The 108,411-nt window shown below is 46.9% G+C and overlaps 4 protein-coding genes across 10 annotated transcripts in view; 2 read left to right on the forward strand and 2 right to left on the reverse strand.

Moving 5' to 3' along the window:
- Positions 1-10,822, reverse strand: part of ACACA (acetyl-CoA carboxylase alpha) — a 117,781-nt gene extending 106,959 nt beyond the window's left edge. Inside the window, 3 exon segments of the mRNA XM_084299665.1 lie at positions 5,827-6,079; positions 7,017-7,063; positions 10,739-10,822. Coding sequence (XP_084155791.1) covers positions 5,827-6,053 — 227 coding nt within the window. The 5' untranslated portion in view covers positions 6,054-6,079; positions 7,017-7,063; positions 10,739-10,822.
- A 9,306-nt stretch (positions 10,823-20,128) lies between these two features.
- TADA2A (transcriptional adaptor 2A) lies at positions 20,129-43,577 on the forward strand. Of its 3 annotated transcripts, none has more exons than XM_084299666.1 (16): positions 20,129-20,228; positions 20,947-21,143; positions 21,819-21,925; positions 22,843-22,902; positions 23,543-23,634; positions 25,089-25,246; positions 26,489-26,577; positions 27,331-27,403; positions 31,919-31,982; positions 33,975-34,018; positions 34,977-35,087; positions 36,487-36,558; positions 37,147-37,279; positions 37,969-38,012; positions 40,081-40,154; positions 42,060-43,577. In XM_084299666.1, the coding sequence occupies exons 2-16, from the start codon at positions 21,119-21,121 to the stop codon at positions 42,243-42,245; spliced, it is 1,332 nt and encodes a 443-aa protein (XP_084155792.1). In that variant the 5' UTR covers positions 20,129-20,228; positions 20,947-21,118; the 3' UTR covers positions 42,246-43,577. The 3 variants fall into 3 exon arrangements, with proteins under 3 accessions (XP_084155792.1, XP_084155793.1, XP_084155794.1); XM_084299667.1 differs by having other exon boundaries at positions 20,161-20,228; positions 21,007-21,143; XM_084299668.1 differs by lacking the exons at positions 20,129-20,228; positions 20,947-21,143 and adding an exon at positions 21,144-21,272.
- Positions 43,578-51,173: 7,596 nt separating this feature from the next.
- On the forward strand, positions 51,174-64,064 carry DUSP14 (dual specificity phosphatase 14). Of its 2 annotated transcripts, XM_084299822.1 has the most exons (3): positions 51,174-51,303; positions 60,270-60,363; positions 61,982-64,064. In XM_084299822.1, exon 3 carries the CDS (start codon positions 62,100-62,102, stop codon positions 62,694-62,696), a length of 597 nt encoding a protein of 198 aa, XP_084155948.1. In that variant the 5' UTR covers positions 51,174-51,303; positions 60,270-60,363; positions 61,982-62,099; the 3' UTR covers positions 62,697-64,064. The 2 variants fall into 2 exon arrangements, with proteins under 2 accessions (XP_084155948.1, XP_084155949.1); XM_084299823.1 differs by lacking the exons at positions 51,174-51,303; positions 60,270-60,363 and adding an exon at positions 61,678-61,738.
- A 1,701-nt stretch (positions 64,065-65,765) lies between these two features.
- On the reverse strand, positions 65,766-103,802 carry SYNRG (synergin gamma). Of its 4 annotated transcripts, none has more exons than XM_084299685.1 (23): positions 103,764-103,802; positions 102,558-102,676; positions 100,474-100,604; positions 100,082-100,187; positions 99,349-99,460; positions 97,948-98,247; positions 96,984-97,205; positions 94,644-94,721; positions 93,727-93,923; positions 92,768-93,019; positions 91,799-91,935; positions 89,258-89,373; positions 89,028-89,090; positions 86,133-87,086; positions 77,069-77,665; positions 76,559-76,722; positions 75,782-75,835; positions 75,098-75,194; positions 74,665-74,813; positions 71,766-71,876; positions 71,279-71,314; positions 69,978-70,126; positions 65,766-65,941 (listed from the first exon to the last, which is right to left on the reverse strand). In XM_084299685.1, exons 1-22 carry the CDS (start codon positions 103,798-103,800, stop codon positions 69,995-69,997), a joined length of 4,164 nt encoding a protein of 1,387 aa, XP_084155811.1. In that variant the 5' UTR covers positions 103,801-103,802; the 3' UTR covers positions 65,766-65,941; positions 69,978-69,994. The 4 variants fall into 4 exon arrangements, with proteins under 4 accessions (XP_084155811.1, XP_084155810.1, XP_084155809.1 ...); XM_084299684.1 differs by having other exon boundaries at positions 65,766-69,855; XM_084299683.1 differs by having other exon boundaries at positions 65,766-70,126.
- Between the last annotated feature and the right edge of the window lie 4,609 nt (positions 103,803-108,411).

The following is a 108,411-nucleotide window of genomic DNA, read 5'->3' on the forward strand; positions in this document are numbered from 1 at the left end:
ACGGCTGGCTACGTCTTGGGCAACAGACACTGGGAGGCAGCAATCTGCACTGATTCAAAGACATTTTATTTTTTCCTGCAGCCTTAAAGAGACAGAACTCGAATACAGATGGTGCCAGAAATCAGTGCTTCGACCTAAAAATCTGAACACGAGACTCACCGCAGCTCTGACACAAGGTTGAGCCTAATGATTTCAGGAATTTCAATAAAGGATACAGCCCGAAACACGACAGCCCTCTCCCTGCCTCTTGGCTAATAACCCCACATTCACACCAACGCAGGTTCTGACCAGCAGTCAGGGCAGGTGAGAAGCCTAAAGCAGTAACTGGTGCCAGCACTGGAGCCCAGACCAGCAGGAGCTGCTGGGGCTCCCCTCCAACAGCCCCACACCACAGCTGCAGCAGATGCAGGCATTAAATGCCGACACTTCTCAGCTGTTTGCTTTCCCTGAATCCCCTGCCTGGCGTTTATCCCTCGTGCTGTATGGGTTTTAAACGGAACCGTACCCACAGGGCACACGCCACAGCGCTGGGGTTCTCGGCCGGTTCCAAAGCAGCACCTCGCCCGCTGTTATGGGGGAACCCGACAGCCTAAAGCTTCCCGAGCCCCTTTGGGTCACACGTACTGCCATCCAAACCTCGCCGCTCCTGAGGCCCTCCTACATCTGTGCCCCACTCCCTCCCACTGTTCCCATTCCTTCACCACGTCCTTCCTGCTCAGACCCTCGTGCCACATTCCCAGACCTCAAAAATAGCCAGTAAATCCAGGTGTCAGTCCAAATAAACAGCCAAGCTTAAATCAAATCAAATCCAGACGCCAGCCCCTAATCCCCTAAAACACATTTGCCTTTATGTCCTCACTCTGTCAAAGTTCAAGCTCTGACCAGATCTGCTCTGCATGAAAGAGAGAGGAAAAGAGGAATGAAAGGGTTGGGGGGTTGCATCTCAGCGTGTTGGGAGAGCATCCTGCAGAGAGCACGGTGCTGCCCACGTCCCCATACAGACCACGTGCCAGACCGTTCGCCTGGTCTCATGGAAGGGGTTTTGGGGTGGAGCTCAGAGGTGCCGGTTATCTCCTAGCCCGGAGATGCTCTGCATCCTTGCCACTTCTGATAGCTATGCACACAAAGAGGCCTCCACAGTGTAGCTGTCGATAAGAAGGGCAGCTTTTAGAGGAGAAAAAATAACTCACAAGTTACCAGTGACCAAAATGCATCCCAAGCATCCTCTTTCACAGCAGATACAGAAGGAAATTCAGATTTTCCCTCCAGGTGGATAAAGTTCAAAATCCCAACACAGCTCAACGACATTTGGGGTAACAAAACCTAAATCCTGGGTTTTGCCAGGGCTCCTTGAAGATGCACGGCCTTAATTTAACAACCTGCAAACAGCATCGCCCTGCCCTGCCTGCTGAGCCTACAGCGACCGATCCCCAGCAAAGGGGAGGGCTGGGCGAGCAGCGAGCCAGGCCAGGAATCTGCAGAAAACCTGGCACCAAAGGTCCCCGTTCAGCACAGGAGAAGTCCTTCTCCACGCAGCCAGGCCAGTCTTGGAAGCAGCAGTGAAAGCAGCAGCCTCGCAGACCCCACAGCACACGGGCACTTACGCACATCTGGACATACAGACACAGCCACTCCAAGGGCCCTACAAGATCAGTGCTCTGTGAAGTCCTAACCACAAACCTTTGGACTGGAAAGGCATTTTTTTAATTCAAAACAAGTTCAAAAGGCTCCTTTATTTCCCTCGGTACTCTGCAATTATTCTAAGCCTGGTCTCGAAGCTGGCACCCTCTCCCTGTGCCAGGCTGGGTGCACTCAATGTGCTCCTCTCCAGCCCTAAATCGAGGCCTTCTTTCCAGATGACTTTCACAGCCGATTAGCTCTTCTTACACATCTCAGTAACTTACTGAGACTATTTACTGAGAAGTCCAAATAACGTAAGGCATTAAGTCTCTGTGGGCGTGGTGTTAGCTGCGCTACTTCCAAAAATTTGGCTTTCAGTTGCTGCAAGGGGATTGCCAGGTGACTTTGTACACCCAGGTTTGGTTATGAAACGAGAGCCCTGCAGTACAAGTACCAGGAGACATGCAGGATTTGTTCTATTCTTAAAAAGAATTCGATAGGGGATGCTCTCTTTAAAAACAGGAATTAAATATAGCAATAGGCGAGAACGATTTACAAAACAAAATAAACAGACCCAAAGTATCTTCCCAGTGGCATTTACGGAGAAGTTACTTAATCCCCCACTGAAAGCTTCAGAAGGAACCTAACGACTGCCCAGTGGCTCTCTGCACGGCACCGTGCCCTGTCCCAACAGGACTGCTGCCTCCAGCCGAGGGGTATTTCTGAGCTCAAACACAACACAGTTATGCCTGGAATCCAAAAGACAAAAATAAAAAGTGTGTTTAGTGTAATTAGCTACAGGTGCAAAATGCAACAGAGTAAATGTTGTTAATGTAAACCATCTACAAGTACTTTCTTTCAGGAATCTTTTCCATGTTCAATGCCATAACCCAGCCAGGAAGGAATTTACACAGTTTCTATCACTGATACTCTTCAAATACAGCACAGCTGCAAGAAAGACTCAGGACATTTCAATCTGCAGTTACTCTCCCAACCCACAATTCTCCTAACTCTGCTGCAACACACGCACTGATTTGGAGTTCATCATCAGACCACGGCTTTCCCAATCCCCTAACACAGCCGTCAAGCAGCACAACCAAAGGTCTTACAGCTACGCAGTGCCACGGAAGCCGGTGTTGTACAGCCTGTCCCGGCAAGAGTGGCTTTAGCAACAGCACAAACACTTGGCCAGATCAATGAGGGGCTAGATGGATCAGCACGCACGCTCTGCATGCCCAAGTGAAGAAACACGGGCTGGCACAGGCTGCCCAGAGCTGGGCCAGGAGCTATTGATTAGCACCACAGCCCCGGCAGCTGATAAGGCTCTTGGCCATGTTTTCCAGCTCAGACAGGAGCCCTGCAAAGTCTCAGGTGCTGAGCAGACGCCAAGCAGCCTGGTGAGCCACGTATGCTTCACGAGGAGTCGCTGTGATGTTGTTTTTTCTGGGGGTCTAAGGGCAGGAGGAGGAGGAGCAGCGCCTGGTGCTCCAGCACGGGAGGCTCCCAGCTCACCAGATCTGACGGGAGGCACCATCACCCCGAGCCTCCATCCCGGCACCAAGCATCGTCCACAAAGATCGTTCACTTGACCTGTATTGGAATGAGTTTTTTTGCTGTAAAATGACAGATCGTGAGAGCTGATGAGGGAGGAAGAGCATTTCTCATCAGCAAAGTCATTCTGGGACTGACGGGGTATGAGAGGGGAAATCCAACGCAATCAGACGGCTGATGGGCCTGCTTTCCAGCTCTCCTGTGCTGTAAGAAGAAATCTCTTCTCTTCAGCCATCAGAGCAACAGGTTTAGTGCCTGACATGCTTTATGAAGAGGCAGGACTGCGTGGGTACGCTCATGCAACCCTTCTTCAGCTATCTCAATCCTGTATTTTAAAGATAATGTTCCCTGAGAACGCCTCTGCAGCAGTCACTCACCTCGAATACACGCTCTGTCCGTGGTTAGCTAACCAACGTGTCCTGTGGGGAGCCGGGAGACAAACCAGCAAAGATTTTTTTGGCAATCTCTTCAAAAAGACACGCTCCCTTGGACCTGCACCTTGTTTCACCAACACTGCACTCAACTCCCCATGAATTTGCCTTTACCAGTCCAGAAGCAGTCTCACTTTCATGGTGTCCAACAGGAAGCTGTAGGAATTGCCACGTCCCATTAATTCACCGTCACAGGGCGAATTCTGTTTAACTTGTCTTTGTCTCCGTTTGCCCATGTGTAAACATTATTTGGAAATCGTTTGGTGAAAGGGCCTAGGTGCCATCCTGGAAAACTCTTTCAATTCACCTAACTTTATCTTAGAAAAACAGCCCGGTGCTGTAACTTGGTTATTTGCCTTGGCTTTTCTCTCCAAGTTAACTAAAAGTCAAGTACCCTTCAAAGAGGGTGCCAAAGTAAGCAGGTTACAACAGAGGCGCTCAAGGTTGCGCACCTATTGCATTAGAGCCCTCTGAGGCCAGGCAGTGTCCTCGAAGTTACACAGACACTGCTTGATTTTCTTGCTCTCCCATTGTCTGTTTCCACACCAGTGGTTGTCTTCATCCCGCTCCTGTTCCTAAAACGTATATAGTTACAGGAGCAGAGCTCCTCCTGCCTCAAAATTACCTTCTGTGCTGCCAACAAGTGACAGGCACTGGAAGAGTAATCCCCTTTAAATTTGCTTCAAGGTTTTGTATCTGTTATATTGCTGCCAGCTGGTGAAACCCATCCATCAGCTTGACCATAACAGCTCTGCAGACTCTGGGCTGCTGTCCTTTAGTTACAGGCTCTGCGCTGGGGCCATCTGGTTTCAGTCTGTCTCCACAGAGTGGCAAGGATGCCACCAACAAAAGGACAGATTGAAACTCCTGAATCTGCAATAGTAAACCAGCAAAACAGGAGAACAAGCTGAAAGGCAGCAGAAAGAGCAGGTCAAGAGCAGGGATGCTTTTCTAGGTTTGGTTCTGACCACCAGGAGGAATTGTTGGGAGAACCTGAGGCTGAAAAGCACCAAAACAACCATCCACAGCTCTATTTGTAAGCAACTGGCAGACAAAAAGGTAAGTTACATCCAACTGCGAGATGTTGTGGATAAATCTTCCCAAAGCAAAACCACATTTCCTTCCCTTACGTGCTGAAAAGACTTGCAAACAGGGGACTATCAATTGCTGCAGTAAATTTGGATGTTAAGACTGCTTTTGACGCTGTCCAGGATTGTATTTTCATAGCAACACGTGCAGAACATCACACCCAGTGCACCTCAACCTCACAGCCAGTGCGGTGAGCGCAGCTCCCCATGCCCCTGCTGGAATATAGGAAAGGGATAAAGGGGACCTGGTATCTGGTGACTCTTGCTTCGTTCTGCCAAGAATCTGAGCTGTAGCACACTGAGAAGGCCAAGATACCGTGCCTGTAACAGAATGGTGGGTGCCTCCCACTAATAGTATGCAAATCAGCACCACAGTGAAACAAAGGAGCCTCTTAACGAGGCCATATTAACACCATGACCTCAGAAGACCAACTTCATAGATTATCAGAGCCACAAGGAATTAGGAGCAGGAGTGGAAGAGCCCTTCTCCCATGTGAGGCCAACACCTCCGCGAGCTGCAGGCGGCACCTACCACGTTACCACCTCTTCACACACTGACAATCTTTTCTTTAAGCAGAAACAATTTCCTCTGTCCAAACCAAAAGGCATTCATTCCAATCAACGTGGCATCACTGACATTACTCAGAGGTACTGTCAATGCTTTGGCTACACAGAAAGCATCAAATTCCACGCAAAGACAAAATACACAAATACTGTCTTTGCTCTCGACAAAGGTGGCCCGTCCAGAAGACATCCACACATGAGAACCTCAAAGATCTCAGTCAACACATTTCAGTTTTCTGAAAGCTGGGGTGACAGGCAGGCAGTATAAGGGAAGCCCTCCCTAACACTCAACAGCTGAGATTTCCGAAAGGTGCTTACAGAATTCAGGCACAGATGTTTCATTAAAAGCAACGGAAAACTGAAGTTATTCTTACAGATAAACACAGAAGGCATTTTGAAACAGTGCCAGAAGATCTCTTGGCACAGCAAAAACATTTGAAGCCAAAACCAGAACCTGGATATAAAGGTGAGAGTAATTAGTACTCAGTTTGCAGGGAGTAGCTTTGGATTATCTTTGGAATGAATGGGATCAAAGGACTGAGAGCTGAAACCAATTATTATTTTATCCATACCTCATATGGCTTGCCAGGCCATCCTGAGCACTAGAGAGTCCCAGGTCTGAAAGGGAATCCGAGCAGACAGACACAGGCGACAAAGACCTCTCCTTCTCCTCTAGCAGGTCAAGTTTCACCAAGGAGCTTGTCTCATCCTCTGAGTTATCCTCTGACACAGAACCAATAATAAAGCGCGAGTGAGGGTTGATCTCCAGGGGTTTAGCAGGTTGGGAAGACTCTTCCATGGCTGCTCCAAATTGTGCTCTCAGCACTTTACGTGGCAGAAGAAAGAACAAAAACAAAACCTGAGGTTAATGTCTGCTCTTGCAGAACAAAGACAACGACAAAGCAAAGCTCGCTTCCAGCTGGAAGTGCAACGTTCAAACACCAAGGCTGAACCTGGACGGGCAGCCAGGACCAAGGAGAGTCACCTCTGCTCCACTCACTGGCTTCTCTGCTTCTACAAGGATGAGGAGATGCAAGCAGCTGGGTGTCTGATCTGCTGCAAAACCTGCTAGCTCAAAACCTGCTGGCTCACACCGCCTGCTAGCAGCAGCTCAGGTGCTTTCCAGCCCACCTTCTGCCCCGATTCTATAAAAGCACCATAACGAACCAGTAAAATAGGATCCTTCCCTGCAAGGTTAGCAAGCGGGGTCAGAGCAGCAATGGGTCTGACAAGCCGGAGGGAGGGGACAGGAGGATCCAGGTAAGGAACGATGGAGAAGGCAAACCTCCCCTTCCTGGCAGCAGCAAGCTGTCAGACTGGCTCAGCCATCTCCTGCAACATCACACGGACTTTAACCCAGTCTCCGATCATCCACGCCAGGTAGGGGATAGCTCCTACTTCATGGTAATACACCGAAACTTAGCGGCACGTTTTACACTTGTCAATAGGAAAATATGAAAGTTCAGGTCTCCATTTACCATTAAAAACCATTACATAGTAAAAAGACTCTCTTAACATGGAGAAGTGTGAGTATCACAAAATCAGCGTTGTTTCCACAAAGAATGAATGTATTTTATTCAAATAAAATAAAAAGTATAACTGCAAATAAAGGAACGTGAGAGACAGAGAACAAAGGAATACTCTGGAACACAAAGACAGGTGGGATGGTGAATTATTGTTTGATGTGCTCTGCCCAATTTTGGTACACTTATCTACACACAGCTGGAAATCAAACAAAAATTAGAAATGCTTGTGCACTAACCTCTTGTTATTCTTGCAATCTGGGCAGTTATCCACTTCCAAAATGAACTGGAAAACAAAAGAATTAACAAGTAAATATCACTGTTATGAAGAATACTCCGCATGTTTTTACTCGGCTATATGAGCCAGTGAATACAGAACTGTTACGGGGTGGAAGAGGCCCACGCAGGTCAGATAGATCACCCATTAGACCAGGAGCCAGACCCACGATGCCCAAGTCAAGCCATGGCACCTCCTGCTAGCCCATCGCTCCGGCAACTTCTGAGCTCTGTGCTGGTGCACACAAGATACAGACCCCTGATCTTGTGGTTTAGCACTGTTTTTAAAAGAAATGCTGTTTTGTGCCAGTGCTGCCTGCTTGATTCAAATTTCTTCCCCTGTCATCTCTGAGCTTCTGAATCTGGCGTCCGATTTCGGCTGAATTTGATGGTCAAGAGCAAAACCCAATGATAATCAGAGACCTCATGAGAAATCAGGGGCTAGAAAACGCAGCTGACACACTGTATTTTACATGCGAAAACCCAATATTTACCTGTGAAATAAACTCTAGCAGCTGTGACACAGCAATATGGACCAGACAGATGAGGAACCATGGCCTCAGGGCCCCAGTCTCTCAACAGGCACTCCACTGCTGCCGTTCACTGTCCCGCAGAAGGGGTGGTTTGGGACCTTTAACACCACCCCAAACGCAGGAGAAAAAGCCTCGCCAGCCCCACTAGCTCCAGCAGCGTGATAGGCTCGGTACGTACAGGACAGCCTTCATCCGGTACACAAGCAAAACTAGCCCACGTTATAACACAAACAGGACGTGATCATAGCTTTAATTAGAGCACAGACGAGGAATTTATAGGCACTGCAATCCTTAAACACCGTGCTCTTTCTTTTCATCAGTAACTGAGAATTAAAAACAGATCCAACTGGCTCCTGCGCTTTTACCGCGACCGTACTTGACTGAATTATTTAGATCAAACCCGGTGTTGACATCACTACTCCCACAACCTCCAGTTTCACTGGGGCCACAGGCAGTTCATTTTACAGGGAGATGCACTTAACCACTTCGTGGCTGGAAAGCCACAAACACCCGTCCAGGGAAGGCATTCAGATGGTGGATCTGGCTGCCCCTTTTCGAGGGCAGATGAGGAAAAGACCGGGCAGCAGGACTGTAAAGCCTGCCCCCCTACCCATGAAGTGCAGGAATGAATCCCTGCAAGAGGTTTTTTTTATGCATTTTTTCCCATTGCTCAGAGTTTAATCAAGTTCTCTTTGTGCGTATAAGCACGAAGACAATGTTTGTGTGTCTATTTATTCTGGCATCAGATCACTCCTGGAGAATTTCATCCAGACGGATTTACCGGTGGCAAAACCATCAGCACTGAGGAACACGGGATACAGCCACAGGGACCCCGACCCTTTCTTAATTGGAATACTTTTCTTATTTGAAACACTTATGTTTTAGTAACTAAGTATCGAGGCTTTTCTTTTAACCCCTCTAGGTAAAGGAAAAAGAGCAGCGGAGGCGCAGCATTTCACACAAACGCTCCCTGAGAAAGCACCGAAGCAGCGCCAGGGCCCCGATCCCAGTGCCAGGCTCAGACGACTTGACTGAACGGCGTGTTTGTACAACTCCTTCCAAAAGCAGGCAGCTATCCACCAAGCCCCATTCAAGTGCATTCACCAGTGCACTGCTGACCCAGCGCAGCCCAGGCCCGAAGTCAGGAGCTCTGCTGAAGCTCCACGACCAGCTGCTAACGAACTGGCGCCGAATCAGACATGAGCTCGGCTTATCCTCGGTGTGCTGAAATCCATTATTCACATTTAATTTAATTTCAGCGTTCTCTGGGGCCAAACACAAGGTATAATTTCTCAGAGACCTCCTCACGGAAGCCTTTTGCCCCCCCGTGCTGCGAACAGAGGGCCGAAGCTGCAGCAAACAACGGCCACAGGTCGGGAAGGCGGCACCTGGAAGTCAGCTACCCACCACCAGCACACGTACCGTTGCTTTAATAGCGTTGAACGAGGCCCCAAAACCAAAATTGCCTGGCTCCTCCACTACACACACACCCCAGGCTGCGGAGCTGCTGAAGAAGCCCCATGAATTACGGAGGGACACGTCCCGAGAGCTGCACCTCGCAGGGAGGGAAGGACATGTAACATCACGCAGCCGGAGCTTGCTCAGTTCCACAAACACATGTTAAATCAGGGTTTTATCTTTATGGAATCACAGCCACGCTCCTCCCTCCCGAAGAAGGCAGCTCACATTGGAAGTCAGAAGACACGCAGCATTTCCATACCTTAACGTCTGCGGAGCTGGGGGGTTATTTAAAACCCAAATCACAGCCTTTGTACGCCTTGTGCTACAAGCAATGAAAACTCTGCAATCCAAATTTAAGAAGTAACACGTCTGTTTTTGCCTGAGGTAGAACAAATCTCAGTTCACTTCTCCACCACTCCACTGGCACACGAAACGTTTTCGGCTCACCGATGAAACGCACGTGTGAAAACACCAGGCCTTAGGAGTTCTTACTGCAATTTCACTTCAAGATCATTCTTATTACTGTAAACCATACCTGGACACAAAACATACTTAACGTAGGAGAGAAATTAAGTTTTAATTAAAATTATGTGTGATTTTAAGTTTAATTTTAATTTTGAGTTTATTTTTCTTTTCCAAACGACCCTGTTTTAAAGGGGACTACACTACTGAAAAGAACAGCATCACTCCCATGAAAATTAGTTGTGGGTTCCTTCAAAGACACACAATAGTACCTCTATGATAGTCATAAGCCATAGAAAAAGGAATTCAAACAGAACTGGGTTTGTTTAAAGGCCCGCTATGCAAAACCCAGGGGTCTGCATAGTTAACCAAGCAAACGACAGCCAGGTGCACTTCCACCACCCTAACTGAAGGAACACAGGTAGCACCAAACAACAAAACCTTTTATTTTAACTTTGTTTTCACCGCGTATCTACCAGCCCGACCACTCAGTTGCCTCCAGGAACACACACATCACCTCAGCTGGAAGTCTCTGAATGCACAGGACAAGGAGGGCTCCTGGCAACGGGACGGGCAGCGAGCACCCAACTCACTGCAGAGCCCATGTGTCCTCCTGCCACGCTGCCAGCCCTGCGGACAGCCCCGAGCCCCAGCAGCCCGTACCTGCGGGCAGCACGGCCGCTGCTCCACCTGAAGCTGCCGCCTGGCTCCGAACCCAGCGCTGCTCCGCTCACTGGCCTAAATCTTCTCTCTGCAGCAGCAGCCACAGCACCCGGCTCAACTTCTCTCACTGCTCCTTCACCCAGGGGCGCTCCACCAGGCTCTGCACGCATCCACCCCTGGGCTGGGACCTCCTCGCCTGCTTTTAAATCACCGCACGCCCCCCAACGCGGGCAGAGCCGCTCAGCCCAGGGGCACACACGCTGCCCAGGCGTGCTGAGGCCACAGCCCTCACCTGCCCTGCCCCGGAGGCACAGCGCAGGGCCCCTGCTTCCAGCAGCCCCGAGCCCGGCTGACCCTCAGGGGGAGCCTGGGCCGCTCCGGATCCGCTCCGGATCCACTCCGGATCCGCTCCGAGCCCGGTGCAGCCCCAGCAGAGGGGCTCCGTGCCGGGCCCTGGGGCGGCGCCCAGCGAGCCCCGGCCCTGCCGCGGCCCCCGGCGCCGTTCAGCGGTTCTGGTCCCGGTGCTGGGTCCCGGAGGGGGTCCCGGTGCCCCCCTCCCCGCTCACCTCAGGGTGCCGACCCCCGCGGAGGCTCCGCGGCCCCCCCCGGCCTGGCGCTGGGCAGCGGCGCTGCTGGGGGCGCGGCGCGGAGCCCCCTCCCGCCACCTCCGGCCAGGCCACGCCCCCGGACACGCCCCCTCCTAGCGAGGCCACGCCCACCGGCCCCGCCCCGCCCGCGCGGTGGTGTGATGCGCCGGGGGTTACCTGGGGTCAAGCGCCTCGAAGCCCCCCTCCCCTCCCGCGCCGCTCTCATTGGTTGGCCGCGGGCGCGCAGCGGGGGGGCGTGACCAATGAGAGGGGCGCGGGGCGCCGAAGGGCGGGGCTAACGAGGAGACGCCCATGGCCTGAGCGGCCGGCTGGGCGCGCCCACTGTTTGGGGAGGGGGGGGGGGGGAGAGATGGGGGGAGCCGCGGGCGGCCCGGAGCCAACCACTGCCGGCCGCGGGGGGCGCCGGGAGCGGGCCTGAGGCCGGGGGGGGGGCTGTGAGGCGGCGGGGTCAGCGCCCTCAGCGCCGCGGCCGCCCAGGGCATAAACGCCTTGATTTGTGCCCCTGGAAGGCTGCTCGGGGCATAAACGCCTTTATTTGTGCCTCAGGACCCCCCATTTTACACAAGGGGCTGTAAAAGGTGCATGTGAAGGCGGCAGAGGGCTGTAAAAGGTGGCTGTGAAGGGCAGCTCGCCACACGCAGCGCCAACCCCGCTGAGGCGCCGTGCCCCAAACCCCACACACAGCTTAGCAAAGCGGGGATTGCGACAGGTTCTTGGTGCCCAGGGCTCTCGGCACCCCAAATCATGCCCAAACCTGCCCGCCGCGGCCATCCCGTCAGCCAGGGCTGCGGGAGGGATTGCCACACGGCGCGGGGTGTAGCAACGCGGCCAGGAGACGGCAAACAAAATCCATCAACGTTACGGGCGGATTGGGAAGGTGCTTTTGAAATGGAACACTAACAGCAGCTCGGAGGGCCGTAAAGCAGCACCTCGGTTATCCCCGTAACACTAACGCTGCGGCCTTTGCACAGAGTCCCAGCGCACAGCACACAGGAGGGCAGTTTATGCACAGACACGCAGCACAGAGCCCTTCCCAAAGCATTATCTGAGTTTGACACAAGCAAATAAAAGCTTTGGATTTGGTGCGTTTCGCAGCTGCGCTTCCCTACTGAAGCAGCAACAAGATCCCTTCATTGTGAATGGACATCGTTGGGAGATGTTTTACAAGGAAGTGCAGTTTGGGAGGAATTACAGGAAGGGATTTAGACGTGGTATACTGCAGGGTAAGGTGCCCCCAACAACAATTATTAGCCATGCTTACTCAAATCCTGCACCTGGGACAGCTGCTGAATGTTGCTGTGACTTACATGGGAACAGAAACGGGTTCTCATTTCTTTCAGTTCCAGACCATAGTTAAAAAGGACAGTGCTCGAACTTCAAATTGTGGACAGCAGGAATGTGTGCTTCAATCTGAGCATCCTGCTTCACAAAGCTCAGACTACTTTGCAATGGCAGGGGATTTACAACTGTAACCACGATTCTGCTTCTTGAGGGGCAGGGGATGTTGCTTAAATCCATGTCCCCTTCCCAACTGCATTTGGGAACCGGACACAATACGTTACTTACTGTCACGCGGCTTACAGCACACACGCTGTTTACATGTGGAACCCCTCCCCACACACACGGTTTCTCAAAAAAGCAAGCACAGCCTCAATAACGCAAACCAGTCATATCAGAAAAAAGCAGGGGAAATGTTATTACCTTTTATGACGCCAAGTCTGGGCTCCATGTCTCTTCCCCAGGCTCTGATAACGTCACTAGTGCAAACACGGGACAGATCATCCTAGGTTAGGGGGGTTAGTGACACCATGCGTCCTGGCACGACTCCTGTCCTGGCAGGCAAGAAAAAGAGAGAAGGGTCAGATGGCTTTTAAACCCAAAATCATCTTTCATTTAGGAAACATCACGGAAGATTTGAAACATCAGAAAAGAAATGGTAACGTTCGCAACGCTGACAACAGCTGCCTGTTTACCAGGATAATCACAAAATAAATCTCCTTCTCTCCAGTCAGCAGGTGAACAGCCACTGCTAACTCCGTCCGCAAGATGTGCTGCTGTTAGTCCTAAGCTTTCTTACAGCTTCAGGCAGTGCCCTAAATCATCTCGTCAGACTGCAAAGTTCGGCTTCTCTTGGCATTCCCAGCCCAGAAGAGAAGCAGCAGACCGGGTCACACAGCGAAAGCGAGTGATCAGGGGGTGATCAGGGAATAATGGTGCTGGTCAAACACATTCAAAATGAACATTTAGTTGTTTGAAATTGCTTAAAATCTAGTTCTCTTTTTAATGTTTTTGAGTTTGTATTTACCAGGCTGACAAATTTGGGATTCCTGATGGTTTCTATCTCAAGAATAATAACAGATTCGTTCAACTGTGAAATCATTTCTAATAACAGATTCGTTCAACTGGGAAATCATTTCAATCCTGATTTGCAGCTACGTGGTTATTCTTCACACTGCACTTGGAGGGGAGGGAGCGGGTTTATACTTCTCAGGAAGATTCAAAGTGTTACTTTTACACTGGAAAATGGTGAATGGCATCTTTCTATATTGATTCTTTATGATTGGTCTTCTCCAACCTTACTGATTCTGTGACTCTGTAGCGCTTAGAGGCAGGTTGTGTTGAACCTCTGGACTATGAGCCGTTTGAAAACTCAGGGGGTTGTTTTAGATTCCACAAAAATATTCTATCCTTCCTTCTGTGAGCGGGACGTTAACCTGTGGCTACTCAGCATTTCAAAGTCAGAGGCTCTGGAGGAAAAAATGATTCCCATCGCCACCTTGCGTCTAACTCAGAAAACGCCAGCTCCCCAAACCAACCCACACACCGGACCGTGTCACCCAGCAGCACCCCTAGCTCCGGGGGCAGCCCTCCTCCTGCCATCCTTGCCCTGTCCTTGGCACTTTGGGGCTTCAGCATTGACCTGAAGAGCCCCGGGGGGCTCCGGTTGCCCCGGGCAGGGCGCGCCCGGTTCTAGAAGCAGCCGAGCCCCCGGTGCCCAGTAGCCCCCAGCACCCCGAGCCCTCTCGGCTCTGGGACTCACCGCTGGGACCAGGCTTTGTTTGGGACGCGCCTATCGGAAGGACATCGGGCTGACAGATAAGGCTTTCTCCAGGCCCGTTTCTTACCAAACTGCACACCTCTGCTGCTTGGAGCAGAGCTGGGAAGTAGCACGGCCTGCAGTGAGTTGACACTGACTTTAACCTCTCCATACACTGACCATCGTGCAGGTGCAGGAGCTTTCAGCAGGAGCCTACGATCCCAGAGCTGTTCCGGGAGCTCTTCTAATCAGCACGGTATCTGCCTGAACACCTCTGCGGCGACACTCGGAGGAAGCAGTAAAGATAAAAAAGGGCTTCGAGACTGTGAGGAGCAGATGCAATCATGGTCACGATATTAATATTTAGCTTAGTGTTTGCACACACCAGGCTCATCAGAAGAGGTGAGTTGCTCACATAGCTGCAAGCTCTAACTGAATGAAGATTTTGTAGGAGACTAACTTAAAAAATGTTAGTAATAAATCCGTTTATGTGTTAACTGTCTCTTTCCCATACACTGACGTCTCTAATCCATACGACCTCACCCCAAATCGTCACACCTTTGCTGTCAGCAAAACACTGGCATTTAAAATTAGTTACCAAAAAGTAGGTAGTGCTGACTTAACTGCACATTGCAATTAAAAGTTGCTCAGCCTTCACTCTGTTCCCCTCAGACTTTGGAGACTACAAATGCCACGTGGAAAATGCCTCAGAAACAGCTGGCCACATAAGAAGCCTGGACGTCTTTCTGCAAGGTAAGGAGCTGCTGGAAGAGGGAAGCTGCCAGGGCTGCTCACGGCATGCCCGGCGTTTTCAGTGGTCTCAGCTATGCCTCGGCCAAAAAGGACACAAAAGGTCACACAGAGTTTTTTTCCATTTTGCTGGAAACCCAAAAGACCGTTCCTGTAACCCCTGATGGCTGCTGTCATTTGCCATCGATTACACACAAAATCTGAAACTTTCAGCCAACTGCTGTGGCAAAGGAAGCAGACTTCCCCCAGGACTAACAGCAGAGTTGCACTTGGTAGAACTGCCCCTTCCTCGTCCCCCTGGGATCTGCACCCGCCAGCTTTTGGCATCCAAGTGCCTCGGTTAAGGGCCTCGGGTCCCACATGGCTTTCAGGGTCCCCGAGGGCAACAGGGACCCCAAAGAGAGGCTCCTGGGCAGTGCCTCCAGCGTGGTTAGGTGGCTATGAACCGAGGTGGTGTGACTGCTGCCCTGGAGAGGGCAACAGCTTGCGGTGCTCGAGCATTGAGTAAAGCTAGTTTGACAAAAAGGGACAACAAAGGGATGATGCACAGAGAACCTGCTTGAGTTTTCCTCATTGTAACATTAACCCCAAGCTGCCCCTGAAGTTTCCTTGCAGCAGTACATCCCTCACAGCTAACTGCTGGCTCGAACCTCCCACAGGAATAATTTAAGAGAAGCCATTCCTAGCATGAGGTCCTTATCCTTTTCCAGCCCCTGGGATAGCAGCCACCGAAGGGAAGTTAAGCAGACGCCAAAAAGTCAGCACGCTGGAATGCTTTAGTCATCGAAGCTCCGTGCAAGTCAATCTGCTGCACTTGGAGAAGCTGCACGGAGATTTGGCAGAGCGGGCTGTAGAGAAGTGCACCCTGCAGAGCATCGAAGTCATCACCACTGCGGTCCGAGCACCCGCTCGCAACCACAGCTGTGTTCTACTGACACCCAAGAGAAGGAAGTTTCATAGAAAATTAGTTCTGAGAGGAAAAGGTAAGGAGTTCAATGGAGCAAATAGCTCTTTAAGTATACGAAAGCACAGCGGCCTTGTGCCTTTCTGTAAGAAAAAAAAAAAAAAAAGAAAACAAAACAAAATTAGGAGGGAGTAACAGAGTTGAAGCTATGGAAATGTTCAAGTTTTGGAACAATTCCATGCTGTTGCTTTCCCTTCTTTTGGGAGGATCATGAGGTTTTGGCAGTTTCCAGTATTAATACTGACGGATAATTCTGTACGTTGGAAAATTGCACACAAGCAGAAACAACTACCTGTCCTGGAACTGTGCTGCAAACTGCCAGTACTCTACCATTTCTGGTCAACTGTTTCAGCGTGCAAGTTATTCTAGAAAATGCTTCTGGCTCTTCAATCCAAACAGAAACAAATAACCAGATTTAAAACCTGTCCCTTCCAGTGTTTCTGCCAGGGGTATCCAGCCGTGCTGTAAAAGCAATGCTGCTCAAGCGGAAAGTTTTTTCTGAGGCTCCGACTATGCCACCTGTGTACCAAAGAAACCAGACGTCGCAGGGTAGGTTCCAGCTCTCCCTGCTGAGCCACAGGGTAGCAGAGCAGTAGATGTAGGGATGGGAAGGATACCGGCTTTCACACACCTCTTGGCCCAAGTTCTCCCAGCCAGTAATTTCTCTGAACAATGGTGTTGGATTTACCAATAAATACATTGGCCCAGGTAGTTTGTGAACCCACGGCCGTAAGGAGAAAGCAGCATTTAAGTGCTGTCTTTCAAAGGAAGTTACCAGTGCTCATGCATGTCCTCAGCTCCCCTAACAGCTCCCAGTTTCCTTTAAAAACCTCACAGGACTTCACTGGGAAGTTCCAAGCCTTACTACACTGCTGTGCTGGGGCTTACCCACCTGTTTCTTCTTGGGAGCAGGCAGGAACTGTAAGATATCTGAAGTATTTTAACATAAAAATATCCTGAGAGATTTACAGCTTCCAGTGAAAGCCTTCAGGAGCCTCCAAATTGTTCCTCTGCCCGCCTCACTTAGCCCAACTTAACAAAAATGAAGCAAATCTTGAACTGTCAAAGACTTGTAAAGACATCTGAAATATTCTTACGTATCTCATTTCAGAGGGAATTACGCCCAGAAATGATAGAGGTTTTATGATCAGAAAAAAAATAAGCATCGTCATTAAACTGCTCATCGTTTGCGTCCTGTTAGCCTCTGCCATATGCTGCATCGTGACCGTCATATGCGAATTTCCCTGCTCGGTAAGTCCCAGACCAGGACAGCTTCCCACCTCCTTCCCCACCCTCAGCCAGGCCAGCCCTGTGAGCACGACTGGCGAGTTAAAGCACACTCACGGAGTTCTCGGGAAGGGAGAATTGTCTTCCCAGGCATGGGCAGAGCCTGGGTGCTCAGTCTGGAGGGCCCAAGGAAGGGCACGTGCTGAGCTCCGCAGGCATTGCCCTGTGCTGACCCGTCACAAACCTCCCGCTGTGCTGGGACGCTGCTCCTCCTAGCAGAGATGGCATTCTCCTGATGCCAGAGGAAGAATGGTTTAGGGGTGGAAAAGAAAAGGCCCTGACTCAGGAGAAGTGCCCCTCTCTCGCCTTGCAGGCTGCAGGATGCAGCATTTTAGCAGGCGGGTGAGAACACACCAATGCAAGGGGCCGGTGCTGGGAACCAAACACCCCAGGGGCTGCGATACACCAAGTTACCTCTGTGAAATCACATTGCTTTGATGCCCAGATGCCCACCACAGTCCCTCCAGAAACAAACAGCCTTTGGACAGCTGGTATTCCCCACCCTGACTGCTTCTGCTTCTTTCCCAAGTGCTTGTGCTTGGACTGGATGGCCGGCAGGCAGAGCAGCAGCAGAAGCGTGTACACAGCCTCCGAGCCCGTGGGTCACCAAACGGGCACGCTTCTAACCCAGCTACTTACGGACACGAAGGAGAAATCGCTGCAATCTTTTGCCTGACTCTCAGGCTCCCTTCCCCAGGTACGACCAGGCAGCGACAGCCGAATGTTGAGCGAGGGATAGCGGGCCCCACTGTGAGCAAGCCTCCAAGGGAAATAGATAGACCTATCCCTTCCACTTCAAAAGATTAAATATCCCCGTGGCCCTGAAGATGAATGGCTAAGGTGCCCTTTCATGAAGAAATGATTTAATCTTGTGCTTCCTACCCCATTCAGTGAGCTGCTGAGGTAGAGCAGTTATGCTCTACTCCCGCCTCGCACCGTGACGGGGGGTCAAGTCACTTCAGTTTGGTTTGTCCAGCTGCTCGTCTGTCACCGGGCTCTAACTGCCCCGCGGTGAGACTGGGGAACACACCAGAAACCCTCCGGATATTGCACATGCAGAACAAACCGCCTGAGGGCATTTAACTTGCAGAAACGATCAGTAAACAATTTCAAATAGAAATGAAAATTACCCCATTTGTTAAAACTTCTGAGTAGAAAAAGGCAGAAGGTGAGCACGTTGCTCATTGCAAATTATCCACTTTGACCCTCCTGGAGTGAAACTGTGCTGTGAGAAACGGGCTACAGCGAGAGGTGAGGAAATTAAACTGAGACCTGTAAGAGCCATTTCACGCAAGCCATTGACCAGCCCTCAGGTGGTAACACCTTTGGGCCTCTCCATTTGAACAGAGTTAAGGCAAAAGGCTCTTCATGTCACTGCTAGCTCCAGGAGATATCAGGCTTGCCATAACTTCTTGAGCTCAGTTCAGCCAGGAGATGTCGCACTGGTAATTACTGGTTTGAAAACCAACAGAGCGGAGCACTGGGGTAACATTCCAGCAATACGGTTCTTTACTATTCCTCATGGTATTTTTTTTTCTTCCCTTGCCAGCCAGAAGCATAATAGCAAGACCCTTAAATGAAGAGATCCCAAATCCCTGTTGTCCATGAAACCCACCCGAGAAATGCCGCAGGCTTTACTGGAACACCCTTTTCCCTCAGCCACCTCACCTTTCTCCTCACCACCTCCTGGAAGCAGCAGATTGAACACCAGCAGCTTAAACAACCACAACCCAACCACCGCAGACTGAAACCAGACTTAACATCAGAGGAAACACTTACCTGGTTAGGGGCAGTCACACCAATTCACTGGGAAAAGAGCTGCTGCGAAGACACCCATATGCTGATCCCTTCCATTAAGTGCCCGGATTCCTATTTTAATTCCCAGATACTGGAAAAACCTGTCGGCATAAGCAATAAAAATTTCACTGACGTTCCAAACTCTGCCTCCCTCAACTACTTTATTTTTCCCATAATTTAGGGAAGGCATTTAGGGCCTAGACAAAGGGAAAAAATAATTTCCAGTGCTTCCAGTTGTGCCATTACACAGCTCCGACACGGAGCACACACGTGGCAGACTCCTGGGGAGCACCCGGCCTCCTCCTGCAGCCTCGGGGGAGCGGTGCCCACATCGACTGCCGGGCTCTAGCCCGAGCTGTTGGCATTTTGACACGAAACGGCCCCCTGAGCAACACGAAATGACTGGAAAAAAAACAAACGGCCCTCTGAGCAACACGAAACGAGGCTCTGACCCTCAGGTATGAGCTGCCAAGGGCTGCCCTGTAGGTCTGTGAGAGCAGCTCCTGAGCTCCCCGCGAGGCGCTGAACGCTGCAAACCCTGCAGCAACAGGCGGGGACAGCCCCTGACACACACCTTGATGTGTCTGTAGCATTTACATATATATAACTTCTACGTATACATATAAATACAGGGCGATATACATATATATATATTTAAATACAGGGCAATATGCACATATATCTCTCATATATAAATAAATACAGGACGATATATAGATTAGATATATCAAAATACAGGGCAAAATACATATAGATATCATATATGTATAAATACGGGGCAATATATACATGTAAGTACTTACATGTATATGTATATATACATATAACAGAAATGTACATAAATACAGGGCGATATACGCGCATATAACAGAAATGTATATAAATATGGGGTGATATATGTACATATAACAAGGAATGTATATAAATATGGGGCAATATATGTACGTATAACAGAAATGTATATAAATACGAGGCGATACGTGCACATATAAGAGAAGTGTATATAAATATAGGGCGATATATGTGCATATAACAGAAATATACATAAATACGGGGCAATATGCGCACTTATAACAGGAATGTATATAAATATGAGGCAATATACGCACGTATTACAGAAATATATATAAATATGAGGCAATATACGCACATATTACAGAAATATATATAAATATGAGGCAATATATGTACATATAACAGAAATATATATAAATATGAGGCAATATATGTACATATAACGGAAATATATAAAAATATGAGGCAATATATGTACATATAACAGAAATGTATATAAATACAGAGCAATATGCGCACATATAACAGAAATAAATGTAAATACGGGGTGATATGCGCACACATGACAGGACTGCACATCCCTACGGGGCGCTCTGTACATCTATCTCCTGTACAGACACCGGCCCCCAGCAGCAGGCGCCCCCTCAGCCCCAATCTCCCCTCACGGCCGTGCCCGCGCCCCGCTCCCTCAGCCCGAGGGGGGCGGGGGCGGGGCGGGGCGGGGGCGCGCACGCACGGCCGCCCGCCCGCCCCGCGCACGCGCACGGGCGTGGCGGGGCCGCGGGAGGCCGCGGCGCGCGGGGCCCGGCGGGCGCAAGGTGAGGGGGGGGGGGGGGAGAGGGGGCGGCGGGGCCCGGAGCGGGAGGGGGCGGGAGCGGGGAGGGGGGAGCGGGAACGGGCGGGGAGGGGGGGGGGAACGCGGGGCGCGCGGCGGCACCGCCGCAACGTGACGTACCTCGTGGGCCTGGGGGCGGGGCGGGGCCTGAGGAGGGGGCGTGGTCTGATGGCGAGGGGGAGGGGCCTCAGGGAGGGGGAGGGGCCTCGGAGGGTGTGGCCGCGCTGTGGGTCCCCGCGCCCATCCCGCTCCCCTCAGCGGGGCCGAGCGCCCGGGGGGGGCCGCTAATTGTGCAAAGCATTTAATGAGTTACTCCTGTCATTAACACCAAGGGGAGGGGGCACGCACACAGCTCGGGCAGGACGCCTCAGCCCCTCACGGCCCCTGCGTGGGGCTGGCCGGGTGCTTGGGAAGCCCTCACACACGGCTCAGCCACCGCCGCCCTGCTCCTAGGGAACGCTCAGAGCTTCTGCGGTCCCGAAATTGGGCTCCACAGACCCCCACGTCGGTCCCTGTCACACATGGTCCCTGTCACACACACAGCAGGGAAGCTCCAAACCTGGCTATAAACCCACACCATCCCTGGTGGTGTGGTGCAGGCCAGAGCCGTGGCACTGCCGTCACTTCTGTCACCAGCCCCGGCGCCCCGCGTCCCTTCTCCCCACACATCCCGTCCCTCTGCCTCTGGTTTCTCCTCACAGGCAGAAAACACAACAGCTGTGCCCAGCAGGCTGCTGACAGCCCCCTGCTTTTCTCTTCAGGACTTCCCCCAAGACTCCTGCAGGCAGGGGACACCCCTGTGGGACGTACGCTGCGGGTTTTGGGGTGAAACAGCTGGGCTCGGAGGAGCAAGGATAGCAGCCGGGGAGAGGGATGGAGCGCCTGGCCTCCTTCAGCAGTAAGTGCCCCGAGGTGGCGTCCAGAAAGCGTCTGGAGCGGTTTGAAGCTGTTGGCAGCAAAGGAGCAATGTGTGATCCACGGGGTCACTGCTTTGATCACATCCCCGGCAGCGTGACTACATGAATGAGTCGGGTCTTTGTTTCTCTCTACTTTTCGTAGTTGGGCTAGTTGAAATCCATTTTCTTTGAGGGAAAAATATTGCTCATGACGGTGTTTTGACTGCTTTGCAACGAGCAGAATAAGAACTGGCAGGGCAGCATTTCCCTCCTTGCTCAGCAATCTGAGCAGAGTCTGAGGCTTGGACGGGTGACAGGACCGTCGAGGCGATGCCCTCCCAACCACAGCACTGTGCTTTGTGAGGCAGACGGACGGCAGCTCTCTGTGCACTGTGCTCCATGCACAGGGCCGTGGGTCTGCTCAGCAGCTGCTGGCTTGTACCAGGAGGCTGCTGTGGAAAAATTCTTTGATTCCAACTCAATTGCACAAGTTTGGGTTTGGCCCTCAGTGCACCGGGTCTATAGCAGAGGTGAAAGTGCCAAAATCTGTCTTACAGATCTTTGGAGAAGCTGCAGGGGGAAAAAGATTCATTTTAAATTGCTGGACACGAGTGAGTGTGTGCGATTGCAAAACCAGTGCCATGTTTGTCCCATGAGATTTACTTTTGGCTTCGCAGATGACCCCTTTGATAAGCCTCCGTGCCGAGGCTGCTCTTCGTACCTCACAGAGCCCTACGTGAAGTGTGCGGAGTGCGGGCCTCCTCCCTTCCTCCTCTGCTTGCAGGTGAGCGCAAGGATAAAAGCAAAGACCTTCATTTCTTTGAGAAAGTCATCAAAGGCCTGCCCGGTGCCAGGCTGTTCCATAAGCACATTAATAACTGGGCTCTGTAAACTTGTATCAACACACTTATTTGCTCAGGGACAGGGAAATGACAAAGAAAATATGGGAGGCTGAAGAACTGAGGCATGAGCAGCCAGAGGAGATGTTTGTGGAGGCAGCCAAAGCTACCTAAATACACGCAGTCAGCCTGACTGTAACAGAGCATGCTGCTGCATGTCTAGAGAGGTATTGTTGCTGACATTTTTTATGGCATAGAAAAGAAAACCCATCAACACCCTTTCCCTGTCCTCACAACTTTTTTTTTCCTTTCAAATGGAAAAGGAAATTAGGGGGAAACTCGCAATATTTACAATAACTGTGGCCAGATATTGTTATTTAAAAATTTTGTGTGTGATCAGATAACCACAGAAGGTACTACTGGTTTTATTTATTAAATAAGTTTGCATTATTTATGATTAAAAAATGGAAATAACCTCTAATACTGAAAAAGGAGCTTAGCCTTATGCTCAAGTATGTACAACAAAACCATATTTTGTACACTGGATGTATTTTTTTCTTTTACCTGTCCTTAAAAAAAAACAGAAATGTAAGTGGTGAAAATACCTGCAAACTGTGCTGGTGCAGGAGACAGGAACACTACAAAGCTTCAAAATTATTTTAACACAGATTGTTCTACCATTATAAATTTTTTGTAAAGTGAAATCAGAAAAATTAAATATCATTTTTAGCATATCGGGTTGGATATGTTGGATATTTTGTATGCACAGTGGTCAGAGAATAAAAGGAAAAAAGAAGCTGGTTAAAATGTTTTCAGGACAGAAATGAGAGAGTAACAATAATGCTAATCTTTTGTTCCACAGTGTTTCACGCGAGGATTTGAATACAAGAAACATCAAAGTGATCATACTTACGAGATAATGGTAAATACTCCCTTTAGGTTATACCTACTCAATCTTGAACTCTCCTAACTTCCCAGGAGTTAGAATCTTGCTTACTAATATTATGTGAAAATGTTAACTAATACAGTTATTCGATTCAGAGGTTTAGAACTATTTAAAAACGAAAGTCTTCCTTGAGAGTAAAGAAAAACGTCCCCCCGGAACGTAATGGAATAGTGGAGACATTTAAAGGTGCATTTTTTATTCTGCCTAGATAGCACAATGCATCTCACTAGACTTTCCAGTTCTTTAACCGTGATGAATCAACTTCTGTTTCTTTATTCTTGTTTGTTGTTTTTTTTTCTCCCCCAAAAATGAATCGCTTTAAAAGTCTTTGGTAATTTTTACTGTGTTTCATCACATAACTGTCAAATTACAGCTGGTAGGTAGAACATGTAACAGTGTATTCAGGAGAATAAACTAGTAAGAACAAACAAATTCTTACCGTAGGTGATGACTCAATAGCCTAAATAATTCAACAGTTATCAAGATTCATGAGATGGTAAAAAACTGCCAGTACTATACACTGTGTTGCCCTGTAGTCTAGAGCTTTTTTGCTTTTCATCTGATGGATTGTAGCAGAGAATCACAGCAGTTTGATTTGTCTTCTTTTTTCCTCCAGACTTCAGATTTCCCTGTCTTGGATCCTAACTGGACAGCTCAAGAGGAAATGGCACTGCTAGAAGCTGTGATGGACTGTGGATTTGGAAACTGGTGAGAATTTCGTGGCTCAGCCAATTTCAGCGAATGATGGGTAGAGTTTCATTTCACTGGATTGTACTGTTGAATGCATCAGTGCACGATGAATGTTCAGTGACTCATCATGGGTGAGACACTAATTTAGCAGCTAGAGCAGAAGACTGGGGTAGCAGATTCAGTTTTCATCTATTAGATACACAAAGAAATTCCTAAAGGCCTCTTGTGTGACGCAGGGCACCTCCAGCAAAGTACAAAGCTCCCTCCATTCACAGTAAAGTAACCTGTTTTTGAAGAAACTCAACTATTGCATAAGATTTTCTGTGCTTCATTTTACACCTGTGTAAAAAGCAACTGCAAAGTTTCTTATCCCGTGTGATTTCAGTTTGCTTACAGTTGGCTAGCCAGGTATTGTTTGTTTGTTTGTTTGTATCCTGCTTTTCTGTCACATTTAGAACAGACCATTGGAAATATTTAATATTTTTAGATTATGTTCTGTTAATTTCTGTAGTTGCTACAGGATTTTTATGCATCTATAAGGAAAGGAGATCTGTAGTCATGGGTTATCCCTCTTCTCCTTCATGGAAAGATTGCTATATTAAAAGTACAGAACTCCAAAATATATAGAAAGAGAACTGTGTGTTCTTATGTGTACAGTGCTAATTATGTGTACGGTCATAATTAAGGCTGAAAACTGTTTGTGGTTATGTTCGGCAAGTTTGCCGTCCAGTATATTTTGCCATACTTGGCAATACAAGTAATCTTTTCCTTAAACACTTGGCTTTTTTCAGCCTTTTCCAAATAAAGGAGAAAACTGACATTTCTTCCTGAAATCCCTCGCATGCAGTGTAGTTTAACAAATTAAAACAATTGCTGCTGGTGTTCTGATATTTTAAGTCCTCAACTCACACATCCGTACAGCCATTCTGTTAAGATAAAATACGTCATATTTCTACTCAACCACTTTTCCAAGAAAGTTCAGCAAGGTTTTCTAGAATGTCTTTTGTACAACCACGTCAGTGTTTGAAAAAACTTGAACATCCCTATGCAAAAAGGAAAACCACTGTCCAGTTAAAATCACAAGAGCAATTTGAGAAGCAGAATACAATTGCTGACTTAGGATTTACCATTAGTTAGTAAAATGTATAAAAAGCCCTCAAGTAACAATACTAAATTTTCAAACCTGTAAAAGATTTGATGTTCTGCCTGCCAGGGAGTTTCTCATATGGAAACAGTCAGCTGCATTGCCCATGACATCACCAAAGAAGTGCTCCCAAGCCCAGTAACTTCAATCAAACATCTAAGTATTGGCTTGGTGTTAGTATGATGGAAAGAGGGAATCTCCTGGAAGTATCTAGACCCTTTTGACTAGATCGCACAGCACATTCAATACAGATCTGAGACCAATATTTTGAAAAGAGCTCAATATTTCTGTGTAATTCATGTTAAGCCTCCCCCTCTTCCTACTTCAGGCAGGACGTAGCCAACCAGATGTGTACAAAATCCAAGGAGGAGTGTGAGAAACATTATATGAAACACTTTATCAACAACCCCTTGTTTGCATCTACATTACTGAACCTGAAGCAGGTGGAAGAGGCACAGCACAGCGAAACGGCCATCCCATTCCACCGTGAGTACCACCTGCCTGCTGACAGGGAGCTTCCTTGCAAGGTCTCCACTCCTCAGAATTGGAGTGAACAACCTTTGGAGAAAGACTGGTTTCTACTGGTTTCTGCCAAACCGGTAGAAATGGTCATTTGCAGAAATCACCATAGCAAAAGTCTGGATATACACATTAATTCAAAAGACAAGCTACCTCAAAGCTACCTCACATTTGGCTCAAAATAACAGCATGTGCTTCTTGTAATTACCAGTGTGAGTTCTCACCCCAATGTTGAGGTGATTGCTTATCTTTTCCAGACCCTGTGTAGCAATTTTAACTGAAAAGGTGTTTCTACCTCTAAAATATTTCATCTGATTATCTATTTTCTACAGGCCTAGCTGGTGAAATTTGTCATAAAGTCACTCCCTTTAAGCAATGCTGATTTTATACCTCTCTCTTCAGAACTGCCTTTAAAAAGTATGTGTTGAATTTCAGCAATTTAACAAATGATCAGGTTTGTTTAAATTGAACATCTTTACAATTCCCCCAGTCTGTCAGCTGTTCCAGTGTAAGGCTCCCCAAAATAGCTGGGTGAAAAGATTGCCTGATATCTGGAGGTTTAAATTTCATTATAAAGTGTTTAGAGCTAAAGCAGTAGGAACTGGACAATTTTGGTTCTATTCCTGGCTGTCATTGATTTTTTTATGTGACATGGGCCAAGAGAAATTCTCTGTGCCTCAGTTTTCTTTATCTGTAGCATGGGACTTATAACGCTCAGCTCCTTCACAAGTGTGTTGTGAGCCTTGGTCCATTATTGTCTGTAAAACACTGAGATCCTCAGCTGGGAAGCGCTGTAAAACTTCAGAGCTGTAGAGCTTTAATTGCAGCTCTCTGTAAATGGCACCCAGAAGGTGGCAGATTTAACACCCCTGCTGCTATTAACTAAAAGAACCTGCACGCTGAGAGCAAGTCTCGGCAGAGGTTTACCAGGGGGATGCTGAGTTCTGAAATGCAGAGTTTATGTTTTATAGCCTGTTTATTACCTTGAATTTCTGTGTTTGACTTTCAAGAATACTGCAAAGATCTGAGATTACAGTATTTTTCTCCCAATAGATTTCTGAACATAACCCTGCATAAAACCCCAATCAGGGTGTTTTTCTTCAACTAATTATCCCCACTTTTGTTCAAAAGAAACACTTATTTACAATCTTTTTGCGTTAGAAAAGACCCCAAGCCCTACACAACAACTGAAAACCTTTATTTTTTCAGCTGCTGATGACCCCCCACGGCCTACTTTCGATTCCTTGCTCTCCAGAGACATGGCTGGGTATATGCCAGCAAGAGCTGACTTTGTTGAGGTAAGACTCTTCCTTCTCTCGTAATTTTATATTTGCTACTGAATGTGAGATCAGCAAACACGTGCTTGCATGCCTCTGCCCATAGGTCTTTATTCTTCATTAAGAAGTCTTTGGCAGAATGACAGGGCAGACTGATTAAACCAGGGATTTAATTGCAGAGGTGGCGCTGCAGGCCTGCAAAGCAGCGAGCAGGCAACCCGAGTGTCCCCGGGCTGTAAGGCTGCTGCTGCCACCAGATGTCCACTGTGAACGGCTCTTACTCAAACAGACTCGATGTCATGAATCGGATGCTTGGCAGAAGGGGTCAGATTCAGTATGCTTCTATTTCATTTGCCTTGGAGAAGCAGACAGGAGCCTGATCCAAAGGTCTCTTGAAAGGCTGCGTTGTTTTCAGTGTTTTTAGCTGTGGGCCCAGGGCCCCGATTCCTGTTGCAAAACAAGCTCCTATACATAGAGGGATGAATTCCACCATAGAGGGGTGTGTTGTTTTTATATGTTTGAGCAGAATTTTTACCACAGTGTGGGAGCTATGTGGAGAACCTGATTAATTCTCATTATCCTATCACCATATCCTGTTCTGGTTACAGCCGGAAATCATTTAAGTTCCCCTGTGATGTACATTGCTCAAGGATGGAGCCTTGTACAGCCATGCACGTGTACATATCTGTGTTTTCAGTACTTATATGTGTACTGAAACTTGATACCAGTTTTTTAGTGCTAGCTAGTGACAGTTTATTAATCACTTCTGAACAGGAGTTTGACAACTATGCTGAGTGGGATTTAAGAGATATTGATTTTGTAGAAGATGATTCAGACATTCTGCACGGTAAGTCCCCTGTTTTCATACATTGTTTGAAAGCAATGTTTCACGGTGCATACACAGTGTTTCATTGGGTCTTTTTTCCTCTACATTAGAGCAGCATTTTCCTCTACAGTTAGAGCAGCATTAGTTGTACCTGACGAGGGTTGTTGTGTGAGTTCGCTTACTTCTACTGAGTTTCTGTGGTACCAAATAACGGAAAGTATTAAAATTAGGTTTTAATCCATAGAGAAGTAAAGATCGTACTTTTTTTCCCACGTTTATAAGTACACATAATGTTTAAAAGTACCGTGCTTATGCTTCAGAATTCTTCCATCTATGTCAGGCTGTTCTCAGCTAAAGTCTTACCACCCTTTGGAGACAGACAAATCCTGTTATGTACAGACAGTCCTTCCAAACTTACAAAATCAGTTTGAAATTTAGCAGCGTACACATAGTTTTAAGGAATGCAAACTCCCTTGGCACAAAAAAGGTTATGAGAATCATACATCAGCCTCTCTTCCCTTTTAACTTTTATTGAAAGGGGAGCTGGCTTTTGGACTTGTCACAGATGCATCGTGCCATCTCTCCACTGTTTTATTATTATTAAAACATATTTTATTGCTTCCATGTCCTATAGGGAGCCCTAGTAAACTGGAAAAGCAAAATACTTTCCTAGGTCTATTCACTAATTGTTAGTTTAATGTTCATTCAAGCTGGTTTATCAGCACCTTCTTCCATACCCCTCACACATTTCTTCCTCCCCCTGCACAATTCAGCCAATTAATATATCTCCTACCAGCCTCCTGGTTTAAGTTGTAAATCTGACTGCAAAAATCAGCTTTCCTTTTCTGTTCAGAATACCATAAAGCTATGCAGGGCCAGACCAAAGGTCTCTCTAGGTCAGTAACCTGCTAGTATCTCATAGCAGACACACAGAAGAATGTAAGAAAAGACAAGTACAAGCTGATACTTTTCCTGGTGTATCTTCCAAGTTTCCTGCAGTCATAAATTTAGCAAATTCTTGAGCCACAGGTTGTGTTCAGACCATTTTGGCCAAAGAATCTGTCCTGCATGAACTTAGCTAACTACTGTTGGAACTATATCTATATTTGTATTTTTGCCCCCATAACATCCTGTAGCCCTGAGTTGCACAATTGAGTTAGGAGTTCGGTAATTTAATTACATAGTGTGTGAAAAAATACTTCCTTCTGTCTGTCAAATATTTTGCCTGATAATTACATTGGGTGTTCTTTAGTCCATTCTTTAGTTGTCTTGCATATTTAGTACAGAACATCAGGCTTTTGCCTTGTGAAAACTCCATTTGGCAGAGGTTAGGCAGCGTGACCAACTACATTTTCGATCCCTTAGCTCAGGGACTTTGGCAGCTTCCTTCCCACAGCTGTTCTGGATCTGCCTACGTGAGAGAGAATGCCTCTACAAGAATGAAGTCGCAGGGTCTAGCCAGCTGTTTTTCTCTTATATGAGGCATCTCAGGGAAGGAAAGAATGCTTTTCTAAAAGAAACTTTGGGATTAGATCTTTGCTTTCTCCAAGCTAGAAGAAAAAATGAGGGAGCCACATCTCTTCCTGTCCTGCAGTTTTAAAGATCTCAGATGCTGACTTTGCTTGATTCACTGGGAATATTTTGCAACTTAATTGCATGACTTAATACCCTACAAAATGGTTCACCATTTAGATTTGAAGGAAGGGGCGAGTGCTGGTACTGCTTAGGAAATCTTTGCACTTTCTAGTTGCAGGCAGGGGAGGTTGCAAGGCAGCCCTGGAGGCACAAGTTCTGGCAGTCGCTCCCAAGGATGCCTGTCCTGTCTCTCACGTGCCTCACTACCCCAGCCCTGCCCACTGGCAAACTTCTTACACTGCATCTCGCAGAATTGTCCTTGAAAAGCAGCCCTGTGGCTGCCTTCCACTACACCTGCTTGAGACAAATTCTTTGCTGGCCAAATAGCAAACTTTTTTCCTTCCATAAGATACAAGACAATGGCCGAAATACTCCATGGTATTTATTCTTTTATGTAAGGTTCTGACACACTCTGCAAGTAGATACCATGTTTGCTTAGGGTCCTGCTTTCCTGCAGGGGGAGTAAATTTGGGTTGTAGCCATTAAGTTTGTCCCAGCCAGGCACACACTGGATACGCAGCCTGTTTGCTTTGATTAGTTTGCATTCTTCCCATTATTTGGGCCTTGCATGCCAAGCAGAGGTTAGTTAGCACAAAACAAAGCTCTCACTCATTAGCATTCAAAAGTTTTTGCAGACCAAATGAGGCTGAAGAGGAATGAAAAGCAAAGAAACTGTTTTGGACACTGTCTTAAGAAACCAAAATATTTTGATTTTTTGGAATGGAGAAAGAAGCCTTGAATTCCTGCCTATCGCTGGATCCTGCAAAGCCACTCTGACCATCTCACAGAATGGCAACTTATCTTCAGTTACCAGTACAAACAAGTAACTCCCTAGTATAATTCATGGGGGAAAGAGCAATCAAATAATTTTCGTTCGTACAGCGTCTCTTTTCTCATTTCAGTGCAGTAGGTAACAGTATAATAGTCAGAGTTATTCCTGTATTCCAGAGCTTATAATCAGTTGTCTCTTTGTGAATATGTTTATAAAAAACAAAAGGCCCTCCAAAAGTACATGTGGCAGTAAATACTGTTTTTTTCTGTACATAGAAGTTCCCTTTTTCCCTTAATTTATTCTCATGAATGTTCCTTCCCCTCCCCAGTTGATCGTAATTTCTTTTAGAATATTGTGCACTTAGGTGAAAGCATCAAAATGCTATGGTTATTGGTGCACAATTGCTTGTGATATTTATAGAGGCTCTCCAGTGCAATTTGTGCATGTACTCATTAAATTCTACCCACACAAACCCCAGAAAATAACATGCTAGCTTAGCTTGCACAGGGTTTAAAAATACAAAAATATTTTCCATAAATTGGCACTGATTCCAACACTTAGTAATATATTTCATTCATGTTTAACTTACTGCATTTCCCGTTCTTTTATCCCCACATTTAAGCAAGAAGGAGAATTCACTACCCATGCCTGCTCTTAAATTAGGAAACTTAAATACCCCTTTATGAAAATACACGGTGGTTCTTGAACACTGCTTTTGAAAGAGACTTCCAAAAAGAAGTGAGAACGTTTGTACTACCCCTCCTGCCTTCATACATATTTTTTCTCCTAGGTTAACATCAAATCAGTTTTGCATAAATTCAAGACTTTTTTGTTAATATAGGATCGGCAAGTGTAACTCAAAAGCAATGGCACCTGAGCTGATGTGCACAGCCCTTGGGCTTTCGCCCTGGTTATAAGAAATTCTACTACCCAGCAGACTGCTCAGATGAATTGCCTAGAGGCTAAGGGCTTCTTGGTGTTTACACATGAACACATATTTTAGAATAGACACGTAACCGCAAAACCACACTTCTTTCTTAATTGCCTTATTCATTATTTATTGGAGAGTCCAATCAATAAGCAGCCAGTATCGGTTTTGCTCTTTTCTTGTAACTACAGGAACAGGGGTGGATTCTGGATTCTGACACATTCTGTCCACCTTTGCTTATGCAGCAGCGGGGGCTGAAAGGGGACATGTTCTTGCCTAGTTTCAAGCAGTTGCATGTTGTCTTTTCAGACTGTAAACCCACTGGCAAGTCTTAAGCCTGCTCCTTCAGGGAGCATGCCGAAATGCTTAAAGTAAAGGAAAAAAATCCAACCAACTCTATGCTCATTTAATGACCTAGAATTTGTGTATTATTTAACAAAATGAGGGAAGGGAAGGTGATAGGTGTCTCCTTATCTTTTCTGCTGAGAATTTACCAAAGAAGTTTATTAACCTGATGGTCACAGGAAAAAGAAGCTGAAGGATCTCTGAGTGGATCAGCCAGGGCTGCAGACAGATTTCATTTCGAAAAGGATATGATTTCTAATGAGCATGGCTTTTTCCTGTACTTTTCCACATTGCCGTGAACTATTCTCTTTGTTCTTCTAGCAGATAGATAAGTTTAGACGTTAACGAGCTAAAATCTTGTAGATGTTTTCAAGAACGGTAGCAAAGGCTACTTTGAATCTTCACAGTTCAGAACTTTGCCTTTCTATTTTTTGGAGTTCCTCATTATGTGCAAAGAAGCCTTTGTCCAAAAGCGGTACCTCAGATCCTTAAATCTGATAAACTTACTTTTCAGGAGAAAGAATATTTAACAATGGCAACGTATGAAGGAACAAATACGTGCTAATGGTAAAACAGTCCAAGATGATATAAAGGAAAAGAGTTCTCAGAATCTACCCAAGTTCCTATATACAGGCAGTAACATGTCTGAAAGCAGCAAAAGAAACGTCCTACAGATAACATATACAGTCTGAAGAATATTAATTTCTGGTGGTTTTATGCCCCTATAAAATTGCCATGGGATTTTTCAAACATCAAAGTGACAACTTCAGCCTGCCATGATCATAAGGGCTTGAAACTTAGCGTTAACACAGTGATTCATTACATATTTTCTAATCTGTGTTTTTCTATTTTGCAGCTCTGAAGATCGCAGTTGTAGATATCTATCATTCCAGGTTAAAGGAAAGACAGAGAAGAAAAAAGTAAGTTTTCAAGCAATAAAGCAATAACTACGTTCCTTTGCTTCGTTACCATGTTTTATCCCCCAGTGCTGTCCTAATACTAAGGATAATTAATTTCCTGTAGCACCCTTCCAGACAATTGCCAGGTATGGAGACCTTCTGCTATGAGATCTGCGTGACAGGCTTCATTCTGGATGTGTAGTTCTTCTCTGCATAGATTCAGATCAAGCACATGGCTTTAGCTATGGTACCAAGCCAGAAAACACAGATTAACAGGCCTTGATCCCTTTTTTGTACACGTGGGTAACAAAGGACCTCTACACACCTTAATTCTCCTTTGAACACTCAAAACAAGTCATTAATTTTGAAAAGCGTATTTTCCAATGCTCCTTATTGCAGGAAAATCACAGTCACAGTGCTCTTCACATTACTATCCCCAATCCAGTTATATTTAAAAAAAAAAAAAAAAAAAGTTTCTAGGACACCTTATGAGATGGCATGGTCATTCTGCAGAGTGAGAACTGAAATAATATCTGGGAAAATGGTGGCAGATCCAGAGGTAGGAACCAGAAAATAAGACAAATCTCTGTTCTTTTTGTTCCCTATGTAATATCGATGGACTGCCTATAATTTATTTGCTACTTAAGGGGAAAAAAAGCTGTCAGTCTGTGACTAATTGCTAGCCCCCCCCCTCAACATACTTTCTCCATAGAAATGCTTACATCATTTATTTTTTGACTGTTAGTGGTCCAGAAGTTAGTTTTTTTCACAATGTATAATGACGATAACTATACTGCTGGCATGAGTTTGAATAATTTATTCAGTTCATTTGACAGCTTTTTCAAATGACTCAATCTATTCATCAAATTCAATTTTATTATAACTTTCAAATACTTTGTTCAATATTTAAAATTATATCTTCGTGTATTATTGCCTGCTGGAAGAATTAGTAATTTGTAGTAAGACTCCTCCACTCCTTCCTATAATACATCATAATTCTAGTGAAGGACAGGTTAGGAGCTCATATCTATTGACGCGGTTCTTTATAATTCATAAATTAAAAATATTTATGTGGTATAATTTTCAGTTTGGTGCTTCATGTCTTAATAAAAGAAAGTGGTATAACTCATACCAGTGTCAGTTTTTGTAAGGTTTCTCCAGCTGGACGGGACAAAAATCTGGAAGAGGATGTAAAAATGCTGATGTCACTCACAGAAAGTCGTCTCTACATGGGACAGGAACATTCTTTTATACATAGTGAAGAAAATGGAATGGGTTTTATAGAGCAAAGTCCAAGCTGACCCTGATGAGCCTAGCTGTGCGGTATCTCGTGTCATTTGCAAGAATCAAGTCGGGTGTTGAGCGAGTTGCCACATAGCAATGGCCACATGACATTTCCAGAAACCTGTGACAAATGTATTTGTCATCCCCTTGTAAATATCTTACCTGCCTTATTACACTGCTCATTTCCCCAATCCTGTCATGAACATTTCAAACTCATGAGTTATCTAAAGCATTTTCTTTTTAAAATCTAAGCTGTCACGGAAATCTCCTCCATCCTGCTCCCAGTGACAACATTTACCCTCCATCTCTCACCCTTGCTCTAGTGGAAGGACATTTGTGTCTTGCTGAAGCTGGAAATCATGCTTCAGGAGACATTCGCTGTGCTTCCAATTTTGGAAAGACAAGTTATGAGACACTGCAGATACGAAATCTGTGTCTAAAAAAGAATTTTCAAACCCTTTAAAGCAACTGTAGCTCCCTCTGTGCTTAGTGCTGCCAGAGCTGGACTAATGCACACCACTATCCAAAGCCTACCCTGATTAAAACTTCACTGCATCACTGCGTCATGTTCCTCAGCTGGCCAGAGTTATAGAACGTTAATGTGTGATTAGTTTTAGGCCCCTGTGATAGTTTAAATCAAAATGTTTGAATCAAACTGAAGACTTTGCATCTATGAGGTAACACGTGAATAAGTGCCTTTTGTTAATACCATTTTGCTCTTAATTACAGAATTATAAGAGATCACGGCCTAATCAACCTCAGAAAATTTCAGAGTGAGTACCAAGTGTAACTGTTTAAAGTGGCCTCTGCTCGGGAGACAAAACTTTGTATGTTCACCAGTGTGGTTTATACATACTGGGCCATACTCAGATGTTCTGAATTCCACCAGATTTCTTCCTGCTCAGCCATTTCCAGCTGGCTGGCTCTGACTGCTCCCAGCTCAGTGGTATAGTTAGTGCTTCTGAATTGCTCTTCAAGAGCATTTCAGTCTCCTCACTGAGTAGAGAGAGGGCTGGAGGTGAAATCTAGGTCTTTTAAGTGCATCTCACTAGTCTAAGAAATTATCAAACAACATTTAAATATCGTCCTTTTTGGCTCTAATTGTGAGGGCTGTATAATTTTGTTGCTTCTTACTAATAAATTTGTAGTTGTGATACCAAAATGGCAAAGAGATGTACCAAATCTTGATATTTGGGCAGTTCATGGGGGCTGGTATAGTCCTTTCAAGTTCCCCTCAATTTATGTTTTTATAGTAGGAGTAATATAGGATACAAATAATTTATGTATAATTTTAAGTGTTTTTTTTTGGTTGATGTTTTATTATAATAGCTGAAAGCAATTTGTGGAAAATTTGGTAGCATTCCAACAATTTCTTCGGATGTCAGTCCACTCTGGCTCCACTATTCAAGCTACTGTTTATGAATCCAGGCCTTACCAGCATAAAGGAAAAGAATACAACCACTAATTTAGTTTACTAGTACTAATGGTAGAGGCATTTTTCCTAAGTACTTTGGCCATCAGTATCTCAGCATCTGTTGCAACTAATGGAATTTGGGCATATCTGTGAATTTAGCCACTGTTTTTTGCTTGTTTGTTTTACCATTTTGGTGCAAATCACACCCAAGTGTAGGGAACTATTAGTAGTTACCATGAAAGTACCCCTGTCTTTTCAATATAATCTCACAAGTCCAAATACATTGCTGACAAAGTTATCACTTTTCCCCCCTGTAGTTTTGGAAAGACGATACCCGAAGGAGGTTCAAGACCTTTACGAAACAATGCGACGATTTGCACGAATTCTTGGACCAGTAGAGCATGATAAGTTCATTGAAAGCCATGCATGTGGGTATTTGAAGATTTTAGCATATACATTCTTCAACGGGTATAATAAGGGGTTGCATCATCTACAGCCTTTCCTAAATATATACCACTCCTGGAAGGAGGTTGTTTTCTTCTCCTCCCTGGTCTGCCTGCCTCAGAAAAACAAATGTGTTTGTGGGTTGATACATTACACATGTAGCAAGTGTTTCTTTCCACTAAACTGTGTCCCAGTTCTGTGTTCGATTTCCCAGTTGGGAAACCTTCCAGTCACATGTTAGAAGTAGTATTTTCGTATCAAAACGCTATTGTTCCTTTACTGGCACTGCGTATCAATGAAAGCACAAAGTCCCTAAAACTGGTGCCTGGATTGAGATAGGGAGCTGGCAGCAAACTGTGAATTCTTTGAAAGATATGCGTTAAACTATTATGTGTGTACATAATTATATAGTGCGGCTGTCATTACGTTCCTTACCTTAAAGGAAGAGGCATTGTTCCATCACCAAATCATCTCGAGTCTTTATGCATAATCACAGCATGCATTTAGTCAAATTCCAATACAAGTCATTACATCCTGCTTAATTCTGTGACTTAAACTGGGAAAATCATTGCTCATTAGAAAGAACAAAGCATTTCAACAGTTGTGACTGTGTTTTCAGGACACTGTGTTGAATACCAAACGCATGATCCTGCAAATCATGAGTCCAACATGTGAGCGCTAGTCCTGAGCTTAGTTTTGTTGTGGTAGTGACAGCAAAGTCCTCACGTTAACCTGAGAGTCAAGTGCACAAGCACATTACACAGGTCTCCTGAGTACTATGACTAAACAAATTTGAGACAATCTGTGTCGCTCACTGTGAAGCCAAGCAAAGCATTGAAGCCAGCTAATAACAGCTACACGCAGTAAATAACTCTGAGCAAAAGAAACATGGGTATTTAATCTTACCAACTGCAGAAAGAATTGTCTACAAGGAAAAATTTTAGAAGGTCCAGTTACAAAAATCATAGTTCAAAGACAGCACTGGATGCCATAAGGGAGCCTGGATGAGTAGTTTTTCAGCCCTATTGAAGTGCCTTCCAGAAATCCTACATTATTGCTACTTGCTTTGTCCAGGGTATGGCAAAGAAACTGTCAAAGCATGAAGATAAAATAACTTTTCTGAGCACTCAAATGCTAGAAAACAGCTTAAATCTGTGATCAAAGTGTGTTATGACACAGACAATGAGTTTGAGATCTGATATGGGCTTGTGCAGAGGGGTTAACCCTGTCTGTGGTTCTGTACACTTCATAGCTCAGCTGCCTAGACAAATAAGAAATTGGAATATTCCCAGTACACCACCATTCACTGCCATCCCCACTGACCCACATTTGGTATATTGTTTTTTTTGGATTTTCCTTCTGCTTCCTGTTGGGGTAAACCAGTGGAATTTGAGCTGCGAAGGGAAATAAAACGACTGCAGGAATACAGAGCAGCAGGAATCACCAATTTCTGTAGTAAGTACCTGGGGGGTTATTCAGCCCGTTCCCATTCATCAAGGTGTGGAAGGATGAATTTGCAGCATTTAGGAAGCGTTGGAATCAAAGATACTTTAAAAATGTGTTTACCTAGCTCTTTAAGTGAGCAAGGCTTTAGCAGTAATCTATCTGTTCAGCTGTGCTTTTTCGAGTTGCTTTGAGCCATCAGCTAGGAGAACGCGCTGCCTAGCCAAGCTCTGCTTTAGTGACCCTTCCACAAAAGTTCCAGAAGAAACGTACAGCATTGCTCAGTGCTAGTGCTGCACCTCTGGGCATTTTGACTGTCAATAAGTGTGATATCTGCAGAGAAGGCTAATACCTCTAAATTAAAAAAATGGCCTGTTCTGTCCTGGAATTCCTTTTTGTTTGTTTTTGGCCTGAAATTGACAGCAGGGAGGGGTGTGGGGTGCAGTCCAATACCTCCTTATGCCAAGTAGTTGTCATGAGGGAGAATAGCAGAGTCTGGTCCAGAGCTAGAGAACAGTTTCTCCCTAATTTCGTAAAGCAGAAAAAAACAGCAGTTCTGACCAAAGCAGCTGGAGAGAATGTGCTGTCTGTTACCCCCAGGTGCGAGAACGTACGATCACCTGAAGAAGACAAGAGACGAGGAACGCCTGAAGCGCACGATGCTGTCGGAAGTCCTGCAGTACATCCAGGACAGCAGCGCCTGCCAGCAGTGGCTCAGTCGACAAGCCGATATGTACGGTTACAGTAAGACTGCCTTTCACACACGAGCTGTAGTCAGAGAGGTACAGAAACACTTCTCTGTCTGGTAATAATGAATGCATTCCCAATTGATTCCAGTGGGAACAGTCTGCAAAATTCAGAAGGGCAAGAAACTGAGTAGGAGCAGTAACACTTGCTGAAGTTCAGGCAAGGAAGTGACTACTGTGGGCTCAAAGTCTCTGCTTTCTGTATTTTATGCTTCAGGAACTTACCTGCTGTTAATAAAGTCATGGAGGGAAATGAGGTCTTTTAGGATAGTAATGAGAGCAGAGATGACACTTAAAAATGTTTCAGATGATTTTAGATGTAGCAGCATTATTAATGTCTAGTCACCCTGCACAAGCACTTTGATTGAGGGAACAAGCTGCGATGCAAAGGAAGTGTGTCCTGTGTGCTACGTGATCCGAGAAGATGATTTGTAATTTCCCCAGTCAGTCTCCACTGGATCTTTCATTCTTTAAAAAACAAAAAAATAATAATAACAGGTTTCAGACATGGTCTTCAGTCTGGGAGTGGTAAATATTTAGAAATCCTGTTGACTTCAGATCAGGGCCTGGGTTATGCAAGTTGAATCAGAAGTTGGAAAAAAGTAGTCTCAGAGCCAACACACACAGTTATTCTTACGAAACATGACGACAAATTGAAATTTTCCTTTCTTTTCAGTGATTCTGGCCTGACTCCCGCAGCACCAGTTCCTTCGAATTCAGGTAACTGTTAGATGATGGTGTGTGATAAAAAGCCAGCCAGCCATACATCAGTAATACTGTTTGGACAACCAGCTGAAGAGTGACTCCTTTTCTTGAGTACAGAAGTGTCAGTCCTCAAGTCTTACGGTTAAGCACTGATTTAGTCAATGTTGCCTCAACCTGCAACTCATTCCATGTGCAAAGCCTATATTTTTTTGCTGAATTTCTGGATTTTTTTTATTTACAGACTGAAAACCCATCCTAAAGCTACATTAACAAGGCAGAATAGACCATATTTTTCACATGGGAACAAAATTGTACCTTTAAAAGGTAAAGCTAATCCAGTTTTTAATAGAGCTATATACGACACATCATAGCAATATGAACCCAACAGAACAGATTTAGGAGGAAAGGATGTCAAAAAAGAGTTACCAAAGAAGCAGGCAATAAAGCAGCAAGAGGAGCCCTGCTTCTTTCAGTGCCCAGTAAGGACAGATTCAGGGATCAGTCGAGGCCCTTGTGAACAAGACCTCTGTATTTATTTTGTGGCCAGTAAGGGAGAAGAGCCCCAGAGAAAATGAATTGTTTTGCTTATGGAACTCAGATAGCACGCAGTATTTACAACCAATATCACATGTTGAACAAAACCCAAACAAAATACCAAATAGTTGCTAATTAAGTGAACATCCTGCATACTGAATAAGGCAGGGATACCGTGGAAAAACTGCCACGTGTCTGTATAATTAAAGGCTGCATCATACTGAATATACAAGAGGGCAAATTAACGTTGCTTAACTTTAATTCTAGATTTTGAGATCTCAGATTTGCAGCCTTAATATATTTTCTTTAATGCAGTTTGTATGTGTGTGTCATTTCCTAGGTCCTTAAAAAAGCAAAACCAAATTCTGCACTGTCTCATCGCTGCATGCGAGGTACAGGCCTTGTAGGAAGGGAGCACTGCTGGGAAATTGCTTCCTCTGCACCTGCAGAGCCTCACTGCTCCAGTTCTTAGTTCTTAAGGGCTTCTTTCCCCGACCAGATTCCTCACCCAGCCTTTCCTGTGGGGGCACCGGGAGAGAGACTTCAGCCCCAGAGACAGGGTTGGGAGCAGCAACCAACAGGCCCTAGGAAAACAGAGCTGCAGATTCTCCAAGATCTCACACTTTGCCAAATTTGCCTCTGTCCTGGGCCAGAGGGCTCTCTCTGACGGTGCCAGCTCTGCAGCCCACCGCACAGGGTCAGCAGATTTTCTAAAAATGCCAGTAAATACCCCTAGATTTGTTCTGAGCTCTGGAACTTGGCAAAGGAGAGGAAAAAGAAAAAAAAAAAAAAAAAAAAAAAAAAAAACAACAAAAACCTGCAGGTAGCCCTTGTGACATTTTAAGCTACACAGTTAAAGTTCCGCAAAGTTATAAACAGTTGTGAAATGGAGAACTATCAGACCACCTTGTGACAGATACTTCTTTCAGGGCTGCTTATCATCACAGACAAAAATAAATCCATTAACTGCATTTGGCTTTTGCAATATCCACATCATGTTTAAAGGCATTTAAAGAGAACTCTGCTTCAGGAAGTCGCCAGTGTAGCCAGAGAAATCACCTGCTCACCTCAGCAATAAGCAGTCTCCCATCCTCACGAGGTACGTGGTGCACAGCTGCTGGGGGCCAGCCCTGCACGCTGAGCACACCCAGGGCACACCCTCGCTCCAGCACCTCCACGCAGCCCTGAACTCCTCGACCCCGGCTGAAGGAGTTTCGTCAGGAGGTTCAGCCTAGCTCACACACGGCCAGTTCCCCTCTGACAGAAAGCCATTGTCCTCCTGTTCCTCCCAAAAGCTGCTGAGGCATCGTTAGCAGCACCGGAGCCCTCACACAAGCATTCACAGTGCTTAATTACATCAGTTGCAAAACCATGCCTTATCAAAACAGTGTCATTTTTATGTTAAGCCCTAAATAAGTCTCTGTATAAACCCGTGGATCACACCAGGTTAACATCATGGGGATTTAATTGCCTCTGAAAACACGCCTAGCCCTGCCATGTCCAAACTGCTGCTAGAGTTTGTCAAGGTTCCTGGTTCTTGTCTCCGCAGGTAGACGGAGCGCCCCACCACTGAACCTCACGGGTCTGCCAGGCACAGAGAAGCTCAACGAGAAGGAGAAGGAGGTAAGGAAGGGAAGGAAAAGGTAATTTATATCAAACATTATCCCCACGGCGCAGGTGTACTCGCACCATCTGTCCCAGGTGCTGTGAACATCACAGCAGCTGTAGGCCCTGACAACTTTTTCCTGCTCACAATAGCCACTCATTCCTTCCAGTCAGCTTAATTGCAGTTAGTGAATATGTACAACACGGCTGCAGCAAATTACCTTATTTAGCAAAGAAAGGTGGAGAGAGCCAAGGTGTCATTACATGCCATTATAACGTCCAGAAATGACACTGTCTTCCTCCATTATGCTCCAGGGTGAGCAGAAGGGTTATATTTTCTTAATGAACATCTATTTAAAAGTGGTAGAGGATTTCATTAAGGCCTTCACTGGACAGATCACGGAGCCTGAATAATGCAGCTCCTCTTGTGCTCCAGGTGTCTCAAAGCCAAACCTCAACCAGTTGTGGTTGTTTGTTTTGCTTTGTTTTTATTTAACACTGCTGTGAATCACAGAGGTGATAAGTGCGTTCTTGTTTTTTCCATATTTCTGCCCTTTAATGTGTATATCGAGCTCTTTGTATACCCACGGCAGAGCGGGGAATTTGGCTTTCTTTAAGCTATGACTTATTAAGCTTGGCCTGGTGTTGGAGCTTGCAGAGCCACACAGAGCACTCTTGTAGTCACTTCAAGTACTCAGAGGCAGGGGGAAGATGAACAAAACATCCAGAAACGGGACCACAGCCCCCAGGAGAGGGAAATGAAGCAGCAAGGGGCCTGCCGTGCGTTTGTGGCTCGGTTTCTTTTGCAGCCCATTCCAGGCCTATCCTTCAATACAGCTGTTTGGTGAAAGACAGCTCTGAAAAGCTACTGAAATAAAAGGTTTGGGGTTGTTTGTTATTCTTCTTGTTTGCTCAGTTAGTTGGTTTGTTTGTTTTTAAATAGAAGTCATAATCTTAGTTTGTCCACAAGGCAGGTTTCAGTGTTTGCGAAACATTTCAGAGATCTCCCTCTGTGCGCAAACGGTTTCCCCTTCACTGGGGATGGAGGCACTGAAAATCAGATCACAGGTTGACCATGGACCATGGCATTTCTGGCTCCATTAAGTGCGTAAATAATTGTGACTAGGACATTAGCGTGTATGGGGAATCTGATTTCCTTGTCAGCTGAGACATACAGTCTGAGTTCCTCTGAATTCCGCAATTTCCTATCAATGAGGAGCAATCATTAAGCATTTCCTTATTAAAAGGAGGAGACAGCCGGTTTCTCCACTGGGAGCAATACAGCTCACCATCTAGAAGGCAGCTGGTATTTGGAAGCTAAATGGGAGCACAGGAGCCCCTGAAAGCAGCTCTCTGAAGCCTGCAGGAGCGCCTCGTGGTGCCTTTTGCCAAACTTCCAAGCACGAAGTGCAGTTTCCCTGCACAGTTTCCCCTGCATGGTTTCCCTCCTGGATTTCTGGAGGGGGCAAGCGTTGTGTGCGTTGCTGCTTTTGTAGAAAGATATTAAAGACTTAGTCTGCAGGGGATTAATAGACAGATGCCCTCCCTGGCTCCTGTCCAGCGAGCTGAATTGCCGGTTGCAAGTCTCTTTGGCATGCGTACTTCCCTTGGTCTGCAAAGAACAACGCCCACACAGGACACACTCATAGTTACGCTCCTGTGAGCTGAGAGCCTGCTTTCATCCTCCTAGTTTATTTTTCAGTCAGGAATGTTTTTGAATGTAGCAGCCAGCAAGCTCCTCCTCTCCCTACCTGTGGATCGAAACAGCTCGTAATGCAATTACCCTGTGCCTCCCCCACACAAAAAAATACACTGGGAATGTTTTCAGAAAAATATTCACAATGTTACTCCCCCAGCAGAGATCACAGAATGGCAAAGCGTGACAAGCGTTTGTGTTTATTAACTTCGCCTTTTGTCTTCCAGCTCTGTCAGATGGTGAGGCTGGTCCCTGGAGCCTATTTAGAATATAAAGCTGCTTTAGTGAACGAGTGTAACAAACAAGGAGGCCTGAGACTTGCACAAGCTAGAGCGCTCATCAAGATCGATGTGAACAAGACCAGGAAAATCTATGACTTCCTTATCAGAGAAGGGTACATCACGAAAGCCTGAGGACAGGCAGAAGAGCTTTGGCTGGAGCAGACAGATGTGAAGAAGGTTTGAAGTCACTTGGACAGCGCTGAAACATTTTAACAGAGTTGAATGAAGGACATTTCCCATTGTCTGAAATATTTAGGAGCTTCTTTTTGTAAAAAGAAGTAGGAAGCTTTGTTGAGTTGTGTGAATACTGACATTTCCTTGTCTGGTTTCCTTTTAATTCTGCTGTTTAACACTGCTGTTGTCAGAATTACACCACCAAGTAGCACTGGAAAGGATCGTATGTCAAATAAGTTAATCTTAAATGTGAATGGGCATTCACTTCTAACACCTCGTGTAACTAAAAAGGGAATCACGGTACTTTTACTCTGACAGTGACACGGAATAAGGACAGAAGGGCAGCACGTAAGGAGTCACGCTTTTACTTTGTGTGAGTACAGGGCATAGAAATGGGTCCCTTCCCTTCTTGTACTCCTTCCTAAAACAGCCTCAGCTTCCAAAGGAGATAGCACATGCTGGAGGCTGTAAAAATAGAGCTTGCAATAGTCCGGTCTTTTTAACTTAATTATGATAAAGGATGGGAGAGGACATTCCAGGGAAGCTCCTCAGCAGTTATTACTTTTATGTGATACTAGCACATATCACAGCATGAGAGCGCTGTACAAACCAATAAGCTTCATCTGCTCCCTACTTGATCTGCGATTGCCACGTCCTATATAATCCTTCGCTTTCAGTCTTCTGATTTGGTTGCCCCAGCTCATTGGAAAGGCTGGATGTTACAAGCGGAGCGGAGCAGCCTTCAGAACATAAATAAAAAGCCACTCCATACCCTGACGTTCTCTCTCACAAAAGATAAAAAGTGAAGAAAACCACAAACCGCCCAGGGCGTGCACTTTCAGCCCTTGCTGCCAGCCTGAGCGTGTGCCCAGCTGGCCGACAAAGCCAGGACAAGGTGCAGCGAGTCACTGCGCAGCCACAGAGCACCCGGCTGCATCAGAGCATCCTCCCTGAGACCTCAGTACGAACCATTTGCATTTGAAAATGCAGTTGGGTGATGAGGATGGTCCTTTCCAGATGCCGCTTGGCATGGTTTACCAGACAGTAAATCGTTTATCAGCTTCCACTGCTAATGTACGGTGCAATTCGTTAGCGGGCTCTGACTGAAACAACATTCCGTGAGCAACCTAATGGCCAAAGCAGGCAGGGTGCTGCCTGCTCTCCAGTTGGGGATCGTGTTGAAAAGCCCAGCCTGTAACTATACCGATGCCTGTTGAAGAGGTTTGGCTTTAGATTTTGTTTGTTTGTTTCTGCCCCCCTTCCCCAAGAATAACTACCCTGTGTACCTGAGGTGCCACTGAATGTGAAGTATTTTGGTTTGTAATAAAATCAAAATGATCCAAAATGCTCAAGTCTACATTCCTGGACTGTGAGACTGTGAAGGTCACGCAACTGCCTGCGTCTGTACCCATCAGCTTCTCACCAGGAGAGAGGAGATAAATGCACAACAGTGGCTGCGTGGACGCGGCACCAAGCTACCTAGTAAGTGCTCCTATTTAAAGGAAAGCAGCAGCAATAAACGACCTACTGGTGACTGACACGAAGCCTGCAGAAATTGAGATTGCATAGACCAGAAGTGCCAAGGGAAGGGACAAAGCTGTAAATGCTTTCCCCTGTTGTCTTTTTACACTAAACCAAAAGAAAACCTGCCTTTGTTCCTGCCCAGCCTCCTATGCGATAACTTCTACAACAAAGGAGTGCGTGAGACAAAGTCACTGGCTCTGTACCTGCTCCGAACACCCCAAAATTGGCTGCATCCCCACCCGGCACACGTGAGTAACAGGAACAGGACTGCAAACATGACCTGCTTTGACCAAACGCTGCCGAGCTCTGTGCTTTGGGTAGCGCTAAATAATTCGGCCATCTGGAAAGTGTCAGGGAGAAAGGATCTCAGAGAGGGGAGCGCTGCGTTCCTTCAGCTGGACAGGAGGGGAACCAGAAATGTTTTCTTTTCCTGGGGAAGCAGGGCTGGGATGTTTCCCTCGCAGAGCATCAAAGCAGAGAAACAACAGGTTTTTCTCCTTTCACAGGGCATCTCCAAAGCAGGGAAGGCAGCAGGCTTCCAGCGCGCCTGTGCCAGGCTCAGCACCTCCTTGCTGCACCGGGCTGAGCTCCCCAGCTGGGCACTAAGCTCAGCTGGACGGATTTCGCAGCAGGTCGGGCTTCCAGGGGCAAGTTTCTCCAGGGCACGATCGCTCGAGCCAGTGCCAAGAATCCCTTTGGTGACAAACGCTGCGCGTTTCCCCCTCCGTGCCCTCCCCGGCACCGCTGAGCAGAGAGGAGGGCAGGCGGCGGGGAGGCCCCTTCCCCTTTTTGCTGCCCACCTCCTCCGAGCTGCTGCCGCCCCCCGAGCCCTTTCCCAACACGCAGGGAAGGCGGCCTTGGGGACAAAGCCACCCCCGAGCTCCCGGCTGCCTCGCTGCCATGCCAGTCCCTCCTGCTTCAAGCCCCAGCTCCTCACAAAATGTCTCCACCGCTGCCTGCCAGACCCGGCTCCAGGCTCCCCGGAGCTGGCTGGCGCGGCGGTGTGGCTGGGAGAGGCTTTGAGGCGGGGGGGATCTATCTTTATCCGCGCCGGGAAGCGCCATGTGCGGCGCTGGCACCGTACGAGTAATTAACAATAATGAAAAGTTGGGGTTGCCATGGATATGGTGTTCTATTTACAACGCGCATCTCGCCCAGCACCCGGACCCGCGCAGCAGCCCCAGGAAATCAGGAGCCCATTCACAGCCCCGCCGCGTGCTTTTTATTTTTAACTGGAGCTCTGCAGCAGGGCCGCAGCATGGGGAGCAGCATGCGGGGCTCCAGCGCTGCCCCTCCTCACAGAGACCCCTGGGCAGCTGCCAACAGCACGGAGAAACCCAGCAAAATATTGTCAGCCACCCCAAACTAACCAGTCACGATGGTTTTTTGTAAATAGTAATAATAAAAGATGGTCCCCACGCACCACTTGAGAGCTTTGCTGCTGGCAGGCCCTCGTTCCAGACCCTGCTTTGGGGTCGGTGATACTTAGGGTGAGGAAAATAAAAAAGAGCCTGCCCGTGGGTTTGTTCTGTGCGCGGGGCTCTCCCGCACGGTGCTCGGGAATGCCAGAGCTCGTTGGCACACTGCGGGCTCTCTGCTAAGGATTACAGTTGGTTTAATTAGAGACTCAGGTGAACATGAAAGATTAAATATGGAACAAGGCTGGGGAAGGATGGGAAGGCGGCCAGTTCGGGTTCACGTGCCTATCTGGATACCGGCAGCATTAATTACAGCGGAGCTCCAGCGATAGGGAGAGGCTGGAGCTGTTCGGTCCCTGCACCTTCTTGGGCACCTCTAGCAGCCGTCACACAGGGTGCGTGCACGAATCTTTAGCGCTGTTATTTGCCTGTCATTAAAAGCATCAGTCCTTTTTTTCCTCTGACAGCTGCAGCCACAGCAGCAGCAAACACCCTCAGCCCTTCGGTGGCTCAGAGCCGGGAGCTTTGGGCTGCCCGGACCGGGTCCCGGGGGCTCGTGCAGCCCCCAGCACAACCCCGGGCTCCCCAGCTCCCAACGGACGCAGCAGGCTGCAGCAGAGCAGATAACACTGATAACAGAGTCACAAAAAGCCCCAGTTCTCGTGCCTGCTCAAGTTCCCTCAGGTGGGGCCGGTGAAACCTAAACCGCCACGGGCCAGGCCACACGCCCCAAACACGTCAGCACACCACAGCGGTGCCGGGTCGGAGCAGCACGGGAACCCAACAAGCATCAGAGGGGGTAGGAAAGAGCAGGGGAAACCCGAACACGGGGGAGCACTCAGGGTGGCCCAGCGATTTGTGGCTTGGGAAATCCCAGGAACTGCCTGGTCTGCACAGGTCGTGTCCTCGCAGCACAGCGGGGCAGTGCTCTGGGGACAGCTGCCACCGCGTCCCCAACAGGGGCGAGCAGGACTGCGTGGGCTGCATGGGTGCTGTTTGCTAAACACCAAGCGGGGTTTGAGAGCATCACCACATGCAGGCAAAAGCATGAGCGAGGAGGCTGGAGATCCAGGAGATGTTTGAGGCCCCTGCGGAGAGGCAGAGACCCCAGCTTGGCTGCCCCGGAGGTGGGTGGTGCGCAGGCTGGGACAGGAGGGAGCCGTGGTGGGAGAGGTGCAAGGAGGGATGAGCGCCTCGGGAGGCTGAGCTGCCGGCCACGTCAACCCCTCAGCCCTCACCTCCCCACGGCACGGGGCACCACCACCCCCAGCCAGGCCATGCACACACGCTGCGGCTCGCGTGGCTGCTCAGCCCCGTGACTCAGTGGGCCAGCACCCGGATGAAGCTCACCCCACCCTCCCGGCACCCTGGCACCCCTCTGCACCCAGCTTCTTGCTGAGGGAGCTGCCAAAACATCCCGCGTTAGGGGGCCCTGCACGATTCCTGTCTTCGCTCGCCCATCTGAGCAGCCAGCAGTGCAACAAGGGCACCCCTCCAGCCACCAGCCATGGCAGAGCTGCTTCCTATGACCCCACAGACCCCGCCGTCCCCCACAGGAGGAAGAGCAGAGGGAGAATTGGCCCAAGCGCGTGGTGCTTTCCCGTGCAGGGATGCCCGGGCTGCCAGGGCGAGGCGCAAGGCCGTACCCGCGGTGACTCAGCCTTGGCACACGCGGCTCCCCGCGGCCGGGCGCACCACGCCTGGGCTGCGGAAGCCCTTCCAGCAGCGGGCTCATGAATCAGAGCACCACACGGGCTCCGCAGCATTCACGTGCCTTCGCAGCTGACTGCCGAGGTGGCACCGCGGCCACCTCCTGGGCTCCGTGGGCACGGGAGCTGAGCTGTCCCCTGCCAGGGGTCAGGGAGCACCGAGGACTCGCCCCATGGGTTGGATACACAACCTCTCTGCTTCCTTCGTCGCTTGAAAGTGAGCAAAAATCCTGCTGTGTTTTGACATTCTCCTGCCTCCCCAGAGAGGCCTCTGGTGACCTATATTTGGCCACTTAAATCATCAGCGGTGACCTAAAGCTCAGGTTCTGTTTTCCCCCATTAACAAGCCGTAGCCTGAACGCCTGCTCAGGGTTCCCTCTGCTCCGCGCTGTCACCTCGCATCTAACGAGAGGCAGCCGACGGCTCCTCAGCTGGATTTTTCTGCAGGAGATCTCTCCCTGCATCCCCATGGGTCCCCGAGGCTGTCACTGGCGGGCTGTGGGGCGAGGAGGGGAAGGCAGCACCCCAAAACCACACCACAGCCCCCTGGGTGCCCCGAGGGTGCCGCTCAGCAGGGGCACGCACGCCGCAAGGACAGCGAATGCCCGTGCTGAGCGGTTTGACCGCCCTGCCCTGCTGTCAATAAGGCAGGAGGTCCCGCGGCCCCAGGCCTCTAGCATCAGGCGGGGTCCCTGCGCCCTTCCAGGGCCGGGTAAACTCTCGTGTAACCATGGAAACTGGAGAGGATGGCTGGCGGCGGGTGCTGGATTCCTGCGCGCGGCGCTGGGGCCGCTGCGGAAACCGGCGATCTGCTCCCCACTTGGGCGGCCACGTGGCCACCGCTGATCACAGAGCAGGGCAGGAAAACACCCCGGTGATTAAGCTAATGACCCTAATGACCGGCTGATGAACTGTGGGCCAGACGCACCCTTCAGGAATGCGCCCAGGACTGCGCTGCGCCACGCTCACCCCGGGGATGACTGAGCCCTTCCTGGGCTCGAGGATCCTCTTTGAGGCACCACTGACCCCAAACACGGGGCCTCATGGAGGGGGCCTGGTCCTGCTGCACCTCTCTTGCCCCAGCACCGTTTTTGTTTCCCTTCCAAGGGAAGAGAATCAGAATCTTTAAGGTTGGAAAAGATCTCCAAGATCACCTGGCCCAACCACCCATAACGCACAACCCTACGTGTCTAGGGGAAGGAGGGGAAGCCCCCCATGAGCTGCCACCATCCCACACAGCCAGGGCAGCAGAAGAACACGTCTCTGGTGGGGACCAAGGACAAGCAGGGCCTGGAGTGCCTGGTGGCACGCTCCCCTCTGGCTGAAACTGCCCGTGCGAGAGCCGCCCATGAGCAAACCCTGCAGAGGGGCTGAGCGCGGGGAGGAGACGATGTTTCCTTTTAACTCCCGCACCCGCTTCATTTGCTGCATCCTTGGGTCAAAGGCCTCAAGAGTTTCCCTCTTTGCCTGCTCTAACCCATGCTGAAAACACAGAGCTGCTGGCAGGGTGAAGGTTAAAAGCCCAAATTACACCGGCACTAAAAGCATCCATCCACCGCTGCACGAGTAGTTAAGAACCACCCGTGACAAGCAGCCGGCTCTGCCCAGGAATGCATTTCTCATTTTGTGGCAGTCAGAGGACAAGGGGGAGACGGCGGGGGGTTTGGTTGCTCGGTGCTTGGACAAATACTAGGAGGTGCTGAGGCTGCCACCCCTAAAAAACATCCTCACGGCTCTCTGCGCTGCCCATTGCTGATGCCCCCCAGATTTGGGCTGTGAGGGCTCCAAGGCACAGTCCCACAGCCCTGAGCAGACAGCCAGGGAAGGTCAGTCTGTCTGGCAGCTCCTCGGCAGACCCGAAATCTCACCTCCGAGCCATCTGCAGAGGGAAACACCTCGAAACCCGCAGGGGTACCCCGACAGCCTACCCACGACCTAACACCCTGCTGTGCCCTCTGCTCTCTGACCCAGGGAAGGGCGTGCAGTGATTCCCATGCTAGGGGAAATAAACAACCCCAGCTGTGTCCACGCATGCCGAGAGCCAGCCCCAGCTGCCAGAAGCGCCAGGGACGGCTCCATGGCACCGGGCAGAGGGGACCTGCTGCCCCGGGGTCCATCCCTGCCCGTGGTGTGGCTCCAGGGGCAGAGGAAGAGCAGAGCAAATCTGACGCAAGACAGAGGCAGAGCAAAGCTCCGGCTCACAGAGCCGAAATCCTTACATTTTCGTTTTTTGGCCTTTTGAGGTTTTCTTAATTTGTCTATTTTTGTTCCTCACCCACCTCCGCGCTGAATGTGATGAGCTCCTTGGCTGGAGAGGCAGGGTTTTAAGGAAGAGCACTGGCTGTTACAAAGCAGAGAGGCTCTTGGAAAAACAGCCTCTGGAGCAATAAACAGATTTGGTGCTGAAGGCTGTGAGGGACGGCTCCATCTGGGCTGCTGAGTCACGAAACCTACTGAAGTGAGATAAAAGCCAGAGGGCTCGGAGGTAAGGGAAGCTTCCTATTAGGGATTTTTGCTATTTTGGTCCAAACACACGACGACAGCAGCAGAAAACGAACAAAACCGAGCCAGGGTGGCAATGCTTTGGAGACTGCTGGCCAGGCACTGGCAGCCGGGGGGTTAAAGCGGAGGCTGCTGCCTCCTCCTCCTCCTCCTCCTCCCCTGTGTCAGGCCAGCTGAGCTCACAGGCTGCTCCCAGCACGACATGGTGGCGAAGGCAGGGGGGCGCAGACCCCGCCAGCTTTGCCTCGAGTTCCCCAAAGCCCACCCCGCTGCGAGAGAAGGGACCCCAGCCCGAGGTGTCCCCTCAGCCCCCCCTTGTCCAGCTCCGTGTGTGCAGGGAGGTCCCAGTCCCCAAAGCACGGGCTCAGCTCCAGCTCTATCCTGACGCTGTCCCCTCCCCATGGGGACCCCACCAGGTCCCCAGAGAAACCCTGCCATGTCCCCCCCCCCATGCTGGCTAATTCCTCATGGGGACACAGCACGTCCCACCCTTAACAGAGCCCCCACCACGTCCCCACACGGTCACATTCCCTCAGGGACCTGCCATGTCCCACATATACCCATCATGTCCCCACAGGGACTCTGCCACATCCCCATCCCCACAGGGCCCCCGCCATATACTCCTGTCACGTTCCCAGGGGGACCCTGCCACGTCCCTACGAGAACCCTGTCAAGCCCCTAGGCTGTGAAATTCCCACGGGGACTCCCACATGTCCCCACACTGACTCCGTAATGTCCCCAAAGGGACCCCACCACATCTCTACAGGGCCCCTGCCATGCCCCACACTTATTCTTGGCATGTCCCCACAGGGAACTCACTGTGCCCCACACATGCTCTTATCACATCCCCAGATGGGGGGTACAGACCCTGCCACAACCCCAGAGGGACCCTGTCATGTCCCCAGACTGTCACACCCCCACAGGGACCTGCTGTGTCCCCTCATGGTCCCTGCCACATCTCTGTCCCCACAGGGGCCCCACCACGTCCCCACAGATTGTAATGTCCCCACAGTGACACCCCTACAGGGACCCTGTTGTGTCCCCTTATGGTATTTGTAATGTCCCCACAGATTGTGTAGTGTCCCCATGGTGACACCCCTACAGGGACCCTACTGTGTCCCCTCATGGAATTTGCAGTGTCCTCACATGCCATAATGTCCCCACAAGGAGTCTGCTGTGTCCCCTCACAGACCCTGCCACATCTCTGTCCCCACAGGGCCCCCACCATGTCCCCACACGCCGTAATGTCCCCACAGGGACCTGCTGCGTCCCCTCACGGACTCTGCCACATTTCTGTCCCCACAGGGCCCCCACCATGTCCCGACAGATCACGTAGTGTCTCCACACACTGTAATGTCCCTATCATGACACCCCTATGGGGACCCTGCTGTGTCCCCTTATGGCATTTGTAATGTCCCCACAGTCCCCACACACCGTAATGTCCCCACAGTGACACCCCACAAGGACCCTGCTGTGTCCCCTTATGGCATCGTAACGTCCCCACACACTGTAATGTCCCTATATCGCGTCCCCCCCTGTCCCCACTCCCCTCAGCGCCCTGAGGGGGGGGCGGGCCGGGCGCCATCAGCTCCGCCCGGGGCGGGTGGGGGGGGGGGCAGAGCCGGGCGGGCTCGGCCCCGCCGTAACCGGGCAACTGGCACCGGGCAACGGCCACCGGGGGGCGGGCGGGGGGGCGGGCAGGAGGCCGGGAAGGAGGAGGGAAGGGAAGGGAAGGGAGGAGAGGCGGAGGGCGGCCCCGGCAGCGCCGCGATCAGGTGGCAGCGCCGCGACGGAGCCGGCAGCCGGCGGATAAAAGTGCTGCCCGCCGCCACGGAGCCCAAGCGAGCCCCACACGGAGCCCAGGTGAGGGTTGCGGGGCGAGAAGGCGTGTGTGTGGGGTGGGGTGGGTTTGGGGTGATGGGGAGCTGGGGGGGGTGCCCGACCCCAAACGAGCTCCCCCACACCCCCCCCCCCTTCCCCGGGGCCGGGCAGCGCCGCCGGATCGCGGGGCCCCCCCCCGGTGAGGGTCCCCAGAGGGTGGCTTGGTTGGGACCGTGCCTGAGGGGGCACCGGGAGAAGGGGGAGAAGGCAAAACCCCGCTGCTGGCACCCAGCGGGACCCCCCCCCTCCAGCTCCGTGCCAGGGCTCGGCTCTTCCCTCACGGCACCGGGTGCTGTGGGGCACCCCCAGCCCTGCCTGGTGCCTATGGGGGTGCTGGCACCCCCTGGCACCCCACTCTTAGGGCACCCCGCTGCCCTACAGCCGGCCCCAGAGCCCCGCCGGCTGCGTGCGCGGCCCTTGACTCAGCTCTGGAGCCGCTGCTCAATGCCTGGCATGTGGCTGCGGGCGGCCGGCGGGGATTGCAACCTGCTCGACTGGACAGCGGGTGAGTCCTTGATCCCTGACGGATGCCCTAATATCACGTTGCGAGTTCGGTTTATCCCTAACGCCGCCGCCACTGGAGAGGCGGAGGGATTAGCGCTGGCCAAATGTTGTCTCTGCTCGTGATACACCGGATCGGCTCTCCCTGCCCTGGCAGGGAGCGGATTCCTTCCCCCTGGGCCTCGCCGTCTCCCTCCAGGCGTGCCGCTGCTCCCCGGGGCTGGGACGGGGCTGGTTCTGCCTTCGCGGCGCCACAACCCCAGTTCCCAAGCGGTGGGAGACCAGTCCCCGGTTTGGAGAGCTCACGCCAGGTCCCACCAGCAGGAATCTGCCACCAGGGCTTGGCTGGCAGAGCCCTGGCAAACATCAGGAGGGTGGCAGCAGCACAGCAGGTCGTAACCAACCTGTGCCCAACACACAGCCCCTGCCACGTTAAGGACCTTAGGCAAGGGCACGAGCAGCCCCACTCCCTCTGGAAACAAAGGTGAAATCCCAGGGATTTCACCCAAACCCCAAGGGATCTGCTCCTGCCTCTCGCAGCTCCTCTGTGTTGGGCAGGACGATGGTGAGAGTCGCAGGGCTCAACGCAGTGCTTGAACCCAGCTGAAGGCTCAGAGCTGGAGAGCTCAGGCTGGTTTTGTGTTCAGAAATAGGCTGGCTGTGGGGGAAATAGTCCTTAAAATTGGATCTAATGGGAGGGAAGACAAAGTGTGGAATGCTGTACGAGAGGGCTGCTTGAGCATGTTTGGGGAGGCTGTAATAGCTCTGAACCAGGCACAGCACAGTTGGGGTCCAGGTAGAAGGCAGGACCAGGAGAGCGAAGCAGCAGCCCAGAAGGCCCAGCGGTGCCATGGAGAAACCTTCCCGGCTTCCTACCACCGTGCCAGGCCCCAGGAAGATGCGGCCACCCCTTCCTCCTGTGGGCAGGTTGTTTTCCCCTCGCCAGCCAGGTTCATGCCTCAGGTCGGTGTGGGAGCTCCTCCCAACCCCGTCCATGGCCAGTCCCCAGCCTGGCCACGTGCACGCTGAGTTACGGCTTCAAAGAGACGCTGAGCAACCACAAGGCAAACGGAAACGTCAACACCTAGCAGGCTCTGGCGTTTGGAAACAGGAGGGAAATCCCCGGAGCACGGCCCCAGGCCTCCAGCAGCTCGGGAAGCGAGCGGGAAGAGGGCAGCCGAGCTCGCACCCGGCACCATAGGCTCACGGGGCACCCCCTGCTGCCTGCCTGACCGCTCAGCTCCTCCTGCCCAACTCCTCTCCCCTTTTAGAAAACAAGAGCAGCCATCGGGGGGTATTTCTCCCTGCAGGACAGCTCAGCAGGTGCCTCTGCGTGCCCCAGCTCCCCACGCCAGGCTGGGTTGCCCGGCATCCACGCGGGGCATCGCGGGCCCCAGCGAGCCGTGGCTTTCCCCCCTGTAAACATCGCAGCCCCCCGCACGGAGCGCGGCTGCGTGTCTCCTCCTGTTGGGAGCGGGAGGCTGAGCAGTAATTCAGCGGGCCAGGCGTCCCTATTCATGAGGGAAATTGGAATTCGCTCGCTGTCCCTTCTGCCGAGCGCCCGTCCATACCAATCCGAGCGCGCGGGGCCTCGAGCTCTGCACCAGCAGCCCAGGGGGTGCTGGCCCCGGGCTGCTCGCATGGGGAGCGCCTGCTGCTGCATGTAAACTCGATTTCCAGCTAATTGATTAAAATCGGCCTCCCTTCCTGTTACCCTAAGCAACCCCATTGATGTGCTCACAAAGTGACCTCATTCCTTACAGCTGCTGCGGGCAGGAGGCCGGGCACAGCCAGCCCGCTGCCAGCCCCGCGCGCTTTCTTTGCCTCCAGCTCGTGCTTTTTGCTCCTACAGCCCCTGCTGAACCACCGCAGGGCCTTGGGATGAGGCCACAGCCCCTGCTGCCCTTCCCTGAGGGGGATCCCTCCAATCCCTCCACCCCAGACCCATCAGCCGGGTTCACCAGGGAGCGCTGGGGCTGCCCAGGGAAGGCTCGGAGCGCACACCAGTTGGCAGAGCCCCCGGAAAGGTCCGGGCGAGCGTCAGCATGGAAGTACCGCACGATTTCCAGGGAGCGAACTCACAGCTGCCTTCAATTTTATGGGTTTTGAAGTGGGCCAGCGGGGACAGTGCCAAGCACAGAGGTGCTCCCCCAGCACACAGCTCTGCCGCGTCAACGAGAGGCGCAGCCTCCAGCAGCATCCAGGACCCGAGCAGCCCTGGTCCTGCGAGCAGCCAGCCCGGCCCCGTGTCATTCAGAGCTCCGAGGAGGTGGTGTCCCTAGGAGGTGGTGTCTTAGCTGGGGCTGTGCAGGGCCAGGCAGGGAGCTGGGGAGCTTCTGAGCTCTGCCTGCAGCCCATGTGCCTTCACCTGGAGCCAAGCAAGCCGTGCGCTTCAGAGCAGGGGATCTCTCCCCGCTTGCTTTGAGAGCAGAGGATTAGAGAGCAGTCCCTGGCGTTCAGCTGATGGCACACCTGGCACCGCGCACAACTGTAGGAGCCGGTTCACGCCTCCTCAAGGCTTCACGCTGGTTTTTAGGGAGGTTTCGTGCACCCAACCCAAGTTTTTAAGCAAGGTGCAGATGGCCACGCTGCTGGGCTGGGCCCTGCAGGGGAGCCCCCCGCCTCTTGCTCCGAGCAGCAGACACCGAGCGCAGCGCGTTGGATCACGCCAGGAGCTCCAAAATAACAGACAGCTTTTTTTTTTTTCCCTTTAAAAAAAAAAAAAAGACTGTTTCTCATGCATAAAATCAGCCTGCTGGTTGCCGAGGGAGACCTGTCCCCGAGCAGAGCAGCTGCATCTCCCAGCAGCGCATCAATCCCCGCGCTCCGGGTCGCAGCGGCTCCCACCTCCGTCCTCCCCAGCAGCCGGGAGGGCTCCCCCACGGCGAGGGCTCTGCGTGGAGCTGGCAGGCCCCAGCTGCCAGGGGAGAGGAGAGGAGAGGAAGCAGAGGCGAGGAGGAGGCGGCAGGGAGCGGCGAGGCGCCCGTGGGCAGGCAGCCTCACGTGGGAGACGGCAGCGAGCAGGGAGAGGCGTGCAGGCAGCGGGAGCAGCAGGCAGCGAGCAGGGACCCTGGCTGCTGGAGCAGGTAGCAGCCCTTCCTTCAGAGCCTTCCAGAGCCTCAGCCACCTGTGGGTTGTTGGTTTTTTGTTTTTTTTTTGTTTTTTTCCTGCTGCTGTTTTGGTGCTGGGAGAGCAGCAAACAGGGGAGCCGGGCTGCGTGGATGCGCCCGGCCGGGTGAAGGCAGGCACTGCTAACCCCTTGCCCCATCCAGCCCCACCCAGGTGCTGATGACAAACCCTTCCTCCCCGCTCCTGAGTCACAGAGGTGCCTCCTGCGTCCCTGCTGGCAGAGCAGGGGCCTGGCAGCCTCCACGCACAGCAGCTTCAGAAGGGGCAGAGCAGCGCTGGGCATTCAGCAGTTAACCCGCGGGCATGCCCTGATGCTCTGGGAACACCACCATGTTTTGCTGTTCCTCGTTAACCCCTCGCACATTCGCTCAGTGCATTACCCTGGCCGAATGCCTTTCCTCGGGTTGCTGAGCTCCTGCAGCCGAGCCCTGCAAGCCTCTCATGGAGGGGAGCTGTGCGTGGAGCCCAGCACCGAGCCTCTGGGACGGCAGCTGTGTGCACGGGGCACCCGGTTGTGCTGGGTGCTGTGCAGGCAGCCAGGCCTGCCCAGAGCTTTGGGAGGCAGGTTGTTATCTGATTTAACATCTGACAGCTTCCACCCCGCGCTTGCCCAAGAGGGTAACGCGGCCTGCCTGTAGGAACCAGCACGGCACGGGGTTCCCCACAGGCGCGAGGTACAGCCTTTGTCACAGCCACATCTCCCCCTGCCCTTCCCATTTCCCCTTCCCAACCCAAACTGCTCATCCCTGCGGTGACGGGGGCACGCTGCTGGCTCTCAGCCACGCTCCCGAGAGGGGCCTGGGGCACCCACAGCTCCAGGAGCACGGCCACGGACAGACAGAGGCAGCGGAGCAAGCGGCTGCCGAGGGATGGGAAGAGGAGCAAGAAGCCAGCAGGTTCAGCACATCCTCACTGCCCAGGGCTGCCCGACGGCCCCAAACCCACTTCAAGCTCCCCCGGCTGCGGTACGAGCGAGGCCTGACCCCGGAATGGCTGCAGTTTGTGCTCTCTGCTGAAATTTATTTTAAACGCCGTTCTCCGAGACCATTTCCAAAGCAATTTTCTGTTCAGCCTGGCTAGGAAGAGCCCTGAGCAGACTCATTCATTCAGCGCCTGCAATATTGACTCTTCTCTTTACTGCAGCATTAGAAAGCATTTGTCATCTCTAAAATGAATAACTTTACCTCTCCTGGGAAGGGGGAGAAGCTCGCTTCAGCACTGACATTTCATACACCCAGCCCACAAACCTGCCTCGAATCCCAGATGATGCTCCGGGAAAGAAACCGGGGGCTCCTGCTCCTCTGCCTTTTGTGGGGAAAGCACGGCTCCTGCTTCCCCTGGTCCTCCCCGAGCACTCAACTCGCCGGGACACCTCTCGGGCCCTGCCACCCGCTTTGCTCCGCGGTGTCCCTGCTGTCCCCAGCGCCACGCAGCCCTCCTGAGGCCTTCAGGGAAGAGCAGAACACCGAGGGCAGCAGCAGAGGCTGGAGCAGGCCCAGCCACCCCTCCGGGGATCTGGACATCGAGTGAAACATCTGCAGGACCTCAGCCAGCCCCGAGGGAGCAGGAGAGCCGGGGAGATGCTGGTACCTGTGCCGGGTGTGTTATTACCACGCTGCTGCCACACAGAGCGGTACCTGCTGCAAGCCTCACTCCAGTCACTTAGGAACAAGTCAGTGCCTCTGCTCTCAAGCTAAAAGAGCCCTTAAAAATCATCCAGAGCAACAAAGAAGTCGGAGAAAAGGCACCCAGCAGCCCCAGAATAAGAGGCATGAAGTTCAGGCTTGCCAGCTCATTGTCTGAAGCCCAGTGAGCGAGGCCCTCTCACGGCCTAGAGACCGCAGCGTGCTTCACTGTAACCTCTGCCTGTGTTTGCCTCAGCCTTCTGGGCTTTCAGGGGTGTTTCCAAGCCTTTCTCAGGAGGTCCAGGGACCAAGAACGTTTGCCTGGGGGAATTTCAACCTTCATTAACAGAGCTGTGTTTTGGGAACTGAAGCGAGAGGAGGAAATCCCAACTATGCAAGATCTGGGCCAGAAGACCCACGAGCGCTGCCAGCAGCGGCCTTTCTGAAGGAGCAGAGCATCTGATATTCAAACCATCACACAGGTGCTATCCTATCACTTCTGAAACCCCTCTCACCACGAGAGGAGCTGCTCTGCCATCAGGAAACCAAGCTGGTGTCTCACCCAGCTGCCCCACAGAGCGGGGCACAGGCAGCCTCGCAGGGCTCAGCTTTCACGGGCTTCCCTGCGGCAGGGCACCTGCCCCACGTCCTGGGGGATCCACCACGGAGGAACCACACAGCTCAGCCTCTGGGTACAGCAAAAACAGCCACACGAGCTCGCCAGACTTATCCCACGCAGCGACGCAGTGTGCTGGAGGCACCGGGCGAGGAGATCCTGAGGAGATCCAGTCCCGGGGCAGAAGCGAGGTCCCTGCTGCAGCAGGGGCTGGGGAAGCAGCACCACAAACCCCTCCTGAAGGGGAGCTGGAGGCTTTGCAGACCAGGGTTATCTCCGGGCTGTAATTACCCAATCACTTCCCCCACCCCTCATTAAGCAGAACCCTCCAGTCCCTGGACCCCAGGGACCCCGTGCCACCGGGGCTGGGGAGCCCCAGGACCCCACTCGGGGTCCCCAGCGGGAGGAGCAGCAGCAGCAGCCGACGTCTGTGGCTGGGGAAGCGCGTGGCAGAGCCTGGAAGGGGTTTGCTGTGGGTCAGGGCTGTTGCAAGATTAATTAGCCTGTTAATTGGAATCAGCACAGCGATGAGGGTGCCGTGGCAGGAGCACCTGGTGGCAGCCAGCCCACCAGTGAGCCTTGCTGCACCCCGAGCCTCTCCTCGTGCTTGTAGGGAACAAAAAACCCCGGTGCTGAGCTGGCAGCGGGGAGCTCTGCGTGCTGGGGACCCTGCTGCTGCCCCAGCACCACCACACAGGTACGGGTGGCTCGTTTTTTCAGCTGGTTCCCTTGCTTTTTTGTTGTTGTTTTGCCTGGAGCAGCGGTTGGGAAGAGCCGTGTCGCTCCTTCCCTGGGAAGCGCCGCGCGGAGAGGGGCAGCGCTGGGTCACAGCGGGGCCGTGCCAGGAGGAACGGGGTGCCCTAAGGAAGGCAAAAGGCATTTCGTGGGAGCGAAACAGCAGGATGCAGGGAGCCTCTGGCAGAAGCTGGCTGGGCCCAGGCGTGAGCATTAGGAGGAAACGCAGCTCCCAGGGCAGCTGAAGCCTCTCAGCGTCACCTGAAGCAGCCGCGCCGCGATCAGCCCCTCGGAGCCCCTCCAGCCAGCCCCGGGGAGGTGGCACGTAGCCGAGACGTGGGCCTGCGGGCACCCTGCCTGCGCTCCCAGCTGGCCCCAAAACCACCCGGTGCCCTGCTGCTGCGATCGGGGCTGGCGCTGCCATCCCTTGTGTCGCTCCTCCTGGCTGAGCGGTGCCCCCACACACGGGCAGCTCGCTGCCAGCCCCGGCGGCTGCAGAGTTTGCTGAGCGAGCCCAGCCCGGCACATGCAAATGCCCGGATAAGTCGGTGCCTGCCAACAGGAACCGCGTTATGGAAAGCAGCGAGGCCCTTCCCAAGGCGCCCCGAGTGCCCCGAGCCCCCGAGGGGCTGCAGCGAGCGCCTGCGCGGCCGGCTCCAGGCGGGGACGCCGCCGGCTGTCACAGCCCCGCTGCCAAACCTAACCCTGCTCTCACCGCCGAGGCCATCCGCCTCGTCCATCTTAACGTTTTTAAGACCAAAAGGTTCTCCCTGCTGGCTTTTGACACGTTAGATCTCGTCTTTTAATCAAAATATAAATCCTTGGGCTGAGGAGGAAATGTGCACGGCGCCGGAGAGCGACGCACCCTGGCACGGAGCGCAGGAGGGCAGGATCACGGTGAGGAGGGCAGGATCACGCCAGCACCACGTGGAGCTGGGGCTGCAGGACCCCACGGGGACACGGCTGTCATCTGCAGCCCCATGGGGCCAGCAGCACGCACTGACCAAGGCTGGCTGGGGCCTGGGGTGCAGCAGAGGCTCCCTTCAGGCTCGCATCTCCTCCGGTGGTGACGCTTTGTGCCCAAGGACTGTTGGTGTAACAAAACGCTCCCTTCTCCCCACTGCCTGGCACCCGTGGATCAAACCAGGGCTCAGGCGCTGTGCGGTGCTCCCAGAGGTGGGGTGAGCCCCGTGGGTGGGCCTGGGGGCTTCTGAGCAACCTGTGGAGCCGTGCCCTCCTGTTTGCTAAGGCCACATCCCAACGGGACCCGACGGGACCTGAACCCTGACCACCCTGCTGGCTCGTGGCACCGCGAGGACTCGGGCGATGTTTCTGTTCAGGTGCCGTGCGTGGTCTCTCTGAACCAGTGACAAATGAGCAGACGAATATCTGGGTTCAGCACCTTGTAAGAGAAACCTGCGGGGTCCTCCCAGCGCGCTCCTGGCCGGGCTCCGCAGGAGCAGCCCTTCCCTGGCCCCGCTGCTGCAGCGTGTTTGCGGGTCACCTCCATGCTGAGGCTTCCCAGCCCTCCCGGAGGGAGGCGTGGAGCTCAAAATCCTGTTTGGCTTTGCCTTCTGCCTGCTCCCAGCTCCACCAGAGCTCCTGGCCCGCCCTGCCTGCTGGCAGCGCCGCAGCGAGCGTGCACACCGCTGCCCTGCACCCGCAGCCCCAGGCCCGCTTCCCCTCGCTCCGTGTCATTTCCTTCCTCGTTTTTTGGCCAGGTGCAGGGAAGCCGAGCCCTGTCCTGCTGTCCCCAGGGGCTCGGTGGCTAGCCGTGGAGCGGGGCTGGCTGCTCGGGGCTGCTCCGGGGGCAGGCGTTGCTCACGCTCTCCCTGCGTGGGCTCCTGCAGCGCGTCCCCGCGGGCGGCTCTGCCGCTGTTCCCGTGCTGCGCCCACGCTTCTGGGATTTGTTCATTTTGGGCGAGCTGGAGGAATACAGGAAGGGGATGCTCCCCCAGCCCTCTGCTTCCCCGGGGAGGGATGCTGCAGCTCTTGGCACCAGCTCTGCCCCTTCACGCTTCCCCTGCGATCCCGGCACCTCTCCTGCTGGCGCGGTGCTGGGGACGGGGAGGTCGAAGCACAGCCCTCGCAGGAGGGGTCCCAGAGGAGAGAGCTTCGGGCACTGCCTGAAGAAATGCAGACCCACCCCAGGGCTCTGGGAGTAGGAGAGAGCTCGGTGGCTGCTGAAGGCAAGGGTATGTTTGTAAGGCTTGTGATGGAAGAGGAAAACCCCAAACACTTCCCAGGTGTCCTGGGTGCAGGGAAGGAGAACTTAGAGTGAATTCCTGGGATCCTGGCTGGGCCCACAGCCTGTTAACTCCCACCTTTTCTTCTCTTCCCAGCTCAGGGCTGGACACACTCCGCGGGACATCCCAGCATCAGCAGCCCTCCGCGTCCGGGTGCCAGTCGGTGATCTGGAGCAGCTTGTTTTGAAGTGTAAGTGCCCAAATCCTCTGTGCTGTCAGTAACAGACCTCTGGGTAGGGATTTCCCATGCTCCAAGACCTCCATTCCTTTGGAAAAACACCACGTTCACCGCTGCTCCGGCAGGGTGGCTGTGGTGGGGGGGGCTGCAGGGGAACCTGGGCGCTCGCAGCTGCAACAAAAATCTTCCTGGCGGGGCACGAACCCTCGCAGCGCCCACACTTGGGGCCCACGGTTTCAGGAGCTGCTCAAGTAGCTGCCAGCAGGGAACAAGCCACAGAGGAGACTGTGTTATGCTCGTTAAGTTACCATACTGCACATGCATGCCAAAAATGTGCTGGCAGCGCTAGCGGCTGCTGCTGAGACCTGCCGGCATTTCCCAGGGCCCGGGCCGCCCGCTGCGCCGTGGTGCCAGGGTGTGCGAGCTGCAGGCAGAGCCTTTCAGCCCTTTGGGGGGGCCCAGGTTGGCTCTGCCCCCACCTCGGCCTTTCCTGGGAAACAGGGAAGGAGAAAACAGGTAGGGAAAGCAGCAGGGAGAGGTGGCACCTCTGGGAACCACCACGGTCCCCTGGGGCAGGCAGCGCTGCTCTGGGAGCGCTGAGGGCTCCGAGCCTCGGAGCTGACTGCGGGGGGCAGGCACCTTCTGCCCCCGAGCACCACCCAGAGCCCTCCACAAGGAGCCCGAGGGCACCACGGGTGGGCTCAGACATGGCTGGGAGGTGCAGCAGCAGCTCCGCACCCCCCGGGCAGTCCCAGCTGGAGACGGCGCAGGTAGAAGTGACTCGCAAGTTATTAACGCTCCGGGGCTCGTCCCCATGCTTACAGCTTCTCCGCTGGCTTTGGGGAAGTCCTAAAGGAGTAGGGGAGATGAAAGCAGGTATTTTGTTTTGAACTCCGGCCTTTGAAATAGCAGGAGTGCCCAGATCTCATCCTTCCTGGGGCCCGCAGCAGGCGAACCCAAGCCTGTGCAGAGCGTGGCTCTCTCCAAAACATTCGTCAGTCATTACGGCAGCAGGAAAAGAGCCTCCCTTGTCCCTACCTCTGCTTTGGTTTTACTCTCGGCTTCTGACAGAACCAGGTCACTCTTTCCACACTTCCTCAGCCTCGCGGAGAGCCGATTAGCGATCGAGATGGACATGACTCACCGCCTTTTCTAATGAGCAACTTTCCTATGTTTATGTATTTTGGCAGGGCCTCTCGTATACCTAAAAAAAGCAGGGTGGCACTGGGGAGAGGGCAGGGTAAATTGCTGGCATCTGTATCCAGCCTGAGCCTCTCACCATCCCCTTGGACTCCAGCCAGCTGTGAAGTTGCTGCTTTTGAATGCGAAAAAGGTGTAACCAATCTTCCATGCGCTAATCTGGCTGAAATTCTGTCCGGGCCCACAGGTAGGCTGCCTAAGCCCTTGACGAGTAATTGGACCCAATTAGGCTGGAAGATTTTTTTGTTTTGTTTTGTTAATATCTGTCCCCTGGTAACAAGCACTGCACAAACCCAGAACAACCTTACCCTGCCGAGGTTTCCGAGGTTTGCCGAGCCCGCAGCGGGGCGAGTGGGGTTTTCCTTCTCTTGCACAGACGTGGTCCCGGTGGACGGCCGCCCGCTCACCCGGCCTTGCTTGTGTTTTGCAGTGACGAAGCGGTGGAAGCTCTCGCTGCCCTAGCCCCGCCAGGCCAGACAATCCTTCCCTTGGCTGAAGATCCCGTTGGATCCCTTCCCATAATGGAAGTGTGAGTGCCAAGATCCTCCATGACCTCCAGAAGCCACAACTCCTTACCGAGAACTCTGATGGCTCCACGAATGCTCTCTGAAGGTGCCCTCGGGGGCATCGCCCAAATCACCCCCTCGCTGTACCTGAGCCGGGGCAGCGTCGCCTCCAACCGGCACCTGCTCCTGTCCCGGGGGATCACCTGCATCATCAACGCGACCATCGAGATTCCCAACTTCAACTGGCCCCAGTTCGAATACGTGAAAGTGCCTTTGGCTGACATGCCCAACGCCCCCATCTCCCTGTACTTCGACAGCGTGGCCGACAAGATAAACAGCGTGGCGCGGAAGCACGGGGCCACCCTCGTCCACTGCGCGGCCGGCGTGAGCAGGTCGGCCACGCTGTGCATCGCCTACCTGATGAAGTACCACAAGGTGTCCCTGTTCGAGGCATACAACTGGGTCAAATCGAGGCGCCCCGTTATACGCCCCAACGTGGGCTTCTGGAGGCAACTGATAGACTACGAGAGGAAGCTGTTTGGGAAGACGACAGTTAAAATGGTACAGACACCATATGGCATCATCCCAGACGTTTATGAGAGAGAGAGGAGACCCCTGATGCCTTACTGGGGAATTTAATGGGACTGCAGGCAGGAAGCACAACAGAAGGGACACGCTGTTCGGAGTCGGCCAGACTGGAGACATTCCCTTCTCTTTCTACAGCCAACTTTGGTTCTTTACCATACAGCAGAACCTCAACTGATTCTCACCTCACTAACCTGCAAGGCCAACGGTTCCCTTCGACGCATTTCTCTCTACAGGGATTCCCCATCCATATTTCTCTGATTTAGCAGAACGAGGTCTCCTTATAAGTTTATTCTCCTTTCATAAACCTTCCCTCTCTTTTTAGTCAGTTTATTAGTATCCTACGAGGAAAGGCCTAAGAGGCATTTGGCAGAGTTGATGAACAAAGTGCGCTTTGTGATGCGGTAGCCTGGATATTTCTTTAATAGCTTGTTTGCTTCCTTGCAAAATCCTGTAGTGGCTAGGGAGCGGCGCTAGCACAGAGCGAGAGAAGTCCTGCTCTAGGGCAGGGGGTTTTACCAAGAGCCAGGAAGGAAGGAGTGGAGTTGTGTTGCTAGTGCTGGTGTTTTCTTTAACAGCTGTAGTGACTCTCAGTATATAGTGTTTGAGATCTTTAGTCAGCTCTTAATCTGTATTAAAAGTCAAAAAGAGTGAAGTCAGTCCGTGTCAGCCACAAGTAAAATAAAATCTGAAAGATTGGAATCAAAATAAATACAAAGTCCTTTTTCACTCATTCCATGCCGGGGCAATAGTCCTGGAGTACACTTACACTTCTGAAAACCACTGGTGTTTTTTGTGGGTGGAAAGTAAACAGAATTTGTCCACGTGTGGCTCAAGACAGACGTGGGAGGTTAACCCTTCCCGCACTGACCAGCCAAAGAAACGTTTAGGAAACTGTGTGCATGGCCACCTTCCAAAAGGGCTGAGCTGTGTTTTCTAATGTTCAATCAACCAGTAAATTGGAAGTAGGTAAATCCGCTTGATTACTTAGCTCTAAGTACGGTCGTGATCTGCCTTAGCCCATTTCTAAAACACTTCATTATGTCCTCAAGGTTATGTTGCATTCTAGAATTATTCTGCACAAAGAGGCGATCTGTGAAACCTCCCGGACGAGGATGGCTTTATGGAGAAGGCTTTGCCTTGTTCTGTTTGCGAGGAGAAAGATTCCAACCTGAGAAGTGGGAGAAACCTTCCTGTGGTGTAACCACTGCGAGCCGAACACCGCTCCTCTCCCCGCGCACAGCGGGGACCGGGTTTCGTTACCACATCACCAGAACAAAGCAAGCCCCTTCCTCAGTGAGACGTTTGTGTCCTCTGCTGCATCTCAGAAGGAGGAGTACGCAGATTGCTGGATGCTGAGATAGCTATCTGATTTAAATGAGATTCTATACTTGTAAAAAAAAAAAATCAATAAAGATTAAACAAGAACATGTGTTGGCTTCCTATTCAGAACTGTGCTAATGTATCTGAAGTAACAGTGGGAACACGGTGTAATCCTGAGCAGGGGCTTGATACGAGTCTGGAGCTTAGTCCCGAGCAAAATAACGTGATCTGTGCCAGTCACTGGGCTGATCTCTTCTCAATCCATCCAGGGGGCCTGCAGTTCCTGACCATCACCATCAGGACAGCCAGGCAAGTCCTTTGGCTATTCCAAAATCAGTTACTGCAAATTCCTCGATACTGCAAAGTCCAAAAGGAGTTTCCTACATGCAACTACAGCCCCTTCCACCTGGAAACCCTTCTTTTACCTAGGGTGCACTTGGACAGAACTGCAATTGAAAAAGCCAAAGTACTTTAGCACCATTTTTCCTAACATCAGTGGATGCATCTCAGAGCAGTCCTGCACCGACAGAGGAAGTCTTTTTCCCACTGAAATGAGTGAGATGTTTTTGCCATGAGCTGTGACCTGGTCAGGTTTTGCTGGTTGTGTCTCTTGGCAGTGCAGTGACAATCAGGCTGCCCATGTAAGAACTGCATTCTGCTCATCTTCCTCCCCAGTTAAACTGCACCAGGGCAATGGTAAGCAAGAAAATGAATGAGAGATTAAGAATGAAGACTGATAATTAGTCTGCAGACATTCTGAAAGCATGACGTATTGGAGGGGAAAAAAATCTACTTTCCAAATTAAACACCTACAAATTGACCATGTATAATTTAACAATATTATACTATTAATAATATTGTTTTAAAATATAATTGCCTGATAAAGCACATCACGAAATAAAGAATTCATTAATAAGAAATACCCAGCAAAGAGTATATTATGGAGAATTGCCTCGGTATTAATACTTACTGGTATTTCTCTGCACAAATTCCTCGTTCCAAGAGCAGGTATTTACCTGAGTGTTTTTCCCCTCAAAATCCATTTTTTCATCACGCATCCTTAAACTTACAGAGACCAAAGAGGAGAGCACAGCACAGCTCAGACTGCGGTAAGCACACCTGCTGGGCTCGAGGGAAACCTCGTTCCTCCTGCTACCCATTCTGGAAAGCGCCCACCTGCAATTGTTTCAGAGTGGTTGGATGTTATTTGGGGAGGCATCTTGCAGATATGAGCCATGAAGATGACTTTGCATACACAGCTTCACGTGAGGCCCTTTTGGTTGAGCTCTTTGAGTTTCTCCCGAGCCAGAGGATGTTTCTCAGCCCTGATGCCACCTGGGGAGCGCGGTGGCAGCTCTGCTCCTGCAGGCAGGGCCAGGTTTTGTCCAGCTGCACCCCAGAACAAGCCCCTCCATGGCTCTGTTGGGAATGAAACGGGTTCTTTATTGAAATCGAGGTTTGAATCCCAACAACAGATTTGTAAGTCACTGCAAGAATTAAGGGAGCGAACAATTGAGTACAAAGTCAATTAATAACACTTTTTCTCCTTGGATTTAAAATGTCTGCAGTGACTCCAGCACAGCGCAAACTGAAATAGCTCCAACACCTAATCACAAAACCGCTTCTGGAAGACAAATAGCATCTCCCCAAGGGGGAGAAAAAGGAATCACAATATGAAGAGACGTTTTCTGACCACTTTTCTTCATAAAATTATGACATTTATCTTTTAACATTGAGAACTGGAATTAAATACCGGCCCGGAGATCAAAAAAATCTTTCAGAAAAAGCAGTTAGTACAATAGCAGCTTTTATTGAAAAGGCAGTTTTTGTTTCAAGTTTAATTAGTCTGACATGAAGCTAACTAGAAAACAGCATTCGTTGGGTTTTACCGAGCTCCACTCGCTCTTCGTTTCTGCTGCACCGCTCTCAAGGAGCTGCTGAAAGCAAACCCAGGTGAAGGGAAGCTGCTGCCGGAGCTGAAAATTCAGAGGAATGTTCAAGAGCAGGACGTAACAATTCCCACGCCACAAATAACCTCCCAGCTGCTACACAGCAAACACAACAAGCTCGCGAAGGTACTCGAAACAAAACGCGACAGCGGCCGGGCAGGACACGGGCTGGAACAGTTGGGTTGCTCCCGAGCGCTCCTGCCACCGAGGAAAAGCCAAAATACACTAAGATAGCACAGAAGCATCAGGAACACAACTGGGCAAAATGATATAAATTAAATCAAGCAAAGGAACAATCTCTTACAACTCCAAATATACACAAATACAGAGAAAAATCACTTTTCATAGGTAATCCCAAGGCAGCTCCAGAGAACACACACATTAAAAAAAAGGAAGAAGAAAACCAGGTTTCTTTTTTTTTTTTTTTTTTTTCCTAAGGAAAGAGTACATCCAGCAAGAGGAGCTGTATTTATAAAATTCAGCACAGTCAAAGCAGAAGGCAGCATGGCCATTAGCCTGTATGCAAAGGAGGCAGGGGAACATGGTCTGGTACAATGCACTGTAGAAAATACTGTAACCTTGGATACAGATTGCAAGGACACCGGGCTCTGGCTAGCAGTGCGATGGCTGAGGAGATGCTGAATGCAACAGTGAGTCATTTTAATGACTGGGGTATGGGAGTGAAACGATCCTCGTTGTGCAACGCCTTTATCAAGGGGATCTGCATGTAAAACATTTGATGTATTCCCATGACGTAAAGGTGTTCAGAACAACGGCTCCTGCTTGTCACGAACGCATTAATATTGCCTGCTGCTCTCCCTTCTGTAGGGAGCAAGTGCCTAGCAGTGTCATACTTCAGTAAGCTCTGCTGCAATTATAATTGTAAATGTCGATTCCTTACTTTTATGGGCCAAAAGCCACACCGGCTACAGCTTAGAGAGGGAACTTGCTTAATAAGTACGTGGCAAGAAAAACATCACTGGAAAAAGCTTTTATGACAGCACATCTCCTACTGCATTTGAAATATTGGTTGCTTTAAGTTTCACATTGTGGCCTTTTTTTTTTTTTTTGTGTGTGTGGCATTCTCTTTTAATTAGAAAAGAACACGTACCCAGTTAAGTGTTCAGGAACTGTGGTGGAAGCCCGTGCTAACAATAAATTCCCTTTTCCCAATATAGCATTTTCATAAGCAGCAGCAGCCTTTGCGTCAGCCAGATACAAAAACCACTCGACAAGTCCCCTTGCTAGCAGCAAGGCGAGGCATTTGCTTGAAGCCAGACAATGCTTAAGTGCTTCTGTAGCTCAGCGTGCAAAGGCAAGTGCTGGCTTACTGTGCTGCGCAGCCCCCGACCATCAGTGGGAACACTTCCACTGGTCCCCAGCAGCCCCTAATTATGAGGGAAACCGATGGATGTGGTCAACAGCTATGGTGTAGGCTACTGGAACTATTTCACACCTAATATGTGAATCAGAGAGCAAGCAAAGACTGACTGCTTTTTTCTTTTTCTTTTTCTTTTTTTTCTTTTTTTTTTTTTACCCTTTTTTGATAATTACTGGGCAGCAGAAGGCAAGCAGTCACTGTCGCACTATTGAAAATCTGCCACTTGATTAGCTTGAGCTTGCAACTGGAGGCACAAGTTGCTGAGTTTATGAATAAGCTAATTTCAGGCAGGAGAAAGATCTATTTCAATTTGGGTAAACAAGGGGCCGGACACCTAACACTCTTACTAGCCAAGATTCTTTAATTTGGCATAATTAATTGTGTTAATTGTGTTGTAATTCTTCTTCTTATTTTTTTTTTTAAATCACAGACTGGCTGAGGCTGACAGGGACCTCAGGGTCCCTCTGGTGCCACCCCAGCCCCAGCAGGGCCCCAGCCCCACGTCCAGGGGGCTGCTGGAGCTCTCCCAGAGGAGCCCCCAGCCCCTCGGGCAGCCTGTGCCAGGGCTGTGACACCTGCAGTGTTTCCTGGTAACATCCTGTGTTCATTTGTGCCCATTGCTTCTTGTCCAGGCACTGGGCACCACCAAACAGAGCCTGGCTCCATCCCCTTCGCATCCTCCCTGCAGGTGTCTATAGGCATGGATGAGATCCCCTCGAGCCCCCTCTTCTCCAGGCTGAACATCCCAGCTCTCTCAGCCTCTCATAACAGGAGAGGTGCTCTGGTCCCCTGAGCATCTCGGTGGCCCTCCACTGGGCTCTTCCCAGTTTGTCCAGGTCTCTCTTTTACTGGGGGATCCAGCCCTGGGCACAGCGCTCCAGGTGAGGCCTCACCAGCGCAGAGCAGAGGGGAACGAGCACCTCTCCGGACCTGCTGGCGATGCTTTGCCTCATGCAGCCCAAATACCACTGACCTTCTTGGCAGCAAGGCCACGTTGCTGACTCGTGTTCAGCTTGGTGTCCACCAGGCCCCCTAGGTCCTCTTCTGCTGAACCCCATGAGATGTTTGTCAGCCCAAGCAAAGATTACAGAGTAATCTTGTGCCTTGCAGTCACATCTGCCACCTCCTTCAGGGTTTGTGGCTGCCCCCCATCACAGCCCATGGGCTTGTGACAGTCCAGTTTGCTCAAGTGCTCCCTGACCTTATCTTCTTCCACCAAAGAGAGGGCAATTTTCCTCTTTGTAATTTTGATTTCAGCAAATAATTACTTGTCAACGTCAGCTACTCGCAATGAAGGCAAGACTAGCTTGAAAAAGCTGTTGATATCTTTGGAGAAAAGAGATTTTCTAGAGAACTGAGTTAAACTGAAGTTAAAGAATGAAGCAAACTGAACAGGATGTATAGTGGTAAGGCTCTTAGAATAACGCCACGAAGCTTCCAGTGGGTTTAAAGTTCTGTAACTATCACTGCAGCTGATGGCACTGTCATCATATTGAAAGAAAGAAGCGGTTACTTTAAGTTTATGGGCAACACTTTGTGATGGTCTGTCATACTAATCTCTTCCTATCGGATAGGTGTACCTACCATAAGCAACAAAATGACAGCCTGCCTCAAAAAGCAGTCTGCTTAAGCCCAATTTTCGGCGTTAGATCACACCCACCTGCAGTAGGAGCTAAGGGCCTCCTTGCACTGCCGGTTCTGAGTCAGGAAAACACGTTCTCACAGACAGCACTGGATTGCACAAGTTAGATGCATGCGTCCCATCAGGGGAAGCAGGTAACACACAAAAAAGGGACTATATACAGGAGCAGACATGCAGTATCAGTGGAGTCCAGTTTTCAGCAGTGATGCAGCCACACAACTACCACAGTGTCAGAAGCGTAACAAACCACACCTGTAGTCCAGGACAAGTCCAAGAGCAGACATTAGCCAGTATTTACAACAGAACAGCAAAGATTTCTAGTTTTAAAATCCAGTTGCCCGTACTAAAGAGTCCAGATATGATAGAGAAAACTTAAACAATTTTTCCATGTTCTTAACCCCCAGTACTAACCAGTTAAGCATATGAATACTTCATAATAATTTACAATTCAGAACAGTTGAAAATTTAAATAAACAATGGCTCTCTACAGTCTAATTCCTTCCAAGTCAGTAATTCATTTTGCCTTGGAAGTTACCATGACATGTGCATTGTATGCATTGTGATAATGTAGCAGCAAATATTTAAAGAAAAATATCATGATCCAGCCACCCAAAACATTAAGAAAAGATTTGTTTGCAAATATGTAGTCTTTAAGTGTCACTTCCATGCAAGTCAGTCTAGTATTTCAGTTTGTCTTGGAAACTAGGTGCTGTCCTCTCACAGAGGTCTGTACACTTGGACAGCAGACTGGCTTTTTGTTTGTTTGTTTCACAAAGACCTACCCGCTTTCATATTGAGAAAGAAATGCCACATTTTGTGCCACTCCACCTTTTTTTTTTCTGGTTATTTCTGAAACCCAGCCATTTCAAGTACAATTCTTCACGGGGAACTTCCATATGCGAGAGTGGCTTTAATCCACTGTTGTACAGAAATCAAAACAAAGCATTTCAAACCCTAGCCACAGCTCCAAGAAGCCTTTCCACTTACTCTATCGCACCATTGACCCCAAGCGAGGTGCATTTTCAGACCCGATACTCCACCTTCAGTGTGACCGCTTTCAGAGCAGGTCGGGCAAAATGAGACCCGGAGGCTTTGGCTCCACGCAGTTGATCCAGAAGTTTGCACAGCTGGCGTGGTATTGGTGTCCTCCATATGCCAGCTTAAAATTATCCGTTTCTGAATTAAAGGCCTAGAATAACAAGAATTGAAACAAGTATGACAGTCTTATCTTCTGCAGGATATAAAACAGAGTGGAAAATGGCTATCGCAGAGGCGTTCACCCCCAGATGGCACAGCATGGCAGAACCTGGGCTCTCTCACTCTGAACGAGCCATCTCCACTTGTAGAAGCAGAGCAGGCAGACAAATATTTCAGTTTAGTCTGCAGAAATGTTTGCAGGTGGACAAAACCTTCAGCCACCACACCTGATGGTGCTTAGTCTGCTACACGGTGTGTGAGAGGGAGCCACTCGAGGAGTATTCTCTCATCTGACACCTGGTAACTAACTCATCTTGTTTCATGTGTCCTCTAGGAAACAAAACCTTGTTCTGCTGGCTATCGCATTTATTTTACAGGGTCAAATTCTGCCATAACTTAGGCAGGTACAATTCTTGATATTAGCATTATCCTACCATACTGCTGGCTCAGGTTGGTCCCCTTTTTTTCTGGTAATTGAATCTGATTTACAATAGGAGCGCATGAAGCCATGAACAAGCTTAAAGCATCTCAATGTATGTTGCTAGGAGATACCGCTTAGATGTGATGGGAAAACGATTTTTTTTTATTATTATTTTTAAATAAATCTAGACTCTTGGGGATAATGTTGATTTTTTTTTTCTTCCAGTTCAGAAAGAGAACAGTTAACAGCTGTTTCTACTTCAGCAGCATTCCCAGTGCTTCACAGCTACCTATTTAAAAAATATTCTAAACCTGTTTCCCACACTTTGGATTTCCTGCACAGACTTCTAAAAATGCCATTGCCTACTCCATATAGCCAAAAGGCAATACTTGTAGCAAAAACCCTAAAGTTCCCCACCCTTCTGCAACAGACACACAGGCAGCTACAAATTCAGAACCTCGCTGCGGTGAGTTTTCTACCACACAACAGAAGTAGCACAAAACCAGAAAGCTATTCACAAGAAACAAGCATGCAGACAAGACAAAAGGGAGGCTCTAGAGCATGTTAGTTGATCGGATCAGGTATTACAGTCACAAAAAATGACTAGAAGAAAAGGATTCATGATTGGTACAATTGAGAATGACAGCTGAAGGCCAGTTTGCAGTTCAGCCTTTCACACTCAACTAGGAATGATTCTATAAAGAATTTTTTACAGGTTCATACTTTTCTAGGAAGCTCTTCCACAGGTTTCTCTTCTTTCTGAAATAACGTTGAAACCAAAAGGTCAGCAAAACTGCCGATATACATTAATTGGTTGGCATAATTACTTTGTACACATCCTGGGATTCCCTCCCAGCTCTACTAATTGCAATAGTCCCCTCCTGGCAATCCACAGAGATGCATTGCATAAAAGAAAGTCATTAAAAGATTTATATCTGTATCTGTATATGTATTTTTTTTTCTCAGTATTCCAGTTCTTTCCTGTAATGAAGAATTTAACTTTTCAACCCTTTTCTCCACATCCATGTCACACCCAAAGCCCACTGAGTTTAGGCCACTGACTGGTCTGAGTCCCATCTATTGATCAGATTCTGCCTTTGCTTCCAGTTACAAATTACAGCCATGAAAATTTGTAAATGTACCCCAAGCCTAAATGGAAGTCAAAACTGTAAATAAAAATGAGTTTAATGAAAGAGGCCACGATACTTACTTTACTTCTTGAATCCACATTTAGGAGGCACACTCCACAGGCAAGATCTTGGGCATTTTTAATCCCTGGACGCAGCATACAAGAAGAGAAATCCAGTGAGTTTTCATCTGGCTAAAGAAATGAAACAGTAAAATTTAGGCATTTTCAATGACTGAAAAAAAATCCAGATATGATAAAAATTATTTTTCTGGTTGTAGCAGAGACTTATGGCATCACACAGGCAACAAGTCAGAGGTGACGTTACATTTTCTCAGACCGATGCATGATTTAATCAAAGCCATTAGTACGTATTTGCAGTCCTGCAACGCAGTCTCCATCAGCATTAATTTATAACACTCCAGCTCTTGAAAAGGGGTTAGACTACAAAGGAAATAATTCTTAAGTTCCATGTTCCCACATCAAAAAGGGAAGAAATTTCTGAGGGAAGAGCCCGGGCAGCTGCTGCTACGTTTCAACTGCAGCATATTAAGAACTGGATGCAGATAAACAGCGGTATGCAACAGCTATTTGTGCAGCTGCGAGGAAACGAGGCGCTGGCCAGCACAGCTTCCACTAGTGTTTGAAGTGGTGTCCGTATCTGTGTTTATTGTCCTGAATTCCGTGTTACTGCCTGATCAAAAAGGGCAGTTGTTATTCTTTCTGAAGGTTTTTTTTCCTGAATCTACAGGATGGCACAGCAGTACCAAACGGGATATTAAGATTAACCAAACCACGTAAGAATTAAGGTCACCAGCTATCTCATGCCAGACAAGCTCAGGTCCAATAGAGGCAAAGACTGGGAGAATAAGCCTGCAAATAATCAACTTTTCTGGTACACAATCTTAAATTTCAGCTACAAGATAAACGGTTACAGAAAGCTTTACATATGCAAGCTATAAAGCTGTTGAAGTATTTATTGCTTGAAGGCAGTAGCACAATTAAAAATAATGACTAGAAATGCAAGAAACAAACAAAATGTGTGATCATAAAACACATGTACTCTTTCTTAATCCATAGGCTAGGTATGCTGATCACACTCCCCTGCTGAATGGCTGGAGAATAATTGGAATCCTGAAAAAAGCCCTTTAATCTCTAAGTAGATCAATCAAATTAATAAACACACTCTAATATTTGTTTACCAAACGCACGAGTGAAGCAAATGAGAAGGTCGTCCTGTAATTTGCAATGAAAAACCACAAGGCTGTGCATAAAATTACTTTGCAACAAAATCCTTTAAAAGATAAAATTAACCTTTCCAAGAGCGTGCCTCTGAGCTGGGCTACTTCTCTGCACTTAATTGGCACCTCTGCACCGTGTGGGATCTGTGACACCGGGGGAAGGCACGGTTCCACATGGTTCGGTATTCCACGTGGAGAAGAGAAACAAAAAAGGATGATTTTGAGAAGTATCAGAGTCAGGAGTCTCTTCAGTAATTTCCGAGGCACCGCACATGCTTCAGAAGCTGTTTGCAGCTCCAAGCATGCTTAACATTTAGCTGGACTGCTAAGGAGAATGTAGCACAGACCTTAAAAGGTAATCCCTGTAATCTGCCAGGGAAAAGTACTTTAGGAACTAAATTTTAATCTACTTGTTTTAAATCAAGACAGACTCCTGGTAGCTTTTTAGATGGTCACCATCAACAATGCCAGATTTCAAACGGATGAATCCTCGTCTATCAACCTCACCTGCCAGGCAGTAAAATAGCTTGGCAGCGTGAATTTCATATTCTGACAGGCCTTGTGTAACACTGGGTGTTACCAAAAGCACCTGCTTGGCATCGCTGCGTGTAACGAGAGGTTTGAAGTGTGCAAGAGGTGTGTGAAAAGGGACTGACACAATGCCTGCTTTGCAGGGCTGACGGTTAGCTCAAGGTGGCTGTTTGAGGCAGAAACCAAGTACCTGGGGGCTCGTTTATACCCAGCTGCTTGCTGAGGAGCAAAGATCTTTAGTGGCCACGGCTGCATTGCAGGAAGGAAGCCACAAATTAAAGCGTTCAGGGAGAAGATAACAGAGCAATGATCTAGTTATGGGTGCTCGATGTGAAGCACTGATACTAGGGATTGAAGACTCCTCAGCAATACACTGAATTAAAGAGATCCATTACACAAGACTGTATCAAGCACCTTCATAAGGATGATTCCCTAAGGATATGAGTTCTACCATGGTTAAAGGAAGTAATTTTGCACATATTTCTGTGTGAATGCTGCAGGAACTAAGTGAAAGATATTTAATGGCAAGTTTATTTTCTTGCTTTCCAGTTGCATCTATTCTGTACCAGGCCCCTACATGTCCCTCTTTTTCACTGTTCCTTTGAGCACCCTTCTCATCTGGTGCTCCCTCACCTAAAGACCACTGCTTAGACAGCCCCCCACCATCTCTCCGTGTGTCTATGCAGAAAGCTCTCGAGCTCCTACCAGACTGTCTCAGAGCAACTGAGTCTTTTTTGGCAGTTCTATTGCGAGGAGGAAGAACTATTTAGTCTGCAGTGGGAACCAAAAGAAACTTAGGCATTTCCAAAATCCAGAGAGAAAAGAAAACAGTTCAGTTATTCCTGTGTTGCTACATGGCATGCTCCTGTACTGTTAGCATTAGAACTGACTGCAGGGATATTTCACTGACAAGGTAAATCCACACGATTCTGGCTTCACATAATGGCTTATAAAATTTCACTAATTTTCCCTTGTTAGAGAGGTCCACAGACACACAGGGTATCACATCTTTAAGTTACTAACCTAACACAGTATTTGCACATAAGTAAGTTTTCTTACACAGAGCTTTAAACTAGATTTTACAAACAAATGTATTTCAATTTTGCAAGAGGAAAAAAAAAAAAAAAGAAAGTTAGGACACCCCATGAAGTCATTTTACATATAATTATGAGGTTTCTGCTAGTAAAGAGATAACTTATTTTTGGCCTTACCGTTAAAGCAGCAAGTGACATGAAGCTTATTAGGTTGTTCCATACTTTGTCAATATCCTTCAGCAGCTGTTGGAGTTTCTCGCTACAGACAGCTGTTGCTTTGATACCCAGTTCAACTCTCTTTGTTACTCTATAGACTTCAACAACCCCTGTTGAATAAAACAGAGCAAAGAAACACAGATGAATTCACTGCAGGAACAAGGTTCCTGAAATTGTGGCTCAAAAATAGCACAAAATAGGTACAGCACATTAAAGGCGGTCATGGACTGTTTTTTCTAAGTAGTAGTTACATTATTGAGCAGCAGAGTTGTTGCTCATCTTTTCAATACAGGCATAGATTAAGCTAAAAAAAAAAGTACAATTTTGGGAAAAATGGTTATACATTAGTATAGGAGAACATTTAATGCAAGAGAGGCACTAAATTAAAACATACCTAGTAAATATTCCATGCCTTGAGCAGACTGGATAACTTCAGTGCAAACAGATGAACTGCTTATTCCATTTAAGGTATCATTTGCTTTCTTTATGACCTGGTGGAAGTAAGATTCATAAAAAGGTGGTGTTATTTACCTTAAAATAATTACTACAAACAAAATTGTCACCAACAGAAACTGTTACACAAAAAAGGAGGCAAATTAAATGACTGCTATATTCAGTCTCATGATTTTGTACATTCATGCTGTAAGTCTACGTAGATCAGGGTAAAAGTATGAACATTTAAAACCTTAGTGCATTCCCACCAATGTTTTCATTACTAAAACAGTAGTTTTGAGTGTATGCATGCATTGCTATTTAGTTTAATAATAGCATTCAGATTTTTTTTTGCATTTTAGTATTGGACAGCAAAAAGAAATTTTAAGGAAAATTACTCTGGCTGTGAAATACCTGACACACATTACCAGAAAATCAATGACCTCTCCTCAAGCCACATTAAATATGCCCATTTCTAAAATACGGTGCTGAAGAGCAAGGTGCTGATACCAATGCCCCAAAAAACATATTTTATTGGGCTCTGCTCGGGCTGATTCACACCCTTTCCGTGCCTATACAGTCTTAAACATTGAATAAAGTTGTACCTACACTAAGGAGGAAAAGATTTCAGAGGCTATACACTTACTTGCAGGGCACTCTCCAAGCATCTTTGCCATTCATACGCATATCTCTCACTTTCCTATTTGAAAGAAAAGGACAGTCTGAATCCTCTTTCTACATGCATTTCCCTCTCTCCTACCACAACAGACATACAGAAGACAGGTATTTAAAGAGTTCATTTGCAGGTTAGCTATGAAAAAATCTAAAATACCTTTTCCTAATTTTTAAAATAGTCCCTTTGCATCTGACCTCTAAAATTTGATTTCTGGGAGTTAGAACTAGTTTCAAAAGGAAGAACACACATACCCACTCCCAACAAATTTGTTACAGGTTTGCCGTTACAGAAATGGGGATTAGCAGAACTTAATCCAAGTCCTTTTACCATCCTATTCTTAATACGAGCGAGAGAAATAACGATTACACAGCCAAAAAGTTAAGCCATTTCTCAAAGCCAACGGTCTCAGTGCCAAAACTAGGATTAGATTTTAGTCGTAACCAATTTCCAGTTACAAGCTTGGACTGCAAGGTCAAATGATTCAGACACCAGCATTTTTTTCCATGCCACAAGGCTTTAAAGAAGAAACCTCCTTTATGAACTGTTTCCTGTTCATAAGAAGAAGACAAAGAAAAGAACCCTTTCTTAATGAACAGCAAAATCAAAACACCTAACCTTACCCAGGTTCCGTCTTAGAAATACACCCTAAATGGAAACAGCTGAAGTCCCAAAGAGCTGGGATACAGAACTCCTTTAATATCACAACGCCAATGAAAGTCATTGCTGATTTTCCAGACAATTCCTCACCTCAACTTCCCCGGTCAGGTCTTTGTATTTGTCTCTGATGACAGGCAAGGCCGGCTTCTCACTGAGGGTGTTTGAACGATCTCTGAACGGCTGCTCCAAAACCGGTAGAGGTGAAGAGCGGCTTATTTCTCTGTCACCTAGGCTTAAACTCCTTTTATGAGACCCTAAAAAGTTCGGATATAAACAAGGTTTTTCTTCCACTCAAAGGCAGGGAGTACTTAAAATGAACGTAGTGGTATCAAGGGATGCACTATGCCTCCATAAGAACAAAACCTGCTATTTACTCACTGACTGGTGCAAGCTTCCCCAGTTCAATGCTTACAAAATTTTGGCACAACAACTTTTTATTTCTACGAAGAACTCTACTCCAAACGTCATAGAAATCAATAAGGAGCTTGTTTCCAGTAGTCTTTAGAACAAACCCCACTGGCTAATTTATAATTTGATTAGAAAAAATAGCCTTTAATAAGTACATGCTTTATGAGATTGCTCTGCTCTGAGCAGGCTTACCTTGAACAGACAGGTCAAAGGTAGCCAGCTCACTCTTGATCATTTCTTCACTAGATTTCATCTTGCCTTGGGAAGTTGCCACCAAGAAGTCAAATTTGCTAATTTTTGGCTTTTCACTTTGGAATTCTCCAAAGTCATCCGTGGACTCCCTGCGCATTTCAGAAGAGATGCCACTAGCAAGGAAGTCTGCCTCTTGACTTGTGTCGGCTGCTGCATCCTGCGCCTCTGATGAAGGTCTTGCAAAATCACCAAAGTCTCCAATGTCATCATCACTTGGACCGCTGGATATTGGTCCGGAGTCCTTAAAGTTTGCAAAGGCTGCAAACGAAACATCCTGCAATGCATCCTCGCTAGAAAAGGTTGTCACTTTGGAAACGGTTGTCATGGTAATGTTTTCTGAACTGCCAAACAAAGTCTCCTTCTTCTGAAGAACAGAGGTAGCTGCAGAGGATCCGCTTCCCGAAGCCTGGACAAAGGAGGAGAACTTCTTGCTCTGGTGAATGTCTTCTTTGTCGGACCAGTCGTAGCTTGCCAGGCTGCTGACTGCAGACCCACTGTTATAGCTTCCAAAGGGGGCACATTTTAAGTCATCTATATCTGAGAAAAAGAAACCCCTACAATTAGAAGCTGAAGTTCAAACGTTAATCTCTTCACACTGTCTAAAAATAATAGCTACTTGCTAAGAGTCTCAGAGAACTGCAGAAACAAACACAGTGCATTGTTGTTTCAATGAGGCTTAAGCTAGTTTGCACAAAAATAATCCAAAAAATACCTAAGCGTTTAATACAAAAATTCTCTACTTACTAAATACAAGCCTCAACCTTTGAATAGTGTCTTATATTTTAAGCTGAAAGTCACCATCCCATTCCAGATAGCAAAGAAACACTAAAAAAAAAGACGTTTTTAGACAGTACGTACTGCACCAGTCACCACTTCAGTTTTCTGATGCTGGCTACTGAATCTATAAGCAAGATGTAAGCATTAACTCAATGAGATGTCGGAGTTGCTATTTCACCTTACCAAAACCAACCACATAGACAGCTTGGTTAGCTTCCCCATCCCCTTCAATAAAGTATTAATCCATTTTATATTCATGCTTTGATGCAAATAATGTATAAAGACATGCTGCAAGAATTTTTAAGAAGTCACGTTAAAGCTTATCACAATTACTGCGGTGCCGCATGACCGACTCTTCAAACCTACAAGTTTCAGAAACAACAGATATCGCAAAGATCCCGGTTTAGCATTTACACACTGTTTGTTCATTTAAGGATAGAGAAAATCCAATTATTTTGCAGAAAGGTCCAAACATTCGTACTCACCCAGCAATTATATGGGCCACTAGGTTCTTCTCACTGCCGTGAGCGGGTGTGAGATACGGTCTGGCTGCTTACATTAAAGCCAGCTGAGGGGACTACGCAGTGCCCAGCTCCTGCCAGGCTCTGCCTGCTGCTCACACAACTTATCTTTCACATTTCGACTGAGATTGATCCGCAGCGAAGGCGCCCAGAGCCAGGGGCTAGATGGTTTTCATTTGAGCAGTTTTAAAAAGCCCTGCTGGGCTACCTTTGGCATTTGTTTCCCAGCATTAGCGACTGTCAGCTTGGATTAGACACTCAGCCGCTGCTCAGGGCCTACGGTCAGACGGTCCCAAGGCGAAGCAAACACATTCCCTGAGCATCATCCGTGCTGAGGCTCCTGTGAGCGTTAGGGCCTCACCTGGCTGGCAGGCAGGAGGCACAGCTTGGCCTCAGCACAGCCAGGGCAGACCCACGGCGACATCCCAGCCGCCCTCTTCACTCAGGGTGGCTGTACCACCTGAGGATTAAGCCGTTTTAACAAAATATTCCACCGACGTTTATTCATTTTACTGGGAGGGGAGAGCACGCCGTGCTTCAGGCTGCTTTCCAGGCACGACCCACATCCACGGCTAATTAAAAAGTCCAACGAGTATACGATATAATGATAGAGCTTGACGGCTACTACAACAAAGCGAAACGTCTCCGTGCAATGTGTCACCTATCGGAGTGTCCTGAGGGACAGCCTTCACGCAGCTGCTGCCTGTGCAGCTGACAGCATGTCAGTAATAAGCATTAGCACCTTGAATATACAGAGCAACATTTCAAAGTGCCATTCGAATATTAAATTTGTAGAGCAAGCAGTTTGCAGAAGGGTAAACAGACGAGATGAAATCACCTGCTCAGGGCAAAACTGAACAGAAACAAGGCTCTGAGGTAAAAAGGAGCTGACTTGCAAGGGATCGGTAATTTATCACAAGAAACCACACCTTGTGCTCTCAAATATAAGGTTTTGTTTAGAGAAGCTAAATGAGAGTTTCACTAGCATTAAAGAGTGCCAGAATAACCTCCAAAATGTTAGCCAACTGTAATTAATCCTGAGATCTTGAAAATACCACAGCGTACTAAGCAACCTTTCCCTTTCAATTTGCGTTGACTTCAAAACCCAGCACAGATTTAAGCATTGCTATTGTCTCAGCGTTCACCAAGGTGTGGCAAGAAAGAGTGATGATCCTGCTATGAAGATCTGCAAAATCTCGGGTGAATGTTTTCTTTGATAACCGGTAAGAGCTGGAGCTGAAAGCACATCCTAAAGGAGCAGGTCACTGCATTCCTGCTGACCGATCCTGGCTCGGGGACACGCAGAATCAGTAACAGCATCGGATGGGAGCCCTGAGCTCCCAATGCTTCCCCTGTAATCCTGGCAGGGAAGGCAGAAAAGGATTTTGTTATTCACAAGCTAATATTTACCATTCTCTATGTGAATTCATGCAGGCGTGAAGCCCGCCTCTATAGGTTTAAGGGCTGAGATAAAATGTCACAGTTCTAGTCTAGGCATTTTATTTGGATTGTTTCACTGATTGCAGAAGTATTACTCTGGAGAATAAACTTTTATGAAAGTATTCTACTACAGGAAAGATGCTGTTCAGATACAAAACGTCTACAGCTAAAGCAGTCCCCAAACAATTTAATAAGTACAAAAAATACAAAGTTATGCGTGACTGTCTGTAGTTCAAGGTAAAGTAGGTTTTATAAAAAAAGTCTTATTCTATTGCAAAAAAACCCACGCTATATTTAGCTAGGCCATGAACTGTATTTGTCATGAGTCAGAAGTTTTGTATAGAAGCACAATCCTAACCTTTGCCATAGCTACAGCAGGACAAAAGGCTTACCTAAGCTCTCAGCACATTTGCAGTATAACGACAAGGGGAGCGTTTCTCTTCCCTCGACAGGCAGCAGAGCAACTCGCCACCAGACTAATAAGCGAGGCAGCAGTTTACATGTGAAAAGCACTTCTTGGTTGACCCTAGAGAACTCTTTATGATGTGGGTATCTTTATTACTGGCACAAGATTGTTTTATTAAGCGCTGTTAAGCACTGCTCCTGCAACAGCCTTTTTCTTAAAGACCGCAGATACGTTTAATGAATAAAACCGCTCCAGTTAAAACGCTGCATTTATAACCTCGGATGCAATAAAACCTTCATTTTGCTGTTATGGCAATTCAAAATATAAGAAGATGCATGCGCATCAGAATATTTTTTTCAAAGCGAGACGTGATTATGTGGGAAAAAAAGAATTAAGTCTAAGTATCGCATTTAGCAAAGACACCTGCTATTGAGCTCCTGCCATTTCCTCCGGCAGGAAACTTTCTGTACAAACAGCATCTGAACTGATGGCAAGCATTAAATCTTATCCAAAAAAGAGCAAAGAATAAATCCATACAAATCTCTAAGAAAATGCTTTCCTTTGAGGATATGCAACCTTTGTGGCAAGGTTAAAATTGATTTCTTACCACCTTTTGGAGAACATGCAGCAGACTGCCCTGTGGAAGCAGGGCAAATATGAAAGGGATGCATCAATGGATTTCAGTGAACTATATCATAATAAAACAGCATTCCTAAGTAACCTTGGTAGCTTTCAGAAACATGAGATTTGAGTTTTGTTATAAAAATCTAAGTGCTCTTACTGCCAGTGCAGTTAGAGCCGCATGGAATTGGCACAGCCAGCCCTGGCGTGACTACAAACACACACCCCGTGAAATACAATGGGCATGGAATCCCAAACCGCTTAAAGAGGGGTCAGGGAGGGAAGGGGGTGTGCGCGTCCATAAAAATCCAAGTCGGATCCATTCAAATATCACATAACCACATTTTTTTTTTCCTTAAAAAATATTTTCTAGCAAACCAAGAATGGAAAGAGTGATCTTCACAGAGTCGTGCTGGAGCGCTGGAAGTTTCTGAAAGCTTTAGAAGCAAAACCCAGTTCGTATTTCATCCAGTGCAGAGGGTTTGAAATATTTACCCTTTCCTTCCCACCTAGTCTGAACTACCAAAGCCGTGCTCCCTGCTCCACGTTCAGCCTGCCTGAGGATCACCTGGAGCTGGTATCGCTGCTGGTGCTGAGCGGTGCACGAGGAGCTGCCAACCAGAGTTTGGGAGAATACTGACAGGGTGAGATACAGGTAAAACACCATTTTATACATTATCTAATCTACAAAAGACTTTGCCATCCTTCATTTGAGCCAACTATAACAATGTATTGCAGCTATCAAGGATCAAGTTATGCCTGGAGGCAATTTACAAGCTGGAGTCTTCCATGTCAACAGTTCAATCATGTAAAGAAACCTTTGACAGAGTTAGTTAGTCTAACAACGAAAAAATGCAATTCTCAAGATTGTATCATATACTTAGTGATTATAGCCAACACAGGAGGGTTTCACTTTTCAATATTTCAGTTTATATTCAACTCTAATGAACAAATGCAACTCGCACCATGTTTGGGGTGGTCGGGTGATGCAGGATGCTGCTTCTGGTCCTAGCATCAGTGCCCCAAAACCCATCCCAGTTCCTACACCAGCACCGTTACCAGCAAGAAGCCCCGAGACTGACGGGTGGCAGGCACCAGCTCCGAACCCCTTCCAGGGAAGAGACCCCTGAGAAGGGCCAGGATGAGAATTGGACGAGAAGAGAGCTCGTACTGCTGCTGTCCTGCCTGCCACTAATCAGAGAAAGGCAAAGCCCATTTCTCAGCTGCTGAAGTCCACAACAGCTTCAATTGCCCCAGTGCAATTCCCTTGAAAGGCAGCACCCAGCACTGCTGAGGTGGAACCATCGAGAGTGCTGAACATAAGCTACGTTAAAATGAAGGGAAAAGGAGAGGAAACCCTTCAAACCTTGTGGAATGAAAGCCCTTGCTAATTATTTTCCTGTTATCATGATGAACGTTGTTTCACAGTAGAATAAAGACCCTCTGAACGTGCATGGGAAGCAGGAGCCAGCTCAGTTCAACCCTTCAGGAGCCAGGACAGAGCTGCAAGGAGTTGCTGGTGCCTCTGTGCCCTTTGCTCGGCTTCAGAAGACCACAGATACCTTCCCTTGGTGGGAACCTTTGCAGGATAAACAAGTCTTTTACATCTCTTCTATTTGCAAGCATGTGAATTTGACTGTCAAGCCCAAACAAAAATGTATTAAAGCAGTCGTGAACATGACTTTCCTCCTCCAGGTATGATTAGCTGAACAAATACTAATAGCACAAGCCCTGCAGAATTAAGTCTCTCAGGTTTATGTTCAAGCCTTCTGTTTAAAAAGCTTTAGGGCTAGACATAATGTACGGGTTCTGTAGAATGAGAGAGGTGTAAAGAAGAAAAAACTGGCTTTTAGCCTGTTTTTGGCTTTGGGGCAAGGAACTGCAAAAATCCGGCTTGCACTGGCATAACACTCGAACTTTACCCCACATCTCAAGTATTTTTGGCTTTTAACCTTGTTTGCTAATTTGACAATAATCCAAAACTGTTGGTGGCCCAGGATTTGGAAGAATTTGAAGTGACACCATGCTGTGGCACAGATTTGCAGCTGTCATTTGTGTTTGAAAATTTTCATGTTTAGTACGCCTGGACTTTCAAAACAGAGAAGAACGAAGCAGGGCCCTTTATACTTTAGGGCACCAGTTAACTCACTCTGGATTAGCTAAATAAACATCAAAATACTGTTTAATGGTCTCCTACTCATAAAGGCCTAAAGAGCTACACATTTTCCAAATGGCCTTCTTCACTAAGTCTTCTTACAACCTGGGCTAGCAGCAGGGAAATACAGATGGGGAGACCTGGGGACAGAGGTACCAGGATTTGTCTTCAGTTCCAACTACCACCGTGCCCTCAAAACCAATGCACAGAAACAGCCCTGCCACCATATGTCTGGTCTATTTGATCCCTCTCAAGATCCTCTCTTAAAAAAGTTTTTGTCTAGCTGACATTGAAGGTTTCAGAAAGGCACAGAGGGAGGTCCAAGCACCCAGCTCAAGAGGTTTGCAGAGGAGAAGCTCGCCCGCACGCTGCCCTACCAGCCTAAGGGGATACTATAACTTTAAACTTTGTATTTTGCAGGAAAAAGAGGTATGATTGCAATCCAGCAACAAATCACACACCCCCACATTTTCAAAATATGCCAAGATAATATTTATTAACACAGCAGGACTTACAGATCACAAAAGATAGTGATACACAGGAGCTCGTAAGGGTGTTATCAGAATAAAGCATGCAGGTCAATACTTGCAGAAGAGAGATATCAAAGCAGATCTGAGAAGGCACATTCACACAGGAAATGTTTAGTTGAAATAAGACATTAGAAAAGCAGCAAAAAACCTGAAGTTGATTAAAATATACAGAGATCTCCAGTAATGCCAAAGAAAAAGGTACTTTACAGATTTGTAAGTGCAGCAAACTGGATAACCCTTTGAGAATACCCCCGGCGAGGTACGCTCCCACTGCAACGTTTGGCAGAACAAATTAGGTTCATATAACATGACTAGATGCTAATTAAAAATGCTTTAGTCTTGGAGTGAAACATAAATTTGGTTTAAAAGAAGCAGCCCGGTTGAACTAACAGCATGCAGGCAGTGCTCAAAGGGTTATACGAAGTATATGCAAGAGAAATCAGGCAACATTAGTATAATCTACCTTCCACACAAAGAATTATAGCAAAGTTTAAAGAGACAGTATCCCCTTCGGAGAGCAAAACTGAAAAACTTGCTTCCCTCCAGGCCAAGGTCAGCTGCATGGGAGGCAGCTAGGTGTCTTCTCGCTAATTCCCAGCACAAACAACCTACCTGCCCACGTCTGAAAGCTACACAACGTGAAATCTCAATAGCCAAAGGATAAAAACCTCTATATCGCTACAGCAGAAAAGTCTACTATTTATCAACAGCCCCCACCCCGCTGCTCTGGTTCACTCGGGGTGTTAAATATTGCTTGCAAACCCAACGGTTCCCAGTGCCTGGTCTGCCATTTCTCAGCACTGAGGACTACAAAGGGATACTGTCCCTTTTTGACATTAGATTTACAGATCGAAGAAAATGGAGGAAAAAAAAAATCTGCTTTTTAACTTAGGTAAACTTAAAAAAATAAAAAAGGACTTGAACATCAGCAGTTCATAGCTTGAAATGCATCAAACATACAGAGAGGAACACATGAGCACAGAAGTATTCGTAACAGATAGTCCAGAGCACGCTCCGCTAGGAGATTGGAACAGAATTCAGTGGAGTAAAACCCTCCTTGTGGAAAAACATCTAGCTTGGCACCATAAGAGAATACAGACTTGTTTGAGTTTAATAAAAATAGCTTCTAATTAATACTTCAAAGTTCAAAAGTTTAGCAACAAGCACATGATCGGCTAACCCCTTTAAACGACCCAAAGAAATCTTTCCTGCCACAAATGGCAATTATTAATCACTGATTTCTGTGGCAAAAGCTCACGTACCGTAGAAGAGCTACATAAGTCAAGCTACCACCAAAAGAGGCTAGAAAAATATTACGAAAAAAGTGCTTTCAAAACCAAAGTAAACATTCAAGAATACACTGTAGGTGCTACGTTTTTGACAGCTCACTCGACTTGGAATTTCACCAAGCAGTAATATGAAAATTAAATGTCTTTGCTAATAAAATTATTCCTGATATTTTGTACCCTGTTATAGAGTATCTTCCATGTCAAAGTTGCCAACTCAATTTTTTCCTCCCCTACTTAAAAATAGCATATAATGCAAAATTACAGTACTGTATATTTTCTCTACTCATATCTGCAAAAATGGAAGAATTATTTCATCTGGAAATTACCAATTCTTGCAGTAACAGCTTTTACGTTTGCAGTTTGTATGCTTCCCCTGTTCAGAAAAGCCTTTGACTGCATAATACTTGTCCCTAGAACACAGTAATGGTTCCCGTATTATTGAAGGCCACAGAACATTTAACTACATCTTATCTTCCTATGTACATATGAAAAGAAAAAGCAGGACACTTGGGAAATTTGTTTTTATGATATGCAATCAGATTGGAGATGGTTAATTCATTCTCTCAGGAGTACTTTCATAAAGGGAAATTAAAGAAGGTGAAAGCCTGATAAGGATAAAATAAAAAGTCCCGTGGTTTTAAATTTAGGTCCAAAAGCTATCAATCATGGTACTAGCATTTACAGACCCTTTGCACAATTATTCCAATGAGGGTATTAACTCTAAGAAGTATACACAATACCTGTAGTCCTGCAAAATACTGGCTACGCTAATTAAGCCCCCCCGTAACGGGAATATACTAGTGTTATTGATTAGACAGCTTTTCATTAACAGCACAAATGAGTGTTCTGCCTACCCTTTTAGCAGCACAGAGTGGGTTAAGTCCCCGAGTCAAATGCTTTGTTGAAACCAATAAATTAAAGTGTGACTCTCTGCCATTTATCTTGTTAATATAAATGGAATGACATCGTTTGCATTAGAAAATTTTCCACGCAAATCCCTTAAGTGACGGTTGCTAACAGGTACCAGTAATACGATGTTGTCAGGTCTCAAAAATAAACTGGAATCGAGTTCAAACTGCTCAATCTCTAGTCACCTAAGACAAAAAAAATAAATACTGCCCTTTTAAGGGGCTGTCGGTTAGCAGGTGCACGGATTTAGAAGCCTTTCACTACTGAAAGACCAGTGCATTATTCTGTAATTCAGCACACAGAACACTGAAACCTCCACCACCTACGTTACCAGAGCAATCTAACCAATTCCTCACCTGCTGCTGGTGGATGCTGGCCACTAACTGTTGGCAAATCCAAAGAGCTATCAGACATGACATGCTTAAGATCTCCTCCCACATCAGCCAGTTTCATGTCAAACTGAACAGACAACGCATCTTCAGAATCCTCCTTGCCAACACTGCTGCCGCCAATAGATGGGAGATCCAGAGACTTCACTGACGCAGAGTCTTCTTTGGCCTGCTTGAAAGCTGCGACTTTGTCCACCAGGGACTTATCTGTGCTGCTGCACGTGGAAGAAAACTTGTTGGAGTGAAAGTCAGCAAAATCATCGTCGCTCTTCACTGAGGAAAGCGTGTTGTCCTTCCCCTCCTCAAAGCCTGCTCCAGAGCCTTCCAGAGAAAGCTGTTTGAAGATATCGTATTTGGTGGGTGTAGCAGAGGTGGCTGAATTCTGCCCACTCTTCACCGTGCTGGCAGATGAGCCGGGCTGAGGAACAGGGCTGGCCTCTAGCTTAAGTGCATTGTATTTGTCGTCTGATTTTTGTTCAGAAAATCCACTGCTATTGTTGAAAGCCATAAAATCTGCAAAGTCATCTTGTCCACTGGCTGATGTGCAATTAGAAAATTCCCCAAAAAGGTTGAACTCTCCGAACTCATCAGCTAAGCTCGAACTTTTGCTAGGTGCTGGCTGCGCAGTGGTAGATGGAAGTGGTGGTGGAGGAAAGGAGGAGGACGATTTTGATGCGTTAAATGCAGGTGGGAAGGAGAGCTGCTTGTTTTCTCCAGTAGAGGAAAAAAGATCCAAGTCTGCTAGATTCAAAGAGGGCTTAGCTTGTGTTTGCTGTTTTGACTGAATAGGTAAAGAAGGGAAGGATGTAGGGAAAGTTTTGTCTTTTGTAGGTGGCTCTAATGGTGGGATACTGTCGGCAGTTTTAAAATCTGTGAAGCCATCATCGGTTGCTGCAGACTTGAATTCTGCAAGGTTATCTCCTGACGGAAGAACAATGAAAAACAAAACAGTAGTAAGATACTGCAGTGACAACAAATACATCATACCCATACCATGCAAGCAAGCAAATTATTTCATGCAATGTCAGAAAGATTTTATGCAAACTATTTAAATTAAGACCTCGAGATGCACGTAGAACTGCAAACTCAACTTGTATAAACCACACAAGTTTCAGGGTCAGCGATTCTAACAGTCATTCCAGGGGAAAAAAGAAAAAAAAAAGTCTTTCATACAGCCTCAAAGTTAGATTAAATTCCCTTTACAATGAGTTAATATAAAAACACACCATGACCAATAGATTCAAAAGGTGATCAGCTGTCTCATTCAGCTCCTGCATAAAGCTTTTTCCCCACTTCATCCTTCTCACATTTGCCAAGCAACAAACATAACCCCGAATTTGACTTCTACCAATATAGCATTTGCTTTCTTACAGAAGCAGCTCTCCCTCCCTCCCTTTGACATACTGCACAAATGTAGTGTCTTCATGGGATGTCAGCAGAATGTTGAGACAAAAGCAGCCCAGCTTATAAACTGGAAGGGGAACGTAGGAGGGACCAACTCGACTTCTGAAAGTATAAACTGGCTTAAAAGAAGACAGCCAGCCAAATAAACCTACCCAATGGTGCATAGGGGGAACCCAAAGGGTGGAAGAGACAAGCCACAAGCAAAACAGAATGCCAGGCTGTCATCCTAATAGGTTGTTTTAGAACACTTATAAAGCTCTCATTTTAATCTATCATTTTTTCCTTCTGACAGTGTCAGAACTTCAGTAAATGCAATAACTCAAACATCTAACTTCTGTTTTGAGTGCCTGCAGTTTGAGTAGGGAGCTTGGAGATGGACTTTCACATGAAAGTGAGCATAATTAATCATAAAATGTGAAAATACCCAGAAACTATATACTGAATGTAAGGTTGTGCTGCAATAATTTAAACCTATTTAAACACTAGGTAACAATGTTTTTGTTGGATTTACATTAAATATTTTGGTGTAGTAACTTTATAGCTTTCTTTCTATTTACACGTTTTTGTTTCTTTTGCACATGAAAAATAACATGACAAATGTTGAGTTGTTTAACCCATTCACCAGCATATATTTACAGACATCGTTTGTAATTTCAAAGTATTTATGCATAACTTATGACAAGCATCCAACAGATTTTGTTCAAGTTTAGAAATACACCGTTACCCTTTAAATTAGTTTAACCAAAATTTAAAAGACTGCTCCTTACAAGGGTAATAGAAGACCATGACTATAGCTGACATTATTCCATTCTCCCTTCCCTCCAAACCAATTCGCTTGGCCCAACAACAGCATAAGTGTTTGTGAAATTGCTATCCATTCATCCAAAAATGAAACATCACAGCAAACTACACTTACTGATGGATTGCAAACTTTTCCATTAGAAATGTAAGCTGGTGAAAGGGAGAGACTGCTTTTGTAATTACACAGATATTGCATCTCACATGCCATCGAGGTTTTACTTTTCCCAATCAAGAAAAAAAAATTAAACACAAATTTAAAAACAAGTGACCATATTTATTCTTAGAGCAAAGACTGTGAAAGATTTAAATTCTGCCCTTACTACAGAAAAACGTTGCAATTTTGTCCAGAAGCATCTTACTCTACTGCCTTCTAAGAATATGTGACTCCTTACTTAAAACAGACAAACTCCAGCTATGTTGCTATTTTAAAATGAGCCTCAGAAGCATCCAAAAAAGATGCCAATCTTCTAGAAACAGTTTGTAGACTGTTTGGAGAGTGTACTGATACTTCCTGTCAAGTTGTTCAGAGGAGCAGAAGGACCATTATTCTGGAATCCTAGCAATGGAAATTCTACAGTTCATAGAGAACTACAAAAAAAAAAAAAAAAAAAATCATGAAAATATGTTAAAGCATCTCCAAAAATACATACTGCTTACCTATGTATTTGGTCTCTGATGGTTGTTCTAATTCACGGAAAGCACTATACTTGTCCCCACAGTCTAGTGAATGTGAGAAAAGAAATTTGCATAAAGTTATGAACTTGTATCGTAAATTTTACATTGGCATAATTGTTCTGACTTTTTACATTAAATTTTAATAAATGCCAGAAACTAGATATATGAAACATTGCAATACGTTCAGAGTAGTTGCATATTTTTCCTTTTACCTCCAAAAGTAGCTGTACTTTCAGGCTTCTCAGCTGCAATTCCTTTAAACACAGCATACTTATCAGTTGATGAGAGTGTCTTATTACCTGGGAGTGGCATTAGTAAAGAAGGAACACTAAAAACAAAAGAGATAAAAGCAAAGTTCCTTAATTTATCCAGAAGAAATATATGGTTCCAGGTTTTATTTAAAGGAGCCTCTTATGACTACAGCAGTATGGAAACTACCTCATATCTATCAAGAGTAAGAGCATGTAAACAGGTAGTTGCTGTTGGGTAACTGACGGAAGAATTTGCACTTTATCTCACCTAACTGCATTTCTGTAGGCCAGAAGTCAATTTTCACCTTTATTGATTTTGATTTGTAACAAAGCGTGAGCAAGAAACTCCAAAACTTTCCACCACAGGAACTCTTAGCCTACAAGAGGATAGACATACCCCAAGAATCACTGATGTTTCATTTAGCACTGCATCCAAGGCAGTGTAAGGACTGTTCTCTGGTAGAAGTAGCTATAGTAGAGTCAAAACTGCATGAAGTTTTTCCAGCTCCATGCTTCCCAGCTTATCAACTTCTGATTATATTATATCGCAAAATTAAGAGAATAAAGCAGAACCACTATTCAAAGTGAAGTAAAAGAGAACTTTGAATTTCTGTCAGTGCAAATCAGCACGTTTAGGTAACCATCTATTCAGCAACATCAGGATTATTCCATAGTTACATAAGCAAATCTTTTTGCACATAAACACATTTTACTTTATATAGTAAAACTGCCACAATAACCTAACACCATGTTAGCAATTGCTGAAAGATTTAGAAGATGCTCTGTGAGAGCTTTGCTTGCCCTCCGCACAAGCCTCCTTATCAGACCTTGGCAGCTCTACAGAACAACATCCTTTACATATGAATGATGCATTTTACCTCTAGTTTATGTCATTCAATCCTATACACATTGAAAACGTGAATGAATTTCTATGGCATTCTTTGGCCTGAAGCAAGAATCTTTCCAGAGCCATTTAAATCTCCTTATCAGCAGCCTACAAGCAACATACAGACCTACCACTTGCACACACGTGCTAATGATGGTCTGTGATGCTTGCAGACAGAGCAGCGTCAAAAAAAATATAGCTTATGGTAATTTAATTAAATTTCACATCACTGCAAAACAGGCTATTACATATGCAATCTTGGCAAATGTAATGGTTAATCATCTGTACTCTACAGATGGCTTTTTTTTAAAATAAAGCTCCATAAGCAATTAGATTATAGCTCATTGTAACATTTTGTTCAAAAACGAATGCTTTTACAACAGAATAAAGAGAACTGCTGCAATGAAACACCTTTTTTTTTTTTTTTTTTTTTTTTTTCCTTACGATTCCCTACTTCCCACTGTGGAATTTAAAAACAGTGTTTCTGCTAAAACTTTCACTAACAGAATGGCTTTAATTGCAAAATGACGTCTAACGCAAATTAAGATATACTTAAAATAGAGCGCCTTCAACTACACGTGGCATTAGTGATTGACATCAGCAAAATTAAATTCCTTACATGGAATGTCATTAGGCACAATGTAACTGAACGATCTGTTTTAGTATCCCCAGCTGATGTCACTGTTGAGGAAGCAACCGGTAATCACTACTTACCTGGAAAACACTCGTTCTATTTGCAGCTAAGAAGAGATAGTTCAGTACATGGAAAAGTTGTATGTCTACAATTAGACATGTGGGAGCTACACTAAACTTTGCCACATGCAGTAGAAGTAAACACTTTGTAATTTTGTGATCATAGAACTTTGGAAGATTAATTTTAAACTCTCAAAGGAAGCAAGTATGCATATTTTATTGTACAAAATCTGCCTGAGCCAGAATTACATTTTGGCAGTCTCCCAGATGAAGAGCCAAGATTGCTTAAGTCTACATAAGATTTCAATTCAGATTTATATTCAGCTATCAACAACGTACATGCTAGCCAGAGAAATAACAAAAACCCTGTCCACTAAAGTTCTCTGTCATTTAAGAGTACAATGTCATGCTTTTTGCATGAATTCCAGGGTCCATATTCAGGGCCTGAAAAAAGACCTTGATGTCAGCAAATGGTTTCTGTCAACTCCAACAAACACTGGGTCAAGCTATTAATGGAAGCACACAACAACTAAATGCAGAACCCCCCTGTCCTTGTGTATTTTTTTTCTGAATAGCTTTATGTAAGATTTTTGCCCGAATGCACAGTATGAAGTAACTTTCAATTGCCTGTGCAGTAGTGTAAACACTTGAAAACCTAGCCCCACACCTTGTATATGCAATTTACCTCAGCATGGTGACTGGAATGGTAAAGAATGGCCAACCACCTATGGCACATCAAATGTCATTTTTGATTCAGAAAGCCTAATTGTAGTTGTAACAACCTTCAGAAGAAATTGTCAGAGTAGAAGTCATGTGACAGAAGAAAATTACAGGCTAGAAAGCTACCCACAAAAGAGGAAAGCACTTCATCTCTTAAAAGAATTCTAAAATACTGAAGGGGTGGAAATCAAAAGATCTGCTACCTGCTCCGATGCTGTGAACTGGTTGCTTTGGAGGAGCCAGCTCCATCCCCTTGGAAATCAGTGAAAGTTTCATCTAGTGAGCCAGACTTTGAAGCATCTTGAAACTCTTGGAAGTCATCATCTTCTGGTTTTACTACCTGCATTACAAATAACATGTAAATTGATATACTGTTGTCTCTCCAAATTGTCATATAACACGAAAGTAGATCAGTAACGTGATACACTCCAAAAAAATCAACAAAACCACAACCCTTTCAACATTAGTAAGCAAAATTAGTATGGTCAGTGTTTCCACTTCACCTGTACCTCACCCAGTCAACACATACAAGGCGTATAGGATTACAGATAGTATGCATGAAGAACAGCTGAGTAAGGAACTCTATTCCCTTCACATTAAATGTATTATTGATCGTAGCCATGTAATCTTTTAATATAGGATAACTATTAATAATTTATATCAGTCAGTAACTTAAATCAATAGATACATAGAGCAAGACCACCAAAAAGATGAACCATATTTGCAAAACAGCAAAATTGATCTCAATATGATTTAAAATGTTGTAAAAAAAAAAAAAAAAAAAAAAAAAGAGGGTTTTAGTTTTTATAGTTTGCATCTTCTCCCAAAAACTCTTATTTCTAACTATTCTGTAATCTAGCAGATTCTATCATGTAGTTTAACCTAAAATTCCATTTTTTTGTGCATTACGAAGTCCTAACTAAAATTCTCTTTCAATTCAATTAGTTTGTAATGGAGAAAGTTGTACCTCTTATAATGCTACCGGAAAGAAATTGAAAGAATAAAAGGACATTCACAGTGGCATGACTTCACATTTTTAGATGCCACATTCTGGATTCCAGCTTTTTTTTGTTCTGCTTACTTAAAGCCTGTTGTCATTACACAGCTTTGAAACATTCAGGCTAATTCTCTTTCCAGGACAGTGTTTGCCACAAAACAGAGCAAGCTCTAACCTGACTTGGTGGGTAGGATGGCATGAAAGCTCCCGAAGGCTGTGCTGCAGCTCCACCCGCTGGTGCCGTTATGTTCATTCCTATCACAGCTGGTCCGATGCTAAGAGGCATGGAGACAGGTGGTGGTCCAGAGGGCATCAGAGGCTGCTGGCTTACTGTGGCAGGCAGCGGCATCGGAAATCCAGTTAAAGTGGGGACAGGGGCAGCTGGAAACTGGTTTAACACATCAGGACTCACTGCAGGTATTCCTCTCTGCAAAGGCAGAAAAGCAAAGACAACTGTATAGAACACTTCAGCAAAAAGGCATATTGCATTCTCACTCCTAGCTCTAGCTTGTATTATTGAAACCATTAAAGTTATTGAAACCATGAAAGAGCAGGGTTCTGCTCCAGCTTCAGTTAGATCTTCTGAAATAGAAAAACGTGACCAAGAGCCTATATAAACAAAATGAATCCTATTCAACACCCTGACGGCTGGAGTTACTCCGAGGTCGATGATACCCACCTGGGTGAGCAGAGACATTTGACAGCATTTTTGTTTAGCTTTTAGTAAATCAGTCTAGCATGCACAGACAAGCAAAGCTATGCTGAACTTGGCATGTGCTATATAGTCCACTCCCACGAGATCTTCATTGCTCTTTCATTCTTCATTCCTCTCAGTTTTCATACAAGGCTGGTATTTAGAAATAAATGGTAAGAGATGATACTATGCTGACAAAGAATTGAAGAGTAAAATTCACACTCCACTGGCTCAGGAGAGAGGTAGCAAGCAAGGGCTAAAATTACAGTCCTACTGAAGTTACAGGGGAAGCTTCTCCTCTGGACTTCAGCAAAGTAGTATTTTATTTTATTTTTTACAGCTGTGGCACACCATCCCTTTGTGCTAACATACAATCAGTCTGTGGAAGATTAGTTAAGTGAATTACCTTTTTGCACTAATCCCCAAAGCCTTAGACGTACCTGTGTTACTGCTATCATAGCCAGGACAGAGTACAGCTCTTCTTTCGTGAGCTTCCCAGGGGTGGTACGGTTGGCTAAAGCCCATATTTGTCCAAGAGTCTCTCTGGGCAATCCAGATGACATCAGGATGGGATACAGCTTAGCTGTATCTATTCCAGCAGGAGTCAAAGTGGTTTCTAAAATTTTCTTATACAGCTCTGTTAAGAGGGAGGCAGCGTTAGGCAGTAACAACTGCTGTTTTCAGGCAAGTTTAAGACTGCATTTCTACTTTATCTCAAACTCAACATTATATCAAATTAATAACATTCTAAAGCATAAGGTAAGGCAGCAACATTCTGGTGTTGTATGCCATCATCACTTCTAATCTAAATGTGTTATTGGAAGATCTTTAGGCACAAGTTTAAAGCAAGCAAAGAAGAAATACTTTATACAAAATACATTTAGTGCTTTATTACAAAACATGTTTCTTTAATAAAATTGTAGGATTATCCATATGAAAAGATATTTATAAAAGTTTTATGTATTTAAATCTCAGTGTAATCAATATTAGCATAGTAAACAGAAAATGCAATGCTACAGTAATTTGCATGTATAAGATAAACAGCCTTAAGAAATGGGCCTCCTCAATTAAAAGAGATGCCAGAAACAGACTGCCCATGAAAGCAGTCTTATTAGCAACAGCGACCTCTAACATAATCTGCTTTCATTAGAAATTTTAGGTTAAGGATTTAGCATGCTTGAAGAAAATCCTTTCTTCAAATGTAGATGAAGCCACCATAAATGTAACATATCAGAAACGCAGGATTCGTTTGATAACTGAAGAAAAATGCTTAAAACCAATAAACAGTAACGTAAGCTCACCAAAACATTCACACCTTACATTGCCCACTTAGTTAAATGCCCACTTTCACATTTACCTGGGACCAAACTATCGTTGTAAATCCAAGGAGGCAACATTTGCTGAATTGGGTCCTGTGAAGGGAATACTCCAACTCCTAAACGCGTTCCATTTAGTAGGAAAAAGAAAGGCACAGTTGTATTAAGACGGACAGATTCAGAGTATAAAGGTCTTTGAGACTAGATCATAGTTTGGCGGCATCATTTAGCTTTTCAGGCAAAGATTTCAGATAGGAATCACTGCGCTCAGAGGAAAAACAGCCACTGCAGAAATACGTATTTCGACATGACTAGAATGATTTGGGGGTAACAGCAAGAATACAGTTATATACACAATGAAATAAGGAGCTCCTCATTTGCTGAATTTCCAGTTGTGCAGAAGCTCAGGTCTCATTGTCTCTTAAAATTGCTTAACAGCAGCAATGCAATATCAAACTAACCTTCCCGTCAGCTGCCGGCTATTAGGACCACTTGTGGAATAAATTAATACCTTCCAGAAGCATAAGAACCATTCACAACATTCCTCCAGAAAATCCTTAGTGGGGAAACCCACAAACAGCCTATTATACTAAATCTCAGCAAGATCTTTTCCCATGTTCCCAAAAACATAACCATTGCCTCATTGCTCCTACACTTCAGAACCAGAAGGCATCACAGCTGCCTTCACTGCCATGAGCTTCTGTGTGACCTGCCACAACTCCGTCCCTGTGAACTGATTGCTTCCTTCTCCACTACATTAACTCTTCCCCTTGGTCTCACATTTACATCCCACCTAGTTCCTCCTGAGCAGATTTTGTGCTCATTTTTATGGAACATGAGAAACTCAAAATAATTTTGGATTTCATGGTCTTTTCTACTCACTCTTTCCCAGTGCACCTCGTCTTCCACATGGATCATCTCCTGACTGCAATCTAATTTCTAATCATCCTGTAACTCCACGTGCATTTTAACAACCAATTCCTTCCATTTCTCCACCCAAAGAAAATAAATTTTCTATTTCCTCCAATTTCATTGTTGTTATTCAGCTTTAACCACTCTTCCACAGACACGTATGCACAGACATTTATCCAATTCTTGCTTCTTACCCTTGAATCTCTGATAAAATTCAGCCCCTACAAATCAAATAATGAGAAATGAAAAGGAGTTCTGTCATATTTAGTTGATAGATAAGTGAGTCTTATTCAAAATGCTGATAATATCCAGATGGCTAAAGGTCTGCCATTTTTCAACTTTATCACTTAACTACTGAACTTCTGTTCCTCACAAAGCACTTCAGCTCATCTTTCAGAACACCCTCAACAACCTTTAGACGTATTCTTAACTATTGTTGCTCTCCAATTGTATTGAGTTTGTGCAAAAACAATGCAATTGACTGAACTATGAATAAATGAACAGCTCCTATTTCATTCTGCGGACTCTTTAAAGTCACCTTTAGCAATTTACTGTGTATTAAAAAGCCCCTCCATTATTAAAAATGTCTATTCAAACCATTTAACTTCATCCAATATTAAAACAAACAAAAACTCATTGGATAAGAAAATATTTGAAAGCAACACACCCAGTGACTGAGAAGAGGAACATACAAGATTATTAATAAAAAGTCATGGTACCTCTAGGCAAAAAATAATTGCTCGGGAAAGTGCCTAATTCAATTATCTACACACCAGAAGCTTTCTCTCCCTTCTCTGTCTCCTCTCACCCTCCAGTAAAGTGAGATGACAAAAAGGGCTACATTTATTTTTATCATACTCGACTACACTTGAGCTCAGATTTCATGTAACCCTTGAATACATCAGAGCACTTACCGAGGTGTACCAGACAACCTTGCATTTATTTTGATTGAAATAAAACAAAACCAAACGTTTAATAGTCAGCTTTAATAAAATCGAAGCTGGAACTAAAGCTGGTCCAGCTTTTGAAATGTTTATCTCTAAAACACAGTTTGAAATGTAATACATATGAATGGCAAACTGTTTGGCAAATAAGTATAAGTGAGCTAAGAGCTTTAAGCTAACAAGATTTTATCCTTTCAAATTTAAAAGATGGAAAATAACCATGACGTTGACCATCTTTAAATAAAAACATAACATTTCTAATTCTCCAAGAAAGAGGACAGAACATTGTAAAACAGAAGACCTGATTAAACAAACGTGTTAAAAGTGATCACAGCAGTAAACTCATGTGGAAAAGTTCAAAGCAAAATCACAGCTGTTACTTTTAGCATAGAGCAGGAGGCCCTGACATTATTCAAGCAGGCATTCAGAGCAAAATTATGCAGGATTGGTCTTAGAATTAGTGTACAGAGTGTTAGCGTTCAAGCAGCGTCTTATTAAGTTCTGTCAAATGTTTCGTTTGCTCACCACACTCTTCAACTGCTATGTTTTGTTCTGAAGCCTTGTGCGCCTCTGCAGCTGTGGTACCACTTTCGTGTCCACCTACAACATCCCAGTCATTGATGCCTAGACTGGGGCGAACTTGTCTCGCAGCTGAGGCTTTGTGCCCAACTTCAGATGTTTTAAGTTTGGTTTGCTCTTGTTCAGATTCATTTGAGCCATTATCTAAGACTTTCTCCAAGGAAGAGCCTGAATAAACAGCAGGAGGAATTATTTATATTTTGTTATTAATCACCCAGACTGTAATTCCACACCTTCAGACAAAAGTATTATTGGTACCACTGACAAATGCTGAAGAAAACCTGCTCCATCTCAGAACAATAGCACCACCCTGTTCAAACACTTTTATGGTCTGATTCTGCTTTTCACTTACCATGTATACACAACAAATTCAACTAACAAGAAGCAATGAGTTGGGAATAGATTAAACTATTTTCTGTATTAGGAATACTGTTGCATAATCATCTGTGCATTGGTAGCAAAAGCACGATTTAAGGCTCAGGTCCAATATTTACATAAGCAAAATTCTTCACATTAATCTTACCAACATCCACTTAGCCTCCAGGAGAGGAAGCACATAAGTGTTCCACATCAGCGTAAGTTATTTTTTATACCACCATTTCAACTCTTCTACTACATGTACTTAAGATGATGTTAGTACACAAGACTTAATTCACTTAAGATCAGACAGATGCATATTTAGCCATCTTCAGATCCACCCAGGACTTGCTTTTACAGTGCAGTTCTAAGGGAAGCAAGAAGGGGACTCGAATCATCTTTCCCTGTGGATCAGCAGGTTTCTACTTAATTGACTGTATATATATCTTTCAGAAAGACAAAAAAAAAAAAAAAAAAAAAAAAAAGCAAAGGCTCTCCATAGCTCTATGACAGAAGTTGATATTAAAAAAAAAAAAAAATACTTCAGAGTTACCTGTTTTATGGATATTGGGTGAAGATGCAGAGGTAGGAAAATAAGGAACCTGCCCAATTGTACCATGCAGGATGGATAACACTGGAGTCTGGGCTGGAGGGAGAGGCTGACCCACAGCCTTTTCTGAAAGCAGTTGCCCAACCTCAGTACCAGAATGGAAAGGCTGAAAAGGCTGAGAGGCAGGCTGAGGCACCAGTTTGGGGATTTCAACAGGCCCTTGTATAAAATCACTAAATTCTTCATCATCGAGAAAAGCAGAGTGGGAAACAGATACAGCAGAATGGGATGATGTGGGATGATCTGTAAAATGCAATGAACACAACGCAAAGTGATGAGGAAGAAGGTTTTTAAGTGGAAAGGTAGAAAAAATGGCAAATACTAGCTAATCACAACAAATGGGTGAGAAGAAATGGCAACTTGACAGAGATGAGAACTGCGGTTACTGTCAGCATAAACACATGAAGTAAAACTGAGCAGCCACTTCCAACCATGCATCTTCAATACTTTGATTGAAGCTTGATTCTTAACACTGGCTAAACAGACGGGGTCAGAATAAATCAAGAGGTGATATTTCAAATTGGACATCCTCAGAAATTCAAAATGCATTATGAGATACAAAAGAAATGTATATTCATTTAGACAGTTTTCTGCTCAATCCCTTCCTTATTTACCCATTTTAACAGAACTGATATAGGGTGGGCAAATCAACAAGCCATGGGAAAATGTCAGAAAACACTTGTAACTTCAGAATTATCAAAGAGTAAATCCACAGCAGAGAAAGATTTTACATGGGAAAAACCTTATCTAGACGAGCTTCATATTATAACCCTCAGGAAATCTTTAGTAATAATTATTAAGAAGTACTAATACCAAAGAGGTATTATTGTACTAATACAAAGAGAGAGTACCAAAGGCTTCAGTCTGACCATACCAAGGCAATGGTACAGAAGTACTATTGCAGTACTTTGAAGTTTTTATACAATGTTTTGATCATTCTTAACACTTATATGGCATTTCTCAGCTTCAAAAGCACTCTGCAAAACATTAATTAATGCTTTGAAGAGAAAAGAACTCAATTATATCAGTTATAATGGAAAGATAAAGAAAGTTACTATCACTGGCCTGAACATCCATTACCAATTCCCATGATATTTCACATTAATCATTTCATATTACGCTCTCTTTTGAAGATTATCAACTCTTCTAATAAAAGCTGAAATCTAATATTTTACCCTGATAACCTGAGTGAGTAAGCAGTTGCTAGGATGACACATTATTTTACAAAACATTAATTCATTCACTTTACACCACCAAATTAATACTTCTTCCAATTAGTTCCTCCTGCTGAGGATTTCAAATATGAGTTTTATTTTCAGCTGGAAGATAGGAAAAATGACAAACCTGGCTTTTTTGGGTGTGATGCTGGTGTTGGGTGCATCTTAGCATCTCTAGAAAAACCATCTAAATTTCCTTTAATGGCTTCCAGTGCATCATCCCTGCTTTTTTCACCTGCCTGAAACACGACAGAACATATTTTGAAAAATTCAGAGCAGAACTCAGTTTTCTTTCAATGTCCACACTTGTTCAGTACAAAATCTAGCAATGCCTGCTGTTAGATTAAAGTTTTCCTCCTCCCGCAACACCTACTTGAAGCATATTAACATCAGCTCCCATATTTAGAAAGCATGTATTTTGCAGACTACACAATAACAGCACTGCTCAGTTTTAGACCTGTGCTTTATGTACAGGAACAATAGAGAAACCTCACTCGACTATTTGGAGTCTTGCAGATACGAGTCTTTAAGCTCACTGGAAGTGTTCAAAACTTTGGACAAAGCTAACAAACAAGCCACCAAACACTGTTTTAGAAGCCTCAGTCTTCCAAACGTTACATGCAAGGTTGGTTTAAATTTATTTTTTCAAACGTTGATTTCATTTTCAACGCCAGCTTTTGTTTACAGTATACAAAGAGCAAAAAGGACTGAATATTCCAGATGCTTTCAAAGATCTAATCTGATGTCTCATGCAAGTTCCCCACTTGCTTACCTGCCAGCCAAAAAAGAGCGCCCCATAAAATCTATTTAAAAAAATAAAACTGAAGAAATGAACATTGCAGTTATTATTTAGGCCATACCTTAGGTTTCACACTGCTCAGGAGCCTCAATTTTTGCTTCTGCTCTTCAAACTGGCGCCGCTTTCGTTCTTCTTCTAAGAACTTCTGCTGATGCTCAAACCTCTTTCTGAAGCAAAATAATAAGAAAAAAAAATCAAAAAATAATTTCATTATAATTTTCAAGTCAACCTTCTGCTCAGTTTTTCTACTTCTGTCTCAAATTCAGACGGCTTGGTGTGCACATTTCCAGTTATCCTCTGAATTGTACGACAGCCAAAAATATTCTATACCCCTAAATTGACTTTTTTACTAGAGAAGCTATCATTAATATTTTTGCTGTGTGGACTATACTTCCAGACTATATCTACCTCTTAAAAAAAGAATTTCCCAAGAGTAAATAAAGTCTCACTTACTGCTGTTCTTCTGCAAACTGCTTCTGCATGTCAGGGGTGTACTGCGGGGCTGCTGGACGCATTCCCAGGAAAGAAGCCTGGCCCATGTAAGGCATTCCAGCTGCCGGCATCGGACCCAAGGGCATGCCCCCCTGCAACAAAAGACATATTACAGCTCCTACATCTTTTTTTTTTTCTTGCTCACAAATAAAGGCAAACCACTGAAAAATGCACCGTGTCAGAGTACGAACTAGCTAGGTCTCCTAAAATTAAGAGCATTAGGAGTGCTGGATGAGCAGCCTCTGAGCACGAACTGTCACTGAACAGAGCGATGGTCACTCAGTAGATGGCACTCTTCCCTCTCAATAATGATTACAGTTCTTAAAGGATTTTAGACAGTGCGATGGCCTGCTGGTCAAATGTAAAAAGCAAGACCAGATCCACACTATCTACCTCAAAGGAAGGAACATTACAGGCATTCTACACATGTTTTTTATTTAAAAACACGTGTGGTTTTTTATTTGTTTGTTTGTTTTTACAGGTTTACTTTTGTTTATTTATTTATTAAGTTTTGTTTCCTGCTCTCAGTGATTGCACAATACTTTTTGAATTCCATGCTAAAGGTGCACACTCCTAACCAGTAACAGATGCTGGCAAGACCTGGTCTGGTCACTTCACAAACAAAGCTTATCCAGGGAACCAACTGAGGGAGAAAGCATACAGCAATAGCCAAGAAGAAACTTGTCTGAATAAACTGCATGCATAAGAGAAATATTTGCTGATATATAGTTATAGCAACAAGGCTTGCCTAGTATAGAAGGAGCCAGAAATTAAGTTATTTCTATTACGAGTCATTTTGTGTTTGGTATCAGAACATGTAGGAAGAGAATAAAGGCTATTATTTTTAGACCAGCTCTCATAAAAACGTCTTCCCACTATAAACTTTACAAAATTAATGTAATAAACTCCAGGTGGGGGTGGGAAGGGAGGGGAGCATAAGGAGATGGCAAGATGCAATATATTCTGTTTGTCACAGCAATTTGGTTACAAAGCCACACCAATACATTAAATTTCAGCAAAGTGCAAATTCGCACATAAGAACAGATGGTACTAAACAGAAAACAAAATATTAAAAAAAATAGAAAATATTGTACTAGCTACTCATGCTTTGTTCTTATTCCCTAATTAGTAACAATAAAGAAAATGTTGCTTGAAGCAAGAAAAAAAAAAAGTAACATGGGAGCTAGGAAAAATGGGAAAACTGGTGTGAGAAAATACAGCACATTTATGAGGCCCTTTGTTCCCTATAACAAGGTATTTTAAAATAAATTTTATGAATTGCCACTTACATTTAAAATATATATTTCTATTAACTACAGCATTTGAATTACAAAAGGCTAAAAAAAAAAAAATTCAGTGAGTTGGTCATGACTGGACTGCACACACAGTCACTTCATAACAGTTTGCAAGGGTCTCAGTTAAAATCCTGCACAAAATGTCACCTTAGCAGCAAATACGTGAAACCAAAGCAAAAGAAAAAGCACAAGGTAAAATTAAAAAGGCAGAAGGGACGTGCTGTGGGAGTTTTGAATTATAGTTATTTAACAACCCAATAGTATTGCTAACCACACTTCGGAGTAGGTGGCATCTGATAGCTTTTCAAGATCTTGCTGATGTTTTTTTCCCTTTCCTGTTCAGAAACCATGCTTCTCTTATCACACTTTGATGTCATAACACGTATAATGAAATGAAAGTTCAGATTCTGACAACTTTGAGTGGACTACAACAGTCAAGACACGTTAAGTTTAACTGATGCCTTCCTTGCATTTCTCTCCACTCTACAACAGTGAGTAAAGTTTGCCAAACTTCCCCACTCTCCCTACCCAAATCCCAATGAAACCTGGAGAATTCATTAAATACCAGAAATATCTTCAAAGAGAATAATTTCAAATATGACATCCCACTACGAACTAACACCCACGCTCCAGCTTCCAGCCAAGTTCTCCCCTCTCATCTCCCTGCAGTCGTGAGAGGGAGACAGCGCCAGCTGCCACCTTTCAGTTGTGCAAAGCACCTCATCTCAGTTGTGTTTCACTGCCACACACCTGCATGGCCATAGGTCCGGGAGGCATCTGAGACCCATAATTCATTCCCATCATGCCTGGCATGTTGGACTGCATGACAGGAACCATTGGAAATCCTTGCTGTTGCATAGGAATCATCCCTGTAATAAAACATTACACAAAGTAAGCACCTAGTTAGTGTCAAAGCTCTGCATTTTGTTTAGTGTATAAACTGAACCACCACAGCGAAGCAACTGCAAACAAATCTCAGGCTTGCTGGAACGATTCAGAAATAAAAAACAGGCTGCACTGCAGGCAGCCACAGGGTTTCCTTAAGCTAGATACTGGTCAGTCTAAGGGAAGAAATGTTTTGGGGTTTGTCAGTAATTTGTCATTTTTTGACAAATGACAAATTGTCATTTGTCAGTAAAGGATAAATTTAAACGAAATTGGACAAATCAAGATGGATTTTATTAATTTGCTGAATAAAGACAAACTGATTATGTTTCAGGATCTTCGTATCTCATTTTGCTACCTTGGGAGTCCTGCACTAAGAAGAAGCAGACACTTGCTACCAGCACCCCCTGAGACGATTAGAACTGAGCATCCCATGCAAAAGCACTCCAGGAGGGCCACAACGAACTCAGAAGTAACTCATAAATCAGTTCCTGACCCTTTTAATACAACAACGGCCACTTCCCCTTCAAGTTCCCCTGTATTTTCCATTAATTAAACAAACAGCTCTGCAACGTGAATGAGAACAAAGGCAATTCAAGGTTGTGGCTCTCCTATTGTATTAATACTTTCACACAGGTTGTGACTCTTGTCCCGGGGTCTTGCTGAGCTTTGTAAATATTTACCAGGCCTTGCAACACCCACACAGTATGGGTATACACAGCTGGTGGGTGAAGCAGAAAGAGGTTAAACGCCACACTCAAAATAATAAGAATAAAAAAAAATCGTTAAGGCCAATTCAGGTTCAAACAAACCAGGGATGTAGTTTTTCTGGATCTTTAACCTTGCACTCTGGTAACACTACTACTTTGACGTTGCACAGAAAGTTTTATAAATAGAGTTGTAAGATTCAACTTCCCAGTATTGAACTGAAGGGGAAAAAAAAACAGCTAAGGAGTTCACTTCATAATCCCTCTTCTGAGCAACATCATTAAGTAGAAGTTCCTTGAAGTTGGTTAATGTATCTAAACAAAGTAATGAACTCAGTGCTCACAACTTTAAGTTCACACATACCTTGAGGGGGGCCCAAGCCACCTGCGACAGGAAACATGAAGCTGGAAGAGGAGGAAAAAAATGGTACATGAAAGTCTGTGATTTGAGAGCAAATATAAATGAAGGAAAAAGTTACCTCAACCTGCACATCAACATCACCACCCTAAATCTCCCCCATTCTGGTCAGCACATCCATCTGCTGCTGCTGGTCTCACAGATGAGACGCCCACTAAATTACACAAAAGCACCCCTGCCGGAGATCCCCTGAAACCACCCAGGCTGCAGAGCAATGGAGGATAAGATTTTATCCTCCATAACAGCACTAAGATGGTTTTGACTCATCCACATCACCCACAGGAGAGCTCTCAGCACCTACACAGGTTGGGAAGAGGTCAGTTTGTTAATTTGGGCTAGGCCTTGGAGCACTGCAGAATGAATAAGCATCTCCTGGTGGAAGCATCTGATTCAGCAAGACCATTAACCGCACCAGCAAGCAGCCCTCAGCTCCTCAGTAACAATTTCCTGCAGAGAAATAAACCGCCCGTGAGACCCTACCATGTTCCTGCCTCCGAAATAGGTGCAGCACAATGTAACGTAGCTCCTACTTTCTCTAATTTACAAGTAAAACGGTGATATGGGAAAAAATATTCATTCCAGTATCAAGCTCCAAGCACACCTGCGGGAAGAACTGTTAAAAATTCAACCAAAAATATAATGGCAAACTTCAGTCCTCGCTTTCACATGGCAGCACGTGCTGTGTGCGGCCAGACTGGAAAAGGAGGGACCTGGCTTCGAAGGCTCCCTTGCAAGTGATTCAGAAGCATAGGTCAGCAATAATTTACCAAATGGGAACTTCAGCCAGTGTCCCAGCCAGCTATTACATCAAAACACCATGCAGAGACAAACGTTTTTATCGATATTCGATAGCCCTCAGCACGACGGTGGGTTTAAAAGAAACTGCCTAAGAGTAAAGGAAGGAAAGCCACCATGACTGACTGCAGCCAGTTTTGCAAAACCTGCAGGAAATCAGAAAGCCAATCGGATTTGTCTTTATGAAAGAGCTGTGCAATATAAATACAAAGACAAAATAAGGAATTTAGCTCGTGGTTAAACATGTGATTTAATTGCAGCCACTCGCTACACAGACAGCGGGGTACGTGGTCACCACGACAACCCCTATTACTCCTCATTTCATCCTCTAACTTGGAACCTTCGTCATGCTTTGGCTTTTCCTTTACCCTAATCACCACGCTCCGTTTTAATTTCTCCTTCCACAGCTAACATACGCTTATGTCTTCGAGCAGGTCTAGGTCTTATCGCCCTTAATCACGACAATTTTAGGTTCTTCTGCTTGAAACGCTGGGCAGACATACACGGCCTCCCCTCAAAACAAATGATGGGATCATTGGGATTGGATTCAATTCACTTTAAACCACGACCAAGTTCTACTCAATTCACTGGTGTTCATGTCGCTCGTTTTGATCTGCTCCCCAGAGTACAAGCACTAGTATTATGAAGACAAACAGTTTACTAAAACTCACAGCGGGATCCAGGACTGAACTCCTATATTGCTCAGGAAAACAGTTTTCTCCATCGAAGGGCTGAAGCCCAGTGAATTAACTGGATTTTGCCTGCACTGGTTTTCAGCCATGGAAATAGTCTTGTGTGTGTCCTGACAACCCCAGAGCGCCATCTGAGCCATAGAGCCTCTTAAAATGCAGGTAATGTCAGACGTGTAAAGCTCCTGTCATATGCCAGATCTGCAAGTACAGCAATTTTAGGCTTCTTTAAGAAATACCTTTCTTTGTCTCTTCCGAATTATAAACTATTTAACTTTAATTTTGAAAAGCTTACAAGTATCAAAAAACGTTCTTCACTTTTTGTTGCCCCTTCTTGTTGAGGAACCTGGTCAAGGAAGAGTTCTTCCAAATTAGTAAACATAACACAAACTGAACAAGCATGGCAAGATACCCCTGCTTGTTGGAAGCAAATAAGGTACAGAGCATTAAATATTTATCCCTTTCTACTGAGCTCCTGATTTATTTATAAGTCTCAGTTAAAAAAAAAAAAAAAAGACAAAAACCAATCAAACAAAAAACCTTGCAGCTAATTAGAGGGCACTGGAAGAAGAGGTAGTTAACAGAAGTGGCAAAGCAAGCTCCTTTAGCACAGTTCTCCCCATGTGCAGCCAGGATTCGTCTCAGGTCTAGAGATCGTCCACATGCAAATGTACATAATCCCTACCAAGTTTTTAAACACAAAAAACAGCAGCTTTATTTCTAAACTAATTTTGGGGGACGCAAAAGAAAAGGTATATCCACACATCTGGTTAAAGCAGCTGATTAGCATCGCTGAAAAAGAAAGCTAACTCTCAGACATTTCTTAGATAAAACTGAAGCACTGCAGAAAGCCACAGAACTTGATAAACTATACTGATAAAAGTAGCAGCAGCAGCAGCTTTCTTCTGAAGAAGGCATTTTAATTCCAGGTGCCTCAAAATAACAACACTGACAGGAATGAAGAATAAGGAGATGACATGACAACAGAGCAGTCTTTAAAGGAAAAAAAAGGGGGGGAGCATGCTGAAATAGGTCCATAAGGACCAGTACAGCACTTAGGGCCTGAAGAGCACTCGCAGCTGGTTGCCAGCACGCTCCAGAATTACCAAATGCACTTTCTAGACCGAAGGAAACCTTCGTGACCCCAGTTGTTTAAAATAGCACGCTTGATAGTAGTGAACTGGTCTATTTTAATAGGGGTTTTCATTCCTTGTTATTTCCAAAGGGGATTTAACTGCAGCTGCAGGCTTCGCTGTTGTTCTCAGAAGTGGAAGCTCTCCACCGGCTAGGTTGATGCAACTAGATGCAATACTTTAGGTCACTCAGTACAAAAACGTAACACACGTCATATAGTCTGCATGAAACAGAGTCAGCACAAGGAAAGTGAAGCAACTACGCTAGAACAGAGCTCTTAAAGCAGCGATATAAACCCATAAACTCTTATCAGGTAAGGATCTTGAATATCAAAACCAAAAATCAGGTTCAGTCAAAACGCAGGAGCGCAGGGAGGAGCGACCCCCCTTCTGTATTCATACTGCACTTACAAAGCTCCAAACTACGCACAACATCATTCTGTCTACAACTGGATTTTCAAACCCTCTCGCTCCCAATGAGTGAAGCCTCAGCCTACCAACACACTGCACACCAAGTGTCTTTTTCACTGTATTTCCACCCAGAAACCCACAGGAATGAAAGCGAAACAAGCAAAGAAACCCCAGCACACCAAACAAATCTCTGCCTGCAGACTTCTTCCTCCAAGAAACCAGAACAGGAGCAAGGGGAAACAATGACTCCACACTGCTTTTATTCCTCTAGGCCTACAGTGGCTTGACGTTTTTGCTACTTTCTTACTCACTAAACAGACAGTGTTGCTCTAAGAGGTTACATGGTTTATCCAGCCCCTCACAAGAAGTGTTGCAGAGTTATAGGTACAGGGAAACACCAAGATAGCCGCCTGCTCCTTCCAAAATACAGAGATAAAGCACATAAATAAATACCCACAGTGGTGGTCCCAGAGCCCTGGGGGAGCAGGGAAGACCCCAGAAGCTCCCACACGCCGCAGGCTCCAGGCAGCCGGGGTGACCCAACCCGCCCAAATTGCCTTTGTGAGAGACGAATTCACCCAACCGCCCTCAAAGTAGGACAAGGGATAAACAGCACGCAGGAGCCTGTGTTCAATATATATCTATGTTGCATCACCAAGTCTTCAAAGACAGCAAAACGCAGGGCTCCCTCTCCTCCCCAAACCCACCGCCACACAATAAAACCTCCCCCTTATTGCTGCTTCTTCCTCCTGACACCATTCCCGGCTCCCCCACCGCCCCCATCACCAACCCCCCTCCTGCCCAGGTACCCCAGACCGCCGCTGAGGTACCTGAGGGGGCTCCGGGGACCCCCCTCTCCCAGCACCTCCCTCCTCCTCCTCACCTTCATCCCCCTCCTCCCCCTCCTCCTCCTCCTCCCTCCCTCCCCGCAGCCCCTCTCCCGTCTCAGCCCGGCCCCGCCGAGCACCGACCTGGCTCCCCCCGCTCCTCCCGGCGCCCCGCCGCCCCCCGGCGCCCCTCCGCCTCCACCGCCGCCTCCTCCCCCAGCGCCGGGCCCTGCCCGCAGCGCCATCTTCCCGCTCCGGCCCCGCTCCCAGCTGGGCCCCGGTGGTGGCGGCGGCGGCGGCGGCTTCCGGGGCCGGGCCCCAGCCTCAGCCCGCCCTCGGCCCGCAGCGGGGCGGAGGAGGAGGATGAGGAGGAGCCGGGGATGAAGGGCCGGGCCCCGGGAAGCCCCCGCTGGGTGCCCGCCCTCGCTGGGGTTTGGTGTGGGGTTGGGGTCCGGCCTCGCCTTCTTGCTCCGTTGTCTCGCCGCACGGGAAGGGGCAGCCCTCGCTCTTTTCTTCGTTTTAAAACGCCCGAGGTGTTTTCATAGCTCCTCGCCTGCCATCTGTGCTGCTGGCAGGAGCGGCGGCGGCACCGGCGAAACGCTGCTGCCAGGGGAAAGGGGTGAAAGGCAGCACCAGTGCTTCCATGAAAACAAAGCAGTGCCAGCCTTCCCCTCACACCCCAGCAGCACCCAGGGAGGCCAGCTCCAGCTGGCTTCCCCAGCTGCCATCGCAATGTTCC

Source organism: Netta rufina (genome assembly GCF_964035555.1).
Source record: "Netta rufina genome assembly, chromosome: 21".
NCBI classification, from domain to species: Eukaryota; Metazoa; Chordata; class Aves; order Anseriformes; family Anatidae; genus Netta; species Netta rufina.

What these genes read in the sequence shown, in the direction of transcription:
- DUSP14 (XM_084299822.1), top strand. Translation starts at nt 62,100, where the DNA reads ATGACCTCCAGAAGCCACAACTCCTTACCGAGAACTCTGATGGCTCCA.
- SYNRG (XM_084299685.1), bottom strand. Translation starts at nt 103,800, where the DNA reads ATGTTTCCTGTCGCAGGTGGCTTGGGCCCCCCTCAAG. An exon ending in CCGGACCTATGGCCATGCAG is followed by an intron (nt 100,605 to 102,557) that starts GTGTGTGGCAGT and finishes CTTTTGTTGCAG; the next exon opens with GGGGGCATGCCCTTGGGTCC. An exon ending in ATCACACCCAAAAAAGCCAG is followed by an intron (nt 98,248 to 99,348) that starts GTTTGTCATTTT and finishes TGCATTTTACAG; the next exon opens with ATCATCCCACATCATCCCAT.
- TADA2A (XM_084299666.1), top strand. Translation starts at nt 21,119, where the DNA reads ATGGAGCGCCTGGCCTCCTTCAGCA. An exon ending in ACCAGTTCCTTCGAATTCAG is followed by an intron (nt 38,013 to 40,080) that starts GTAACTGTTAGA and finishes TTGTCTCCGCAG; the next exon opens with GTAGACGGAGCGCCCCACCA. An exon ending in TCAACGAGAAGGAGAAGGAG is followed by an intron (nt 40,155 to 42,059) that starts GTAAGGAAGGGA and finishes TTTGTCTTCCAG; the next exon opens with CTCTGTCAGATGGTGAGGCT.